This window comes from Hemiscyllium ocellatum, chromosome 47, assembly GCF_020745735.1.
Source record: "Hemiscyllium ocellatum isolate sHemOce1 chromosome 47, sHemOce1.pat.X.cur, whole genome shotgun sequence".
NCBI lineage: Eukaryota > Metazoa > Chordata > Chondrichthyes > Orectolobiformes > Hemiscylliidae > Hemiscyllium > Hemiscyllium ocellatum.
In genome coordinates this window covers 19,669,880-19,801,525 of record NC_083447.1, presented here as the reverse complement: position 1 = coordinate 19,801,525, position 131,646 = coordinate 19,669,880, and the positions used below count along the sequence as shown (strand labels likewise).

General features: G+C 41.4%; 1 protein-coding gene across 1 annotated transcript; it reads left to right on the top strand.

The window, feature by feature from the left end:
- The first annotated feature begins 36,477 nt into the window (after nt 1-36,477).
- Nucleotides 36,478-116,070, top strand: LOC132836644 (adenosine deaminase domain-containing protein 1-like). The gene is made up of 11 exons (XM_060856034.1): nt 36,478-36,757; nt 49,293-49,463; nt 51,233-51,352; nt 70,655-70,729; nt 85,843-85,968; nt 89,720-89,861; nt 92,480-92,647; nt 94,959-95,173; nt 95,744-95,978; nt 112,382-112,514; nt 115,960-116,070. Exons 1-11 carry the CDS (start codon nt 36,478-36,480, stop codon nt 116,068-116,070), a joined length of 1,776 nt encoding a protein of 591 aa, XP_060712017.1.
- Nucleotides 116,071-131,646: the final 15,576 nt, after the last annotated feature.

Below are 131,646 nucleotides of genomic sequence, written 5' to 3'. Positions count from 1 at the left end.
TTTTAGCATGGTCAATTACCTAACCTGCACATCTTTGGACTTTCATATCTTCCAAACAATAAACGTCCCTGGTGCCAGCACCTTCTGCCAAGTGCTGACAATCCAAACTTGCCCTGCTCTGTCAAGGACATTTTTGAACATATTAGAGAAGGGAAAGATGGCACCATGATTCTTCAACATCTCCAACTGGGACCCAGCTGTCCTCATTTAAGGGTGAATCAAATGAGGAGTACCCTTCTGGCAGGAAAGGCAGTGTCATTAGACCCTGGCAGCCTGGTCTGAGGGCACCACCCATGTCAATGCCATCTCAACAGTGTGAAGGAGTTACCAGTAATGTTGCAAGAACATCACTTTCCCTGCTCCACCAGGGTAAGTGCCTCACTCATTTCTCTTCTACTTCACTCACGCTATCTCTGCTATAGCACTCACCCTCCCCCACTTAGATTCATGCTCTGCCACTCTCATTATTATCAACAACTTTTTCCCTCACACACTTTCATTCCCTCCCAACTTCCCACACAACTGCATGGCCATTGCATAGCCTCTGCATTGCTGCTCATTCTCTCAAACACCTGTCCCTCTTGGCATATGTGGTGACCATGCCAAATTTGGTCATACACTTGAAGCCAGGGTACTCCTGACCATGGACAAACTCTCCCATCCATGCTTTACATATTACCTCTATAACAATAATGTTCACAACAGTCATCCTGACACCCCCCAGCTTACAGCTCACAATCCCAAAGAATAGAAATAGGTTCCCAAGTCTTCCTCTCGCTGTAGCAGCATCTGGTGATTTCTCCCAATGTTTCTCTCCATTTCTGTGGATGAACCAAATGGACTGATTGTGGCCTACTCTCTGAACTGAAGAGGCACAGACCCCCGATCAAGATCACCATGACCTGATGACCAACCATAGCCAATCCCCTGGACTGGTATGGAAGACTGCCTTTGCCCTAACTGTGCTGTGAACCCTTAATTGTTGGATATCTCTAAGGACTTCAGAAAGGACTGTTGCCCTAAAACTTTGATATACGGCTGCTTGCTTGCTGCACATGTGGCATGTTTGCCACATGAACTGCTGGCACTTGGTGCAGGTGTGAGATTGGCATAACGCACTACATACATGCCTGTCCCTTGACTGAAGCCTACTGACCAGCAGTGCAAGATGCCTGGTTCTGTGACTGGACAAGACAAGGTAAGACATGGGCACTGTGAACTTGCAGGTAGGCACTAAATGAATGAAGCTGCAAATGTGTTGCTGGTCAAAGCACAGCAGGCCAGGCAGCATCTCAGGAATAGAGAATTCGACATTTCGAGCATAAGCCCTTCATCAGGAATAAATGAATGAATGAATGAATGCTATGACAGCAAGCTCTAAACTGCATGTTTAGTCCACCGCATGGGTTGGGTACCAATGTCTGCATGCACAGTGCCCTTATTGTAACCTTACAATGCTAGTTGCTGGTGAGCCTTTCAATGCAAGTCTGAACATCCTGCAAGTGGATCAGAGGCCATGAGAGTTGCAAATGCTGAATGCCAACATCTATGGATCAGGGGTGTCTGTGGCTGGAGCCTTTGGATCGTGCCCTGAGACAAAGTTCGGTTTTGAGCAGCATGAGGCTCTTTGCAGCAGCAACCCGCTCTGATTTCCATGCCAAAATCTCCCAAAAATTAGTTTGTTTGGTACTTTTAGTAGGATCGAAAGCTGAATATTAATCAGATGAGTTGAACTATGAATAAGATTTTTAACAGGCAATATTCTCCCTAAACAGCAACTTGCCAATGTTTAGCAAGAAAGCACAAAAAGGGGAGTGAGCTGCTCTCAACATAGAGATGGCCGCACCAGATTTGTTGTCCAATTCTGCCACAAAACTTGCCATAGTCCACCATGCTCAGACCCCTAAAATATTCCTCCTTTTTTTAGTTTTTTCGAAGCGTCTTATTTGTCATTTGACTGTGTCATCGACAAATAAACTTGTGACAAGACAAGTATTTCTCAACTTGTTGACAGAAAGTGTGATGTAATTTCAGAGAATTTAATGAGATTTTTCCTCCTGCAAAAGTTCCTTTGCACTTCTTTTATCATTCTTGAATCCTTCTGAAACAGAGTAAACAACTTTGCAGTTTTTTTCTGCCCTGTCAGCACCCTGTAGCATTGACATAATCTCAGTTATTTATGTGGACTATGTTTTTTTCTCTAAACCACGCTGAATGATGGGATGATTAAAACACTATATTGGGATTTGATTTTGAATCAGTTATCTAGATTAATAAATTTAAAATTGAGATATAAACATATACAAATGACAACATCTTGATCTTTTCAAACTGCAATCTACTTCTGTCACAGTTTAAGCAATTTGTTCACATTGTTGTAAAGAATATTAAGAATGTGTTCCTTCTCCTTATCTACTTCCCCATTCACATTTTCTTCAGTTGTAAGGGGAATCAAAAGCAAGTATTTTCAAAGAACTAGCACTGGTAAATCATGGAGAGGAGGGCTTAAATACACTGTGGTGGTCCTTTACATATTAATATTTGCAGAGTTCAAAACCAGATAATTAGCAATGGCTGGAGACATCTAAAGAATGAAATATCTCTGTCAATCTATTGTAATAGCATTAGATTTCCTGTTTATCCCTTCCTAAATACCTCACCTTCTCCTTGTGCTCTAATGTTACCCAAATCAGGATGATATAGAATTGTTCAGCTTAATACCATCCAAGTGAGGTGTAAATAAATGCCATTCTTTAATCAAACATCTGAGAAATACACAAAACAGGTATTTTGGAGACTTTTCAATGATATTTTCCATCCTCTCACAAAAAATAGTAATAGACCCAACAATAACACATGCTACAATAAAGAGGAACCTTCATTGAGAATATTAATGCCTAGGACATTATAAATTTTTCATGAATAGAAGCATAAAATGGAAAAGAAGCTCTACTGGACTGTAAAACAGATTGCCTTTCATCGTTACATGTTTTGCATTACCATCCAGGAAAGATTTATACTCTGGGATTCAAACTCAGGACTCCAAGCTTTCAGTTCAGTACATAGTCTTGCAGCTACTATGCTGTTTGGCATGCATGCTGCCTCAACCTTAAAGATCACTGAAAGGTCAAACTGTCACCTTCCTCAGGCAGGGTGATATATTTGGGCACTGCAATTTTCTGGTATGGTAAAGCTCATTGTAATTTTATTTTGCTTGCCTCGCTACAGAAAAAGCTAGGGATTTCAAATAATAAATTGCTAAGACACAAATTCATCAGACCATAGGTACACGCTTCTAACACTGATCATACATTCTTTGCAAACATGAAATTGACCAAGATGAAATGTTTCTGTGCCTGAATGCCACTTTAAATCTCAAATGTTGATCAGTGCTGAGCTATAACAATGAAGGGTATGCATGGGTCAAGCCCTTTGGCCCACCGTGTCTTTGCTGACCAACAAATACCAGATTAGATTAGATTCCCTACAGAATGGAAACAGGCCCTTCGGCACAACAAGTCCACACTGATCCTCCGAAGAGTTACCCATCCAAACCCCTTTTCCCTCTGACTAATGCACCTAACACTATGGGCAATTTAGCCTGGCCAATTCACCTGACCTGCACATCTTTGGACTGTGGGAGGAAACTGGGCACCCGGAGGAAACCCATGTAGACTTGGGAGAATGTGCAAACTCCATACAGTCACCCGAGGTTGGAAATGAACCTGGGACCCTGGTGCTAACACTAATTACATTTACCTACATGTGGTCCACAGCCTACTATACCCTGATACGTTAACTGCTTGCCCAGATGCTTCTTAATGTTGCAAAAGTACATGTCTCCACCACTCTATCTGAAAGTACATTCTATATTTCTACCAGCCTCTGGGTGAAAATAATGTTTCCTCAGATCTGCTTTAAATCACTTACTCCTCACCTTAAACCTATGCCCTCTGGTCTTAGACACATCTGCCATGGGGGACAAGATTTTCATGATCTACCCTTTCTATGCCTCTCATCATTTTGTACACCTCAATCAGATTCCCCCCTCAGTATCCTCTACTCCAGGCAAAACAAATCCATGCTATTCATCCTGTCCTCATAACTGAGACTTTCCATCTCAGGCAACATTCTGGTAAATCTCCTCTGCATACTCTCCAGTACAATGAGGTCCTTCCGATAATTTGGTGACCAGAACTGCACACAGTAGGCCTAACCAATGTTTTATAAATTTGAATAAGCAAATCCAGAGATAACGAAGGAATGGATGACATTTTCAGCAGCAGACGAGATAAAAAACAGATGTTGTCAGGTAATAGAGAGGTAGAAATAGGCAATCTTACAGATAGAATGGATTTGTACAGCTTACAAGTAACACATGCAGCCTGTCAAAATGAAAGCACAAGAGTGCAGTCTGAATAACCCAAACATTTATTTTATTTTAAAGAAAACTGGACTATGCTAAACATGCTGCATGTTTGTGTGGTTCGGTTGATATTATATTTCCTCTGAAATGTTGCTTAAGGTCCCACTTCAGGAGTTGAACCGTTGTCTGTGTGGAGTTTGCACGATGTCCCCATGTCTGTGTGGGTTTCCGCTGGGTGCTCTGGTCTCCTCCCACAGTCCAAAATATGTGCTAGTTAGGTGGGTTGGCCATGCTAAATTACTCATAGTGTTCAGGGATGTGTAGGTTAGGTACATTAGCCATGGGAAATACAGGCTAGGGTAGGAGAAAGAAATGGGTCTGGGTAGGATGCTCTTTGGAGGGTTGGTGTGGACTCGTTGGCCCGACTGCCTGTTTCACACTGTAGGAATTCTAAGGATTATAAGTAAAACATCAAGGCTGAGGTTCCAGTGCAGTAGTTAAGGAGCACAGCAGGATCAGGGGTTTCATTTTTTGAATGAGATATTAAACCAAAATCTTGGTCTGCCTGTTCAGGTGAACGTAAAACATCCCAGAGCACTATTTTGAATAAGGGTTGAGGAGTTCTCAATGATGTCCTGGCAAAAATGTATCCCTCAATTAAAATTATAAAAGCATTATCTGGTCAATATCACATAGTTGTTTGTGGATGTTTGCTGCGCACTTACAAAGATAGTTACTCATCAAAAACGTACTTAATTAACTGTGAAGCCCTTTGAAACATATGGTTGTAAAAAAAATGTTTTACCAGTTTTATTTTTCCAGCATTTTATTTTATTATTTCAGAATTCCAGCAGTTTTTGTTTCATTATGTTAGGGAGGTAACATAGTCAGATACTCTTGAAAGATTGTAAATGATCGTAATTAGTGAAGGAAATATCCTGACAAAATACTTTTTAAATGGTAGAGCAACTGTTTAGTGACTTTTTTTTCCCCAGATAAAAGATTGCCACACAGAAAACTCCTGACTCAGCCATACCTTTGTACAAAGTGCACAATGAAGACTAGATGCTTTCCCAGGTGGGAAGAAGTAGAATATTAATTAGATCAGAGAAAGAATCATCTCAGGTGATGCATTTTGTGAGGTCTAATAAGGGAAGGATGTACACAGAGAATAGTGAGCCCTTAGGGAGTCTTGATGAAGAAGAAGACCTTGGTGTACAAATACACAGATCCCTGAGGGTGTCAGCACAGATATACAGGGTGCAGAAGAAGGCATATGGGAATGTTTACCTTCATTAGCCAGACATAGAACATAGGAGCAAATCCACTGTAAAGGACCACTACAGTGTATTTAAGCCTTCCTCTCCATGATTTGGAGTTCTAGTTCTTTGAAAATACTTATAAAACATTGGTTAGGCCTACTATGTACAGTTCTGGTCACCAAATCATCAGAAGGACCTCATTGTACTGGAGAGGATGCAGAGGAGATTCACCAGAATGTTGCCTGAGATGAAAAGTCTCAGTTATGAGGACCGGAAGAATAGAGTGGATTTGTTTTCCCTGGAGTAGAGGATACTGAGGTGTACAAAATGATGAGAGGCATAGAAAGGGTAGATCGTGAAAATCTTGTCCCCCATGGCAGATGTGTCTAAGACCAGAGGGCATAAGTTTAAGGTGAGGAGTAAGCGGTTTAAAGCGGATTTCATTACTCCAATGCTGGCTTCCAACTTTCGATCTTTCCTAAGTCTGAGATTACCCAAAACGTTCATATTTACTGGTCCACAATACTTAATTTAAAAACGCATCCTTTTTTGCAGATCTCTCCATGGCCTCACCCATCCCTATCACTGTAATGTCTTCCAGGTCCCATAACCTTCCAAGGTATCTGTGCCCTTCAGCATCTCTGATTTTAATCATTCCATTATTGCCGGCCATGCCTTCAGATGCCAGTGTTTCAACTCTAGAATTCCCTTAAAGTCTGAATTTTCATCCTCAAGGTAGGCAGTGAATCATAGAATCCCTAGTGTGGAAACAGGCCATTTGGCCCAACAAATCCACACCGATCCTCTGAAGAGTATCCCACTCAGGCCCATTCACCTACATTTCTCCCTGACTAACAAACCTAACCTACACATCCATGAACACTATGGGCAATTTTGCATGGCCAATTCACCCTGCACATCTTTGGACTGTGGGAGGAAGCTGGAGCACCCAGAAGAAACCCACACAGACACAGGGAGAATGTGCAAACTCCACACAGACAGTCACCTGAGACTGGAATCGAATTCAGGTTCCTGGCACTGTGAGGCAGCAGTGCTAACCACTGAGCCACCGTGCCTCCATAAAGTGGGAGGAAAATACCTGACTTGGCCCAGCCGCGTCAGAAGTAATTACACAGGGGTGGGATTTTCACTATTAGAGAGCGAGTGTGGATCAGCCTACCAAGGAAGGACCAGGTGGAGAAATGGACTGTTCAGAAGGCTTGCATGAATGTTGTGGAACTTTGTTCAAAACCAGGAAGGTGACATAGTGCAACTCAAGGTTGTTTTGTTTGCAGTGAACTGGGACTATTTAATAATTTCGCCAACTCCACAATAATGGATAGGAATAGTCACACCTGTCCCTGCAATGGAGCTGGCCAAATTGGGAGCTCCAGGTGCACACTCACTACCTAAATCAGCCTGTACCAAAGATTAGAAAACCTTGTGAGTGGGGTCAGGAATCCCAGAATTGGGACACAACTACCAATTTTAAAAGGATCACGAGTTATCCTCTTTCTTTACTCTCTTTAAACACTTCAAAAAGCCTATCTCTGAAAGAAAGTTTTGGCTATTGGCTCTAATATCTTCAATGCTGGCTCAATGTCAAATTTTGTTTTACAATTTAGCACTGAAGTGCTTTGATATTTTACTACATCAACTGTTATGTCGAAATGAAAAGATTATATTTGCAACAATTCACCAATACAACTATTTCCTCTAATAATATTTCTTTCCTTTGTTCATTCAGAAACGGCAGGTTCTTGTGCAAATCAAAATTCTCTTCAGCAAGGACCTCTCTATTGGCTGCAAAACATTCGAGGAAAATTTTATTCAATCTTATTATAAACCGTGTACAAAAACGTCTGAAATATATTTGTATCCTTTCACAGACCATCCATACAATCCTTGTTCCTGAAGGAGTGGTTTTCTATTCCCAACCTTCCAATGTAGTAAGAATTAGTTTGCTATTGAGGGAATTGTATGAGGCTCTAATTTCACTTCTCCATTTGCGACCAAACCACAAGCTAAGATTCCTTCTCTTCCAAAGGCAAATGCTGCAGCATCATATTCCAGCATCATTCTTTTGTCAGAAAATTGTATGTAGCCATTTTGAAGTCATTAGTTTTTCTTTCTTCAGTGTGTTTCAACATTAAGCAACTGGTTACTGTATTTTTGATCTAACTGCATTGAATATCAATTATGAAGATATATGTTAAGCATGAGTTTACATTCTTTTGTGAAATTTTGTTTTTGTACAACACAATATATATTAATGATTTGACATGGGGACCAAATGTATTATTTCCAAATTTGATACAAAATTTGGAAACAAAGCAAAATTTAAAGAGGAATGTGTCTTGACAGGAAGGTGTAAAATGTTTTCAGAAGGCTTAGTAATTGGGCAAGAACATGCATATGGAATGTATATTTAGAAAAAATGTGAGGTTATCCATTTTAGTAGGAAGAACAGAATTGCATAGTAATTCTTAAATGGTGAGAAATTGGAAAGTGTAAATGTGCAAAAGTCTTTGGATGTTGTTGTCAATGTGTCACTGAAGGCAAACATGCAAGTGTAGCAAGCTATTAAGAAGGCTAATGAAATCTTGGCCTTAATCACAACACAATTTGAGCATAGTAATGTAAGAGCCTAATTACACCACACTGCTGCATTCAGTCATGGTCTCTTTATCTCAGAAAAGATATTTTGCCATGTAGGGCATGCAATGAAGGTTCATCAAATTTAGTCTCAGGGAGGCTGAACTATCCTATGAAGAGAGATCAAACAAATTGGGCCTCCATTCTCTGGACTTTCAAAGTGTGAGAGGTGGTCTCATTGAAGCCTATAAAAATTCTTAAAGGGTCAAACATGATAGATGCAAGTAAGATTGTTTTCCCTCGTTGTTGAGTCTGAAATAGGGGGCACAATTTAAAAATAAGAGCGATACCACTTAGGACAAAGATGAGGAGGATGCTTTTACTGAGGGTGGTGAATTTTTGGAATTCTGTGGAAACTCACTCTTTGGGTATAATTAATGCACAGATCGATAAACTTCTGAATGTCATTTGGGTAAAGGGTTAAGAGGTTAGTATGTGTAAAAGGCACTGAAGTATTCAATCAGCCAATATCTTATTAACTTGCAAAGCAGGCACATTGGACTGAACAGCATACTCCTGTTCCTACATTCCCATGATCCATAAGTTGGGAGATTAGGCAAAAACTGAACAATCTGGCTCCAACTTCTGCTCCCAAAGTGAGTGTGCACTCAGAAAATTTTGAATTCACCCACCTGCCTTTGTTGCCCACAGCAGCAGCCATAGGGGCTGTCAAATGCCAAGGTGCAGTGGGCTTTGTCTCAGTTATAAAGCCTTTTAGCCTTCACACCCTCACCCACTCCCAATGTCCCATTAATGCCAGTTCACACTCCTAACCATGCTCTAGTATCCTTCATATGTTCAGGACTGACTTGGTTCCTCTACCCACCTTATGGCCTCTATGGCTTCTATGTCAAAGAAAGAGCAAAGAATAAAGTAAATTTACAGCACAGAAACAGGCCCTTAAGCCCTTCAAGCCTGAGCTGATCCAAATTTACTGTCTAAACTTGTTGCCCAATTCCTAAACATCTGTATCCCTCTGCTCCCCACCTACTCATGCATCTGTCCAGTTGCATCTTAAATGAATCTACCATGCCTGCCTCTACTACCTCTGCTGGCAACGTGTTCCAGGCACCTACCACCCTCTGTGTAAAGTACTTGCCGTGTGTATCCCCCTTAAACTTTTCACCTCTCACCTCGAAAGCGTGACCTCTCGTTACTGAATCCTTCACTCTGGGAAAAAGCTTATCTCTATCCACCCTTGTATACCCTTCATGATTTTGTAGACCTCAATCAAGTCCTCCCTCAACCTCCTTTTTTCTAATGAAAACAACCCAACCTACTCAACCTTCCATACCAGGCAACATCCTCGTAAACCTTCTCTGCACCCACTCCAAAATATCCACATCCTTTTGGTAATGGGGCAACCAGAACTGTACACAGTATTCTAAATGCAGCTGAACCAATGTCTTATACAATTTTAACATGACCTCTCAGCTCTTATACTGAATACCCCGTTTGATGATGGCAAGCATACTATATACCTTCTTGACCACTATATCCACCTGTGCAGCAAACTTCAGGGTACAATGGACCTGAACTCCCAGATCTCTCTGCTCATCAACTTTTCCCAAGACTCTTCCGTTTACTGTATAATTCGCTCTTGAATTAGGCTTCCCAAAATGCATCACCTCACATTTGCCTGGATTGAACTCCACCGGCCACTTCTCCACCCAACTCTCCAGTCTATCAATATTCTCCTGTATTTTTTGATGGTCCCCTATGCTTTCTGCTACTCCAACAATCTTCATGCCATCTGCAAACTTGCTGATCATACCAATTGTGCCCTCTTCCAGATAATTTATGTACATCACAAACAATAGTGGCCCCAGCACTGATCCCTGTGGAACACTACTGGTCACCTTTCTCCATTTCGAGAAACTTCCTTCAAGTACTACTCTCTGTCAACCAGTTTTTTATCCATCTAGCTAGAACACTCTGCACACCATGTGACTTCACTTTCTCTATTAGTTTACCCTCGCGAACCTTATCAAAGTCCATGTATATGACACCTACAGCCCTTCCTTCGTCTATCAACTTGGTCACTTCTTCAAAGAACTCTATTAAGTTGGTAAGGCATGATCTCCCCCACACAAAACCATGTTGCTTATCACTGATAAGCCCATTTGTTTCTAAATATAAATAGATTTAATCCTTCAGTACCTGTTCCAGCAACTTTCCCACCACTGGCGTCAGGCTCACTGGTCTGTAGTTACCTGAAATATCCCTACTACCCTTCTTGTACGGGTGGATAACATGAGCAACCCTCCAGTCCTCCGGCACCTCACCTGTGTTTAAGGATGCTACAAAGATATCTTTCCTTTCTCACCTCCCTCAGCAACTAGGGATAGATCTCATCCAGTCCTGGGGATTTGCCCACCTTAATGACTTCTAGCTTACCCAACACATCTTCCCTACTTATGTTAATATGATCCAGAGTTATCAAACTTCTAACTCTAATCTCAACATTCATCATGTCCCTCTCCTCAGTAAACACTGATACAAAGTAATCATTCAGAATCTCACCCATTCTTTCAGGTCTGACACACAGCCTTCCTTCCTATTCTTTAGTAGGCCAATCCTTTCTCTAGTTACCCGTTTGCTTCTAGAATAAAAGACTTTGGGATTCTCCTTAATTATGCTCGCTAAAGCTATTTCATGACCCCTTTTTGCCCGCTTGATTCCTCGCTTAAGACTGGTCCTACCCTCCCGATATTCCTCCATAGCCCCTTCTGTTTTTAGCTGTCTAGACCTTATGTACGCTTCCCTTTTCCTCTTGGCTAGTCGTATGATTTCTCCTGTCATCCATGGTTCATGAATTTTGCCTTTCCTATTCTTTGCTTTCAACGTGACATGCCTATCCTGCACTATCTTCAACCTATCTTTGAAAGCCTCCCACATATCAAAAGTGGGCTTCCCTTCAAATAGCTGTGTCCAATCCACGTTTCCCAGCTCCTGCCTAATTTTGATATCATTGGCCTTTGCCCAGTTTAGTACTCTTCTCCTAGGACCACTCTCATCTTTGTCTACAAGTATTCTAAAGTTTACAGAATTCTGGTCAATGTTCGCAAAGAAATCCACTACCGCAATTTCTACCACCTGTTCTGGCTCATTCCCCAATACCAGGTCCAATACGGCCCCTTCCCTCATCGGACTATTGACACTGCTCTAAAAAACTCTCCTGGATGCTTCTTACAAATTCTGCCCATCCAGACCCCCGACACTAAGTGTTTCCCAGTCAATGTTGGGAAAATTAAAATCTCCCATCACCACTACCCTGTTACCTCTACATCTTTCCATAATCTGTTTACCTATTTGTTCTTCTACCTCACGCTCACTGTTGGAAGGCCTGTAATGCAGCCCCAACAATGTAACTGCACCCTTCTTATTTCTCAGCTCCACCCATAATGCCTCACTACTCAAGCCCTCCATTGTGTCCTCCTTTAGCACAGCCATGATATCATCCTTGACCAGCAATGCAACTCCTCTCCCTGTCTTTTACTTCTCTCCCTGTCCTGTCTGAAGCGTTTATATCCTGGAACATTAGTTGCCAATCATGCTCTTCCTTCAACTAAGTCTCTGTGTCAACTCATGGCAGCATGTGACCCTGTCCCTCAAAGGCCCCATTCAAATATGGCAGCTCTTATCCACCAACTTTTGCCCTTACACTTTCCATGCTAACATGAGTATATCTCAAGAGCAATACTCAGATGAAATGAAATAAATTTTACAACAAAATTCATCATCAAAACACTCTAATTGATAAAAGTCCATTCAAAACATTTAAATCGTTTCAAGCACTTAATCTCTTATAAGAACCAACACCTATCAATATTTTCACATTAAAGGCAGCTAATCTGTCAATAAATTACCATTCTGGACCAATAATAAAATCCGTCTTGGACCATCCAGTCAATAAGGCACTGCAGTGCCTCTTCTTCAGGAGCCTAAAGAAATTCAGTGTGTCCATAAAGACCCTCACCACCTTTTACCAATGCACCATAGAAAGCATTCTATCTGGATGCATCGTGGTTTGGTACAGCAACTGCTCTGCCCAGGATTGTGAGAAACTACAGGAAGTTGTGAACACAGTCCAGACCATCATGCAAGTCAACCTTCCATCAACTGACTCTATCTACATTTCTTGTTGCCGTGCAAAGGCAGCCAACATCATCAGACTTCTCCCACCCAGTTATAATCCCTTCCAACCTCTTCCATAGGCAGAAGGTACAAAAGCTTAAACACACATTCCAATAGGTTCAAGAACAGCTTTTCCCCACTGTTATTAGACTTCTGAATGGAAGTCTAGTGTTGAACTTGCTTTTTGTACATCTTTTTTGCGGTCATAACTTTGTAATCCTCAATCTGTTCAATCACCCTCTGATTTTTGTGTCTTCATATGTTATGATGTGCTGTACTGCATGCAAAAGAAAAGTTTTCATGTGACAATACATGTGACAATAATAAATCAAATCAAACTACTAGAGCTGTCAATGACATTGTGAATATATTGCCTCCTGCGTACTCTCCCCTTCCCCCACCGCAGCTCCCAATAGGTATGGAAGCAGACATGCAATAATAATACCTTAATGAGAACCCTCAGGATTATGTCAACAAATAGCCTCTGAAATTGCAAGCACTTTTTTTTGTCTTCAACTCAAAGAAGCATTGTATAAATATTTTTCTGAATTTGAAAAGAAGAAACTGGAGAAGGAAATGGAGGCTTTACAACATAGCACAGATTTTCCTGTGACTTATGTAACAACCCTTTCACATACTCCCATTCCACCATTGAATATGACCCATAAAAAAAATCAACTCTTGATACACTCTTCTTAGAAACAAGTAGCAATTTTAAAAATATATAATTTTAAGCTGTTCATAAGTTCCCTAAAATATAATGGATAAGTTGATTTGCATGGAGTATAGGACCATTCAAAGTTAAAAATCACACAACACCAGGCTATAGTCCAACAGGTTTAATTGGAAGTACTAGCTTTCGGAGCGACGCTCCTTCTTCAGGTGATAGTGGAGGGCTTGATCGTAACACAGAATTTATAGCAAAAATTTACAGTGTAATGTAATTGAAATTATACATTGAAAAATTGATTGTCTGTTAAGCCTTTCATCTGTTAGAATACAGTGATAGTTTCACTTCTTTCCTGTGTAAATCACAAAACCTTTTTTTTCTCGGGTTAGCTGTTAACAATGTCACCATTGCTAATAGCAAACCCAAAAATGCAACTTTAAAAAAAAAAGATTTTGTGATTTACACATGAAAGAAGTGAAACCATCATTGTATTCTAACAGATGAAAGGCTTAACAATCAATTTTTCAATGTATAATTTCAGTTACATCACACTGTAAATTTTTGCTATAAATTCTGTGTTACGATCGAGCCCTCCACTATCACCTGATGAAGGAGCGTCACTCTGAAAGCTAGTGTACTTCCAATTAAACCTGTTGGACTATGACCTGGTGATGTGTGATTTTTAACTTTGTACACTCCAGTCCAACACCGGCATCTCCAAATCAGGACCATTCAAATCACTCTTAATTCTGCCAACGTTCATTTGATATATGTTGATATATGATTTTTCTCAGCTTCCCCCTTTTTGGGGCCAATCTGATTAACTACACTTCCTGTATCTCAACTGCTTCTGTTTTGTAGACAGTTTGTAATACATTTGCTGCCTGTCCCTGTCTCCACATATTCTGACCTTGGTCATGAATCTCCTGAATCACTCAAGCTCTTGCTTGGCCATGCTGTTGCTATATTATGAACAATATTTATGATATGGCTCAGTTATAATGTTCTCCACACCTTCCCGTGGATTGATACCTGGATTGCTACCTTGCTGCATGGAGAGGCTTGAATATTCCATTGATATTGGGAGCAATAACATCAGGACTTCTCAATTCTTCACAGCTCATGGCAGAAATGTCAGAGGGGAGGAACTAAAGTGCAATCTAAAACACGTTCTCAAAGGTGATTCAGAAGATTTTCATGTGATATCAAAGCCTGCAGCTAAGGATGAAGACTGCAGTAGTAGGAAAATCTCCAAAGTTGAGATTGTCCTGCCACTGGAATGGATCTGCGTTCATCAAGGACTGTGTATCTGCTGATATGCAACAGCTTTCCCACATTAAAAGATGTCCTGCACAAGGTTTCTAAGTAGAGGAATTCTACCTATCACAAACAAAACACAAGTCTTGCAGCAATCGACTGGGAGATCTGGAAGCCCCTAGCTTTGGCCTGGCACTTAGGTGGTGGATTTTGACTCAGTCATTTCACTCTTGGAACAAGAACAGGAAAATGTTTGGCTATGTTCATCATGACTGGGTAGTCCACTTTAGGATCCAATTAGCTCAGCTTGCACAGGGAAGGGACTGGAAAAGGTGTCCTAAAAATAGTCTGTTCTGTCACCAACCTGGCTAGAAAACTACATTCTGAATGCTCATCTATCTGAGGACTGAATACCAAAGTCAAGCTTGATCCCAGAACCAGGAATGTACAATTGTTCAATTGTGAGTAATGAGCAAAACAATCATCTGGAACTGCCCTTCTTGCCTATGAACCAATGTACTTTGATATTAACATTGCTGCCCTGCAGGAGATACCAACAGCAAACGATGGGCTGCTGAGGGAAGCAGGTGATAACTACACCTTCTTCTGCAGAGGAAAATCTTCGGATTAACACAGGATACATGGAATTGGATTCACTATCAAGAGTAAACTCATCAACAAGCTCTTGGAATTCATTACTGACATCAATGATCGACTCATGATCCTCCACCTATAACTTACCAAGAACGAGCAGTGAGTGCCTATGCTCCAACATTTAATGCCATAGATGAGATGAATGAAAGCTTGTTTTTTTTTAAAGAAGGCTTATATTCCACCTTGGACACCATACTTATTCTCATCCCTAAGGAAAACAAAATTATAGTCCTTGGCGACTTCAACACCAGGTTTGTAAAGGACTGCCAACTCTGGAAAGGAATATTGGAAAGGAAGCAGTTGGGACATGCAATACCAAAGGGATTCTCCTGCTCACCAAAAATGCAGAACACCAGCTAGTCATCACCAACACATTGTACTGCCACAAAGACAAGTTCAAGACTTTATTCGAGGTATCCACAATCAAAGCACTAGCGTCAGCATTCAACCCCAAGACCAAAAGAATGTTCTCAATTCCAAAGCAATGACCAGTGCAGATGACTACTGGACAGACCACCATCTCATCCACTCCTCTACATCCAGATACAGCTGAAGATGAAGTAACAGAATGGAAAAAAGCTCAATGTTGAGTTAATTCAAGAGCAAATCAGGCTAACAAACTTCCAACAATGTCTTCACTAATAAGCTCTAAATAGTTCATATTAATGGAGTGGAGGAAGTCTGGAAAGATCTGAAAACAGCCATCACCTCATGTTGTGAAGAAACAAGAGCTACAACACTATGAAACACCATTGACATGAAGAAGAAAGCTTTTCCTGCCTGCTAAAATGACATTACAAGTAAGTCAAAGAGAAGAACTCATCAAATAGGAAAAGTGGAGTTACAAAGAAAAACCATCAAAATCATAAACCAATGGTGGACTGAGAAAGCTAAGGAGCTGCAACTCTTTGCCAACAAGCATGACCTCAGGGCATCCTTAATGCCACCAAGGCAATATATGGACCCAACACTCTTGGCCTCAAACTGGTCTAGAGTAAGGAGGAAGTATTTTGCAACATAGAGAAAACATCAGTCTCTAATGGGCTCTGATGGGAGAATTTTCTAATGGGCTCTGATGGGAGAATACTTCAAAGAACTCATAAATCTATGATACAATAGTAGATGAGAACCCGTTGAGGAAATCCCCAACTCCATATCGAAGATGATCTTGGATTCCCATCTAATGTGGTATAAATCAAAGCTGCCATTTGACATGTGAAGAATGGAAAAGCTGCAAGAATGGACAGGTTTCCACTGTGAATTTCCAAACTTGAAGAGGCAGATCTTACTTGTTATCTCTATCAACTGTTCTTGAAAGTCTGGGACAAAGATGAATTCCTTGCCGATCTCAGAGTTGCTGCTGACACCACTATCCTCAAGAAAGGAGACAAAGTAGATGTTGGGAACTACCAAGGAGTCTTCCTACTCTCCATTACCAAAAAGATTATCACCCAAATCTACCAGTCTCTGAGGAATTCTGTCCCTAAAGCTAATGTGGCTTCTGAATAAACTGTGGAACTACGATCATGATTTTGACTGCTCAGCAACTGCGAGAAATTCCAGGATCAAAACCAACCACTGTATTTGGCCTTCATTGATCTGAACAATGCTTTTGACACAGTCAATAGGGAAGTGCTACAGAAAATCCGATCAAAGGCCGGCTGTCCAAAGAAATTCATTTGAGTCCTACGTCTCCTCTGCAATAAGATGGCAGCCTCAACTTCAGGAAGACTTAAATCCTTTAACCAACCCAGTCCCAGTCAAGTTCTGGTCCAACCCTCCATTAAGATCAACAGAAAAATTCTCCCAAATGTGAAACATTTCCCCTACCAGGGAAACTACCTGTCATAAAAGGTCGATATCGATGTGGACATTCAACACCACATTCGATCTGCAAGCGCAACCCACATATGCTTAAAGATGAGAGTCTTCGACGATCATAATATCCATGCTGATTCTAGATCTTGTGTATGAGGCAGTCAGCCTTCTGACTCTTCTATATGATTCTGAAAGCTGAATTACATCTGGGTGCCATCTCAAGGCCCTTGAGAAGCAACAATGTTTCAGAATGATTATCCACATTAGATAGCAGGATAGGTGTACTAATATCAGCATCAAGTATCTAAAAGGGAAGAGAGTATCTAAAGTAAATGCTGATCCCTAGAAACATAGTAAAGAGAAATGACTATGGGGAATGTGGAAGTGACAAGAGACATTTTATGTTTACCTTCACAGTAGAAGAAATAAGTTGCATATCAAAAGGGCAGATTGGGTACTAGAAAGTGCAGGGGAACCAATGAATTTAACTGAACGAGAGAAAAAAAACTGGAGAAATTTAAGGGACTGAATTCTACAAATTTCTAGGAACTAACACCCTACATTCTAGGGCTCGAAAACAGATTGCTGCAAATACTGGAGGCCATGATTATGTTATTATGATGAGGCCCAGGAAGAGAGGTATGAAAGGGGTAGGAAGATGAACGAATTATGGATAGCACGCCAGGGCAGAAGAGAAGCTGAATAAGTAATAATGAAAGTTAAGGGTAGTGGAGAATGGGTATTCTGTGCTGAAAGCATACCATGTAATGTGATGATAGGCCTGAGAGTAGGTGAAAATAATTTGCTTTGTTTAAAACAACCCTGTCACGTCAAGACTGGGTGTGGGTGCAGTAAAAAACATAGAAGAATGGAAGCAGGCTCTAAAACTATTAAACTGTATACTGAGTCCCAAAGGCTGCAGGATGTCCAAGCAGAAAATGAGATGCTGTTCTATGAGCTTTCACTGAGGCTTGCTGAAACATTACAGCAGGCTTGCGACAGAAATGGCACGGGAACATGGTGATGTGTTGAACTGGCAGGCCTTTTTTACCTCCTCATTATTTACCTATCCCCTTTCATACCTTTCTTTCTCTCTAGGTATCCACTCTCTTCTTCCATTGCCCAAACCCTTCACCCTCAACCTCATCTTCAGCATAAATAATGGTTTCTCCTACTGCTACCAGTTCTGATGAAAAGGTGAAACATTAACTCTGCTTTCTTCTCACAGATGCTGGCAGACTTGCTGAGTTTCCCTAGAAATTTCTGTTTTTGTTTCTATTCCCAACTAACCAAGATTATGTTAAAACACATGGCATCACAATCCAAAGAGATTCCATGAATTTACGGATCCACAGTGCTTTGTGCTCTGATTGCCATCACATCTGAGTAATGGATGTAGCCATGGAGGTCGTCAGATAGATTCAATTCATAAGGTTCCCATCGGCACAGGGCAACCATTCCTAGAATGCCAGAAAAGGTTGCAGAGAGGTTCATGTTGTGAGTTGGCAGATCTATCAAGCCAAGGTATAAAGTATACTTTTACATTTTGGGCTGTGAACTGCAAAATGGAAAACTACACTGCTTTAAATCTGGGGCCTGTGGAAGATTTTTTAAATCACTTGTGGGACGTGGGCATTGCTGGCTGGCCAGCATTTATTATTTGTCACTAGCTGCCCTTGAGCTGCCTTCTTTAACTACTGCATCCACATTATGCACGTTGATCGATAATACCCTTAAGGAGGAAAGTGCAAGATTTTGACCCAGTGACAGTGAAGGAGCAGCGATATATTTACAATGTCAGGATGGTGAGTGGCTTGGAGAACTTGCAGGTGGTAGTATTCCCATGCATCTGCTACCCTTGGCCTTCTCGAAGGAAATGCTCGTAGGTGGAGGATGCTGTCCAAGGATCTGTGGGGAATTTCTGTAGTGCATCATGTAAATTAGTACACACTGCTGCTACTGAGCATTGGTGGTAGAGGGAGTGGATGCTTAGTGCCAGTCATGCAGGCTGCTTTGTCCAGGTTGGTGTCAAGCTTCTTGAGTGTTGTAGGGAGCTCCACCTGTTCAGGCAAGTGCAAAGTATTCCATCATACACCTGACTTGTGCCTTGAGGATGGTGAACAGACTTTGGGAGTCTGAAAGTGTGTTATTTGCTGTAGTATTCCTAATCTCTAACTTGCTCTCTAACCACTTTGTTGCTGTGGCGAGTCCAGTTGAGTTTCTGGTCAATGGTGACCCCAAGGATGTTGCTAGTGGGGATTCACCATTGAATGTCAAAGGGCAACGAATAGGTTTCCTATTGGAGATGGTCATTGCCTGGCATTTGTGTGGCACAAATTTTACTTGCCACTTGTCAGCCCAAGCCTGGAAATTATCCAGATCTTGATACATTTGAACATGGGCTACTTCACTATTTGAGGAGTTGCAAATGGCGCCGAATATTGCGCAATCATCAGCGACACACCCACTTTTGACCTTATGATGAATGAAAGGTCATTGATGAAGCAGCTGAAGATGGATGGGCCAAGGACAATACTGAGGAGATCCTGCAGAGATGTCCTGGAACTGAGATGACTGACCTCCAACAAACATGACTGTCTTCCTGTGTGCTAGGCATTAGACCTAGAGAGTTTGCCACCTGATACCCATTGACTCCAGTTTTGCTAGGACTCCTTGATGGCAGACTCAGTTGAATATGGCCTAGTAGTCAAGGGCTGTCATGTTCACCCCACCATGATGTATTTTCCCCTCAGCCCCACTTGCCTTCCATTTATCTCTCAGCCCCCTTGGGCCACTCCCACATTCCTAATAAGGAGCTTATGCTCAAAATGTTGACTCTCCTGCTCGGATGCTGCCTGACCACCTGTACTTTTCCAGCACCACACTCTTTGACCATGAATTCTCTTACTCATTTTATGTCTAGTGGGTCGGCTTTGCTGTCTCAAGTCTGCATACCGCCAGCAATTACAATGGCTGCCACCTCAGACCTTGAAAAAAACATCAACCATTTGGCTTTGTTGGGGGTTTTGCTGTGGCTAACCTGGAATCCCTCTGCTCAGGATATGTCCTAAGTCAGGTATGCAATTATCTTCACTCAAGCTCAGTTGGACTAGCAAGGGTATTCACTTCCATCGGAATACCCTGTAACTCATATTCTCCACTTGCCGTGTTTTCAAATGATAAAGCCAGTTGTCGTGGCTGTTTAAAGTCCTGTTGGACTTCAGCTAGTAGGCATTTTTTCACGTTTACCTCATTAATCCCAAACGCCAAATAATCTCTCAGCGTTTTATTAAGGGTTAAACCAAAATCATGTGGCTTTGCCAGTCATTTTAACCTTGTCAAAATCCCAATTTGGATTCCCCGGGTTCTCAAATTGCTGAGTAAACCTGATAGTATCTCAGAATTAGAGGAGGCTTGGGATTGTAATGTTCCTTAACTAAATCTGTCAATTTTTGAAACGTTTGAGCATTTGGTGCCTTAAAGCATGTTAGGTTCCTAATAACCAAAAAAGCTACAGGCCCACAAGTAATTCAGGAGAATTCTTCATTGCTTTTCATTTGCCCCAACGTCATTTGCCCCGAAAAATAATGCATTATTTTCACATACAGGGCGTAGGCTTCGATGGCACAATCGAACAAATCAAACTTACCAAATAATGGCATGATGTTAGAAATGCTTACACCTAACTCAAAAAAGACTGTTGCAAGTGAATTTCTTCAGAACATGTTGTAACTACTGAAATAACTTGACAATGGCTGGTATAGAATCATACAATCCCTACAAAGTGAATGCAGGCTGTTCAACCTATGAAATTCACACCAACCCTCCGAACAGCATCACACCCAGACTCACTTCACCCCGCCTTTGGCCTATATCCCTGCATTTCCCATGGCTAATCCATCAACTCTGCACATCACTGGGCTGTGAGAGAAAACTGGAGCATCTGAAGGAAATCCACTCAGACATGATGAAAATGTACAAACTCCACACAGACAGTTGCCCAAGGCTGGATTCAAACCCAAGTCCTTGGCGCCGTGAGGCAGCGATGCTAACCATTGAGCCACCATATTGCATATTACCATGTTACCCTTTATTTACATGTGAACATTCCTTGATACTAATCCAGCTCTCTCAGAGGCAGCTGTCAGAATGATAGGATGTCCAACACTCCTGTTCTTTTTTTTCCCTGTCACCAAGTGACCTTTATTTACATGAGCATAGTCCTTGACACTGATCCAGTTAACACTCCTGTCTTTTTTTTTAACTCACACAGGACACACCTGTTCTGCTTTTTTCTTTTTTCTTTCAGCACCCATGGTGTGTGTGTGCAGGTGTGAGACACGGTGAGAGACGCAAACTGCACAAATCTTTATTTAATTTCCACCACCAGGAAAAATAGGAAAACACCCGAGTGGCCAGTGACAAGCAGTGCCCTTCACATCAAAGGGCAATGCTGTGTGATCAAACAGTGAAGGGGAGGGCAGGGACTAAATCAAAATAGAGTTGGAGGGGGAAATGATGCACTCCACTCCCTGTGGCACCCACCTCTCCCTGAACAACTCCAGGGTGTTGGTGGACACCGCGTGCTCCTTCTCCAAGGACACCCGGGCCTTAACGTAACCGCGGAAGAGGGGCAGACAGTCGGCCCTAACGACCCCCTCCAAGGCCTGCTGCCTGGACCTGTTTATGGCCAGTTTGGCCAGGCCCAGGAGCAGACCCACGAGGAGGTCTTCAGACCTGCCCTCCCTCCTCCGCACCGGGTGCCCGAAGATCAGGAGCGTGGGACTGAAGTGCAAGCAAAAACAGAGGAGAAGATTTTTGAGGAAATCAAAAAGGGAGTGCAAACGCCCACACCCAATATACACATGGTCCACGGACTCCACAGCACCACAGAACAAGCAGTTGGGCTGGGAGTCTGTAAACCACCGCAATCTGCGGTTGCAGGGGACTGCTGCGTGCAGCACCCTCCACCCCAGGTCCCCGAGAGAAAGGGGGAGGACTCCAGCGTAGAGGGCCCTCCACTGGGGATCCCCACCGCCCGGTGGCAAATGGGCACGCCAGGGCGTGTCCGGGCGGTGGATGAGGGAGAAGAGGTGGACGGTGTGCAGCAGCAGTCTGTACAGGGCACACCTTTTAACGTCCGTGAAGGGGACAAAATTAAAATTTCGGAGGCGGCTCAGGTTGTGGGGCACAGGCTCCCGCGGGAAGTACGCGACCTTGGGGCCAATGTGAACACACCTGTTCTTATCTGTCAGCCAGGGCTCCCTGACTGGTGTAGATTAACATCCCCAATTAGGGAAATCATATTCTATGAGGTCTATCTGGTTGACCTCATTACAATCACTATGGAAATAAACCACTTTGTGCCTAACTAGCCAAAATACTGATGACGACAATAAAATTGCTTGCTCAATTACGAATATGAATACATTAAATCATTAAGAAATGGGGAAATATGGTAGACTTGATTTTCCTGTGATTCCCAATACATACCCAACAAAATAGAATGTCCATAGTAAAAGCATTCAGCCTTCCCCATTCCCACTGCCCGGCAAAACCCAATCTATAGCCATCGCCTCGATCTTCACCTCCCAGGACTCTGAATCCACCCCAGACTCTGTTGTACTTTCTAGGCCCACAAAAGGCACCAGACCCCTGGAACAATTAATCGAGGACTCCTCTGAGGACTCTCAACGGTCCTCTGAAATTGCCCTAGCAAGCCATTCAGTTATTGTGTCATAGAGATGTACAGCATGGAAACAGACCCATCGTTCCAACCCATGCCGACCAGATATCCCAACCCAATCTAGTCCCACCTGCCAGCACCCGGCTCATATCCCTCCAACCACTTCCTATTCATACACCCATCCAAATGCCTCTTAAGTGTTGCAATTGTACCAGCCTCCACCACTTCCTCTGGCAGCTCATTTCATGCTCGTCCCACCTTGTGTGTGAAAATGTTGCCCCTTAGGTCTCTCTTATATCCTTCCCCTCTCACCCTAAACCTATGCCCTCTAGTTCTGGACTCCCTGACTCCAGGGAAAAGACTTTGCCTATTTACACTATTCATAATTTTGTAAACCTCTATAAGGTCATCCCTCAGCCTCCGACGCTCCAGGGAAAACAGCCCCAGCCTGTTCAGCCTCTCCCGATAGCTCAAATCCTCCAACCCTGGTAACATCCTTGTAAATCTTTTCTGAACCCTTTCAAATTTCACAACATCTTCCCAATAGGAAGGAGACCAGAATTGCACGCAATATTCCAAAAGTGGCCTAACCAATGTCCTGTACAGCCGCAACATGACTCCCTAACTCCTGTACTCAATACTCTGACCAATAAAGGAAAGCATACCTAACACCTTCTTCACTATCCTATATACCTGCAACTCCACTTTTAAGGAGCTATGAACCTGCACTCCAAGGTCTCTGTTCAGCAATACTCCCTAGGACCTTACCATTAAGTGTATAAGTCCTGCTAAGATTTGCTTTCCCAAATTACAGCACCTCGCATTTATCTGAATTAAACTCCATCTACCACTTCTCAGCCCATTGGCCCATCTGGTCCTGATTCTGTTGTACTCAGAGGTAACCCTCTTCGCTGTCCACTACACCTCCAATTTTGGTGTCATCTGCAAACTTACTAACTGTACCTCTTATGCTCGCATCCAAATCATTTATGTAAATGACAAAAAGTAGAGGACCCAGCACCGATCCTTGTGGCACTCAATTGGTCACAGGCCTCCAGTCTGAAAAACAACCCTCCACCACCACCCTCTGTCTTCTACCTTTGAGCCAGTTGTGTATCTAAATGGCTAGTTCTCCCTGTATTGCATGAGATCTAACCTTGCTAATCAGTCTCCCATGGGGAACCTTGTCGAACGCCTTACTGAAGTCCATATAGATCACATCTACTGCTCTGCCCTCGTCAATCCTCTTTGTTACTTCTTCAAAAAACTCAATCAAGTTTGTGAGACATGATTTCCCATGCACAAAGCCATGTTGACTATCCCTAATCAGTCCTTGCCTTTCCAAATACATGTACATCCTGTCCCTCAGGATTCCCTCCAACAACTTGCCCACCACCGAGTTCAGGCTCACCGCTCTATAGTTCCCTGGCTTGTCTTTATCACCCTTCTGAAACAGTGTCACCACGTTAGCCAACCTCCAATTTTCCGGCACCTCACCTTTGACTAACGATGATACAAATATCTCAGCAAGAGACCCAGCAATCACTTCTCTGACTTTCCACAGAGTTCTCAGTTATACCTGATCAGGTCCTGGGGATTTATCCACCTTTACCCGTTTCAAGATATCCAGCACTTCCTCCTTTGTAATCAGGACATTTTGCAAGATGTCACCAAGTATTTCCCGACAGTCTATAACTTCCATATCCTTTCCCACAGTAAATACTGATGCAAAATATTCATTTAGTATCTCCCCCATTTTCTGTGGCTCCACACAACGGCTTGCTGATCTTTGAGGGGCCCTAATTCTCTCCCTAGTTATCCTTTTGTCCTTAATATATTTGTAAAAACCCTTTGGATTCTCCTTAATTCTATTTGCCAAAGCTATCTCATGTCCCCCTTTTTGCCTCCTGATTTCCCTCTTAAGTAGACTCCTACTTCCTTTATGTTCTTCGAAGGATTCACTCGAGCTACCTGACATATGCTTCCTTCTTTTTCTTCACCAAATCCTCAATGTCTTTAGTAATCCAGCATTCCCTATACCTACTAGCCTTTCCTTTCACCCTGACAGGAATATATTTTCTCTGGATTCTTGTTATCTCATTTCTGAAGGCTTCCCATTTTCCAGCTGTCCCTTTACCTGTGAACATCTGCCTCCAATCAGCTTTTGAAAGTTTTTGCCTAATATTGTCAAAATTGGCCTTTCTCCAATTTAGAGCTGAAAATGTGTTGCTGGAAAAGCGCAGCAGGTCAGGCAGCATCCAAGGAACAGGAAATTCAACGTTTCGGGCATAAGCCCTTCATCAGGAATGAGGAAAGTGTGTCCTTCCTGACCTCTCCGCCCCCACCCCACTCTGGCCTATCACCCTCACCTTGACCTCCTTCCACCTATCACATCTCCATCACCCCTCCCCCAAGTCCCTCCTCCCTACCTTTTATCCTAGCCTGCTACTTCAGCCACTACTTTCTCCAATTTAGAAATTCAACTTTTAGATCTGGTTTATCCTTTTCCATCACTATTTTAAAACGAATAGAATTATGGTCGCTGGCCCCAAAGTGCTCCCCCACTGTCACCTCAGTCACCTGCCCTGCCTTATTTCCAAAGAGTAGGTCAAGTTTTGCACCTTCTCTAGTAGGTACATCCACATACTGAATCAGAAAATTGTCTTGTATGCAATTAAGAAATTCCTCTCCATCTAAACCTTTAACACTATGGCAGTCCCAGTCTATATTTGGAAAGTTAAAATCCTTACCATAACTACCCTATTATTCTTACAGGTAGCTGAGATCTCCTTACAAGTTTGTTTCTCAATTTCCCTCTGACTATTAGGGGGTCTATAATACAATCCCAAAATGGTGATCATCCCTTTCTTATTTCTCAGTTCCATCCAAATAACTTCCCTGGACGTATTTCAGGGAATATCCTCCCTCAGTACAGCTGTAATGCTGTCCCTTATCAAAAATGCCACTCTCCCTCCTCTCTTGCTTCCCTTTCTATCCTTCCTGCAGCATTTATATCCTGGAACATTGAGCAACCAGTCCTGCCCATACCTGAGCCATGTTTCCGTAATTGCTATGATATCCTAGTCCCATGTTCCTAACCATATCCTGAGTTCATCTGCCTTCCCTGTTCAGCCCCTTGCATTGAAATAAATGCAGTTTAATTTATTAGTCCTACCTTTTTCCTGACTGTTTGACTTGCTTCTGTTCTCAACTGTACCTGTCTCAGATTGATCTCTTTCCTCACTCTCTCCCTGGGTCACATTCCACCACCTTATTAGTTTAAATCCTCCTGAGCAGTTCTAGCAAATTTCTCTGCCAGTATATTAGTCTCCTTCCAATTTAGGTGCAATCCGCCCTTCTTTTACAGGTCACTTCTACCTCAAAAGATATTCCAATGATCCAAAAATGTGAATCCTTCTCCCATACACCAGCTCCTCAGCCATGCATTCATCTGCTCTATCCTCCTATTCCTGCCCTCACTAGCTTGTAGCACTGGGAGTAATCCAGATATTACTATCCTTGAGGATCTCCTTTTTAATTCCTGCCTAACTCTCTGTAATCTCCCTTCAGAATCTCAACCTTTTCCCTTCTTTGGTTCCAATGTGGACAATGACCTCTTGCTGGCCTTTCTCCCCCGTGAGAACATTCTGCACCCTGTCTGAGACATCCTTGATCCTGGCACCAGGGAAACAACACAGTTCATCAGGCAATTCAGAATGGCCAACAAATGCTGACACACACCAGCTACAAATCAAACACACTCTCTACAAAAGTTGACAAGTAATAGAAATAATATCATGTAGCAATGCTAAAACAAATAAAACTCTTTTATTTCAGTACCATGCCCAAACAAATCTCGTCCGAGTTAGCAAATAGAATGTACCTTTAAATCCGTTGGCTCAGGTAAATTGACAGCTGCAGGAAGCACGTGATGCACGTCAATCAGCAATCACGTGAATTACGTCACCCAGCCAGAGCACGTTGATTGGTTGATGTGGCTGGGGAGGCGGGATTAACCTTCTACTTCCGGTTGGCGCGCTTTTTCTCGGGATATTATCGCCCGTTGGTTACAGCGAAGAAGGAAGATTTATTCTTGATGTGGGCGGGGGTTAGGAAGACACAGAAAATTAGGTCTAATTCAACTGATTTTTTTTCCAAAGATAGAGGTACGGTTGACTTTAAAATATTTCTGTGACGCAATATCGTGTGAAGCTTGTCTTCTGTAACATAAGATAGTGAAGGAGTTGCCTCGTGTTTGGATCGGTCTGTATTTGGCTTGAGTTGGTTTTCCCGAGGGCCACCTGTTGCTAGGGCTGTGTTTGAAGAAAAGTGAGCTTCATGTGAATGCGTATCCACTCGCTTTCACGACTTTGAAGCTCCTCGTGCGCGCGCGATATATTATCGGATAATTGCCAAAAAAAGTACCTTTTTAAAGCATTTTAATTGGCAAACAAAAAGGCTGGTCTCACAGAAGTACAGTGTAGTGGTCCAAACACTGGAGATTAACACACAATGACAATCTAAGGGGAATGATGAATCTCCTCCTGGATCGATTCTGCTAGTTCTTATGAACCGCCTCGAAACGTTAACCATTTCCTTCTTCATGGATGCTGCCCTAGACTTGCTGAATTTCTCCAACATCCTCTTTGTTCCTGGTATTTTTGACCTATTAATTTCTAAGTTGGTGTGGTTCTGTTCGCTGAGCTGTGAATTTGTGTTGTAGACGTATCATCCCGTCTAGATGACATCCTCAGTGGTTGGGAGCCTCCTGTGATCTTTCCTCGGGCATTTATAGTGGTAGTTCAAACCACTACAAATGCCGGAGGGAAAATCACAGAAGTGCTTCACAGAATGCTCGCAAGCACTGAGGATGTCACCTAGACAGGGGACGAAACGTCTGCAACACAAATTCCCAGCTCGGTGAACAGAACCACAACAATGAGCACCCGAGCTACAAATCTTCACACAAACGTCTAAGTTGGTGCCCTTTTGAGAAGGACCTATGCGACTCATTGAATGGGAAACCATTTTCAATGCTGATGGACTTGAGCAATAATTTGCTAATTATGTAAGTTAGCTCGCTGTGCTGGAAGGTTTGTTTTCAGACATTTCATCACCATACTAGGTAACATCAATGAGAATCTCCAGTGAAGTGCTGGTGGTTTTTAGAGGCTTTGTTTTCTTAAGGTGCGTGTCGTTTTGTGTTTTTTTAAGGGAAGGTAGATGGAGTCTAAATCGATATGCTTATTGATGGAGTTTTGGTTAGAATTCCATGCCTCTAAGAATTATCCATGTGTCTTTGTTTCATCTGTCCCAGGATGTGTATGTTGTCCCAGTCAAATGGTCAGGCAGCATCCAAGGAACAGGAGGATCGAATTTCGAGCATAAGCCCTTCTTCAGGAGTGGATTCCTGAAGAAGGGCTTATGCCCGAAACGTCAATTCTCCTGTTCCTTGGATGCTGCCTGACCTGCTGCGCTGTTCCAGCAACACATTTTTAAGCTCTGATCTCCAGCATCTGCAGTCCTCACTTTCTCCCAGTCAAATGGTGTCCTTCTTCGTCTATATGTTTGGAAACTAGTGATAGTGGGTTGTGTCTTTTGGCAGCTAGTTAGTATTCATTTATCCTGATGGCAAGTTTCCTGCTTGTTTGTCCAATAAAGTGTTTTTTTACAGTTCTTCCATGGTACCTTATAAATGACATTAGTTTTACTGCAGTATCTAATGGATCCTTTTGGTTCATTAGTTGCTGTTTAGGTGTGTAGGTAGATTTGTGGTTACCTGATGCCAAGGGGTCTGAGTAGTCTGGAAATTATTTCTGATACACCTTTTGTAAGGTAATGTGGCAATAGTTTGGGTTTGTTTCTAAGGAATCAGTGGATTGTGTTTATTGGGTATCCGTTTTTCTTGAAAACATTTGTACAGATATTTTTCTTCTACTTTTTGTCGTTCGTGGGTGTTGTTGTGTGATGTAGCTAATTGAAATGATATCTTGATGCAGCTCTATGTGTGGGTGTTGGGACGATTGCTTCTGAAGCAAAGTATTTGGTCTGCGTTTGTTGACTTTTTTTCTCTCTGTAGATGCTAGTTTGAAGCTCTCCGTTAATTGTATGTTCAACTGTCACGTCTAGGAATGGGAGTTTGTTGTCGTTCTCCTCCCATTCTTAGACCTGACAGTTGAATGTACAGTTAACAGAAAGCTTCAAACAGGAGATGATCTGTTCTGCTTTTCTTTTTGTCCGTGTTTCAACTGGAGTGTTTAAATAATTTGTTTTGCTTAAAGCTAAGTGGTTTAACCAATTGCATCCTAGCTGGAACACCCATTTCACATCTGCCTTTAAAAGAAGAAACATTTTAGGCCTTAGGCTACCTTCTTAAAATATTTTGAGAAGGTCTGGTCTGGTCCATAAGTGTGGGTGCAGGCCATTCAGCCCATCAAGTCCACAGCAAACCTCTAGAAAGCATCCTTCACAGACCTGTCCTACTACCCAAATGCCTCTAATTCTGCATTTCCCAAGCTAATCCATCCAATTTTGCACATCCTTGGTCACTATGGGCAACTTACCATGGCCAATCCACCAAACTGAACATCGTTGGAGAGTGGGAGGAAACCAAAATACCCAGAGAACTCCCACACACACATGGGGAGAAAACGTGCCAACACCACACAGTTGCATGAGGCTGGAATCAAACCTGTGTCCTTGGCGTTGAACTAGCAGTCCTAACCGCTGAGCCACTGTGATATCCTGATTTCATCTGGAATGCAGTACCTTGTGTTTAACGTTTTAAAATAAGAAAAAGTTAGGGTCCAGGTTGCCACCTTAATATATTGAGGTTGATTTGGTCTGGCCTGTAACAAATTGGGGGCTCTTGTCTGGATCAAAATCTCTAATTCCAGGGTGAGTTTAGAATTATTGGACTCCAAGGCAGTGAGTGGTACATGTTAATGGTTTTTAACTTTTTTCAAGTATTGAAATCAGTTGATTGAAATTCAATTCAAAGTCAACTTAAAATCATGGCAGAAAATGAAAAGTAGGAGTTTTGTAGTGGAGAGCAATCCCATTGTAGCTGGAGGCCTGGTGGGGATCTGATTAAATATGTCCAAGCTTTACCTAGGCTCGATAAGAAGGATGCAGAAGCCTTTTTCGTTTCTTTTGAGAAAGTGGCTTAAACGAATGAGATGGCTGGTGACCATGTGAGTTGAAAAACAGCTGCTGACCCAGGACTGAATGTCTGTAGGCCACAGCTGGGAGCCAGCTCCCCATGCTAGTGGTTTGCCTCTGGTCGGTGTAGGGCTCATGCTGTTTGTTATCAATGATTTCAGTGAGCGTGTACGAGGTGTGATTAGTAAGTTTTGCAAGGCGAAAGTGAGTACTGCAGATGCTGGAGATTAGAATCCAGATTAGAGTGGTGCTGGAAAAGCACAGCAGGTTAGGTAGCTTCCAGGAGCAGGAAAATCGACGTTTCGGGCAAAAGCCTTGAACAGGAAATCCTAATGAAGGGCTTTTGCCTGAAACGTCGAATTTTTTTTTACATTTGTTTTCCTGCCCTTAGTAACTTTTGCAGCTGACATTAAAATTGGTGTTATCATGGACAGTAAGGAACATTATCAGAAATTGCAGCAGGATCTTAATCAACTGGGAAGTGGGCTGAGAAATGGTGAGTGGAGTTTAATTAAGTGTAAGGTCATGCATTTTGGAAAGACAAATCGAGATGGGAATTAAGGAGTGTAGTGGAACAGAGGGATATTGGAGTTCTAGTGCTCAGTTCTCTGAAAGTGGAGTCACAGGTAAACAGTTACAAATCAGACAATACCAGGTTATCGTCCAACAGGTTTATTTGGAAGCACTAAAATTACATTTGCAAAAGCATTCTATCATGTTTTAGGTTAAATTTTAAAGACGGTTTTTTTAATCATGTTAGGGGGTTTACTTGTACATGAGATATTATTTTCGAGGGAATGAATATTTATCCACAAAATAGATAAAATGGGAAATTTACCTTCCCAGCAGCTCTCTGGTCCCTAGATCTGGAACATTCTCTGGTAATATGTTCTGACCACGGTAAACAGTAGGCAACTGAAACCTGTCATACCATTACAGTAATCCTGAAAACCTGGAGCAGAGCATGACGACTGGCAGACTGGAAGACTCTGAATGGAGCAATTTGGCTGGTAGACTGCAAAGCCAGAGCGGAATGTGAAGGCCAGGCACACTCAAATGTTGATCTGTAGCTGTGAAGAACTAGGTTCGACTAATACATGTACTATGTGGAAAATACAAGATTTTTGGCTGAAAATAAAGGACTGACTTGTACATGAGATTGACCTAGATGCAAGTATATACAGTATTTTGTTCAAAAAATGCACAATCTGCAGGCAGTCTATACATATAATGTTTCGTAAATTCCATTTGGAAATAGAGCCAGTCTGATTTAAGATTGTAGTGGTTCTGTTCGCCGAGCTGGAAGTTTTTGTTGCAAACGTTTCATCCCCTGGCTAGGAGACATCATCAGTGCTCTGGAGCCTCCTGCGAAGCGCTTCTTTGATGTTTCTTCCGGCATTTATAGTGGTCTGTCCTTGCCGCTTCCGGGTGTCAGTTTCAGCTGTCCGCTGTAGTGGTTGGTATATTGGGTCCAGGTCGATGTGTTTGTTGATGGAGTTTGTGGATGAATGCCATGCCTCTAGGAATTCCCTGGCTGTTCTCTGTCTGGCTTGCCGTATGATAGTAGTGTTTTCCCAGTCGAATTCATGTTGCATGTTGTCTGAGTGTGTGGCTACTAGGGATAGCTGGTCGTGTCGTTTCGTGGCTAGTTGGTGTTCATGTATGCGGATTGTTAGCTATCTTCCTGTTTGTCCTATATAGTGTTTTGTGCAGTCCTTGCATGGTATTTTATAAACTACATTAGTTTTGCTCATGTTGGGTATTGGCTCCTTTGTTCTAGTAAGTTGTTGTCTGAGCGTGGCTGTTGGTTTGTGTGCCGTTATGAGTCCTAGGGGTCGCAGTAGTCTGGCTGTCAGTTCTGAAATGCTCCTGATGTATGGTAGTGTGGCTAGTCCTTTTGGTTGTGGCATGTCCTCGTTCCGTGGTCTATCTCTTAGGCATCTGTTGATAAAGTTGCGCGGGTATCCGTTTTTGGCGAATACCTTGTATAGGTGTTCCTCTTCCTCTTTTCGCAGTTCTGGTGTACTGCAGTGTGTTGTAGCTCTTTTGAATAGTGTCCTGATGCAGCTTCATTTGTGTGTGTTGGGGTGGTTACTTTCATAGTTTAGGACTTGGTCTGTGTGTGTTGTTTTCCTGTGTACCCTTGTGGTGAATTCTCCGTTCGGTGTTCTCTGTACTATCACGTCTAGGAATGGGAGTTGGCTATCCTTTTCTACTTCTCTCGTGAATCGGATTCCTGTGAGTGTGACGTTGATGATCCGGTGTGTTTTTTCTATTTCCGTGTTTTTGATGATTACGAAAGTGTCATCGACATATCTGACCCAGAGTTTGGGTTGAATTTGTGGTAGGGCTGTTTGTTCTAACCTTTGCATAACTGCCTCTGCTATGAGTCCCGAGATTGGTGATCCCATTGGTGTTCCGTTGATTTGTTCGTATATCTGATTATTGAATGTAAAGTGTGTAGTGAGGCACAAGTCCAGTAGTCTAGCCAGAGAAACAATAGCCAACCTACTGGACATACATAACAGAAAACAGGAGGCGGAACCTATCAACAAAGACGGCATATTTAAACTATTGGACTTGCACCTGAGCTACAAATCTTCGCACAAATTTTGATTTAAGATTGGGATTCAAACAGACTAACCTCACATCTTTAATGCATTGTCTGAGCTGAGAGGTCATCTTTATTTACAAAACCTTGTTATCTCGAAGGTGACTTAATATATAAATCCCAGAACTACTTTTAATGAACTGAAACCTGCAACCCATTCTAAAAGATGAAAGACTTAATTGAAATCCAGATTCATTCAATATATCATTTCAGTTGTATGACACTGTAATATTTTGCTTTGAATTCTGTGTCTTATGGTCTTATTCTCCACAACCACCTGATGAAGGAGCAGTGCTCCGAAAGCCAGTGCTTCTAAATAAACCTGTTGGACTATAACTTGGTGTGGTGTGATTTTTAACTTTGCCCACCCCAATCCAACATTGGCTGCTCCACATTACAGGTAGACAAGGTAGTGAAGAACGCTTTTGGCACACTGGCCTTCACCAGTCAGGGTACTGAGAATAGAACTTGGGAAGTTATGTTGTAGTTGTTCATTACGTTGGTGAGGCCGCACTTGGAGTATTGTATTCAATGTTGGTCACCTTGCTATAGGAAAGATGTTATTAACCTGGTAAGAGTGCAGAAGAAACTTACGAGGATGTTGCCAGGACTCAAAGAAATGAGTTACGGGGAGAGATTGGACAAGCTAGGACTTTTTCCTATAGAACATGGGAGACTTGGGGAGGGCTGGTGGTCAGGAGAGATTCTTTAGAAATCTGTAAGATCATGAGAGGCAATGAAAAATGCTATCTAAAGTGCATATGAGCTGGTACCAGAGTCCTACAGAATGTTTCAGGAATCTGAGGAGGGATCTTGGTGAAACATACAATGAGTTTGAAAGGATCACACAAAGTTAGTTTGATAGGTGGATAAGGACATTGAAAATAGATCAAATCTATGATACTTTTTTTTATTGAAAGATAATTATTTTGGAGTTCAGAAATAGTGAGAACTTGTGGAAAAGTAGAGTGTGAAAACTGCAGGAGAAGCAGATGAGGGATAGAAATTGGGGGAAGAGAAAGGTGGTAAGAGGGGAAAGCTCTCAGAAAACAGTTTTCCATGAAGGGAAAGGAGAAGTAAAAAAGCTTAGGTGTTTTCACTGCAATCAAGTAGGCCACATGAAGTAGCAATGTTGGTTGTTTAGAAAATGCAAGGGGAAAACAATATGGGAAAACAATAAAAGTCGCTGGCTTATCCTGAAGTGGTAAATGAAGGCATAGGCGAAGCTAAAAATCTGCACCAGAATGTACAACCTGGTCAGGGGTTGGTTGAAAAAAACTTGGTTGAGAAAAATGTGCCAGACCTCTTTACCTGCTCTCACAAGTAAATTCTTTAAAGAAATTAAAATTTTGAGATATGGGAGCAAGTCAGTCTTTGGTGAAAGATATGGGTAATTCCGAAGGACTATTACCAGAAAAGGCAGTAATATGTGGAACTCGTGGTAAGAAGAGCAGTGAGTTTGGAGAGTCTGATTGAAAAGTGGTGTTAGGAGTAATGGAGAAATTCTCTTCCAAGTATACAGTTTATTCTTGGTAATGATATAGCTGGATCACAGGTAGAAGTAACACCTACTATAATTGAAAGGCCTGTGGAAAACCATGCAACTGAGATATTACAGGAAGTATATCCTGGGTTTTTTTTTCTCCTTGACCCTGGTAACAAGGTCACAAAGCCACATTTGTTGAAGCAGGAGTAGAAATCAAAGAATAAAGATAAAGTTGAAGTAGCATTATCAGGGACCATTTTAATCTAATTGTTCAGAAAAAACAATAGGTGAAGGGCAAAGTGGGTATTTTTAGTTCTGAGAAATTAATGAATTAGAATAGATTTTTTTAAAATCTGAAGCAGCTGTATCAAAAAGCATACACCGAAGAAGAATCTGAGTATATCCCAGATTGTTGTTTCTGTTATGATGTCTTGTTGAAGAAATGGAGATCATCACACAATTCAGGTGGATGAGAAAAGGGCAGAAGTTCAAGTTTTACTGCCAGTTGGTTATAGAAAGGAGGTGTTGCAGGTAGCAAATGAATTACCTGTAGGAGATCATTTGGGAGTAAGGAAAACTCTAGCCAAAATATAAAAACATTTTTATTGCCCTTGACTGCATAAGGATGTGGTTGAATTTTCTTAGATATGTCAGGTAACCTAAGGCAGTAATTAAAACCAACAACATCAATACCCATTCCTGCATTTGCAGAACGTTTTTACAAGTGTTTTAACTGTTTTTAGTAAGGGTCCTGCGCTAAGTGGTCTTCAGTGTCTGCGGACCACAACGCATGAATCTACTAGAGTTCCAGAGGCCATTCCATTACACCGTATCGTGGCTAAATGGATTGTAAAAGGGTTAATCAAACTTTTACGAGATACAAACTACCCACAGAAATACAATCAGATTAAGGGTCAAGTTTTATATCAAAGTAATTCAAGGAAGTTATGGATATCTTGGGAATAAAACAATTCAAGTCCACTGTGTAGCATCCAGAATTGCAGGGAACATTAGAACAGTGGCATCAAATTTTAAAGACAATGTCGGAGGCTTGTAGTCAAGACTGTGCAGAGGGTTGGAATTAAGGAATTCCATTTGTACTTTTATCAGGGCTGTACCAAATGAATCTACCAAATTCAGTGCATTTGAATTAGTTTTGGGGCATGAGGTAAGAGGACCACTGAAACTAGTTAAGGAGAAATCGGTGAGTCAGAGTTTAGAGACCACATACTTGGCACTATCAGATTTTGGGGAAAGGTTAAATAGAGTGGCGAAGTTGGCTCGACTGCATTTAAAAGTAACACAGCATGTGATGAAACAGGAAGCAGGCAAGTATAGCAAAACTGTGAATTTTTGATATGGAGAAAAAATATTAGTGTTACTCCCAGTGATAGGGGAACGTTTTAAAGAAATGGTTTAGTGAGCCTTACCAAATCAAAAGGAAATAGTGAGGTGAGCTATTTAATACTGGTACCAGATAGAAGAAAATCAGTGTTATGTCAATCTGCTCAAATTGTATTTTAATAAGGAAGGAAAGCAAAAGGAGAACGTGTTACTAGTTACAACACAATGAAGAACCAAGTTCAGAGGATTCTGAATTGTCCAATTTAATTTGAAGAATATCCAATGAGGAAATTCTCAAATTTGGGATAAATTACTGAGTTACCTTCCAGAGAAGAAATGGAAATGACCTGAAAGAGTTATTATAGTTACATGAGGAGATATGTGGAAATATGCTGGGAAGTACTAATCTAATTACACATGACATACTGTTCTAATTAAGCAACATCCTTAGAACTAACCCTCTAAAGTTGGCACAAGTTAAAAAGGAGATTGAATGCATGTTTAAGGCCAGCGTAATGGAAGTATGTTGCAGTGAATGGACCTCATCCATAGTAATGGTACCAAAACTGGTACTTTCTTTTAGCTAATTATTTTTTCTATAACTCCTGTGTAAATCATATCCAGACAAGTAACATGACAGCTGACAGCTGAAGAGTTAGTTCTCTGAAAAGGGAAGATGACTTCCGGGTAATCCTATACCATTTACAGCTTCTGATTGAATTAAGCCAACTGAGATCAATCTAAATTAGATTGTGGTCAATTAACTATGGTTAGTCTTTGATCTGTACTTGCAATTTAATGACATTAACCAAGTTATTTGTTTGGGTAATATTTTGACTTTGCAGATGATTTGAGCTAGAAATAAATGGTCTTGCTGGGTTCCTTCTTTTCACTTGTGAAAGCTGACTTGAGAAACTATCTTGGAAGAAGCAATATGCATCCCCTTGTCTGTAGAGAAGGAAGGCTTCATTCGACGTTAATAGTATAGTACATCCCAGGCTAACAGAACTTGGCTGACTCTTCCAGTTGTTACTTTTGTGCTGCCTGTGCTAAAGGACCGACAATGCTTATCTTCCCACTATGTTGTGAATGAATTCACCCATATTAAATAACAGATAAAACTTTATGGATAGTGAGGGGTCTATTAGCTCAAAAGGTTGTATGTCTGTCTGATTTGCGTTAGAGTGCCAGCAGCATGAGTGAGTGCCCCCCACACCCTCCAACTTCAACACCACCCCCACACCCAATATTCTGCTCCTGCCTCTACCCCACCTTTTAATGCCTACCTGCTGAGTGGAAATTAATTGTGATATCAAGTTTTCAATTTTTGAAAAATGGGCATAAATAAGATCTTCTGAAATTTCAGAACAATGAATGTACGGGAGACCCCAAAGGAAGGAAGAAGAACCGTTAGAATAGCTGCATCACTTTCACGAAACATATCATGTTCCCCTTCGGTGCAAAAGGAAAACACAGTGGAAAATACACCGGTTGTTAATACTGATATAAAACCTGAAGATTCTACAGGTCAGAGTACTTCGAGAAGGAACCTGCCCTGCAATGCCACTACCTCCACCACCTTGCAGCTTCAAACTGAGAAATCTGAGAATGAACAGGATTTGAAGATTACCTTGGATACACTCCATCCAGGTACATTATCTGACCAGAGGACTACAGGTTTTAGTGATTTATTTATGTTTTTAGTACATTGAATTAATAACAATAGGTTATTCAACTCACAGTTCAGTGGTGTTTATGCCTTAGGAGCTTTATCCCAAATCAGATTCTTTTATTTTGTACTCTTTCTTCCCCTTGCCACACCCAAAAAGAATTACAAGAGTTGGCCTTCATAAAACTTGGACAGTAATCCCTTTTTTTTAAATTGAAAAAGATTTTTATTCTTTTATAAAACTATAAAGTTACAAAAGAGACTAACAATCTTATGGTACATCAATAATAACAATAAACAGGAGAAAGTGAGGACTGCAGATGCTGGAGATCAGGCCTGAAAATGTGTTGCTGGAAAAGTGCAGCAGGTCAGGCAGCATTCAAGGAGCCGGAGAATCGACGTTTCGGGCATGAGCCCTTCTTCAGGATTCCTGAAGAAGGGCTCGTGCCCAAAAAGTCGATTCTCTTGCTCCTTGGATGTTGCCTGACCTGCTGTGCTTTTCCAGCAACACATTTTCAGCAATAGCAATAAACAAACTGCTACTCTGCAAAACAAATCAGAAATAATAGAAAAGAAAAAAAACAATCTTCCCATACTTCAATTCAGTAAATAATTAAACCTAATTTAAATTTAATTTGGAGACGGTGAGGTATCTTAATTTTGCTATTCAGTTGACTGACCGTTGTCAGTGAAAGTATTTGGTGGCTGCAAGTTGGATTTTTCACAGCATGCTTTGCACTCACTAATTATGGAAGGAAAATATAGTGATATTGGAAAGAGTAAGGAGAGCTAGATAGAAAGCTAAGTGTAAAATAATAAATTCTTAGTAGAAGTGAAAAAGCAAAGGGCCAAATCTTCCCTTTTTTTGGTTAAGTGTTGATTTTGGTGATGTTCCTGAAAGGATTTCTTCTGAGATCTGGAGATTGGTTACCACTGTGGAATATTGCGTGCAGTTCTGGTCTCCTTCCTGTCGGAAAGATGTTGCAAAACTTGAAAGGGTTCAGAAGAGATGTAAAGGATGTTGCCAAGGTTGGAGGACCTGAGCTGTAGAGAGAGGCTGAACAGGCTGGGGCTGTTTTCCCTGGACCGTTGGAGGCTGATGGGTGACCCTATTGAGGTTTACAAAATTATGAGGGGCATGGATAGGGTAAATAAGCAAAGTCTTTTCCCTGGGGTCAGGAAATCCAGAACTAGAGTGCATAGAGTTGTAGAGATGTACAGCATGGAAACAGACCTTCGGTCCAACCCATCCATGCCGATCAGACATCCCAACCCAATCTAGTCCCACCTGCCAGTACCCAGCCCATATCCCTCCAAACCTTTCCTATTCGTATACCCATCCAAATACCACTTAAATGTTGCAATTGTACCAGCCTCCACCACATCCTCTGGCAGCTCATTCCATACATGTACAACCCTTTGCGTGAAAAAGTTGCCCCTTGGGTCTCTTTTATATCTTTCCCCTCTCACCCTAAACCTCTGTCGTCTAGTTCTGGACTCCCCGACCCCAGGGAAAAGACTTTGTCTATTTATCCTATCCATGCCCATCATAATTTTGTAAACCTACATAAGGTCACCCCTCAGCTTCCGACGCTCTAGGGAAAACAGTCCCAGCCTGTTCAGCCTCTCCCTGTAGCTCAGATCCTCCAACCCTGGCAACATCCTTTGTAAATCTTTTCTGAACCCTTTCAAGTTTCACAACATCTTTCTGATCGGAAGGAGACCAGAATTGCACGCAATATTCCAAAAGTGGCCTAACCAATGTCCTGCACAGCCACAACATCCTCCCAACTCCTGTACTCAAAACTTTGACCAATAAAGGAAAGCATACCAAATGCCTTCTTCACTATCCTACCTACCTGTGACTCCACTTTCAAGGAGCTATGAACCTGCACTCCAAAGTCTCTTTGTTCAGCAACACTTCCTAGGACCTTACCATTAAGTGTATAGGTCCTGCTAAGATTTGCTTTCCCAAAATGCAGCACCTCTCATTTATCTGAATTAAACTCCATCTGCCACTTCTCAGCCCATTGGCCAATCTGGTCAAGATCCTGTTGTAATCTGAGGTAACCCTCTTCGCTGTCCACTACACCTCCAATTTTGGTGTCATCTGCAAACTTACTAACTGTACCTATTATGCTAGCATCCAAATCATTTATATAAATGATAAAAAGTAGAGGACCCAGCACCAATCCTTGTGACACTCAACTGGTGACAGGCCTCCAGTCTGAAAAACAACCCTCCACCATGACCCTCTGTCTTGTACCTTTTGAGCCAGTTCTGTATCCAAATAGCTAGTTCTCCCTGTATTCCATGAGATCTAACCTTGCTAATCAGTCTCCCATGGGGAACCTTGTCGAATGCCTTACTGAAGTCCATATAGATCACATCTACTGCTCTGCCCTCATCAATCTTCTTTGTTACTTCAAAAAACCCAATCAAGTTTGTGAGACATAATTTCCCACGCACAAAGCCAGGTTGACTATCCCTAATCAGTCCTTGCCTTTCCAAATACATGTACATCCTGTCCCTCAGGATTCCCTCCAGCAACTTGCCCAACACAGAGTTCAGGCTCACTGGTCTATAGTTCCCTGGCTTGTCTTTACCACCCTTCTTAACAGTGGCACCACGTTTGCCGACCTCTAGTCTTCCGGCATCTCACCTGTGACTATCGATGATACAAATATCTCAGCAAGAGGCCCAGCAATCACTTCTCTGGCTTCCCACAGAGTTCTTGGGTACTCCTGATCAGGTCCTGAGGCTTTATCCACTTTTAAGCGTTTCAAGACATCCAGCACTTCCTAATCTGGACATTTTGCAAGATGTCACCATCTGTTCCCCTACAGTGTATATCTTCCGTATTCTTTTCCGCAGTAAATACTGATGCAAAATATTCATTTAGTATCTCCCCCACTTTCTGTGGCTCCACACAAAGGCTAATCTTTGAGGGGCCCTAATTCTCTCCCTAGTTACCCTTTTGTCCTCAATATATTTGTAAAAATCCTTTGGATTCTCCTTAATTCTATTTGCCAAAGCTATCTTATGTCCCCATTTTGCCCTCCTGATATCCCTCTTAAGTATACTCTTACTTTCGTTAAACTCTTCTAAGGATTCACTTGATCTATCCTGTCTATACCTGACATATGCTTCCTTCTTTTTCTTAACCATCTGCCTCCAATCAGCTTTAGAAAGTTCTTGCCTAATACCGTCAAAATTGGCCTTTCTCCAATTTAGAACTTCAACTTTTAGATCTGGTCTATCCTTTTCCATTTCTATTTTAAAACGAATAGAATTATGGTCGCTGGCCCCAAAGTGCTCCCCCACTGACACTTCAGTCACCTGCCCTGCCTTATTTCCCAAGAGTTGGTCAAGTTTTGCACTTTCTCTAGTAGGTACATCCACACTGAATCAGAAAATTGTCGCGTACACATTTATCAAATTCCTCTCCATCTAAACCCTGAACAGTATGGCAGTCCCAGTCGATGTTTAGAAAGTTAAAATCCCCTACCATACCGAAAAGAACAACTTCCCATTTTCCCATGTTATATTCATTTGCCATTTTTCTTTGCCTGCTTAACCTACCAATAACTCTCTGCAAACTGTTTGCAGCCTGCTGGCAACCTGACTTTCCATCTTTTGTCTCCTCTGCAAATTTGGCTACGGCACACTTTCTGCCTTCCACCAAGTCATTAAGATATTTTGAAGTATTTGGCATTTTGAATATCACAGTGGGAATTTGAGTAATGGCTGTTTCGAGGTGCACCAGTGTTAGCTGTAAACTGTGTGTTCTCGAATTCATAACCTTATCTCTTGAACTGGTGATTATTTAAATCTTTGTTACATGAAACCCACTGTTTTCTAGCTCATTTCAGTTTGAAATAAGTAATCTGACTCAACGTCCTCTCTTCACAGATGTTTGCTTGATCCCTGAGTTTCTCCAATATTTCCTGTTTTTACTTGGGATTTCCATTAATCAGGACTGCTAAATTTATTTATAACAAACATTAGTTTCGGATTGGCAGAGAATCTGGGGTTGTCATCTGATAAATAATTGGATTGTGGGTATTTAATTGAAATAAGTATTTTTTATAGGTCATTTTAAAAAGTATCTCTTTCCAGCTATATTAATTTTAGTTCCATAATGCTGGTGGAATCAAAATTGAATTAGAGTCATAGAGATCTACAGCATAGAAACAGACCCTTCAACCCCACTTGTCCGTGGTGACCAGACATCCTAAATAAATCTAGTCCCACTTTGCCAGCATTTGGCCCATGTCCCTCTCAACCCTTCCTATTCATAAACCCATCCAGATGCTTTTTAAGTGTTGTAATTGTACCAATCTTCACCTCTTCCTTTGGCAGCTCATTCCATACACCCTCTATGTGGAAAAAGTTGCCCCTTAGATCCCTTCAAAGGTCATCCCTCAGCCTCTGACACTGTAGAGAAAGCAGTCCTAGTTTATTCAGCGACTCCCTACAGCTCAAACCCTCCAACTCTGGCAATATCCTTGTAAATCTTTTTTGAGCCCTTTCAAGTTTCACAACATTCTTCCTGTAGGACGGAGACCAGAATTGCATGCAGTATTCCAAAAGTGGGGCCCCTTCCCAATATCCAGTACAGCTGCAACATGACCTCCCACTCCTATATGCAATGCACTGACCAATAAGGGCAAGCATACCAAATGCAGCCTTCACTATCCTATCTACCTGCAACTCCACTTTCAAGGCACTATGATCCTGCATACAAATGTCTCTTTGTTCAGCAATACTCCCCAGGACCTTACCATTAAGTGTATAAGTCCTGTCCTGATTTGCTGATGCAAAATTTAGCACCTCACATTTATCCAAATTAAACTCCATCTGCTCTTCCTCACCCCATCTGATCAAGATCTCATTGTACTCTGAGATGACCTTTTTCGCTATCCACTACACCGTCAATTTTCACGTCATTGGCAAACTTACTAAACATACCTCTAATGGTCGCATCCAAAATTATATAAATGACGAAAAGAAGTGGACCCAGCACCAATCACTGTCGCACCACTACTAGTCACAAGTCTCCAGTCTGAAAAGCAACCCTCCGCCACTACCCTCTGTCTTCTACCTTTGAGCCAATTCTGTATCCAAATTACTGGTTCTCCCTTTATTCCATGTAATCTAACCTTGCAAACCAGTGTACTATGAGGAACCTTGTTGAATGCCTTACTGAAGTTCATTCAGATCGCATCAACTACTCTGCACTCATCAATCCTCTTTGTTACTTCAAAAAACTCAATCAAGTTTGTGAGACATAGCTTCGTGCATGGGAAACTATGTTGACTATCCCTAATCAGTCTTTGCCTTTCCAAAATATGTACATCCTGTCCCTCAGGATTCCCTTCAACAACTTGCCCACCACTGATATCAGGCCTATCGGTCTAATGTTCTCTGGCTTTTCCTTACCACCTTTCTTAAATAGTTGCGCTATGTTAGCCAACTTCCAGTCTTCTGGCCTCATCTGTGGCCATCAATGATATGAATATGGCATATTAATATCTAATTAGAATACAGGTGAAACTATAATTTTCAGATCTGTCGCATATAGGATGACAGCTTACCTAGAAAGTGATTTACACACTGTTATGAAGTAGAAACTCCTTCAGAGATGATGTCATGTCAGTTCTTAGAGGTATCACTTTTTTCCCCTCTGTGCCTGCTCAGTTTCTGCCTCACCATTTTTGTTTGTTTATTACAAAGACGGCACCTGAGCAAATAGTTATATCTGAACTCCTGTGTTTGAATGTTATGTGCTATCCAATATCTATGCGCAATGTGCAGTGAAGATGTTCAACCCATCTAGAAATGTCCCCCTTAAGCATTGGTGATTCCAAGTGTCCCTGATTGTAGCAGCAACCTTAAATGACTTCCTTTTGTTTTCTATCACTGCCCTATGTGAAAAGCTGTTTCAAGTACCAATACTTGAATAATTGCTTTGAATAATTGCAATAAACATTAGGGTGTTTTGCATATAGTCCACCATTTTTTTAAAACTTAAAATTTCATGAACTTGTGCAGATGAGAAAAGTTATGTTTGCTGGAGGTCCTGTATGCTGTACAGATTAATTTGCCTAATTGTCACTTTAGTTGGCTCAAAGCTAGTACTGAGTCTTTTGAGTATTACTTAGTTAACGATTGAAGGATCAGAATTGAATCGTTGGATTATGCCATACTATATGACAATGTTTGACCTATTCAACCAGCTGTTCTGTTAGATGTACAGTGCTGCTTTTTCTCCATATGCCTGCAATTTTTGGGGGGAATTGGATAAATACTCTTTTGAAAGTTACCATCGAACCTGTTTCCATGATCCTTTTTCAGACCGCGAATTCCAGATTATCGCAATATGCATCAAACAACTTGCTTTAAATTACCTTAAAACTATGTCTTCTGTTTTTGGCATTCCTGGAAGGAAATAGATTTTTCTTAAGAGCACACTCAAAACCGCTTTCAAGTTTTATACTTCCCTGTACTTTCTGCTAATAAGTCTGTCATTAGCCCTATTCCAAATGGCAAATACAAGGTTGGACAATTTGTAAATTGGTTGGAAGACTTAGTTTTCAAATGAATTACAATTGTGTTAAAGAACGTAGAACATGACTGTGTAGGAACAGGCCATTCAGCCCACTGTATCTGTGCTGACAGTGATGCCATTCTAAACTATTCCATCTGCCTGTACATGGTCCATACCCCTCTATTCTTTGCCTCTTTGGCTGTCTGAATTCCTGAAACTTTGCTTAGATATCTGCTCCTATCACCTCTCCCGGCAGCACATTCCAAGCACCTACTGATCTCTGTTCTTTTTTTAAAAAAAACTTGTGCTTCAACTTAAATACTAACTGGCAATAGATTTGGCATTTTCAGCCCTGAAAAAGACACTGCCTATTCATGCCTCTCATTTGTATACCTCCTTTGCTTTTGCCAGAGCTTTAGAGGTTAAGGTTGTCCAACCTCTACTTACAGCTAATATGCTCCAATCTGGGCAACATCCTGGTTGTTACTGCAGAACTGCAGTTGCTGAAGGAACCCAACAGGTTTGGCAGGATCTGTGGAAAGGAAAAGTTTCTCTTGCAGTTGGATATCTTATTTAAGCTCTCTTCACCCTCTTAAGTCTTCACATGCTTTCTATAGTGTGATGACCAGAACTGCCAAATGTGGCCAAACTAAAGTCTTAAAACTGCAACTAGACTTTGGAAGTGAGGACTGCAAATGCTGGAGATCAGAATCAAAAAGTGTGGTGCTGGAAAAGTACAGCAGTCAGGCAGCATCCGGAAGAGCAGGAGAGTTGACGTTTCGAGCATAAGCTCTTTCTGAAACTTCCGGAAGCTCACTGAAGATATGGTGACAAAATATCTGAAAATGGACCTTCCAGTTCAGCAAGCAAGTGTACATCGAGTATCTCTAGTCTTTGAACTACTCTTGTAGCCACTGTTTATGTGGTGAATCCAGATGAGTATCTGGCCAATGGTAACCCTAAGGATGTTGACTGACAGTGGGGGATTCAATGATGGTAATACCATTGAATGTCAAGGGCTGGTGGTTACAGTGTCTCTTATTGGTGCTGATCATTGTCTGGCATTTGTGTAGCGCAAATGTTACTTGCCACTTGTCGGCCCAAGCCTGGATATTGTCCAGATCTTGTTGCAATTGAGCACAGACTGCTCCAGTATCTGAGGAGTCGCAAATAGTGCTGAACACTGCAATCATTGGCAAACCTCCCCACGTCTGACCTTATGACAGAGGGAAGGCCATTGACAAAGCATTTGAAGATGTTTGGCCCCAGGACACTACCCTGAGGATCTCCTGCAGAGATGTCCTGGAACTGAGATGACTGACTTTCCACAACCACAACCATCTTCCTTTGTTCTAGGTATGACTCTAACCAATGGAGTGTTTGCCTCCTGATGCCCATTGATTCCAGTTTTGCCAGGGCTCCATGATGCCATACTCAGTGAAGTGCGACCTTGATGTCAAGGGCTGTCACTCTCACCTCACCTCTGGAATTCAGCTCTTTTGTTCATGTTTGAACCAAGGCTGTAATGAGATCAGGAGCTGAATGACCCTGGCGAAGCTGTTATTGCTGAGCAGGTACTGCTTGATATCCCTGTTGCTGACTCCTTCCATCACTACTTATGATGGACAGTAGACTGATTGGGCGGTAATTGGCTGGGTTGGATTTGTTCTGCTATTTGCGTTCAGGACAGTTTTTTCCACACTGTCAGGTAGTTGCCAGTGTTGTAATTGTACTGGAAGAGCTTGGCTAGGGGACTGGCAAGTTCTGGAGCACACGTCTTCAGTACTATCGCTGGAATGTTATCAAGGCTCATTGCCTTTGCAGTATCCAGTGCCTCCAGCTGTTTCTTGATATCATATGGAGTGAATCAAATTGGCTGGAGACTGGTTATCTATGATGTCGGGGACTACTGGAGGAGCCTGAGATGGAACATCCGCTTGGCTGTTCTGACTGAAGATCTATGACTCTATTGTTACGATTGCATCAGCCTTACCTTTTGCTGGGCTCCTTCATCATTCAGAATGGGGATATTTGTGGAGCCTCCTCTTCCAGTGAGTTGTTTAATTGCCCACCACCATTCACGACAGGATGTGGAAGAACTGCAGAGTTTAGATCTGATCTGTTGATTGTGGGATCACTTAGTTCTGTCTGTCACTTGCTGTTTATGCTGTTTGTCACCAAGTAGCTCAATTTGGTAACTTCACCAAATTGCCTGATGTTGCTCCTGGCATGCCCCCTACACTAGGCAAAAGTTGCTACTGCAGATGCTGGAAATCAGTCTAGATTAGACTGGTGTTGGAAAAGCACAGCAGGTCAGGCAGCACCTGAGGAGCGGGAAAATCAACATTTCGGGCAAAAGCCCTCATGCCCCCCTACACTCTCCATTGAACCAGGGTTGATCCCCTTGCTTGATGGTAATGGTTGAGTGCCATCAGTGGGGGATATGCCATGCTATGAGTTTGCAGACTATGCTGGAGTACAGCTCTGCTGCTGTTGGTGGCCCACAGTGCCTCATGGAAGCCCAGTCTTGAGCTGCTAGATTGGTTCGAAGTCTGTTCTGTTTAGCAAAGTGATATTGCCACACAACACAATGGAGGTTATTCTCAGTGTGAAAGTGGGACTTCGTCTCCATAAGGACAGTGCAGTGGTCACTTTTACCTATGCTGTCGTGGACAGATGCTTCTGCAGCCGGCAGATTAGTAAGGATGAGGTCAAATATGTTTTTCCCTCTTGTTGGTTCCTTCACTACCTGCCGCAGACCCGGGCTAGCAGTTCTTTACTTTAGGACCCAACCGGCTCATGCTCCTGTTGAGCCTGTCTTGGTGGTGGATATTGAAATCCTCCATCCAGAGTACATTTTGCACCCTTGCAATCCATCATGCTTCCTCCAAGTGTTGTTCAGCATGGAGTACTGATTCATCAGCTGAAGGAGGACTGTATGTGGTAACCAGAAAGAAGTTTAACTTGCCCATGTTTAACCTGAAGCCATGTGACTTCATGCGTTCTGGAGTCAATGTCAAGGATTCCCAGAACAACTCCCTGCTGCCACTGTGCTGCCACCTCTGCTGGGTCTGTCCTGCCGTTGGGACAAGAGATATCCAGGGATGGTAATGGTAGTGTCTGGAGTGTTATCTGTAAAGTATGATTCTGTAAGAATGACTTTTGTTAGGCTATTTCTTGACTAGTGTGTGAGATAGCACTCCCAATTTTGGCATTAGCCCCCAGATGTTGGTAAGGAGGACTTTGCATAGTCTACAGTGCTGTTTGTGTTTTTGTCATTGTTTTTCCTGGTTCCAAGGCCAATGCCAGGTGGTCCATCCAGTTTCAATTTTTTGTGACTTTCTAGTGATTGATACAACTGAGTGGCTTGCAAGGCCATTTCAGAGGGCAGTTCAGAGTCAACCAGATTGCTGTGGCTGTGGAGTCACGTTGTAGGCCAGACCAGGTAAGGCTAACAGGTTTCCTTCCCTAAAGAGCATTCCGTGAACCAAGTGGGTTTTTCTGACAATTGATAACATTTCGTGGTCACCTGTTGACTCTTAATTCAGATTTTTTTAAAAAATTGAATTCAAATTCCAACCTTTGCCATAGCAGGATTCAAACCGAGCTTCTCAGAACGTTATTCTGGGTTTCTGGATTAATAGTCGAGTGATCTCCAAATCAACTTTGCAACTGATCTGCATCCAACTCTATCTTATGTTAACCTTTCTCACTCTCCACCACTCCTCCAATTTGTGTAATCTGTAAATTTACTAATCAGACCACCATTCTATATATTACAAGTGTACAATATTTAAAGGGTCCCAGCACTGAAATTTCAATCACCTGGCCAGGCTCATTCCCCAGTAGAAGTTTTAATATAGCCCCTTCCTTCGGACTATCTACATTACTGTTTGAAGAAATTCCCCTGAAAGCACCTAACAGATTCTGCCCCACCTAAGGCCCTGTCACTAAGGGAGTTATAGTCCATATTGGGGAGGTTAACATCACCCACTACAACACCCTTTTGTTTTTGCATAGAGTCAGAGTTGTATAGCACAGAAACACACCCTTGGGTCTAACTCGTCCATGCCGATCAGTTACCCTAAATTAATCTAGTCCCGATTAACAGCATTTGGCCCATATTCCTGTTAAACTCTTCCTATTAATGTACCCATTCACATGCCTTTTAAATGCTGTAATTGTGCCAACCTCTATCACTTCCTCTGGCAGCTTGTTCTATACACGCACTACCCTGTATGAAAATGTTACCCTTGGGTCGCTTTCAAAGCTTTCCCCTCTTACCTTAAATCTATGCCCTCTAGTTTTGGATTCCCCTACCTGGGGGAAAGACTTTAGCTATTCACCCTATCCATGCCCCTCATGATTTTATAAAGCTCCATAAGGTCACCTCTCAGCCTCTGACAGTCCAGAGACCAAACAACAGGCAATTAGCTGGGTAAAAACAATGACTGCAGATGCTAGAAACCAGATTCTGGATCAGTGGTGCTGGAAGAGCACAGCAGTTCAGGCAGCATCCAACGAGCAGCGAAATCAACGTTTCGGGCAAAAGCCCTTCATCAAGAATAAAGGCAGTGAGCTGGAAGCATGGAATTAGCTGTGCAGGTTACTGCTGGGTCAGACATCTGTGCTGTGTTTTAATTCACTTCCCATGTGGTCACTGCCTTTGCCTTTGTCTTGCTCACTTTTTAAAGTGCTGTTGTTTTGATTTCTTCTTCCCCCAGTTACAAAACAATGCAACAGCTTCTAAAACAGTAATAATTGCTTCTAGAATTCGAGGAAATCAGCTCCAATACTGAATATCTTTTTCAAAAATCAGCAGCTCTCATAGCCACAATTTTTTTCTGTCCACCATCTTGGATTACCCAAAATTCTCTTCCTTATCTAGCTTTCCATCATATGTCTGCATATCGTTATCTGTGTCTCTTGCAGACTTTTTGATGGGGTTGTACCGTAGGCCTCCATAGTATCTGCACCTTTCTTATTTCCGAATTCTACCCACATTGTAGATGAGCTCTCCAAGATGTATTCTCTTAATAACAAGATGTATTCTCTTAGCAATGACACTCTCGTACTTAATCAGGAATACAACTCCGCCACCCCTTGACAGTCTTCTCTATCATGTCTGAAATATCAACCCCTGGAATGTTAAGCAAGTCCTAACCTTCTGTCAGTCAAATTTTCTACAATGGATACAACTTTGTAGTTCCATGGAGTAGTCTAGGGTGTAAGCTTATCTGCCTTACCAGTTATATTCCTTGCATTAAATTAAGTACATTTCAGACTGCCAGTCCTGCTGTATTAATTAGCCTGGCCCTGCCTATTCCTATCTTGGCTTAACCTCTACCTTCTCAATAACTCTATGTGCTGACCAACTCTCTTTTCCACCACTCTGCCAGACTAGTTCAAGCCCTTCTCATTGGCACTAGCAAATCTCCTCGGCAAGGATATTGGTGCTCCTCCAGTTTAGGTGTAACCTGTCCCTTCTGCCCTAGAAGAGATCCCAGTGATCCATATTCCTGAAGCCTTCCCTCCGACACCAACTCTTCAGTCACATGTTCAACTAGATTAAAAGATTCTTTTGGTCCACTCCACTCATTGGAATAAAGGAAATACCTAATCTTGCCATACCTTTTAAAGCTGCTCTTCTTCCTCAGTGAAACTGAACACTCAAAACCCACATTTTGAATGCAACAGCAACACTTAGACCTCAAAGCCCCTCTTCAAGATGGCTGACTTCTCACAGAATCCTTCTCAGTCACTTCTAACTACTGCTATCTGGTACGTGCTCTTCCTCCAGTTGAGCACTGGTCCCTCTGCAATCCCGTCTCAAGCTTGTGATGACCAAGCCAACTTTTCCTAGAATCCTTCTCAGGCGCTTGTGGCTAGTGTCTTTCCTTATTTTGAAGATAGCAGCCTCACAGTTTTGAATTATGATTACTGAGACTTGGTACTTTTTTTTTAAGCTGACTCTGGTACAAGACTTTCTGCAATCACTAAACCTGTTGAAGATGCGAGTGGGCTGATTGCATTACTAAATGAGTTTGAGGAGATGAGCTTGAATCCTGTTTCTGCGCTCTATTCATTCTGTCAACGGAAAGGATGCAGTCTGCATTTCCAAGAGGTAGAAAACTCAGGTATGTTGTGAAGATATTAAAAGTTTTTGAGAAACTTATTTATTGGACCTCTTCCTATTTACTGAGCCCATCCATGGTCTTGCTAATAATACCCGTTGTCAACAATTGGCTGCCAAAGGCAACCCATGCTTAATCAAGAACTGAATGGAGGGAAGGGGGAATGTCTGAAAGCCATGTTCCTGCTTTGCTTCCAACTGACCATGTATATCACACACACAGACACACACACAGACACACACACACAGCCTTGCCTGGAATAGTTGGCTGATGAGCTTCCTGCTACATCAAAATTTTACCCTAACTTTTTTTTTCCTCTAGAAGTGTGTTTTAGGAATATAGGACTAAGACTGATGAATGAAGTTGACGTACAGATGATGAAATGGTAGAACAGGCCTGGGAATCCAGCCTTAGGAAAGGTGTGTAGACTTTCAAGAGCAGTTATAGCTCATCTGAATTAAATTGCGGTTTAAGAGGTTTAATTCACCATCCGTGAGTACCCATTCACAATTTCCTTTTATTCAAAGATGAGGAGTGATTGATTGATTGATTGTTTTCTGCTTATTCATGACATTTGGACAACAGGGGCACTGTTTGTTACTGATTCCTAATTTTTCACTTGAACTGTTGCAGACTGTGGTTTTGGCCCAGTCATAGTACTCTTAGGGTTGGAATTCCAGGACCAGAATCAGTGATCGTTTAAGACAGTGATATAGTTCCAAGGTTGGATGTTGTGAGACTCCGAGGGGAGCAGTTGGTGGTGCTCTCATGTACCCAGTGTCTGTGTCCTGTGAGGGATGAGTTTGGAAAAATCCTGTTGAGTTGTTACCGTGCATTATGTAGTGCACACTTCTCTGGTGGGAGAGGTAATCAGTTTTCTTAAGATAGTGTGAGTGTGTGTGTGTGTGTGTGTGTGTGTGTGTGTGTGTGTATATATACAGGATGTAGAACAGTTGAACTGCTTTATTTAGATAAATGTGCTCTAGCATTCAAGACAAGTAGAAAGCCTTCTAGATGATGCACTGGCTTTGGGAAGTCAGGAATTAGGAATTCTCAATGGCAGAATTCTCAGTTTCAGATCTGTTCTTTGTAACCACAGTATTTACATAGCTAATCAAATTAAATTTCTGTCTGTTTTTAGTCCAGGTATTTGGGTGGTTTGGTGATGCTAATGCTGTTGAACCTCCAAGGGTAGTTCTCTTGTTGGAAATGATCATTGATTAGCACTTGTACAGCATAAACAGTATGTACTATTCGTCTGCCCAAGCCCAGGCCTTGCTGCAAACCAGTATGGAACTTCAATATCTCTGGAATTGTAGCATTTAAAATGAATAGACTTACCACAGTCGTAGCACAGAAACCATTATTACTATAGTGAGGAAATTTAATAATGGAAGAAAATTGATTTAGGTAATTTTAAGAGAGAAGTTAGAAAATGCTTCAGAGGGTAACAGAAATCTGGAATACACTCTGCATTAAAAAGCAACGATGGCTTTCAAGTGACCAACACATATTTTAATTAGATAAGTGTTACTGGCAATGTGGGGGAAAGTGGTATTGAGGTACAGATCACCTGTGAGTCTAATTTGAATTGTTTGACATGGTCAGAGGGCTGAATGGCTTGCCTCTATCCAATGCTTTCTGATTTGACCATGTCAGGATGTGATTTTTGAAAATAGCTGCTTTCTACATTATATCATCATGGTGAAAATCAGACTTAATATTTTGATTGCCAGAGGCTGCTGCTGTTTCACGTTATTCTGTTTGTGCAGTCGTGGATGGGTTCAAGTTTCAAGAAGGTTCGGGTTTCAGCAAAAAAGAGGCCAAGTACTATTCTGCTAAAATTACATTGAAACAACTGCGACAACAGTTACAGCAAATTGCACCCAAGGGTAAGGAATCTACATGTTAGATTAACTCCGTATTGTTTGCAGTGTAAAATAGTGCACCACTATTCTTTGCGAATACTTCAATTGCACATGCTCTGAATAAGTACAATTTTTTTTAAAAGTTCACATGGGATGCAGACTTCTTGCAACAAACTTTGCTCTGTTCAATTCAGCATCTAATTAGAGATTGCTGCAGGCAGTATTTATGTAGAGCATTTCTAACAGTGCATGAGAGATATGATATTGAATATTGAAAATGGAAACATTGACCAGTGTCTTTATATAATTGTTGGATAATATTAACTTTGAAAGTTAAAACTTTCAGTGGCGGTGACAATTTCACTTTTGAATTTGCTTATTAAAACTGATTTCTCAAAACCTTATTGGAATAGTTCTAATGGATATCTCTCATTTGATTTGTAACTGGTGATGTCTTTTTATCCTTCCCACCCACCAAGAATCCAATTTTTACTATTCCTCCTTTTCATAACTACAAAATGATACTTTTTTTTTGTGTTTGGACATTTCTTTGCCATTGCCATTCATCATGAATCATTGTTTGTTTTTATTTGACAAACAGAGGATGTTGGAAGCACTCTGCAAGGTCAGGTAGCATCTTTTTAAATAAAAACACTTTTAATGTTTCAGATAGAAATTCTGTTGACAAATCATTCTCTATCATTCCTTCAGTGGAAACAGTTTCTCCCAATCTATTGAAATATACAGTATTCTTAGTGGGCTCAGTAGGATAGCTATGCAACGGTTGTTTCTCCTTTTGTGAAAGTCTATCAGAAAGCTTAATCTGTGTAAGGGGCCACCCACTTTGAGACTGACCATGAGGAGGAATTTCTCCTGAGCATAACCTGTGGAATTCTTTACCTCCTAGGACTGTAGAGTCTGGTGATTAAGTATATTGAAGACTGAGGCTCAAAGATAGTAAATTGAAATTTATTAGATCCCATTGCATGGCCAAATTTCTATCTAATTTCTACCAAGCGCCTTATGATCTTATCCTTTTAAAACTTGAAACGTGAGACTGAATTTTTGAGCAGATGGAGATGGTCGCTGGCTAAGCCAAAATGATGTCAGGTACATGAAGTTAAGTCCTGTCCTAAACCTATGCCCCATTTCTCAGAAGATGAAATGGGGGCAGAGTGCACTTAATGCTTGCTATTTTACTATGCCATAAGCCTGAAGGTTATTGTTGTAGAGTTAGAGCTACATGTCTGTCAGTTTATATTGCCAGCTATTGGAGTAATCAATCAATGTCTTTTGAAGTGGGATTGTAATTACAAGTGCTTGTTTTTAATAAGTGGTTATGCATTAGAGGCAATATAGTGAGTCATTATCTCTTTTAAATAGCCAACTCATCATAGATACCCAAGTTTTATTAACTTCAGCATAGGTCCCAAGATGGATACAGGAAGAGGTGTTAGGGCAGTGGATGAGGGACATAGGAAGGCACAAATTTGCACGAAATTATTGTTGGGCTATAAAAGGTTGTGGGATTGACTTAAAGAGAAATTGGGTGGCATAAATAGGGATGGTGAGGTTTGAAAAACTTGTTTTTTTTCATTTTCAGTGGCAACAAAGTGCCAGAGCACCAAGGTTGGCCTTTCCTACAGCCCACATCTACATCTGGAAGTGCCAGTAACTTTCAGATGTGATGGGCACAACTCCCATTGTTGTCTGTGTAAAACTGTTTGACCAACATACGAATCATCTAAGCAACCCTTGTGAACAGGAATCATTGAACTTGCTTTCCCAATTTCCCCATCATCATTAATCCATGCTCTTTTTTTTGTCTATGTGTTTGTATGGGGGCGTTTAAGTGTTAATTAGTAGTTTTGAGCTGACAACTCCTGACTACTTACTTGTAACCAGAGTCTAATTACTGTAATAAATAGTCATTCTTGCGGAGTACAGTCAGTTCTGATATAACTTGATAGTTCAGTTCTCATGCAATCTTGTGTTATAAGAAAGTCGTGCAATAACCATCCATTTAAATAATGGGACCAGAGTTGCTTTATAGCCAGTACAAGTAACAAAGTTCACATTCTACAAATAACGGTCTAAACTCTTCAATCGCGTTAAAGCCAATTGGCGTTTAAGAAACACACATTTTTTTGCAGAACCAACTGTACAGAAACATGGTCCATGCTTTCTGTCAACCTGAGTACAAAAGACAGGTAAATTGAGAAATCTTTGTGTACTTTTAAAATCTTTAATTTTTTTGACAACTCTGAGAATAGTGGGCATGATTTCTAACATGCTATCATGGTGAAAATGTAACATCTGCACTTCGAAATAAAAATCTGCCTATAACCTGGGGAAAGCATCCCAGATATTCAGTGATAATTCAGGTTTTAGGTTTGGGCAACTCTAATGTCTAATCAGTGACTTATAAAGGTTCAATTCAATGTGTAAGCCCTCAGGTAACTTAGAGTTTAATATGACATGCATTCTTAAATTGGCAAAGATCACCTTGTTCAACAGTCTGCAGGCAAAAAGAGAAGGAGCATACCTGAAGAAACCGTAATTTTAAAAGAAAAAAGCAAGGTTAAAGGTGGGTCATGGATCATGTGATCTTAACCTGATTATTCCTATCTGTTCCTAATGTCCGTGTCAGTTAATCTGGTACGACCAAACTAGGAATATAGTACTTTTCCATTCTAATAGTGTCAGGTCTTGGTCATTTGAAGGAGGAAAATTTCAGTTTGCACCCTGCCGAAACCTTCTCTAACCTGCACAAAGCTTAGAGTAATACTACAATGCCTCTGTTTTTTGCACAATTCAAATTCTTTCTCACTGATCAAGGAAACAGAAGTTTTGTTTGGGTGAGGGCAACCCTTGAGTCAAATCTTTACTACTGTCCAACAATATTCTTAAGCTTACTTTTAGAAGCTTTATCTCACTAGCCTTCCCTAACCTAACACAAACTCTGACTGCAATTTGTCAACAAACATCTTTCGCAGTGTAATTTGTGATAGTCACAAGTTTGAACATTATTCAACCAATGGTACTCTTCTAGAAGTAGTAAATTATAGTTATTTTACCATGGAACATTGTTTGCATATGCTGGATGCAAGATTTTTGTGTTCTAAATTGTTCAGTATTCTGATGGTAGAATTACTATTTCTTTATAAGGTTGTGAATTATGGATGATCACACAAAACAAATTTCCAACTTGCCTTTATTCCTTAATCTTTAGGGAGTCACTTCATTTGTTTCCTTTGCAGTATATATTGTACGTTCTGTTTATATTAGAGATAAAAACAGTGATTGACAAAGTGATTTCTGCACTTAACTTCAGATCTTTGGCAAAACAAAATGAAAGGAAGTGACTGCAAAATGGACTACAGTTCAATCATTAGCTTGCCTTTTCACTCTACAGTGTTTTGGGTGAATAATCAAAACAAACTGGGGATTAAACATTAAGAACTCTTTTATAATAAACTTGGAAAAAGGGTAAACGTTGGAGACCAGTGAGTCAACAAACATCACATTGTGTGCTAATAAGCTGGAAAGAGAGATTACCTTTCAGCTGAGATCATTATGGTATTCCCTCATTTTAGGGGCTACATAGTCTTCTGTTTGCCATTCAAGTTCTTGTACTATTGACCAAGAAATTTCCACCTGAGTAATTTTAAAGTATTCTGTGACAGTTCTTGGTCTTGATTAGTTTGCTAAAAGGAAGAACAAAATTGACTTGATTTGTGTTAAATCCCTTTAATGCATAAAAATAATGCCCTTGCAAATCTGAGAAGTTAGTTATGATAAGTTTTTAAGTAGGCGAGATCTAAACCCGAGGCCCTACACCAGAGGACCTCCCTTCCACCCACCTCCTCTGGCCTTACTAAGAGTCTGTAAACTCGGTAAGTTTTCAGGTTTTCTCTTTTTTTTGGTTTCCCTTTTCTTTTCTTCTTTGTTTAGTCCTATGTGCGCTTTCAGATTAGTGGGATATGGCTGTTAGGGCAGTTGCATGTTCCTCCAGCAGAATGTGGGAGGTGAGAGACACTACACATGTCTCTGCTGACCACATCTGCGGGAAGTGCACCCAACTCCAGCTCCTCAAAAACCAAGTTAGGAAGCTGGAGCTGGATGAACTACGGCTCATTCGGGAGGCTGAGGGAGAAATTGAGAGGATTTGGGAGAAAGGGAATCAGTAGATAGGGCAGGGATCCCCTGTGGCCATTCCCCTCAGCAATAAGTAACCCGTTTTGGATAATGCTGGTGGGGACGTCCAAGCTGGGGAAAGCCATAGTTATCAGGTCTCTGGCACTGAGCCTGGCACTGTGGCTCAGAAGGGAAGGGGGGAGAATAGAAAAGCACTAGTGGTAGGGGACTCAATAGTTAGATGGACTGACAGGAGATTTTGTGGTCAGGAACAGGACTCCCGGAAGGTATGTTGCCTCCCTGGTGCCAGGATCCAGAATGTTGCCGATCGGGTTTATAGGATTCTGAAGGGGGAGGGCGAGCAGCCAGAAATCGTGGTACATATTGGCACCAATGATATAGCCAGGAAAGGGATTGAGGATCTGAGGAGTGACTACAGAGAGCAGATTGGAAGGTGAAGAGCAGGACGAATAGAGTAGTTATGTCAGGTTTGCTACTGGTGCCACGAGATAGTGAGGTGAAGAACAGTCAGCGAATGCAGCTTATCACGTGGCTGCGAGGCTGGTGCAAGAGGGAGGACTTCAGATACCTAGACCACTGGGGTGCCTTCTGGTGAAGGTGAGACCTGTACATGAAGGACGTGTTGCACCTGAACTGTTGGGCACAAATGTCCTGGGTGGGAGATTTGCTTGTGTAGTTTGGGAGGGTTTAAACTAGTTTGGCAAGGGGGTGGGAACCAGAGCTACATATCTGAGAGGGGGATAGTGACAGGATGTAGTGAATCTATTGGGAAAGTTTCTCACGTGATGAAACAAAGGGATCGGTTAAAGTATGTTTGTTTTAACGCAAGGAGTTTCAGAAATAAGAGTGACGAGCTTAGAGCATGGATCAGTACTTGGGGCTATGATGTTGTAGCCATAACGGAGATGTGGGTTTCACAGGGACAGGAATGGTTGCTAGATGTTCCAGGGTTTAGAACTTTTTTTTGAAAAAAACCAGGGAGGGGGGAAAAAGAGGGGGTGTAGCATTGTTAATCAGAGAGTGCATCACAGCTACAAAAACGAAGGTTGTTGAGGAAGGTTTGCCTACTGAGTTAGTATGGGTGGAAGTTAGGAACAACAAGAGAGTAGCCACCTCATTCGGGGTTTTCTACAGACCCCCAAATAGCAATAGAGAGATTGAAGAACTGATAAGCTGGAAGAATTTGGAAAAATGCAGATGTAGGGGGTTGTTGTTATAGGTGACTTCAACTTTCCCAATATCGACTGGAACCTCCTTAGTGCAGATGGTTTGGATGGAGCCGTTTTTGTCATGTGTGTTCAGGATGGTTTCTTTACTCAGGACAGGTGTCAGATCTCGCGGTGGGAGAATACTTTGGTGACAGTGACCACAACTGCCTCACATTTACCATAGCTTGGAGAGGGAAAGGAGCAGTCACCAAGGGAAGATAATTAATTGGGAAAAAGGAAATTATGATGCTATCAGACAGGAGTTGGGAAGTACAAACTGGGAGCAATTGTTCCACAGAAAGGGCACAGTAGACATGTGAAGACTGTTTGTTTAAGGAGCAGTTGTTGCAAGTGATGCATGATTTTGCTCTTCTGAGACAAGTAAGAAAGGGTAAGATTAAGGAACCTTAGATGATTAGGTCAGAGGAGCTTCTTGTCAAAAGGAAGAAGGCAGCTTATGTAAGGTGAGGGAAGCAAGGATTTAACACAGCTTTAGAGGATTACAGACTTGCTGGAAAGGAGCTCAGAAATGGACTGAGGAGAGCCAGGAGGGGGCATGAAAAGCTTGGCAGGAAGGATTATGGAGAAGCCAAAGGTATTTTAGTCATACATGAAGAATAAGAGAATGATCAGGGAGAAGGTAGGGCCGGTCAGGGATAGCGTAGGGAACTTATGCGTGGAGTCTGAGCAGATAGGGGAAGCCCTAAATGAGTTTTTTTGCCTCTTTTCTCAATAAGGAAAGGGACCTTGTTTTGAATGAGAATTTGAGGAGCTGAGATACAGGCTTGAACAGATCAAGATTGATGATGTTGATGTGCTAGAGATTTTGGTAAATGTTAAGCTTGGTAAGTTCCCCAGGACCAGATCAGGTTTATCCTAGGTCGCTCCTGGAAGCAAAAAAGGTTGCTAAGCTCCTGGCGAAAATCTTTGCTTCCTCACTCTCCATGAGTGACTTGGATAAGGAGTGGGTTAGTACATTTGCAGACGACAGAAAGGCTGGAGTGCAGTCGATAGTATCGAGGGTTATTGAAAGCTGCAGTGCGACATAAACAAGATGCAGAGCTGGCCTGAGAAATGGCAGATGGAGTTCAACCTGGATTAATGCGAAGTGATGCATTTTGGAAGGTTGAACTTGAATGCTGAATATAGGATTAATGACAGGATTCTTGGCAGTGTGGAGGAACAGAGGGATCTTTGAGTACATAGATCCCTCAAAGTTGCCGCCCAACTGGATACGGTTGTTAAGAAACATATATGGTGTTTTGGCTTTCGTTAACGGGGGATTGAGTATAAGAGCTGCGAGGTTTTGCTACAGCTCTACAAGTCCCTGGTGAGACCATTCTTGGAATATTGTGTCCAGTTCTGGTCGCCCTACTATAGGAAAGATAGAGGCTTTGGAGAGGGTGCAAAGAAGGTTTACCAGGATGCTGCCTGGACTGGAAGGCTTGTCTTATGAAGAGAGGATGACTAAGCTTGGACTTTTCTCTCTGGAGAGAAGGAGGAAGAGAGGTGACCTGATCAAGGTATGGATAGAGTCAATAGCCAGAGACTTTTCCCCAGGGCAGGATTGACTGGCACAAGGGGTCGTGGTTTTAAGATATTAGGAGAAGGTATAGAGGAGATGTCAGAGGTAGGTTCTTTATGCAGAGAGTTGTGAATGCATGGAATGCTTTGCCAGCGGTGATGGTGGACGCAGAGTCACTAGAGACATTTAAGCGCCTGCTGGACATGCATGGAGACAGCAGTGAATTGAGGGGTTCATAGGTAAGGTTATTTTATTTCACATGAGGATTAATCCTCGGCACAACATTGTAGGTCGAAAGGCCTGTTCTGCGCTGTACTTTTCTATGTTCTATGTTCTATGAAATTTATGTGTAGTACCATAAATTTCACTTGAATAGAAAGTAATAGCTCAACAGTACAACCAACAGTTGCATAATGGTAATGTTGCTATTTCGACTGCCCTAACTTCAAAACATTTACTGTGGTAGTTTTTGATGGAAATATTTTTGTCCTAAAACAGGTCAAATAATTTTTTGATTTGCAGTGTTCATGCTAATATTTGCTTCTGTAAATAACAAGAGAAATTCCAAACATGTTGAGTATATCAGTGGTAAAAGAAGGGCCATTTAGGAACTATAGAGATTTGCACATAGAGGGGAATGGTATGACTGCAGTGTTAAATGAATACTTCATGTTGAGCAGATGTTGCCCAGGCCATCGTGACCAGAAAGAGACTCTGGTCACCAGAATGGCTTAAAAGCTTGAGGAAGTCGTATTGAATAAGCTATCAGTACTTAAAGTTGATAAGCCACTAAAACTGTGTGAGATATATTGGAAGGAGTAAGAGAGGAAATTACAGATGTGCTGGCAATTATCTTTCAGTGTTGCCTGGATTTGAGGATGATGTTGGACCGCTGGAGAATTGAAGACATTCTGGTCATGTTGGCAAAAGTTTGTCCCTGCAATTACAGACCAGTCAGTTCAGCTTCAGTGGTGGGGAAAAGTCTTAATTATTTCGAATAAAATTGATAGTCCCATTAAAAAAAAATGTCGACATGGATTTGTTAAAGGAAAATAACGTCTAACTTGCTGGAATTCTCTGAAGAGGTAACAGAGGGGTTGATGAAGGCAGGGTTCTATAGACTTCCAAAATACACTTAATAACTAATGAACTTGAAGTTGAAATTCATGGAATGAAAGGAAAAATAGCAATGTGGATACCAAATTGACTGAAGGATAAGAAACTGGCTGTAATTGCTTGATTACTTTTCAAGCTGGGATGTTTGTTGTGGTGTTCGACAGGGTCGATATTGAGGCCCTTCCTTTTCCTGAATTGTAAAAATAACATAATCTTGATGTGCAGTAAACAATTTCAAAGTTGTGAATGACAAAGTGTAAAGTTTCAAAAAGACATTGGGCTGATTCTTACCAGAAATCCACTAAGTGTTCATTTCGTTGAGTTTTATGGAGGATTTCTCTCCACGTGGCCTAGTGAATTTTTTGTATTATCATCCCAAGTCCACCTCCGTAACAATATGGCACCCAGCTTGCCTGATGTCAGCTTGATTCTCCGATTCACTGTAGGTAAAAAAAAAAGTTACCACTATAATGGCACCCCAGGATTCCTTGTCCAAGAGATTTATGTGCATCTGGTTAAGTGCTGGCAGTCCAAGGCTGCTCTGCACAATTTGCAATATTTGCTCTGGGCATGACAAATAAGGAAAACTTGGCACCCCCTTTTTCCAGACAGTTACTGGAGGCCCTGGTGGATAACAGCTGACCTCTTTGCCCAGGACTGGTGAAGGATGCCACGACACCAGGCCTTCCTAGCCTGTTCCAGGGTTTTCACTTGAGTTCAGTGTGGAGGACTGCCCAGCAGTGCCACAAGAAGATTACTGACTTCTTTGCTACAACTGGTAAGTGCTACCATTTCTTTATTACCTCACATTCACTTTGCTAATGCACCCACCTCCCCCCCAACTTTTCCTTTCATTCCATGAAGTACAACTTCAAGTTCATTGGTTATTGAGTGTCTTTTGGAATCCATGAACACACAGAACCCTGGCTTCAGCAACCCCTCTCTTGCTCTTCAGAAAATTCCAGCATCATTTTCCCTTAACAAATCCATGCCGACTGTTCTGAATCAACTGACATTTTTTAATGGGACTATTAATTTTATCCCAAATAATTAAGACTTTTCCTCACCACTACCACTCTAATTATTGCACACAATATGTTTCCCCCATGTAACCTCTGCACCACCAACTCCTCATTCACTTCCCTCTTTTTCTTTCCTCCCTGCACCAGTACAAAACTTGTGTCAGTTGCTTTCATCTCACTCAATCCGTCAGTTTGTGGACAGTTGGCTCCTGTCAACAGTGCAACCAACAGTTGCATAATGGTATTGCTGCTATTTGGACACCCCAAACTTCAAGACATTTACTATGGTAGTTTTTGATGGAAACATTTTTATCTTCAAAACAGGCCAAATAATTTTTTTGATTTGCAGTGTTCATGCTAATAATGAAAAAGCCAAGAATGCTGGCATTGTCCAACATTGGCTCCTCACACTGGATGATCCTGACGCTAACCACTTCAAGAGGCCAATTAACTATGCCATGGACTGATTATTGGATCTTTAACTACTGCTGGAGCTCCATTCCTGTAGGCTGTCTCTCTTTACTTAACTGGGGACTTCTCTTTAGACTTTGAGACAAGGCCATTTGGTTGAAGCACTTAGTGTGTTTGCCACATGATGTACATGTGAGTTTAATATAGCCGTACAACAACATGTCCTTAACTGATCACCGCTGACTAATGTGATGAGCTGCCTGGCTTTGTTTGCATTGAGAAGCAAGCTAAGATAGAAGTACTGTGAATCTAAGTGGGAAATGTGCAGAAAGGAAGGCAAAGTATGGCTGCTGTAAGCCACTAAATAGGCACAAAGGAGTGAACAAAGAAACCAAGGGCTCAGGGCCTTCTGCAGTTTCCAACCCCTTAAGGTACTTTGGCTAATGACCTTAGCAAATTTTTCCCATTGCGGCAGCTGTCCAAGTTTTCTTGCATTCGGCAGCACACAATGTTGAACCTAAGCGCTGCTTTTCATTAAAGTTGAGTAGAGGTACTACCTGGAATTTGGCTGTGTAAGCCTTTTTGTATAGTTTCCTTGCTCCTGTTCCCAGCTGTTCCTGATCCATTCTCCTTTTGACTAACTACCTCCATTCCTTCTGCCAAATGTCAGGCTCCATCAGAACACCCGTGACTACAGAGAATATTTGAAAGTCTTACAGCACCGTTCATGCAAGGAGCTCTTAAATATTTTTATTCAGGTCTTAATTACTTTTCAAATATGCACTGCAGTTATACAGGAGCCAATCCATGTTGCGAAGCAGAGCACTCTGGTGCAGTAAGGACAAATTGCCTACCCTTTTGGATGTTTTGGATAAATTAGGTGATGCCAAGAATTTCTAAGCCTATAAAAGTACTTTCTAGATAGGTGAATGATAATTCAAAAAAAAATTGTACCACTGCAAACAAGAATGTACCTATGTCACTATCTGGTTTGCCTCTTTGCTGTTCTGCAATTTATATTGTTCCTCAGCAGCAATAGCAAGAAAACACTGGCCTCTAAAATAAGCATTTTGTGATCCCAGGAGAACTGGCATCTGGACATCTTGATATAAGCTATTAGGATGTGTACTGTCATTTGTCGAAATTATCTTAATCTAAACTGAGAATCTGTTGTTGTAAATGTTTATTCGGTGAGCTTTTGTAATGCATTCTTTGCATATTATCACACTCATTTTAAGTGATGATCAAAAATTTTGTTATGGGGAAAACTCTACATTGTCCACAGGAATGATGCCAGAACACTGGGGGAAAGCAAATTGTGTCCCCTTGTTTAAGAAGGAGAGTAGAGACAACCCTGGAAATTATAGACCAGTGAGCCTTAGTTCAGTTGTGGGTAATCTGGAAAGGATTAGAAGAGAGAGGATTTATAATCATCTAGAAAGGAATAAGTTGATCACGGATTGCCAGCATGGTTTTGTGAAGGGAAGGTCGTGCCTCTCAAATCTTTTGAGTTGTTTGGGAAGATGACCAATCAGGCGGATGCAGGTTGATGTGGTTGATGTGGTGTATATGGTTTTCTGTAAAGCATTTGATGAGGTTTCCCACAGTAGGCTGTTGAACAAAATACGGAGCATGGGATTGTGATTTAGCAGTTTGGATCAGAGGATGGCTAGCTGAAAGGAGGTGGTTGATGGGAAGTGTTATCCTGGAGTTCAGTTAGTGGTGTACCACAAGAATCTGATTTTGGTCCACTGCTGTTTGTCATTTTTATAAATGACCTAATATGAGGGCGTGAAAGCTTGGTTAGTAAATTTGCTGATGACACTAAGGTTGATGGAGTTGTGGACAGTGTGGAAGGATGTTGCAGGTTACAGAGGGATGTAGAGGGACAAGCTGCAGAGCTGGGCTGAGAGGTGGCAAATGGAGTTTAATGTGGAAAAGTGTGTGGTGATTCACTTTGGAAGGAATGCAGAGTACTGGGCTAATGGTAAGATTCTTGGTAATGTGGATGAGCAGAGAGATCTTCGTGTTCATGCACATGATCCCTGAAAGTTCTCATCCAGGTTGACCGGGTTGTTAAAAAGGCATGCGGTGTGTTAGCTTTTATTGGTAGAGGGATTGGGTTTCAGAGCCATGAGGTCATGCTGCAGCTGTACAAAACTCTGGTGCAGCTGCACTTGGAGTATTCTGTATAGTTCTGGTCACCACATTATTGGAAAGATGTGGGCACTTCACAAAAGAGCTCAGAGGAGATTTACTAGGATGTTGCCTGCTATGGAGGGAACGCCTTAAGAGGAAAGGCTGAGGACTTGAGGGTGTTTTTGTTACCGAGAAGAAGGGGTGACTTAATTGAGACATACAAAATAATTAGAGGGTTAAATAGGGTGGACAGTGAGAGCCTTTTTCCTAGGATGGTGATGGCTAGCACGAGGGGGCATAGCTTTAAATTGTGGGGTGATAGATATAGGACCGCTGTCAGAGGTAGTTTTTTTACTCCGAATAGTAGGAGCATGGAATGCACTGTCTGCAACAGTAGTAAACTTGCCAACTTTAAGGGCATTTCAATGGTCATTGGATAAACATATGGAGGAAAATGGAATAGTGTACGATACATGGGCTTCAGATTGGTTGCACAGGTCGGCACAACATCGAGGGCCAAAGGGCCTGTACTGCATTGTCATGTTCTATTGTCAAAAATGTGGCAATTATACATTTCAGTCATCTCTAATAAAATTTACAAATTTTATTAATCTCAAATGTGGTAACGAGGCTGGAAAAAATATCTAATGGTTTGCTCTTGCCAATTTAATTTTTAATTTAAGGGTCAGGTGGTTCTGTCTGAATAAAGCCAGTCTCACCTTTTTAGTTAATCATGGAAACAGGCCCTTCAACCAGATTTAAGCACACTGCCCAGTTTCACAATTAAAGTAGTCCCATTTGCCTGTGTTTGGTCCATATCCCTCCATACCTATCTCATTCTGTTCAAACATTTCTTTATCAATAAAGAAACTCCTCCTCCACTACCTCTGGCAGCCCATTCCAGGCAATCACCACCACCTTCTGTGGAAAGAATTATCCCTCTGGACCCGTTTGTATTGCTCCCTTCTTTCATGTTAAACCTGTGCCCTCTAGTTTTAGACTCCACTCCAGTGAGGAAAAGCTGTTGGCTATCAACCTTATCTGTGCTTGTCATTATTTTATAGATCTCTAAGGTCACCCTTCAGCCTCCAAATCTCCAAGGGAAAAAGAACATCCCTGCCTATCTAATCTTTCCTTATAACTCAAACCTTCCAGTCCAGACAGTAGTATCTGAATAAATTATTTCTGCCCTGTTTCTAGTTTAATAATATGCTTTTATTCACAAGGACATCCAGAACTGCACATAGTACTCCAAATGTGGCCTTATCAACATCTTATACAGCTGCAACAAGACATCCCAGCTCTTATATTTCATGCTCTTACCAATGAAAGCAAGTAAGCCAAAAGCTGCCTTCACTTCTCTGTCCACCTGTGATTCCACTTTCAAGGAGCTAGGAACCTGTACCCCAGATGTATTTGTTTTCTAACACTCCTCAGGGCCCTACCATTTACTGTGTAATCCTGCCCTGGTTCGACCTACCAAAATGCCACACCTTGCATTTATCTAAAACTCCATCTGCCATTCCTCAGCCCACTGGCCCAGTTGATCAGATCTCGCTATATTCACACAACTCCCTCATTGTCCACTATTGTCACCACTCTTCTGCAAACTTACTAATCATGCATCCTAAATTCTCATCCAAATCATTTATATAAATTACAATTAACAGTGGACCCAGCACTGATCCCTATGGCACACTGCTGGTCACAGACCTCCAGTTTGAAAAGCAACCCTGTACCACCACCTTCTGTCTTCTACCTTCAAGCCAATTTTGTATCCATTTGGCTAGCTCTTCTGGTTCTGTGAGATTTAACGTTGTGCAACAATCCATCATGCAGTATATTATCAAAGGTAGTTGTACAGTATCTGCACACGTTAAATGAGATCTTAAACCCCACCTACAATAGAAATGGGTGTTCACATCCATTGTTTTTTAGACTTCAGAATCCATACAAATAAAAAGGCAGTTTGTTTTACTAACTTAATAATTTCAGCCCTAATCCATGACAGTTAATAGGGTCATCAGTATGACTATCCCACAGGTCATCTTGTTGCCTCTGGAACGCTGTTTTGAAACTCTGGAACACTTTTTAAAATTATTTTTCATTATCATGGATATTGGCAAAGGCTTTAGTGTCTGCTGCCTTTTGAAGCAAGTTACTGTGCCATAGATTTCGCTAATGCTATATGTGTATATAGTTAATTTCCTGTCAACAACGTTGTACCTGCTCCCTGTCAATGACTCAGATGCATGGCTCGTTGTTTCAGCTCAGCTAATCTTATTGAAATGAAAGCAATTCAAACCTTTACAAGTTTATAATGTCTTTTTGTAGTAATACAGCTTCTCTCTTAGATTTTTTTAGTTGAGTTCAGCACTTTCTTAGATAGCTAGAGATACTAGTTTGCAATTATTTTAAAATAATAATTACCATTGCATGGCTGCTCAGAACAATGCATAGTGCATACTGGATGACTAGCTGTAAAGGTGACATGAGTGGTCATGTGGAGTGGTGTGGATGGTATGGTGCACTGTGGGTGGCATGTGGGTGAGAGGTTTATGGAGACCTTAAAACAATGTTGGTATCTAGGCTGCTGTATTGGAAAACCAAGGCATGCCTTCTAACTGGCCAGCCTTGGCATTCGCTCCTTATGCACCCTCCTGGCTCTCAAAATTCACTAAAGCCCTTCCCCTATATGTAAAAATGAAAATTTCTCAAGTGACAGGTGGATCAGGTGTGCATTTTATAAGTCAAGGGAGTAGTCAGGTCAGGCTTTTACCAAATCCAGACAAATTTGGCCCACTTTTTGTTTTAGTTTTTGAAGCATTGTTTTATTCATGCTTCCGATAAATCAGAATCCATCAGTCAATCCCCAATTACTTTTGTTTCGTTTCCACAACTGCCATTTTTAAAAAGATTTTTTTTCCCTAATGTGCCACTCCCCTGTACCACTGAGGCTATTATCAGTGCTGTTCTAGGCTTTTCCTTGTTGTTCCTGTACTACAAATTAACTTTCCTAAAAGTTGTCTTCTCCCTACATTCTCTCTCTTTCTCTCTCTCATTTAAAATAAACACTTGGGTTCACTGCGTTTTAATGTCATTCCCCTTTTAGGTATCCTCTTTAATTTCTGCAATGGAAAAACTTTTGGAAATAATAAGGCAGGGGAAAATGAATATAACTTGGGCAAATGCAAGCTCATTTAAGGAAAAGCAGCATGAACTTGTTGAAGGAAAACCATGTTTAAAGAAATGTGGATGCTGGATGTCTGAAACAGTGTTGAAGAAATTTGGATCTTGTAGCACCTGTGGAGAGAAAACCTAGAGTTAATGTTTCGAATCCAGTTCACTCTTCTTTGTTAGTTCTATGAAAGATCCGTGGACTTAGAATGAAAAACAGTTATCATTTCACAAATGCTGCCAGACCTGAGTTTCTCCAGTGCTTTGTTTTTGTTTTTGTTTTAATTAACTTGCTTGAATTTTTGGTAAGGCAAAAGCGTACATATTGTTAATGTGGTGTACGTAAGCTTCCAAAATCTATTTTATTAGATGCTCCAGAATCAATTGAAAGATTTACAGTAAAGGAAATAGTAATAATGTTGACTTTAACTTTTCCCCATTATTTTATTTGAGTATTAGTTATAGTGAATTTAAATTCAGACTTTTATTGAAGTGTTAGAGATTACTGATTTCCAATAATTGCCTAAATGATCAGAAACAAAGTAATGGTGAATGGTTGTTTCAGTTTGGAGCATTGTTTAGTTGAATTCACCAGAGATGTAAGCCATGCTTTTTGATTATATATTGAAGACCGAGACTTTAATGCATAGGACACACCTTTTGAAAGTCGTGGATAGCCCAAAACTTGGATTTGAACAGTGAGGAGAGAAGTGTTAAATGTTAAGAGTGGAAAGGGTGGACAAGTCACATGTGAAATTTGATAGCAAAGCCTGGGAGGTACAATATAAAGTAAAGGGTGCAATTTTAAAAGGGGGTGCAGTTGCAGAGGGAACCTCAGGGTATCTGAACATGAAATTCTGAGGAACAGGATTAATCAACACTTGAAAATGCAGGAAGTGATCCAAGATAGTCTACACTGAATTGTAGGATGAAGATCCTGAAAATGTACCTAAATATATTGAGTGGTGAAGTTGACGTAGTTTGCATGGACTTTAGTAAAGCCTATGACAAGGTCCCACATGGAAGGCTAGTCCAAAAGATAATAGTCCATGGGATCCATGGCAAATTGGATTTAAAATTGGCTTGCAAATAGGCAAAGGGTGATTAGTAGAATGTTTGCATGACTGAAAGCCAGTGGCTAGTAGTATACCACAGGGATCAGTGCTGGGACCTTTGCTATTTATATACATTAATGACTTGGATTGGATTGTACAAATTATAATTCGGAAGTTTAGAGATGACAAGAAAATAGGTGTTGATAATAAGGAGTATGGTCTCATGCTCCAGACTGATGTTGATCCGATGGTAAATTGGGCAGCCAAGTGGGTAGATGGAAATTCAATTTTGATAAATGTGAGGTGATGCATTTTAGGAAATTTCATAAGGGAAGGATTTTCTACAATGGATGGGAGATCCCTAGGGAGTAGAGAAGAACAAAATGTCATAGAACCCTGAAGGCGTCCGCACAGGTAGACAATTTGGTGAAGAAGACATAAAGAATGGTTGCTTTCATTAGTTGGAGCATACAATATAGGAGTAGAGAAGTCTTGTTGCAACTTTATCAAGTATTGTTTGGGCCACAGATGGAGTACTGAATGCAGATTTGGTTGTCACACGATTGGAATGACATGATTACACTGGAGAGGTTGCACAGGAGATTCATTAGGATGTTGCCTGGAATGGAGAGATTGGATATGTTCCACTGGAGTAGAGGAGGCTGAAGGGGAATGTTTGGTTGAAGTATGCAAAATGAAGAGGCATAGATGGGGGTTGATTGTGAGAATCTTTTCCCCATGGTAGATACCCCTAAAACTAGATGGTATAAGTTTAAAGTGAGGAGTAAGTGGTTTAGAGGGGATCGGCGTAAACTTTTTTTCCCAGCCAGAGGATGGTAGAAACATAAAGTATACTGCCTGAGGAGATAGGTATTGTTACAATGTTAAAGAAGCACTTAAAATGCCAGGGCAAATTAGGTTATGGATGGAAAGTAGGTAAATGGGGTTAGTATTATTTGGTGGTCTGGTCGGCCAAAAGGTCTTTTTATATGCTGTATGAATCTGGATAACTTATAAATAGAGGAGCAAAGCAAGGAGGTTATGATAAATCTTTAAAACGCAGGTTGGTCCTCGACTGAAGTATTGTGTCCAGTTCTGGTCACCAGACTTTGAAGTAATGTGGGAGGCATTATATATGGTGCAGAAAAAAAATTAATGTGTGGCTCCAGGGTTAAGGAGTTTGAGTTCCACTGATAGTTTGGAAAATCTGGAGTTGTTCTGTTTAGCAGTGTTCAGAATCATGAGAGGATTGAACAGTAGAGTGGAATAAACTTTTCCCACTAGTGAAAGGGTTTTCATGAGGTTGCTGATTTAAGTCACTGGTCATTAGGTCGTTTATCAGCTGCATATGAGAAAGAACACTTTGCAATGAATGATTAGAATTTGGAGTACACTAGTTGAGATTGTGATAGAGGAAGGTTCAATTGTGGCTTTCCGAAGAGAACTGCAACCTTTATTTCTGAAAAGGAGAATTTACAGATTGAACGGTAAAAGGTAGGGAAGTGATAACTGACCTGGCACAGACACAACTGACCAAATAGCCCCTGTGCTATAGTAATCCAGTGGTTCAAAGCCCCATTTTTTCGAAATGCTGTAATCATACTCGTAAATTTGTTTCATCAATTTTTTAAAAAAAATTGAATTCCATTGATCCCTGTCTATGCCCTAAATGTATATATTCCCAAATCCTGGGAATTCTCCATTGCATTTATTGGGACTCCGGTATGGCAGGGATTTTTAAGGAGTCACAGACCTCCCCTCAAACCAATCATGTTGCAGTGGTTAAGAGATGTTTCTAGTTCTCTACTGTAAGAGATTCACTGGGGAATTCCAATCTCCAGAGGTCGGCACGGTGGCCCAGTGGTTAGCACTGCTGCCTCACAGCGCCAGGGACCCGGGTTCGATTCCAGCCTCTGACGACTGTCTGCATGGAACTTGTACATTCTCCCCGTATCTGCTTGGGTTTCCTCCAGGTGCTCTGGTTTCCTCCCACAGTCCAAAGATGTGCAGGTCAGGTGAATTGGCCATGCTAAATTGCCCATAGAGATAGATGTATGAGTAAGGGAATTGATCTGGGTGGGTTATTCTTTGGAGGGTCGGTGTGGACTTGTTGGGCCAAAGGGCCTGTTTCCGCACGATAGGGACTAAATTGCGAGACTTCAAAAAAACCTGGGCTGCCTGGTGTATTGTTTGAAGTTTGGAAGGCATACAGGTATGCAACAGTTGTGTTCCAGTGAAACTTTGCTTAATAGAAATAATGGGGCCTGTAGGAAAAGTGGGGTTGGGGCAGATCGCAAAACAAATCACTCTTGATTGCTCAAAAATCACCCAAAAGTCTAATGCAAAGTATAGCACAGCCTGAATGAAGGTTGAAATCATATTTATTAATGAAACAAAAGTAAATTTAACTTGGTACATTTAAAACATTTAAGAAAGCTGCTCTGTCAGCAGCTGACAGCAGCGCATGCATGGAATGGCATGAAGACTGACGCTGACATCATGCATGTGCAGAACAGCATGGAGACTTTGGCGTGGATGCCAGTGCAAGTGCGGAATGGCACAAAGACTGGCATCAACATCATGTATCCGCAGAACAGCACAGACATCAGCACATGCGCGGAGATTTCAGCGCATGCGTAGAACGATGCACACAAACTGATCCCTGCTGAAATTGCACTATTGCAAACCAAGGTATGGTTCTCAAATACCGTTCCCTAATCCTTCTGTGATGTTATAGCCAAATCATGCAGCTGAAACTCACGTAATCACAGAGTTGCCTGTGTTAGGCTGTATCTGTGACCTCTTACTTTAATCCTGCCACTAGAGAAACTTGTTGAGTTGCTACTACTTGAAAGAAAAAGACAAAGATCCCATTGCTTGTTTTTGAGATCTTGGTATATACAATTTAATTGCAGTGTTTCACTAAATTGGTCCAGTTTGTTGCTTTTCTTCCCTCACTTTGTTCCCTTTGGGGAATAGTGAGAAAGGGCTAGAAGGATTAGCAGGTTGATAATCAATGATTAAACAGTGCTATGAACTCTCCTTTGTGATCAACAAATCCTAGAGTAGGACTTCATCCTGGAGCTTTGAAGTAAGGGCACTAGTTATTAAGGCACCAAATTCCTGTAAAAAGTGATTATGTAAATGCAAGTTATTTTTGTTGATGGTATCTGAGCACAAAAGAAATGAGGAAGGATGTTTATCTTTGTCCTCCGTTTGCACTCCTTTTAGCTTTTAATGACCCACGTATGGTCCATGATCCTTCATCTTTCACCTTTTTATTTTTTTGTTTGAATGCTGATCTCTATTACATGTTGATAATTCTAAAAGTTTTGTCGAGTGTTACATGGTGGTTTAAAAAAACTAATGCTATTAATAGTCATCTTTGAATAAAGAGCATTTCTGCAATTGTGCAGTGGAGCAATGGCAAGTCCCTCTTGATCACTGTAAAATGCAACACAACTCTTCCCCCAATTCCCAAAATAACAGATTTGTTTGTCCTTTCCTAAATCCAGCAGCTCCTGTGCCAGATGATACAAAGCTGACTGCAGGTGCCAGATTAATTGGGAGAAAACCATACGGTCTGAGTGGTAAGAACACCTACAAACTTTGTTTTGCGAAGGTGCTGGAGAAGGTACTGAGGGATAAAATCTATTTATATTTGGAAATGAATGGGCTTATCAGTGATAGGCAGCATGGTTTTGTGCGGGAGAGATTGTGCCTTATCAACTTAATAGATTTCTTGGCAGAAGTGACCATGTTTGTAGATGAAGGAAGGGCTGTAGATGTCATATACATGGACTTTAATAAGGCATTTGATAAGGTTCCCTATGGTAAATTAATGGAGAAAGTGAAGTCACATGGTATGCAGGGTGTTCTAGCTAGGTGGATAAAGAACTGGTTGAGCAACAGAAGAGAGTAGCAGTTGAAGGGAGTTTCTCGAAATGGAGAAAGGTAACCAGTGGGGTTCCATAGGGATCAGTGCTGGGGCCACTATTGTTTGTGATATACATAAACGATCTGGAAGATCAGCAAGTTTGCAGATGACATGAAGAGTGGTGGAGTAGCAGAAAGCATAGGGGACTGTCAAAGAATACAGGACAATATAGATAGACTGGATAGTTGAGCAGAGAAATGGCAGATGGAGTTCAATCCAGGCAAATGTGAGGTAATGCATTTTGGGATATCAAATTCTAGATCGAATTATACAGTAAACAGAAGAACCTTGGGAAATGTTGATGAGCAGAGAGATCTGGGATTTCAGGTCCATTATACCCTGAAGGTTGCTGCACAGGTGGATAAGAGTGGTCAAGAAGGCATATGGACAGGGTATTGAGTATAAGAGCTGGCAGGTAATGTTAAATTGTACAAGACATTGGTTTGGCTGCATTTAGAAGACTATGTACACTTCTGGTCGCCACATTACCAAAAGGAGAGGGTGCGGAGAATGTTTACGAGGATGTTGCTTGGTATGGAAGGTGTTAGCTATGAAGAGAGGTTGAGTAGGTTAGGGTTGTTTTCATTAGAAAAAAGGAGATTGAGGGGGGACCTGATTGAGGTCTACAAAAGTAATGAAGGGCATAGACAGGGTATGTAGAGACAAGCTTTTTTTCCCAGAATGAAAGATTCAATAATGAGAGGTCACACTTTCAAGATGAAAAGTGAAACATTTAAGGGGGATACACGCAGCAAGTAATTTACACAGAGAATGGTAGGTTCCTGGAACATGTTGCCAGCAGAGGTAGTAGAGGCAGGCACAGTAAATTCCTGTAAGATGCATCTAGACCGATGCATGAGTAGGTGGGGAGCAGAGAGATACAGATGCGTAGGAATTGGGCAACAGATTTAGACAGTGAATTTGGATTGGCTCAGGCTTGGAGGGCCGAAGGGCCTGTTCCTGGGCTGTAAACTTTCTTTGTTTTTTGTTCTTTCTCCTTCTAGGTGATACAGGTCATGTGTTTGGAAAGTAGTGTTGAAGCAACCTTAGTACATCTTATGGATGCTACACACTGCTACTGCTGTGCCTCAGAGGTGGAGGGAGTGAATGTTGAAAGTGGTAGATGGTGTGCTAGTCAATCGGGCTACCTTGTTCTGGATGGTCTTGAGCTTTGTGTTATAGGAACTGTGCTCATCCAAGCAAGTGGTGCTAAATGTTGTGCAATTATCTGTGGACATTCCCACATTAATATGCCAGATACTGGACCAAAGTCAATTGGATAGGCAATTAGGCAGGTTAGAAATGGTATTGCTAGTGTTTGCCTCTTAGGTCCCTTCTAAATCTTTCTCCCTTCACCTTTGAAACTATGAATTCCCTTGCCCTAGGGAAGAGACCTTGGCTATTCATCTCATGATTTTATAAACCTCCATAATGTGACCCCCTCAAACTCCTACACCAGGGAAAAAAGTCCCAGCCAATTTATATAACCCTAACGCTGTAGTCCCAGTAACACCCTTCTAAATCTTTTCTGCACACTTTCCAATGTATTAATATCCATCCTATATTAGGGTGACCAGGACTGTGTGCTATACTTCAAAAGTGACCTCAACAATGTCCTACACGGCTGCAACGTGATGTCCCAACTTCTATATTCAGTGCTCTAACCAGTGAAGGCAAGCATGCCAAACACCTTCACCACCCTGTCTACCTGTGATGCTGCTTTCAAGGAACTATGTAACTGAACCCCTAAGTTTTTGTTTCACAGCATATCCCAGGGCCCTACTATTAACTGTGTAAGTCCTGCCCTGATTTGTCTTACCAAAATGCAATACCTCTCCCTTCTCTAAATTAAACTCCATCTGCCACTTCTCGGCCTATTAGCCCAGTTGATCAAGATTCCGTTATAATCTTTGATAACCTTCATTGTCCACTATATTGTCTGAAAAATGACTAACCATGCTTCATATCTTTTCATCCAAATCATTTATATGAATGACAAACAGCAGTTGACCCTGCCCCAATCCCTGTGGGAACACCACTGATTACAGGGTTCAGTCCAAAAAACACCCTCAATCACTGATCTCAGTATCACTGTCAAGACAATTTTGTAGCCAGTTGGCTCTCATGTGATCTAACTTTACCAACCAGATTATCATGCAGAACCTAGTTCAAGACCTTGCTAGTGTTTGTGTAGACAACATCTACTGCTCTGCCCTCACTATCTTTTTGGTCATGTCCTCAAAAAGCTCAATCAGGTTTGTGAGGCATGATTTCCCACTGTCAAAACTATGTTGACTATCCGTATAAGTCCTTACCTTCCTGAGTGCATGTATATCCTGACTCTCCGAATCCCCTCCACCTTGCCCACCACTGACATCAGACTCACTAGTCTTTGGTACCTAGGCTTTTCCTTGCAGACTTTCTTAAATAAACATAACATTAGCTACCTTCCAGTCTTCTTGCACCTTACTCATGGCTGTAGATGATACAAATATCTCTGCTAGTGGCCCTGCAATTTCTTTCTTAGTTACCCACATTGTCCTGGGATACATTTGATCAGGTCCTGGGGATTTGCCTAACTTTTTGTTTTTATTAAGATTTCTGGCACCTCCTGTTTAGTATGGACTGTTTTCAAGACATTACAATTTATTTCCTCAGTTCTTCAACTTCCATGCCTTTCTCCACATCAAAACCAATGCAAAACTAGTTTAGTATCTTGTCTATCTCCAGTCGTTTGACACAGTCATTAAGGGGCCCTATTCTCTCCCTGGTTGGTTGTTCTTTTGTCCTTAATGCACTTGTAAAATCTCTTTGGATTCTCCTTTAATTGTATCTGCCAAAGCTATTTTATAATTCCCTTTTAGCCCTCCTGATTTCCCTCCTAAATATTCCCCTACTTCCACTAAAATCTTCAAGGAATTCACTTGACACCGGCTGTCTACTTGATATTTGCCTCTTTTTTCTTGACCAGGGCATCAATATCTGTAGTCAGCCAGTGTTCCCTCCTCCTATCAGCTTTGACCTTAAATCTAACATGTTGTCTCTGAACTCTCGTTATCTCAGTTTTGAAAGCTTCCCAATTAACATTCGTCGCAAACAGCCTAAGCCAATCAACTGAGTAATGCCATCAAAATGGTCTTGTTCCAATTTAGAACTTTAACTGTTATACAAGACCTATCCTTTTCCATAAGTTTTAAATTAATAGCATTGATTACTGGTCCCAAAGTGCTCCTGACTAAGACGCCAGTCACTGCCAAAGGAGGGTTAATTTTGCTCCTTCTCTAGGAGCAAACATCAACATATTGATCAAAGAAAATTTCTCCTCATCCAAGCCCTTAAACACTAAGACAGTCCCAGTCTGTTTGGAAAGTTAAAATTCCCTTCTATTATAACCCTATTACTCTTCCATTTTTGTTTAGATTACTTTGTGTGGAAACAGGCCCTTCGGCCCAACAAGTCCACACCGACCCTCCAAAGAGCAACCCACCCAGACCCATTCCCCTACATTTACCCCTTCACCTAACACTACGGGGAATTTAGCATGGCCAACTCACCTAACCTGCACATCTTTGTGACTGTGGGAGGAAACTGGAGCACCCGGAGGAAACCCATACAGTCACTGGGAGAATGTGCAAACTCTACACAGACAGTTGCCCAAGGCGGGAATTGAACCCAGGTCTCTGGCACTGTGAGGTAGCAGTGCTAACCACTGTGCCGCACCGTATCTGACAGCTTCACACATACTTGCTCACCAATTTCCCACTGTAGTGCAATCCCACCAAGATGATCATCCTTTTTCTTATTTCTCAGTTCCATCCATATAGCTTCATTGGATAGTCCGCCATGAATATCCTCTTTAAGTATAGCAGTGTGTTCCCTAATCAAAAACAACATTCTTCTTTCCCTTTTGCCTCCCTTTCTATTCATCCTATCACATCTATACCTGGATCATTGAGCTGCCAGTCCTCCCCTAACCTGAGCCATGTTTCTGTGATAGCTATACTATCCCAGTCCCATGTTGCCTTCCATGCCTTAGTTCATCCGCCTTACCTGTTGGGCCTCTTGGATTGAAATAAATGCAGTTTAATTCTTCAATTGTATGTTGTTCTCTAGTGCTCTTGTCTGCTTTAACTATTTAACTTGCTTCCCTTTTACTTCTGAAGCATCCTCAAGCTTCTCTCTTTCCTCATCACTGCTTAAGATCTCCCCCACCACCCTGTTCAACCTGTCTTTCCAGTACAGGCCACTTCTGCCCAGAAGAGATCCCAATAATCCAAAAATCTGACTCGATGCCTCTATCCCATCTCCTTAGCCACTTGTTAATCTGCCCAATCCTCCTTCCTACTCGCCCTATCACATTTCCCCAGAAGTAATCCAGAAATTACTACTGTTGAGGTCCTGCTTTTTAACTCGCCTAGCTTCTTAAATTCACTCTGCTGAACCTTATCCCTTTACTTATGTCATAGAGATGTGCAACAAGGAAACAGACCCTTCAGTGCAGCTCATCCATGCTGACCAGATATGCCAACATTTGATCTATATTCCTCCAAACCCTTCCTATTCGTATCCAAACCCATCCAAATGCCTTTTAAATGTTGTAATTGTAACAGCCTCCACCATCTCCTCTGGCAACTTATTCCATACATGCATCAGCCTCTGCATGAAAAAGTTGCCCCTTCGATCCCTTTTTAAATCTTCCTCTTCTCACTTTAAACCTCTTAACGTTTGGATTCCCTCACACTGGCTATTCACCCTATCAATGCCCCTCATGATTTTATAAATCTCTGTAAGGTCAGCACTTAGTTTCTGACACTCCAGGGAAAATAGCCCTCGCCTCTTCGACCTCTCCCTATAGCTCAAATGTTCCAACCCTGGCAACATCCTTATAAATTTTTTCTGAACTCTTTCAAGTTTCACAACAGCTTTCCGGAGAAGGGAGATTAGAATTGCATGCAGTATTTCAAAGGTGCCCTGTACAGCCACAACATGATCTCACAATTCCTATACTCAATGCACTGACCAATAAAGACAAACAAACTAACACCATCTTTGCTATAATGTCTACTTGTGACTCCACTTTCAAGGAATTATGAACTTGCACCCCAAGGGCTCTTAGTTAGCAATACTCCCCAGGACCTTATCATGAAATGTATAAGTCTCTCCCTGATTTGCCTTACCAAGATGCAACACCTCACATTCATTTAAACTCCTCTGCCCATTTGCCCATCTGATTAAGATTCCATTGGTACCAATGTGTATAACGACATCCATCTGCTCCTGCTCCCCTTTTAGAGAGATTGTAGCGAATTCTCAGACATCCCTGACCCTGGCACCAGGGAGGCAACATCATCCTGAAGTCTTGCTCACAAGTGCAGAATCGTCTCTCTATGCCCCTGACTGGAGAGTCCCCTACATCAGTTGCTCATTTGAACTTTAAACAGGGTTTGTCAACAGAAGATCCAGGCATGGTGTCCAAGACCTGGCTGCCATTACTATTTTCTGTAAGAGGCTATCCCTCCTAACCTATATCCAAAATGTATATTTGTTTGAGATGGATAGCCAAAGGAGACTCCTGCCCTGCCTTCCTCTCCTGACAGTCACCCATCTAAATGGGGAGAAAATTCAGAAATTTGAAGTGCAAAGGGACTTGGGAGTCCTAGTCCAGGTTCCCCTTACATTCTCTGACTTACCTCTTGGATCAGCGGCCTCCATGTTTGCAATGGGAGTGGTGAGAGCGAGAACCACTGGGCTGTCAGGAAGATAAATCTTATAAAAAGCTTACCTCGTGGGTCAGTGGAGCGCATGCTGAGCTGGAGCAGACATTGAACAACTGAGTAAGTGACGTTACATATTCTTGCAGATAATTTCAGAGAACATCTCTGGGATACCTGCACCCATCAATGCCACCACTCCATAGCTGAACACGTTAGCTCCCCCTCCCACTCTGTCAAGAACATACAGGTCCTGGGCTGCCTCCACCACCAAATCATTGCCACCTGACGCCTGGAGGAGGAACACCTTGTATTCTGCCTTGGGACCCTGCAATCACGTGGGATAAATGTGGATTTCAACAGCTTCCTCATTTCCCCTCCCCCACATTACCCCAGTCCTAAGCCTCCAACTCAGCACCGCCCTCCGGACCTGTCCATCATTCACCTTCTCCCTCGCCTTCATCCACCTATTGCTTCTCCCACTCTTCCCCACCCCATTTATCTCTCAGCCCCGACCCACAAGCCTCATTCCTGATGAAGGGCTTATGCCCGAAATGTCGATTCTCATGCTTCTCGGATGCTGCCTGACTTGCTGTGCTTTTCCAGCACTCCACTCTTGACATGTATATTTGGGCAGTTACTTTACCTGAGGTAGTGTCTCCCACCCATCCTCTTCCTCTAATCAAAAACAAGTTCTATGCGCCAACCTGGTAAGGTTACTAGTTTTTTCTTCAATAGTCACTTTGGAAATTCAGAACAATGGGAATGGATGTTAGAGCAGATGAATGCTCCTTCTGTTGAATGTGGGAGGCAGTGGTCACCACTGGTGTCCCGCTGACTTCATCTGCGGAAAGTGCACCCAACTCCAACTCCTCGGAAACTGTTAGGGAGCTGGAGCTGGATGAACTTTCGGTCATTCCGGAGGCTGTGAGGATAATTGAGAGGAGTTGCAGGGAGGTAGCCACACCTCAGGTACAGGACAAAGGTTACAGTCAGGGTACAGAATGGTAACAAGCAGACAGTGCAGGGATCTCCTTGGGCCGTTCCCCTCAATAACAAGTAGACTGTTTTGGATACGGCTGGGGGGAGCGACTTACCAGGGGTAAGCCATGGGGTACAGGTCACTGGTACAGTATTGGTCCCTATTGCTCTGAAGGGAAGGGGAGAGGAGTGGACCATTAGTCATTGGGTACTCCATAGTTAGGGGGACAAATAGGAGATTCTATGGGAACGAGAGGCTTGTGCTTGGTGTGAGATACTTGGATAATTGGGGCTTCTTCTGGGGTAGGTTGGACCTCTATAAATGGGATGGTCCACACCTGAACCTGAGGGCTACAGTATCCTAGGGGAGGGGGGGATGTTTGCTAATGCTCTTTGGGAGGATTTAAATTAATTCTGCAGGGGAATGGGGGAAGCAGAATTGTAGCTCCAGTGTATAGGAGGTTGAACATTGTGAAGTCGTAAGGTTTCGAGTTTGCAAGAGTATACAGGTAGGCAGGAAGGTAGTTTGAAGTGTGTCTACTTCAATGCCAGGGGGATCCAGAATAAGGTGGGTGAACTTGCAGCATGCGTTCATACCTGGGGACTTCGATGTTTTGGCCATTTCAGAGAGAGAGACACAGCAGGGACAGGAATGGTTGTTGCAAGTTCCAGGGTTTAGATTTTTCAGTAAAAACAGGGAAGGTGGTAAAAGAGGGGGAGGTGTGGCTTTGTTATTCAAAGATAGTATTATGGTGGCAGAAAGGACATTTGATGAGGACTCGTCTACTGAGGTAGTACAGGCTGAGGTCAGCAATAAGAAAGGTGAGGTCACCCTGTTGGGAGTTTTCTATAGGTCTCCAAAAATTTCCAGAGATGTAGAGGATAGGGTGGCAAAGATGATTTTGGATAGGAGTGAAAGTAACAGGGTAGTTGTTGTGGGGATTTTTAACTTTCCTAATAATGACTGGAAACGCTATAGTTCGAGTACTTTAGGTGGGTCAGGTTTTGTCCAATGTGAGCAGGAGGTTTTCCTGACGCAGTATGTAGATAGGCCAACGAGGCCCCATTGGATTTGGTACTGGGTAGTGAACTGAGCCAAGAGTTAGATTTGGAAGTAGATGAGCACTTTGGTGATAATGACCACAATTCAGTTATGTCTATTGTAGTGATGGAAAAGAACAGGTATATATCGCAGGGTACGAGTTATAGATGAGGGAAAGACAATTATGATGCAGTTAAGCAAGATTTAGGATGCATAGGATGGGAAAGGAAACTGCATGGATTAGGCACAATTGAAATGTGGAGCTTGTTCAAAGACAGGGGTGGCACGGTGGCTTAGTGGTTAGCACTGCTGCCTCACAGCGCCATGGACCCAGGTTTGATTCCAGCCTCTGGCTGGAATCTGGAGTCTGTGTGGAATCTGCACATTCTCTCTGTCTGTGTGGGTTTCTTCCGGGTTCTCCGGTTTCCTCCCAAAATCTAAAGAATTGCAGCTTAGGATGGATTGATCATGCTAAATTGCCCATAGTGTTCAGGGCTGTGTAGATTAGGCACACTAGTCAGGGGTAAATGTAGAGAATTGGGAAATGGATTTGGGTGGGATATTGTTTGGAGGGTCGGTATGGACTTGTTGGGCCAAAGAGATTCTAAATCTAAAAGCCATAGGGATTCTAAATCTAAAAACAGCTACTGCATATTCTTGATAAGTGTGTACCGTGGCAGGTAGGATCAAGGAAAACCCTAAAGCTTTCTATAGCTATGTCAGAAATAAAAGAATGACTAGAGTAAGATTAAGGCCTATCAAGGTCAGTAGTGGGAAGTTGTGCGTGGAGTCTGAAGAGATAGGAGAGGAGCTAAATAAATATTTTTCATCAGTATTCACACAGGAAAAAGACAATGTTGTCGAGGAGAATACTGATATACAGGCTGTTAGACTAGATGGGATTGAGGTTCATAAGGGGGAAATGTTAGCAGTTCTGGAAAGTGTGAAAATAGATAAGTCCCCTGGGCTGGATGGGATTTCTCCTAGAATTCACTCGGAAGCTAGGGAGGAGATTGCAGAGCCTTTGGCTTTGATCTTTGTTGTCATTGTCTATAGGAACAATGCCAAAAGCCAGGAGGATAGCAAATGTTGTCCCTTGTTCAAGAAGGGGAGTACAGACAACCCTGGTAATTCTAGACCAGTCAGCCTTACTTTGGTTGCGGATAAAGTGTTGGAAAGGATTCAAGAGGGAGGATTTATAATCATCTAGAAAGGAATAATTTGATTAGGGATAGTCACCACAGTTTTGTGAAGAGTAGATTATGCCTTACAAACTTTATTGAGTTCTTTTGAGAAGGTGACCAAACAGATGGATGAGGTAAAGCAGTTGATGTGATGGAAATGAATTTCAGCAAAGTGTTTGAGAAGATTCCCCATGGTAGGCTATTGTAGAAAATACAGAGACGTCAGATTGAGCGTGATTTAGCGCTTGGATCAGAAATTGGCTAGCTGAAAGAAGATAGGGGGTGGTGGTTGATGGGAAATGTTAATCCTGGAGTTCAGTTACTAGTGATGTACTAGGGATCTGTTTTGGGGCCACTGCTGTCTGTAATTTTTATAAATGATCTGGATAAGGGTGGAGAAGGATGACACTAAGGTTGGTGGAGTTGTGGACAGTGTGGAAGGATGTTGCAGGTTATAGAGAAGCATAGATAAGCTGCAGAGCTGGACTGAAAAGTGGCATTTGCAGTTTAATGCAGAAAAGTGTGAGGTGATTAACTTTGGAAGGAGTAACAAGAATACAGAATACTGGGCGAATGGTAAGATTCTTGGTAGTGTAGATGAGCAGAGAATCTGTGTCCATGTGCATAGACCCTTGAAAGTTGGCACCCAGTTGATAGGGTTGTTGAAAAGGCATCCTGGATGATAGCTTTTATTGACAGAAGGATTAAGTTTCGGAGTCATGAGGTCATGTAACAGCTGTACAAAACTCTGGTGCGGCTGCATATTGCATACCATGCTGGTCAACGCATTATAGGAAGGATGTGGAAGCGTTGAAAAGGGTGCAGAGGAAATTTAGTAGGATGTTGCCTGGTATGGGGGAGGGGGAAAGGCTGAGGGGCTTGAGGCTGTTTTTGTGAGAAAGGAAGGTTGAGTGGTGACTAAATAGTGACATATAAAAATGATCAGAAGGTGAGATAAGGTGGACAGTGAGAGCCTTTTTCCTTGTCTGGTGATAGCTAGTATGAGGGGACATCATTTTAAACTGTGGGGAGATATATATAGGACACAGAGGTAGATTCTTTACTCAGAGTAGTAAGGGTGTGGAAGGTCAACTTTAAAGGCATTTAAATGATTGTTGGATAAATATATGGATGATGATGGAATAGTGTGGATTAGATGGGCTTCAGATTGGTTTCACAGATTGGTATGTCATCGAGGGCCGAAGAGCCTGTACTGCACTGTATTGTTCTATGCAAGGTTAACTTACAGGTTGAGTTGGTAGTTAGGAAGACAATGCAATGTTGGCATTTATTTTGAGAGGGCTAGAATGTAAAAACAAATGTACTTCTGAGGCTTTATTAAGGCTCCGGTCAGACCACATTTAGAATATTATGAGCAATTTTGGGCCCCATTGCTGAGGAAGAGTATCCTGGCCCTGGAGCAGGTCCGGAGAATGTTCATGAAAATGAATCCAGGGATGGAAAGTTTAATGTATGAGGCACATTTGAGGATTCCGGGTCTATACTTGATGGAGTTTAGAAGGATGAGGGGAATCTAATTGAAAGTTACAGAAAACTGAATGGCCTGAACACATTTCTATTAGCAGGAGAAGCTAGGACGTTGGGGCACTTCCCTATAGTAAAGTGAGGATCGTTCAAAATAGAGATGAGATGAAACTTCTTCAGCCAGAGAGTGGTGAATTAATGGAACTCATTGCCACAGAAAAGTGTGGAGGCCAGGTCATTGAGTATACTTAAGACTGAGTTAGGCTCTTGATTTATGACAGGGATCCAAGGTTATTGGGAGAAAGTGGAAGAATGAGGTTGAGAAACTTATCAGCCATAATTGAATGGCAGAACACACTCGATGTGCCAAATGGCCTAATTTCTGCTCCTATGTCTCATGGTCTTATGATCTATTTGACTGTAACAGTGGTGAAGCCACCTTTCTAAAGCTACTATGATTCTCATTCTGTGCCCTCTGTGTGCTCCTGAGTGACTCCAAATGCCTTTCCAGCCAATCCAAATTGTGCATTATGAGCCGCATCCAAACACATTTCCTGCAGATGAGGTCTTGAGGGACAGTTGAATGTTCCCTGATCACCACATCTGATAGGAGAAGCATACTATTACACTAATTGCAATCTTTGCCCTTTAAACAATTAGCAAATGTAGATTTGCCTAAACACACTTAGCTCAAATCCCAGTATTTGCACACTCTTTCTACTCGCACTCCATGCTGGGAGAACCTAATACCTATCTTTTTATGTTGTGAGGCTGGTAAAAAGCTGCTCAAAGTACAACCATTGCATTCCAAAAAAAAAAGTACCCTTCCCTTACCCATTGTTATAGAGTCCTAGAGATATACAGCATGGAAACAGACCCTTTGGTCCAACCCATCCACGCCGACCAGATATCCCAACCCAAACTCGTCCCACCTGCCAGCACCTGGCCCATATCCCTTCAAACCCTTCCTATTATACCCATCCAGATGCCTTTTCAATGTTGCAATTGTACCAGCCTCCACCACTTCCTCTGACAGCTGTTCCATACATGCACCATCCTCTCCATGAAAAAGTTGCCCCTTGGTTCTCTTTTATCTTTCCCTTCTCACCCTAAACCTATGCCCTCTAGTTCTGGACTCCCCCACCCTAGGGAAAAGACTTTGTCTATTTATCCTATCAATGCTCCTCATGGTTTTATAAACCACTATAAGGTCCCCTCAGCTTCTGATGCTCCAGGGAAAGCAGCCCCAGCCTATTCAACCTCTCCCTATAGCTCAAATCCTCCAACACTGGCAACATCCTTGTAAATCTTTTCTGAACCTTTTCAAGTTACACAACATCCTTCCGATAGGAAGGAGACCAGAATTGCATGCAATATTCCAACAGTGGCCTAACCAAAGTCCTATACAGCCGTAACATGACCTCCCAATTCCTGTACACAATACTCTAAGCAATAAAGGAAAGCACACCAAATGCTGCCTTCACCATCCTATCCATCTGCAGCACCACTTTCAAGGAGCTATGAACCTGCACTGCAAGGTCTCTTTGTTCAGAACACTCCCTAGGACCTTACCATTAAGTGTATAAGTCCTTCTCTGATTTGCTTTCCCAAAATGCAGCATCTCTCCTTTATCTAAATTAAACTCCATCTACCACTTCTCAGCCCATTGGCCCATCTGATCAAGACCCTGTTGTAATCTGAGGTAACCTTCTTCACTGTCCACTACACCTCCAATTTTAGTGTCATCTGCAAACTTAATAACTCTACCTCTTATGGTCACATCCAAATCATTTATATAAATGGTGAAAAATAGTTCACCCAGCAACAATCTTTTTGGCACTCCACTGGTCACAGGCCTCCAGTCTAAAAAATATCCCTCTACCACCACCCTCTGCCTTCTACCTTTGAGCCAGTTCTGTATCCAGATGGTTAGTTCTCCCTGTATTCTGTGAGATCTAACCTTGCTAATCAGTCTCCCATGAGGAACCTTGTCGAATGCCTTACTGAAGTCTGTATAGATCACACCTACTGCTCCGCACTCATCAATCCTCTTTGTTACTTTTACAAAGAACTCAATCAAGTTTGTGAGACATGATTTCCCACGCACAGTCATGTTGACTGTCCCTAATCAGTCCTTGCCTTTCCAAATACACACAAATCCTGTCCCTCAGGATTCCCTCCAACAACTTGTCCATCGTTGACATCAGGCTCACTGGTCTGTAGTTCCCTAGCTTGTCCTTGCCACCTTTCTTAAACAGTGGCACCACGTTAGCCAACTTCCAGTCTTCCGGCACCTCACCTATGACTATCAATGACACAAATATCTCAGCAAGGGTCCAAGCAATCACTTCCCTAGCTTCCCACAGAGTTCTAGGGTACACCTGATCAGGTCCTGAGGATTTATCCACTTTTATGTGTTTCAAGATGTCCAGCATTTCCTCTTCTGTAATATGGACATTTTTCAAGATATCACCTACATTCTATATCTTTCGTGATCTTTTCCACAGTAAATACTGTTGCAGAATACTCGTTTAGTATCTTCCCCATCTCCTGTTGCTCCACACAAAGGCTGCTTTGCTGATCTTTGAGGGACCCTATTCTCTCATTAGTTACCCTTTTGTTCTTGATATATTTGTAAAAACCCTTTGGATTCTCCTTAATTCTATTTGCCAAAGCTATCTCTTGTCCTCTTTTTGCCCTCCTGATTTCCCTCTTAAGTACACTCCTACTGCCTCTATACTCTTCTAAGGATTCACTCAATCTATCCTATCTACAGCTGACATATGCTTCCTTCTTTTTCTTAACCCAACTCTCAATTTCTTTAGTCATCCAGTATTTTCTATACCTACCAGCCTTTCCATTCACTCTAACAGGAATATACTGTCTCTGGACTCTCTATCTCATTTATGAAGGCTTCCCATTTTCCAGCTGCCCCTTTACCTGTGAACATCTGCTCCCAATCAGCTTTTGAAGGTTCTTGCCTAACACCATAAAAATTGGTCTTTCTCCAAATTAGAATTTCAGCTTTTTGAAATCTGATCTATCCTTTTCTATCACTATTTTAAAACTAATAGAACTATGGTCACTGGCCCCAAATTGCTCCCCCACTAACACTTCAGTCACCTGTCTTCCCTTATTTCCCAAGAGTAGGTCCGGTTTTGCACCCTCTAGTAGGTATATCCACATAATTTTTTTTTTTTAGATTAGATTAGACTTACAGTGTGGAAACAGGCCCTTCGGCCCAACAAGTCCACACCGACCCGCCGAAGCGAAACCCACCCATACCCCTACATTACCCCTTACCTAACACTACGGGCAATTTAGCGTGGCCAATTCACCTGACCCGCACATCTTTGGACTGTGGGAGGAAACCGGAGCACCCGGAGGAAACCCACGCAGACACGGGGAGAACGTGCAAACTCCACACAGTCAGTCGCCTGAGTCGGGAATTGAACCCGGGTCTTCAGGCGCTGTGAGGCAGCAGTGCTAACCACTGTGCCACCGTGCCGCCCACAATCAGAATCAGAAAATTTTCTTGTACTCACTTAACAAGAAAGAACCCATTCTACTCACTGTAAGGCCACACTTAAAATATTCACTTATCTATTTCTGTGCTATGACCGCTCCCAAACAGGTTCCCCAAGATTAGTTGTGAATTTCAATGTTTTTTAATGTTCCTAGATGCACTCCGATGTGCAGCAATATATGAATTCAAAATCTCCCTCTCCCTGTCCACTCACTCACTCTCTTCCCCCCCCCCCCCCCGCCCACAAACGCACTGACCTCTCCCTTTTAAATGTGTTATTGTTTTGCCTTTTTCTTTTCTCCAAAGTTCCAAAACAATGTAACAGCACATAAAACAGTAATTGCTGCTCCTGGAATTCGAGGAAATCACCTCCAACACTTAAAATACCTCAAAAATGAGTAACCTGCTACAGCCAGAAATTTTTCCCATCTTCCGTCTTGGATTACGCAGAATCCTCTATTTGACATAAAATGTTTCCAACAGTCTTATAGCAAGTGTCAACTTAGATTATGTATTCAGGCCTCTGGAATAGGTTTGAATCAGCAGACCTCTGACTCGGGGGCAAGTGTAGCACTCACATTATACTGAATGTAGTGCAAATGTAAATTCAAAGCACTTTTGGTTTGCTATTGATTAGGCTACTTACTATGTGTATATGTCCTGTTAGATGGACCTGGAAATCTGTCCACTTTCTGAACTAGTAGCAAGGAGTAGAAGTGCAGGAAATAAAGAACGGGTTATTTCACAGAGTTAATGAAGTAAAATATGACTAGTTTCTATTTCTTAATTAAATTTAGAAAATAAGTGGTTTGAGAGCTCCCTTATGATTTATTTCAGAAAATCTAATCATTCACCCGGTACGTTGTGCAGCAGTTGGCAATTGCATATTGAATATGCTGTTGGAATCTCTTCCCAAGTACAAAAGCTGCAGAGGGAACCTTGCTGCTTTCATCATGGAGAAAGGTAAATTAACTGTCCTTTGTTTGACTCTTAATTCTGGTGTAAATGAATAAAACTTGTTTCTTTTTCCCTCCTTCCCCTTCCCCTTTTCCTTAGAGAAGTAATATTATCATTAATGTCTAATATGGAGAGTAAAAACCTGACAAAAGAGAAATGTTCCAGCTTACGCTAAGCAAAGGAATCAGTCTCTGATGTGACGTGGAAGAATTCAGTTGTTCCCCACCATACACAGCAAATCATTTTGCATTGGTAACCAATGATCATAGATATTGTGGTCTTACAGTGATTTCAAATTATATCTGACTTAACCAAGCATAAAACACAATGTGCAGAACATGAACAGGCCTTTCATTCAATTGGTCCGTTTGCCATAAGTCTTCTCTAATATACTATTTCTAGCCCTATCACCATAATCTTCTGTTCCTTTCTCTCTCCTGCTCACCTAGCTTCTCTATAAGCAGTTGGCAGTGATAATGGTAATGTCCTGTAATTGAACTTCCTGCGTACATTCAGGAGAATATTCAGGACATAAATGCCAAAGCCTCTTAAGTCATGTCAGTCTGTACTGGAAGATTTAAAAACAAATCTGATATTTATTCCACTTATGCAGTATTACTTTAGCGCAATAAAGTAATGTAAAGGCTGTTCTCATCCACAATAGAATCTTTTTAAATGGGTTCACAGACTGATGACAAGCACATTTTAAAAAAAAGAGTAATGCTAAAGAAACTGACCTGTGAAGACACCAGATTGAAGAATCACCTAAGCTGATTGCTGGGCTGTTTTCCTTTTTGGTCAGAACAATCTTCTGCCCTGATTTGAACTGTTATGTGCATTGAATATTCTCGAGTCCTCAGTTGCACTGTCAGGTTAGGGTGTTGTATTATGCTGCTGCATTAGTGAATTTTATGCTTCTAATTTAGATTTGATGGAAATTAGACTGGTAGGAAATGCTCTTACTTTAGTTTCATGTAAGTAATGGACGGCTAATCTAGAAACACAAGAACTTTCTAGGGACCCAGGTTCAAATCCCGCCATGGCAGTTGAATGAATTTGAATTCCATTTAAAGGTCATCTGGAATTTACACTCTAATGATGATCTGAAAAACCCATTTGATTCACTAATGTCCTTCAGGGAAGGAAACTCCCATCCTTACCTGATCTGGCAGATCTATGACTTCAGACTCTCAGCAATTAGATTAGACTTTAGATTAGACTTACAGTGTGGAAACAGGCCCTTCGGCCCAACAAGTCCACACCGACCCGCCGAAGCGCAACCCACCCATACCCCTACATTTACCCCTTACCTAAGACTACGGGCAATTTAGCTTGGCCAATTCACCTGACCCGCACATCTTTGGACTGTGGGAGGAAACCGGAGCACCCGGAGGAAACCCACGCAGACACGGGGAGAACGTGCAAACTCCACACAGTCAGTCGCCTGAGTCGGGAATTGAACCCGGGTCTACAGGCGCTGTGAGGCAGCAGTGCTAACCACTGTGCCACCGTGCCGCCCACAATGTGGTTGACTCTCAACTACCCTCTGGACAAATGGGGATGGGCAATGAATGCTGGACTAATCAGTGATGTCTCAATCCAATCAATGAATTTTTAAACATTCTTACAGTACAGAATTAAAATAGTCACTGGATAATTGGGTTTTGCTGTAAAAAGAATCTGTCTATATTTTTTCCTCTGCACTCATCAGGACAAAATTGTAAGTATGTCAAGTTTTCAAGTTTTTTTTAAATAGCATGAGAAGTGTGCTGATCGGTTGACATGAGGTCTGTGGTCATGATTATACCATTGGGAACGTTCTAGGGAAGTATTCCTCAGCCCCACACCTAAACATCAGTTGCAAAAGACCCAATACCGAGACATTCCTGATCAGAGTTGACTAATCTGGTTTGAACTTAAAAAAAAAACCGTTGTTGCATCTCTATGGTAACATTTCCACTAGTTGAAGACTACCTGCAAACCAAAATGCACCCTTCTCATCCAGTCTCAATTGTTGTTTCCTTTGAAATTTAGCATTCTTATGATTCTGCCCTGATGAGTGCTAAATGAAAGGCTTGAACAATATAACTTTTTAATGTTCATAATTAAATTCCAAGTCCAAGACTTGGTTGCAGTTGTATAGTGTTTCAGTACCAGCTGGCATTCTACATATTGTGTCCTTTTGTTGAATATGTACGAGAAGCAGCAGCTAAAATCTTATCACCCTGAATTGTTGGTGTAGAACTGGTGAAGTGGTTGTATAGAAGATTATCTTTCTAGAATGTTAATTTTATGGTATAAATATTGGCTGTTAGAAGGCAACAGTTTGCTTTCAACCTCTTCCTTGTTGCTCAATGTCTTGTATTTGTGAATGGACTTTGGCTTCCAAAATGCTTTAAATTAGTTTTTTTTTCGGCAGTTTCATGAATAAATATCTATTAAACTGTTTAGTAACATTTGGTTTTTGAATGTTGTATTCTGATTACTGTATTATGTAACCAGTTTTGATTTTAAGCTGTAATTGTTAGTAATGCTCCTTAGCTCGTTTCCTAATCTGGATGTAAAACATTTCTGAAATTCTTCCACTAATTCAGGAGGAAATGTTTACTTTTAGTAATTCTCCATTTGCAACTAGAGATTTCATTTGTTTTTAATTTGTTTGAACTGATTTTTATCTCCCAAGAAAGAAGGGGAGAAGTAGGTAGAATCAGACAAATATCTATATCTTGGAAAATAAAGCCATTGTTTTTACTGTATTAAATTTAATAAGGTTCAGGAAAAATTCATAAATTCTGTTTGGTTCTAAATTGCTCTTTGTGATTTTTCTTTCCTCCTCTGAATTCTGCTGTCATAGTCACGCAGCATGGAAATGGACCCTTCGGTCCAGCCAGTTCAGGCTGAACGTAATCCCAAACTAAACTAGTCCCACCTACCTGCTCCTGGCCCATATCCCTCCAAATCTTTACTATTCGTGTACTTACCCAAATGTCTTTTAAACATTGTAATTGTATCCACATCACTACTTCCTCAGGAAGTTCAACCCACACATGTGAACCACCCTCTGTCTTTTTAAAAATGAATTGCCCCTCATGTCTATTTTAATCTTTCTTCTCTCACTGTAATGTGCCCCCTAGTCTTGAAATACCCCGTCTTAGAGTTAATGGTAGCTGCCTTTTCCCTATCTATACACCTCATTATTTTATAAACTTCTATTAGTTTGCCCCTTGACCTCCAGTAGTGCAGTGAAAAATGTCTCAGCCTATCCAGTCTTTCTTTATTCTCAAACCTTCCGTACACTGAAACATCCTGGTAATTCTCTTCTGAACTCTCTCAAGCTTAATAATATCCTTCCTATAATTGGGCAACCAGGACTAGACATCATATTCCAGAAGAGGCCTAACCAATGTCCTGTACAACCTCAACTTGACTTCCTAATTCCTATACTCAAAGGCACAATGCCTTTTTAATCACCTGTCTATCTGTCTTACCTGTATTCATTATTTTTAAAATGTATTCATTATTATAGTTTTACTTTTATAATGCATTTTATCACATTAACCAAAGCAAGATGATGTGTTGGATAGATACCCTTTTGAGTAGAATCATTGTCATATTACTCTGTTCTGAAGTATGAACCTATAAGCTAATAAGTTTTTATTAAGATTTCTCAAACTAATTAATTCTATATCCTCATGTTTTAGTAGCATTTCCATATTGCTCCTGCAAAAATGTACTATTTTCACTTATGATTTTGCAGTGACTGAAGATGGCAACAGTGAGCAATATGAAGTGGTTGCTTTAGGAACAGGCGATACTTGTTACAGCAGTTGGATCCGTTTTGATGGTCGTTTACTTCATGACTGCCATGCTGCAGTAATTGTAAAACGGGCATTGCAAAGGTATTAGCTCAAGTAAAGTTTGCCATGTATAAAAAGATTTCTGTATCTTCAAAGACATTGTAAGACATCTATATCGAATCCATGGTACACTCATTGCTCCAGTATCTTGAGCAGTTCTTCATAAATAATTCACCTAATACAGAAATAAAGCAAATGTTAACTTCCTAGGAGTATTGCAAAGAAGAATTGAGACAAATCTTTTAGCTAACGAATGGAATCATGAGGGAATGCCTCAGAATCTTAGACTTCATATTTTACAATTGTTCTTGGTTGCCTGAAATGACTGAAAATGGACTTTGGCATGAAGAGAAAATGCACAAAAGACTTAATCCGCATGTTACTTAAAATTAAAGTTCAATAGCACAAGAGTAACTTAAATAGTAGTGGAAGACTATTTGAGCATGACAAGCCATACATGGCTTTATTGTCCTCTGTGGCGTCTCAAGACTGAGGATTCCAGAATGATATTGGTGTAGATGTTTGAAGAACTGACAGTTATATTGCTGATTCTTGAAGCTTCTGCATCAGTGCCACTTCAAGCATTGGATATTGTATGTTTGACATAAATGATTTTTGAAACATGCTGAACCAAATTCTAATGCTTGTTGGTGGACTGTTATTTTCCAAAGATATGTTTAACACTACACAAGATTGTAGAACCCTTTTTATTGTGCCCTTCTATCATTTGTATGTTGGAATCTGCAGTCAGTGGAAATTGCATTGTATTTTAATTAATCTATGGAGTGTTCTCATTAGCCTCTACCATGAAACAGCTTGTATTTTTCATTTAAACAAAAACAAAATACTACTGGAACCAGAACATGCTTTAGAAACTGAGCAGGTTTGAATTCATCTGTGGAGAAGAACAGTTAATTAAGTCCAAAATTATCCTTTCAGAATTTTAAAAAATTTTCTTAAGATTAGCAGTTCATTTTTTTTATAACTAGTTCTGGGTTGCATGTTTATGATTTTATATGGCACTTAACACACACCCTTTTTTTTCACTCAAAATTAACAGTTCAAACAGAATCAATGCAATTTGGCTTGTCAGCTATATGTTGTGCAGTTTCAGATAGAATTGCTGATCATATTTCTTATAATCTTTAATATTCTGTGCAAGTAACTTTACAACCATCCCAAAGGTCCACTGTGCAGGCAACAAATTGTCTCCCCAGTGTATCACCAATCCACGTTTGTTGTGTCACTCCAAGGGAATTATTGCATCAAAATCAATCTTTTTTTTCTTGATATCTATCTTGAGAAAGCCTGTTTTTATTGAGATTTAACTTTTTGCAAAAAAGTAAAACTTCAAAAGTCCAATTCAGTGCTTTCTTGCACAGTGTTATACAAGTTCATTTTTTTTAAAGAAAGTCTAATTGCAGCTTTGTTCAGGGAAGTATTCCAAGCAACAGTGCTCACTTTCTCCTAGATGTACTTGTAAAACATGTATTTTGGGCTGAGGGAGTATGCATATTGTCCCAGAAATTACACTCTGCACAATGTAATGTAGGTTAAAAACAATGACTGCAGATGCTGGAAACCAGATTCTGGATTAGTGGTGCTGGAAGAGCACAGCAGTTCAGGAGGGAGCAGTAAAATTGACGTTTCGGGCAAAATCCCTTCATCAGGAAGTTCAGTACATAACGTGGTGAGCAGTTTGGATTGTCGGACAATGTCTGAGAAGACTGATGCCTTGCAATTTTGAATGAAATAGCACAATGGCACCCTCTAAAGGATGTCACAGCTATTGCCTGGCAACATCCAATGTCTTGACTTAAGGATTTTGTCATGTTTAATGTTGAAGAAAATTGACCACTTTGTGTGAACCATCTAATACCTGTAAACCGATGTCAATGAATACTGTACACTCATTGTGGTGAAGAAGTTCTTGCACTTATTCTCATATGTTCTGACCCTAAATATATCATTGCTGTCCCCTATTGTACCTAGCCCTGTTGTAGAAATTGATGATATTCACTGTTTTGTTTTCTCTCTTTCTTTTTCTCTCTCTCTTCTTCTCTCTCTCTTCTTCTCTCTCTCTCTCTCTCTCTCTCTCTCTCTCTCTCTCTCTCTCTCTCTCTCTCTCTCTCTCTGTGTCTGTGTCTCTGTCTCTCTCTCGCCCGCTCTCTCTCTCTCAAATGAGAACAAGTAAGAAACTTGTTTTGGGGAGATAGATCACTTTTCCTTTGATCCTAGATCCTTTGTTAGGTCCCCAACTTCAGAGCATAAGAACTAATTTTTTAAAGATTTTCTACCACTGCCTGGAAACTTCTAATTAACTGAGTGCGCAACCTCCAAAATACCTGTCATGGTTTCCAATATACTGTGATAATAAATTGTTTCAACTTCAAACAGTCCCAGTTAAACATGGCTTTTAGTAATTATGCACATAGAGAAAGGGAAAAAATATGGCAAAAGCCTTTGTCTGTTGTAACACCAGTGTATGATGTGGAGGTACTGGTGTTGGAATGGGGTGGACAAAGTCAAACGTCAAATGACACCAGATTATATTCCAACAGATTTATTTGAAATCACAAGCTTTCAAAGTGCTGCTCCCCCATCAGGTACATTGTTGTGATATTCTCCTTTTACCAGTAACATTTCTCTTAATTTTGCAGATATTTGTTTAAGCAGCTCCTTCTATTCTGTAGTAATGATCCTGTGGGTTTAGAAAAATGCATCTTCTACAAGTCTTCAGGAAGTGATTTGCTATCCCTCAAGAAAAATATTTTTTTCCATCTCTACCTTAGCAAAGTTCCAAAGGGGGCTGCTCAGAGCATTCTCATGTAAGTGTATTTAGTTGTGGCCCAGTCAATATTGAATAATGGAGGAGAATTTTATGATTAGAATTAGAAGTATTTGTCAATTAACTTATAATTTTCCAAAAAAAATTAATTCCACAAAGTAATGAAAACATAATTAATAAATTGGATCTAAGTATTAAAGTCTACTTGCAGTGGTGTGCTAGTGATAGGATTCAATCCTTTGCATCCTATTTGGTTATGGAACACTAAAGTTAATTTAAATAGCAACAACTACTTTTTAATGTGGTACAGAGCATCTGGAGTGTAACAGAACCAATTTAATAATGTACCCCACAGGCTCTTCCCAGAAGAGTTTGAAATGTGTGTTCTCAAAAATTTAGTGTTGATTTAACCAGTCAAAATCAAGATAAAGAGAAACTTCGAATATCTGGCATCCGATTATCCAAACAAGATCGCAAGGTCCTGATGCTTGGCTAAACTGTGTTATCCGACATTTGATTATCCGAACAAAGTACTCCCATCCGTGTCGCTCAGATAATCGAGGTTCCTCTCTACCGCTACCTATTATTTACAGAATCCCTACTGTAAATAAGCATGTCCAGTAGATGTTTGACCCATATGAGAACAATATACTATAAAGACTGAAAATCTGAAATAAAAGCAAAATATTTGTGATAGTCAGATGTTCTGGCAGTGTTTCTGAATTGAGAGCAAAGTAAACATTTCAGATCTCCAAAGCATTGTAAAGTGCAAAGTCAAAAGATAAGATGCTATTCTTCAACATTGAGTCTCTTTGGAGCAATACAAAAGGCCAGGACAAAGATTCAGTGATAATAAGGTGGCAGATTAAAATCAATCACTGGAAACTCTGGGCCACACTTCTGAGCTGAACAGAATTGCTCTGCAATGCAATTACTACTTTTTGCTTTGTCTCCATTGTAGAGCAGTTTGCGCTGTGAGCAGTGATTTAAGGTATACTAACTTGAAAGGGTACAAGTAAACTGCTGTTTCACCTAGGTGGGAGTCTTAGATGGTTAGAAATGAGGTGCAAAAGGACAGGTGTTGCAGATCCTGCACTTGCATGGAAAAATGCTGTGGAAAGGAGAAGTGGTGTTAGGGATGACTGAAGTGGGGCACCAGGAAATCATGAATGGAATAATCTATTTTTGGAATGCTGCAAGGGAGGACTGGATGGTGATGGCATCAAACTAGAAATAGCTGAAACGGTGGAGGATGATCCATTGAAAGTTGGACACTGTTGGAATGGAAGGTAGAAAAGAAACCCACTCATGCTTCTGGAAAGTGAGGGAAAAGGTGAGAACAGAAGTGTATGCCAAAGAATGAACATTGAGGAGACCCTAGATGGTGCTCAGTTTAGGATAAGAAAATTTATTAGAATTGGTCTTGTCCAAGTTTAAAATAGAAAAACTGAAAGAAAGAAATAGCGTTCTCACAGGGAAGCAGGATATGAACTGTAATCAAAAGTAGATGTAGGAGTCAGTGGACTTGTGTGGAATATTGGTTCATTATCTCCATTTCTGGCAATGGACAAGGAAGGTAAAACTCCAGGAAAAGTCATGCAAAGGTAAGTGTGGAAATTAGAAATAGCATTGAAATTTTCCGTTTCAGGGCTTGGTTCAAGAATTGAGAAATATCACCAGTGCATTCCCAGTGCAGTTGCCAACCTGGCAAATGACCCTGGGTAAAAAGGTAAGGGAGTAGAACTGGAGCTAAGATGTATATTTCTTGCATCCACAAATGGGTAAGATCCATGCAGAAACCCATTGCAACATCTTTCAGAAACTGAGGTACAGTTGAAGGAAAATTCATTCAAAGTGAGAACAAGGTTGAGGTAGGTGAGGAGGATGATGGTAGAAAGGTCCTCGAGAGGAAGAAACAGAAAGACCGTACACTCAGATGCAACTGGAGATGTCAGTAGCTTGGATGTTAATGGTTTTCAAAATAAGATTTGCTTACGGCAAGGAAACTGGAAGCTATTAGTCGTGTCGAATATTCAGTTTCTTCTAAAAGTGAGAAAAATAGTTAGGATGTGAAGGAAATAGTTTGGAGCAATTGTTGCCCCTTTATTCTGGCAATGAACAATTCTCCATTTTTTAACTAGTTACAGGTTGCACTTTTACAACACATTTGCAGTTTAATACTAACCCTCTAGTCTATTTTTGTTTGGGGGTGTTCACATGGAATGAAATGAATAGTGCAGACAGGGTATTTGCATTTTACCTTGTCATATATATGCTATGTAGTTTCAGATGCAATTACTGTTCCTGTATCATCTAATTAATATTCTTAACTGTATAATTGTCTTCTCCAGGGACCCTGTGCCATATCGAAACCCTGAAATGAGACTTCACATTCATTCCAAAGGTTCCATTATGCCAGCAGCAAGCTGTCGCCCTAGTGTGACAGCAACTCACGTTTGCTGTATGACAGCAAGTGATAAACTAAGCCGATGGATGGTGCTGGGAGTCCAGGGAGCTCTGCTCAGCCACTTTATCAAACCACTATACATCACCAGTATTGTCCTTCGTAAGTGCAATAGATTTCACTTCAAGAAATAACTTGAAAATGTTGTTTCTCAGTGTGGATTTTGAACTGTACAGGAACTAACTTTGCATTATCCACTCTGCTGGAATTATAAACCATATACCTCTTCATTGTCTGTAACTCCTAGCAGTCTGACTACTTCTGTATATGTATTCATGGGCACACTGCATTGGGATAGGTTATCTTTGTATCCACAGAGCAAGTGGAACACCTGCACTAAAGCTGTAAAGGATATAATTATTGTGAATATGACTTTTCAAATCCATCCTTACTGCTCACCCATGATGCTTACTCTGAATTTATTCTGGATGTTTTGGTCTAATATTTGGTCACTGATTGAGTTCCCTCATTGTGTGAATCATTATGAGAAAGATGCTACATGAGATTGTGCCTTTGTAACATTACATTCAGAGTCACATTCTTAATTTTAAAAAAAATATTGAATAATAAATAATATAACTTCAAATCCAAATTTATCAGCTTGATAGTGAATGTTAAATTAGGGAAAAATAACTCTTCTCAAAGTGCATTCTTTTTATATTTTAAAATCAGCTGGCCCGTTTCATCCGATGCAGATTGTCATAAAAGCAATCAATCAACGTGTGGATGAGAGTTTGAATGAGAAACTTCCTGACCTGTACACTGCTGTGAAAGCACACTTCTCCCATTGTGGTGAGGGGGAACCTAAGGAGGCGGATCCACTTTACGGAAAGCTGAGCATAAACTGGTGTCGGGGAGATAACACCGTGGAAATTGTGGATGGGGTGACAGGAGAGATTACAGAAGAGTAAGTCTGTTTAACCCTTGCTACTAAAGCATGATCATACAGTTCCTGAAATACAAATGTTTAAAACTGATGTGTACAATCATGGAATAAAATTGTCAGTAGCAACATGGATATAAAATTAGCGAAGTTATAGGAAATGGAGAGTAATGAATGGCCATTGTATATGTTTTTTCGGTTGAAAGCATTTTAGTGGACTTTCCCAGAGGTTGATATTGAGACTTTTGCTTTTCTTGATTTTATATTGATCTAGACCTTGCTGTGCATGGGTCAATTTCAAAGTTTGTAGATGACACAAACTTAGTTGTCTTTGAGGGGTGTAAATTGGAAATAAGATGATGATCACCTTTATGGGATTGTACTATATGCCATCCAATAGTCAATGGGAAACAGAGGAGCAAGTATGTAGCGACCTCAAAAATACATATGTGTGTAATAGGGGATTTTAACTTTCTGAACATAACCTGGAACTGCAATAGTGTTAAGCCCTTGGATGGTGAGGAACTTGTTAAATAGGCTCAAGAAAATTTTCTTCTTCAATATGTAGATATACCGTCTAGAGAAGGATCAAAACCTGACCTTGGGAAATAAGGCAATGCAGTGACTCCGTTATTACTGGGGGAGCACTTGGGACTAGTGATCATAATTCTATTGGTTTTAAAATAGTTATGAAAAAGGATAGACCTCGCATAAAAATTAATTGGACTAAGCCAAATTTTGATGGTACAAGGCAAGAATTTTAAAAAGTTGATTGAGATCTCTTTGCAGGTAAAAGGATGACTGGCAAGTGAGAAGCTTTCAGTGAGATAACAAAAATTCAGAGGCATTATGTTCCTTTTGGAGTGAAGGGTAAGACTGGTAAGGGTAGGGAACAATGGATGAATAAAGATGTTGAGGCTCTGGTCAACAATAAGAAGGAGGCATATCATATGTTGGATACAGTCAACTGGGATCAAGTGAATCTCCTGAAGACTAAGGGGTATAGATGCATCCTTAAGAGCGAAATCAGAAAGGCAAAGAGGGGATATTAGAGAGCCTTGGCATATGATAAGTTCATAGATATACAGTCAGAATCAGGCCATTTGGCCTATCAGGTCTATTCCCCCATTCGACATAGCTGGTATGCTCCTGATCCCCATTTTCCTGCCTTCTCCCCATAACCCTTCAACCCATTGTCAATTAAAAATCTGCCTAACTCCTCCTTAAATTTACTTACTGTCCCAGCATCCACCGCACTTCGGTGTAGCAAATTCTACAGATTCACAACCCTTTTGGGAGTAGTTCCTTCTCAACTGTTTTAAATTTACTGCCCGTTATACTAAGACTATGATCTCTTGTCTGAGAATGCCCCATAAGAGGAAGAATCTGCCCCACATCTATTTTATCCATACCTTTTATCATCTTGAATACCTCAATTTGATCTCTGCTCATTCTTCTAAATTGCATGATTATAGGGCTAAACTATTCATTCTGTCTTTATACGACAAACCTCTCCTCTCTGGGATCAATCTAATGAATGTCCTCTGAATTGCTTCCAATGCCACTGCATCTTTCCTCAAATAAGGGGACCAAAACTGCGCACAATACTCCGTGTGGTCTCACCAATACTTTGTATAGTTGCAACAATATTCCCATACCTTTTATATTCTATTACTTTATTATAAAAGCTAATATTCTATTCTCTTTCTTTGTTATCAGCTGCACCTGCATGCTAGTTTTCTGTGGCTTGTGAACAAGGACGCCAAGATCCGTCTGCACTGGAGCACACTGAAGTCTCTCCCCATTTAGTTAATAAGTCACCTTCCCATTTTACCAACCGAGATGCATGACTTCACTTACACATGTTAAACACAATCTGCCATGTTTTGGCCAACTCTCCTAAACTATCTATAATCTATTTGCGATTTATTGTCCGCCTATTTTTATGTCAACACACAAATTTGGCTAGAGAGTCTTCAATCCCCGTATCCAAGTCATTCGTGTAGATTGTAAATAGCTGAGGTCAAAGGTCCGAACCCAGTGGCTGCCCATTAGTTACTTTTTGCCATCTAGAAAACAAATTATCCCAACTCTCTCTTCTGTTCATCAGCCAGTCACCTATTCAAGCTAATAAATTACTCCTAATCCCATATGATCCAACCTTGTGAATTAACCTTCTATGCGGCACCTTATCAAATGCCTTCCGCAAGTCCTGATAAATTACATCTACAGGATCCTCATTATCCAGTTTGCTAGTTACATCTTCGAAGAGCTCTAGCAAATTAGGCAAACATGAGTTGCCCTTCATAAAACTATGCTGACTCTGGGAGATAGTGTTTTGACTTTCCAAATGTTCTAATATTGCTTCCTTTAATTGATTCTGACACTTTCCCAACAACAGATGTTAAACTAACTGCTCTGTACTTTCCCTTTTTCAATAGGGTGTCACATTAGCATTTTTCTAAAATCCACTGGAACCTTTCCTGTGTCCGGCAATATCTGGAATATTGTAACTAATGGATCCACTATCTTAGTTGCTGCTTCCTTTTAAAACCCTGGGGTGTAGGCCATCAGGCCCAGAGGCCTTGTCTCCCCACAATCCTAATAGTTAATTGAGTACCTCTTCCTATTGATGTTGATTGTTCTAAGTTCTATCCTTTCTATTGACTCTCTAATGCCTGTTCCAATAGAGTCATAGAGACGTACAGCATGGAAACAGACCCTTCAGTCCAACCTGTCCATGCCGACCAGATATCCCAACCCAATCTTGTCCCACCTGCCAGCACCCGGCCCATATCCCTCCAAACCCTCCCTATTCATATACCCATCCAAATGCTTCTTTACATGTTGCAATTGTACCAGCCTCTACGACTTCCTCTGGCAGCTCATTCCATACACGTACCGCCCTCTGTGTGAAAAAGTTGTCCCATAGGTCTCTTTTATATCTTTCCCCTCTTGCCTTAAACCTATGTCCTTTAGTTCTGGACTCCCCGACCCCAGGAAAAAGACTTTGCCTATTTCTATCCATGCCCCTCATAATTTTGTAAAGCTCTACAAGGTCACCCCTCAGCCTCCGACACTCCAACGAAAACAGGCCCAGCCTGTTCAGCCTCTTCCCTACAGTTCAAATCCTCCAACCCTGGCAACATCCTTGTAAATCTTTTTTGAACCCTTTCAAGTTTCACAACATCTTTCCAATAGGAAGGAGACCAGAATTGCACGCAATATTCCAACAGTGGCCTAACCAATGTCCTGCACAGCCACAACATGACCTCCCAACTCCTGTACTCTGAACAATATAGGAAAGCATACAAAACGCTGCCTTCACCTATCCTATCTACCTGTGACTCCACCTTCAAGGAGCTATGAACCTGCACTCCAAGGTCTCTTTGTTCAGCAACACTCCCTCAGACCTTACCATTAAGTGTATAAATCCTGCTAAGATTTGCTTTCCCAAAATGCAGCACCTCGCATTTATCTGAATTAAACTTCATCTGCCACCTCTCAGCCCATTTGCCCATCTGGTCAAGATCCTGTTGTAATCTGAGGTAACTCTCTTAGCTGTCCACTACACCTCCAATTTTGGTGTTATCTGCAAACTTACTAACTGTGCCTCTTATGCTCACATCCAAGTCATTTATGTAAATGACAAAAAGTAGAGGACCCAGCACCAGTCCTTGTGGCACTCCACTGGTCACAGGTCTTCAGTCTGAAAAACAACCCTCCATCATCACCCTCTGTCATCTACCTTTGAGCCATTCTGTATCCATATTGCTAGTTCTCCCTGTATTCTGGGAGATCTAACCTTGCTAACCAGTCTCCCATGGGGAACCTTCAGCCTTACTGAAGTTCATATAGATCACATCTACCGTTCTGCCCTCATCAATCGTCTTTCATACTTCTTCAAAAAATTGAATCAAGTTTGTGAGACATGATTTCCTACACACAAAGCCATGTTGACTATCCCTAATCAGTCCTTGTCTTCCCAAATACATGTACATCCTGTACCTCAGGATTCCCTCCAACAACTTGCCCACCACCGAGGTCAGGCTCACTGGTCTCTAGTTCCCTGGCTTGTCCTTACCACTTTTCTTAAACAATGGCAGCACATTATTCAACTTCCAGTCTTCCGGCAGCTCACCTGTGACTATCGATGATACAAATATCTCCGCAAGAGGCCCAATAATCACTTCTCTTGCTTCCTACGGAGTTCTAGGGTACACCTGATCAGGTCCTGGGAATTTATCCACCTTTTACCCATTTCAAGACATTCGCACTTCCTCCTTTTTAATAGGGCATTTGCAAGATGTCACCATCTATTTCCTTACAATCTATATCTTCCATATTCTTTTCTACAGTAAATACTGATGCAAAATACTCATTTAGGATCTCCCCCATTTTCTGCAGCTTCACACAAAGGCCGCCTTGCTGATCTTTGAGGGGCCCTATTCTCATTTGTTTTTATCTAGTTGATTTTGGGCCCTATTCTCTCCCTAGTTACCCTTTGTCCTTAATGAATTTGTAAAAACCCTTTGGATTCTCCTTAATTCCGTTTATCAAAGCTATTTCATGTCCCCTCTTTGTCCTCCTGATTTCCCTCTTAAGTATTCTCCTACTGCCTTTATACTCTAAGGATTCACTCGATCTATCCTGTCTATGCCTTACATATGCTTCCTTCTTTTTCTTAACCAAACCCTCAATTTCTTTAGTCATCCAGCATTCCCTATACCTACCAGCCTTTCCTTTTGAATTGGTACTTCAGAACTATGTTCACTGGGGAAGATGAATTGGTACTTCAGATGTGTGTTCACTGGGAAAGACACAAGCAATCTCCTTGAGGTAATAGTGGCTGAAGGACCTGAACTTAAGCGAATTTATATTTGCCAGGAATTGGTGTTGGAGAGACTGTTAGGTCTGAAGGTTGATAAGTCCCCGGGGCCTGATGGTCTACATTACTGAAGGAGGTGGCTCGAGAAATTGTGGATGCTCTGTGATTATTTTCCAGAGTTCGATAGATTTGGGATCAGTTCCTGCGGATTGGAGGGAGGCTAATATTGCACCACCTTTTAAGAAAGGTGGGAGAGAGAAAGCAGGAAATTATAGACCAGTTAGTCTGACCTCAGTGGTAGGAAAGATGCTGGAGTCTATTATAAAGGATGAAATTACGACACATCTGGATAGTAGTAACAGGATAGGTCAGAGTCAGTATAGATTTATGAAGGGGAAATCATGATTGACTAATCTTCTGGAATTTTTTGAGGATGTAACTCTGAAGATAGACGAGGGACATCCAGTAGATGTAGTGTACCTGGACTTTCAGAAAGCTTTTGATAAAGTCCCACATTGGAGGTTAGTGAGCAAAATTAGGGCGCATGGTATTGGGGGCAAAATACTAACTTGGATTGAAAGTTGGTTGGCGGACAGGAAACAGTAGTGATAAACGGCTCCATTTCAGAATGGCAGGCAGTGACCAGTGGGGTACCGCAGGGATCAATGCTGGAACCACAGCTTTTTACAATATATGTTAATGATATAGAAGATGGTATTAGTAATAACTTTAGCAAATTTGCTGATGATACTAAGCTGGATGGCAGGGTGAAATGTAAGGAGGATGTTAGGAGATTACAGGGTGACCTGGACAGGTTAGGTGAGTTGTCAGATGCTTGGCAGATGCAGATTAATGTGGATAAATGTATGGTTATCCACTTTGGTGGCAAGGACAGGAAGGCAAATTACTACCTAAATGGAATCAATTTAGGTAAAGGGGCAGTACAAAGAGATCTGCATGTTCTTCTACACCAGTGAATGAAGGTAAGCATGCAGGTACAGCAGGTAGTGAAGAAGGCTAATAGCATGCTGGCCTTCATAACAAGAGGGATTGAGTATAGAAGCAAAGAGGTTCTTCTGCAGCTGTACAGGGCCTCGTGAGACCACACCTGGAGTACTGTATGCAGTTCTGGTCTTCAAATTTGAGGAAAGACATTCTGGCTATTGAGAGAGTGCAGCGTAGGTTCACGAGGTCAATTCCTGGAATGGTGGGACTACCTTACGCTGAAAGACTGGAACGACTATGCTTGTATACCCTTGTTTAGAAGACTGAGAGGGGAACTGATTGAGACGTATAAGATTATTAAAGCATTGGACACTCTGGAGGCAGGAAACATGTTTCCGCTGATGGGTGAGTGCCAAACCAGCTTAAAAATACGAGGTAGCCCATTTAGGACAGAGATGAGGAGAAACTTCTTCACCCAGAGAGTGGTGGCTGTGTGGAATGCTCTGCCCCAGAGGGCACTGGAGGCCCAATCTCTGGATTAATTTAAGGAAGAGTTGGATAGAGCTCTCAAGGATAGTGGAATCAAGGGTTATGGAGATAAGGCAGGAACAGGATACTAATTTGAGGATGATCAGCCATGATCATATTGAATGGTGGTGCAGGCTCGAAGGGTAGATTGGCCTACTCCTGCACAGATTGTCTATTGTCCTTTCACCCTAACAGGAAGATACTTTCCCTGGATTCTCATTATCTCATTTCTGAAGGCTTCCCATTTTCCAGCCGTCCCTTTACCTGCAAACATCTGCCACCAGTCAGCTTTCGAAAGTTCTTGCCTAATACTATCAAAATTGACCTTACTCCAATTTACAACTTCAACTTTTAGATCCAGTCTTTCCTTTTCCATCGCTATTCTAAATCTAATAGAATTATGGTTGCTGGCCCCAAAGTGCTCCCCCACTGACACCTCAGTCACCTGCCCTGCCTTATTTCGCAAGAGTAGATCAAGTTTTGCACTTTCTCTAATAGGTACATCCACATACTGAATCAGAAAATTGTCTAGTACACATTTATCAAATTCCTCTCCATCTAAACCCTGAACAGTATGGCAGTCCCAGTCTATGGTTGGAAAGTTAAAATCCCCTTCCGTAACCACCCTATTATCTCATTACAAGTTTGTTTCTCAATTTCCCTCTTACTATTAGGGGGTGTACAATACAATCCCAATAAGGTGATCATCCATTTCTTATTTCTCAGTTCCACCCAAGTAACTTCCCTGGATGTATTTCCAGGAATATCCTCCCTCAGCACAGCTGTAATGCTATCCCTTATCAAGAAACACACAGACAGACACAGACATACACACGCACACCATTAAGCTGCCAGTCCTACCCAACTCTGAGCCATGTTTCTGTAATTCCTATGATATCCCAGTCCCTTGTCCCTAACCATGCCCTGAGTTCATCTGCCTTCCCTGTTAGGCCCTTTGCATTGAAATAAATGCACTTTAAATTTCTGCCTAGCCCTCTGTAATCTCCCTTCAGAATCTCAACTTTTTCCCTTCCCTTCGTTGGTTCCATTGTGGACAATGACCTCTTGGTGGCCCCTCTTCCCCCGTGAAAACATTCTGCACCGTCTCTGAGACATCCTTGATCCTGGCACCAGGGAAGCAATACACCATTCTTCTTTTTCTCTGTTGGCCACAGAAATGTCTGTCTGTACCTCTGACTCGAGAGTTCCCTAACACAATTGATCTCTTGGTACCCCTCATTGCATTAGAGCCAGTCTCAGTACCAGAAACTTGGCTGTTCGTGCTACGTTCCCCTGAGAATCTATCACCCCCTACATTTTCCAAAACAGCATACCTGTACTATGGTTCTCCGCTGTGAAAACTGAGGAAAAGTATTGATTTAGTGTCTCTCTCATTTCAGTGTTGCTCACTACTAACTCTTCAGTTTCATCTTCCAAGGGACCAACGTTTGCCACTTTTATAATGCTCTTCCCTTTTATATAACTATTGAAGCTTTTGCTATGCTTTTTGAATTTAAGGATAATCCACAGATTCTACAAGCATATTAAGAGCAATTAGGGAGAAGATAGGGCCTCTTAAATATCAAGGAGGTCATCTATGTGTGGAACCACAGGAGGTAGGGGCGGTCATTAGGTAAACATGTGGATCATAATAGTGTAGGTTAGATGGGCTTCAGATTAGTTTCACAGGTCGGCACAACTTCAAGGGCCGAAAGGCCTGTACTGCACTGTAACGTTCTATACTTATCTCACATTTCACGTCAGTCTTTACTGTGGAAAAAGACTGAGGCTAGGGAAATCGTAAATAAACATTGATATATTGAATAAATGTCTGTGTAATAGAAGAGGAGGTGCTAGAGGTCTTTGAAAAAAAAAGTGGATAAATCTTGGGGACCTGATCAGTTGTATCCCAGAACGTTGTGGTAAGTTGAGGAAAAGAAATCACTGGCCCCCTAGCGGATATTTACTTAATCTATAGCCGCAGGTCAGGTGCCAGAGGACTGAAGGATGGCTAATGTTGTGCCTTTATTTAGGAATGGCTGTAAGGAGAAGCCTGGGAACTATAGAATCTAACATTAGTGGGTATGTTGGTTGGAGGGGGTTCTGAAAGAAAGAATTTACATGCATTTGGGGAGTCAGGGACTGTTTTGGGATAGTCAGCATGGCTTTGTGTGTGAGAAGTGGTGTGTCATTAATTTGATTGAGTTTTTTGAGGATGTAACTGAAAAGATTGAGGTCAAAGTGGTGATATCGTCTACATGGACTTTAGTAAAGCCTTTGACAAATTTCCACTTTGTAGACTGATTACTAAAGTTAGATCTCCTGGGATTCGGGGAGAGCTTGCCAATTGGATACAGAACTGGCTTGATGTTTTTCAGACTAGATGCCTGTGACCAACCGTGTTCCTCAAGGATCACTGTTGGGTTCACTGTTGTTTGTTATTTTGGACAAGAATTTAAAAGGCATGCTTTTTACATTTACAGATGACACCAAATCTGATGATTATAGTCGACAGTGAAGAAGGTTATCCAAGATTACAAAGGAATGTTGATCAGCTGGGTCAGTGGGCTGAGGAGTGGCAGATGGAGTTTAATTTGAATAAATACAGGATGTTGCATTTTGGTCCAGCAAACAAGACGAGGACTTAGGCAGATAATGGTAGGCATATGTAGTGTTGTCGAACAGAGAGACTTGGAGGTTCAGGTACATAGTTCTTTGGAAATTGCTAGAGGGGGTGGTTAAGAAGGTGTTCAGCAGGCTTGCCTTCATTGCTCAGGCCACTGAGTATAGGAGTGGGATCTTATGTTGAGGTTTTATGGAATGTTGGTGATTCCACATTTGGAGTTCTGCTCGACCTGCTATAGGAATAATATTAAATTGGACAGGGTTCAGAAAAGATTTACCAGGATATTCCCAGGACTGGAGAGTTTGAGTTACAAGGAAAAGCTAAATGGGCTGGGACTTGCTTCACTGGAGCACAGGAGGTTGTGAGGTGACCTTTTATAGAAGCTTATAAAATCATGAAGGACATAAATAAGGTGAATAGAAAGGTCTTTTTCCTAGGGTGGAAGAGTTCAAAACTGGGGGATATATTTTTTAAGGTGAGAGGAGAGAGATTTAAAAGGGATATGAGGGGCAACTTCATCACAGAGGGTGATTTGAATGTGGAATGAAATGTGAGAGGAACTAGCAAATACAGGTACAGTTGCAACATTTAAAAGATATTTAGACAGGTGCATGAATATGAAAGGTTTACAAAACCTAACACAGGCAAGTGGGAGAAGTCTAGTTTGGGAACCTTGGTCAACATGGATAGTTGGACCATAAGATCTGTTTACGCGCTGTATGAATCTGACTCTCTGACAGCGTAGGACAGAAGGGCATAGATGGATCCAAAGGTGGCAAATGAGTTTCAATTTCGAGAAAGGTGAGGCAATCTACTTTGGTAGGAAGAACTTTGAAAGCCAATGGTGATACAGTTCTAAGAGGGGTGCAGGAAAGGAGGGATCTGGATGTAAATGTGCTCAGATTGTCAAAACTGGCAGGGCAGAGAGAGAGAAATGGATAAAGCATACAGTATCCTCAGTTTTATTAATACAGATATAGAATACAAGTGCAAGGAATTAATGCTGAACCTATGTAAAACACTGGTTTGACCTCATTTGAGAGCGTGTACACAAACCTGGGTGCACAATTTAAGAATATGAATGCATTGGACTGCATAGAGCTGCTTAGAAGAATAATTCCAAGGGTGAAGAACTCCAGTGATGAAGATAGGTTGAAGAAGTTGGGACTGCTCTCCTTAGAGAGAAGAAGCAAAGAGGAGTTATGATAAAGATTTTCAGAATCATGAACTGGCTGATTGGGTAATTTATTTAGATGAAAATAATGTGCAAGGGTTTGGGGAGAAAGCAGGAGATTTATGATTCTGAATCCCTTTTAACTGATCAAAGGATCTTTTTAGCAGAACTGCTAATGATATGGCTGTGAAAGTTTTGAACATCAGTTAGAAAACAGAAGCAAATACATCGTGGCTCCCAGCACTTAAAACTACCGATAGGGTCTTCCTACTTGCTGACTCTCCAGAAACTGACATCACATCTCGATCCAAGATCAGTCCTCAGTGTATAAAAATAAAGCCTCCTCTCTATCACTGTTAATCCAGGCTAACACCTATATTAAAATCGCTATCTGCCAATTCTTCTAATATAGGTAATAATGAGTTGACGGAACAGTGTACCAAGTGGTAAATTCAAAAAATTCTGACTTAAAGCCGATTTCACTCTCACAACTTTGCCCTAATAAGACCCCAAGAAAATTTTGTACGCATTGAATATTGCTTCCCTGAGGATTGCAGACCATTTTTAAAAACCTTTGTAAAGTTGAGCAATTAAACTGACTCTGTATTAAGTGACCATCTTAAAAACTGAAAAAACCATGGATGCTGTAAATGTGAAGCAAAAATGGAAATTGGTGGAAAAGTTCAGTGGGTCTGGCAGCATCTGTGGAGAGAGATCAAAGTTAACATTTCAGGTCAAGTGACCCTCCCTCAGGCCAGCTAAGCCAGCATTATTCTGGATTAGTGATGCTGGAAGAGCACAGCAGTTCAGGCAGCATCCGAGGAGCAGCGAAATCGGCGTTTCGGGCAAAAGCCCTTCATCCTTTATTCCTGATGAAGAGCTTTTGCCTAAACGTCGATTTCGCTGCTCCTCGGATGCTGCCTGAAATGCTGTGCTCTTCTAGCACCACTAATCTAGAATCTGGTTTCCAGCATCTGCAGTCATTGTTTTTACCTCGTTGATTTTAAGCCAGCATTATTGCTGCCCAGAGAGGCAGTGCCCAGTGGGGACCCAGAGAGGAGCTGAGTGTCAACCACATTGCTATGGTTCTGGAGTCACGTGTAAGCCAGACCAGGTAAGGACATTCGTGAACCGGGGGCGGGGAAGAATGTGGTTTCTGACAATCAACAACAATTTCATGATCATCATTTGACTAATTCAATAAATGTCTGGAAGTAGAAGTTCCACCATCTGCCATAGTGGGATTTGAACCCAGGTCCCCAGAACATTACCTGGGTCTCTGAATTAATAATCTAGCAATAATACCACTAGGCCATTGCCTCCCCTTTTTAAAATGTCCCATTTTCCCCTTTAAAGTTTCAATGATTACATGAACATCTTACTAAGTTGTGAAGACCTTATTTCCATGGATTAATATTTCATTATAAGCTGATCTTGCCTTATTTCAATGCATTTTTATGATTTTTCCAGGTACTGGTGAAAAACTAGACACTGAAGTCCTGGAGCTATACAGTAGTCAAAAACAACCACCTAGTTATTCTATTCCAATTTTCCAGCTCATAGCCTTGTATGACTTGGCATCACAGGTGACATCTAAATACTACTTCAGTGTTATGAGGGTTTTATACGCAATGAGTTCAAGATTCCCACCACCCTCTGGGTGGGAAAAGCTTTCCTCTCAATTTCTGTTACCTTCGGCCTCTTAATTTTAAAATCTGTGCCCCTGGTTATTGATCTCTCCATCAAGGGAAAGATCACTTCCTGTCTGCCGTATCTATCTCCATAATTTTATACATCTCGGTCATGGTCCCCTCTTAATCATATCTGCTGTAAAGAAAACAGCCTCAGTTTGTCCAATCTCTCTCCATACTGAAATGCTCCAGCCCAGGTAACATCCTGGTAAATCATCTGCACATCCTCTCCAATGCTATCACATCGCTTCTATAATGTCGATTCCAGAACTGCACATAATACTCTAGCTGTGGCCTGAGCAACAGCCTGAATATTGTTGATTGATTGCTTCTCACCTTTGTTCTCCAGCACCTTGTAATACACTCAGTGGATAATGACTGCCTCCACTCTTCGTCCACAGAAGTCTCTATCAGTGAAATGTCAGTGTTGCCACATCATTATCACCAGAGTCTATCGAACTCACAAGACACTTAAGCGCTTCAATATTGCAATAGTTTTTATTTATTCATTCGTGGGATGTGGGTGTTGTTGGCTGACCTTCATTTATTGCCCATCCTAGTTGCCCTTGAGAGGGTGGTGGTGAGCTGCCTTCTTGAATTGTTGCAGTCCACCTGCTGTGAATTGACCCACAATACCATGAGAGAGGGAATTCCAGGATTTTGATCCAGCGACCGTGAAGTAACAGCGATATGATTCCAAGTTAGGATGTTGAGTTGGAGGGGAACTTGCTGATGGTGATGTTCCCATGTGTCAGCTGCCCTTGTTCTTCGGGGTAGAAGTGGGTGTAGGTTCAGAAGATGCTGCCTAAGAATTTTTGAATTTCTACAGTGCATCTTGTAGATGGTCCACATTGCTGCTCCTGAGCATCGGTGATGGAGGGAGAGGATACTTGTGGATGCTGTGCCAACGAAGTGGCTTACTTTGTCCTGAATGATGTCAAGCTCCTTGAGTATTGTTGGCACTGCACTCATCCAGGTAAGTGGGGAGTATTCCATCACACTACGGACTTCTGCCTTGTAGATAGTGAACAGGCTTTGGGGTTTCAGGATGTGAGTTACTCACGACAGTATTCCTAGCCTCTGACTTGTTTTTGTAACCACTGTGTTTATGTGGGGAGGTCCAGATTATGCCAGATTACTGTGCTTGGATGAACACTGCCATCTTCTGCATCTTGGGGTTGTCAGCTTGCTTTCCTAGTGCTGACGCACTTTCACTTGCATGAATGCTCATAATATCTGTGCCTTGCTTTTGCTGCTTAGTGCAGACAGAAAGCCAGGTAGCACATCATGGCTTAAGATATTTCAATCTGATAAGGACAGCGCAGGAGCACCACCACCTGCAAGTTCATCTGTAAGCCATTTCCCCCTTCTGACTTAGAAATATATCGTCATTCCTTCAGTTTCGCTCTCCCTAACAGCATTGTGGGTTTACCTACTGCACATGGACTGCAGTGGTTCAAGGGGGCGGTTTACCACCACTTTCTTGAGGGCAACTAGATGGCCCAGCCAATGATGCCGTTCACCCATGAATGGTTTCTTTTTAATTATTGACACAGGAGATAATGACTGAAGAGCGCAACTCTAAAACGAAGCATGGAATCTACAGGAAGTGGGTTTTCTTGAGTCACTACCGCCCTGGTGAAAGGGATGAATTGAGTGAGATGGAAGTGGCTGAGAGCTATTAATGGTGGTGCTGGAGCAAAAAAGATAGTGAGGCATGCCCAGTGAGTACATAAAAATGCAGAGGGCAGAAAGACTTAATCGTTTGGGAGTATGAGGTGAGATTCATTGAGCAAAGATGATGCATTCCACAGAGAGTGGTAGACCAGTTGCCTTAGTGTGTGGTGTGCACAGTGGCAGAGTGAGTATGAGATGGAGCTTATCAATGCAGAGCACGGAACGCCATTGAATTTCTTTCTACATTGCTAAGTGGGGTGTTTTTTCATTGTACTATCCCAGGTGGCTATCTCTGTCACTCTGGCAGCATCTGATGCCATTGCCTCTTTTGGAAATCATTGGTAAAGAACACATTCCTCTATCCACTTACCCATCCAACAGGAACCGTCAGGTCCTAGACTGTGAACTGGGGCTCCAATTTCTATTTCTAACTCATCCTCCATAATGACAGTCAAGTTGCAAGTTCCTGACTTAAGCATTTGATCTAATGTGCAGCTGGGCTTTAAAACTTTACATCTTTTGATGTTAAAACCGGAAAGCCCTGCCAGCAGGGACCACTTCCACCTCTGCAACTGCCCAATCCAACAAGAAGTGTACTGTGGGTCCTGTATGCATGTTGATGAGGTGAAGAGCAGTAGATTGTGAGAGAAGAGTCTCCATAGCCCACTGAGGGAAGCACTCAATGAAACTGTCCATAAATGACACTTCAGCAAAATATGGGAGGGTGCACCCCATGATTTTGTATCTAAAATCTACTTTAGTGTGCATTTTGGAGGGGGGGGGGGGGGGGGAGGAAGGTGGAATCAGACAATGCCCTTAAGGAATATAAAGGTAGCAACTAAGAACTTAAGTAAGGAATTAGGTGGGCTAAGACAGGCAATGAAATGTTCTTGGCAGGTAGGATTGAAGAGAATCCCAAGACATTTTATTTATTTGTATGTTAGGAGCATCTGTTTGTAGGTAAGTCCATTCGAGAACAATGCATGGAGCCAGAGGAAGTAGGTACTCCTTTAATCAGTACTGTGCATTGGAATTCATCAAGAAAAAGGCTATGGATGATAAGATGAGGGAAGGTATGCTAATATTCTAGGGCATGTTGATATTGAGTTGGGGTTGGGTATCTTGAAAAATATTAAGGTCCCCAGGTCTCTACTGAGGGAGTCAAGGGAGGAGATTGCTGGGACCTTGACAGATCTTTGTCATAGGTGAGGTCCTAGAAGACTGGAGAATAACAGATATTGTTCCTTTATTTCAGAAGGGCAGTGGGATAAAGCCATGAAGTTATAAACCAGTGAGCCTTTCGTCAGTGGTAGGGAAATTATTGGAGAAAATGCTTAAGGTCAGAATTTACTTGTATTTGGAAAATAATGGATTTGTTAGGAATAGTCAGCATAGCTTAGTGCTGGGGAGGTTTTGTCTCAAACTTGAGCTTTTGAGGAAACGAGAGTGAATGCTGTCTACATGAACTTGGTTAAAGTATGTGTAAAGGTCCCATATAGGCTGATCCAGAAGATTAAGTCACTTGTGATTCATGTGAGTTGGTAAGTTGGCTACAAAACTGGCTTGGCACAGAAGACAGAGAGTAATTGTGGAGGGGTATTTTTCTGACTGGAGGTCTGCAACCAGTGGTGTTCCACAAGGATCAGTGCTGGAGCCTCTGTCTGTTCTACATATAAATGATTTGGATGAAAACATAGGTGGTCTGATTAGTAAGTTTTCAGATGGCATGAAAATAGGTGGAGTTGTGGGTAGTGAGGAAGGTTATCAAAGGATATAGATTAGTTGGAAAGTTGGTCAGACAAATGGCAGAAGTAATCTGACAAATGTAAGGTGAGGCATTTTGGGAGGTTGAATTTAATAGAATAGTTTGCAGTAAATGGCAGGACTTTTTAGGAGCAGAGGGCTCTTTAGGTGTGAGTCTGTAACTCCCCGAAATTGGAAAGGCAAGTGGGGGAATAGGGTAGAAATAAAGGCATATATGGCATGCTTGCCTTCATTTGAGGCTTTGAGTATAAAAGTTAGGAAGTCATGCTGCAGCTGTATAAAAGTTTTTAGTTGAGCCACATTGAGTATTATGTGCAGTTTTGGTTGCTGTACTAAAAGAAGGATTTAGAGGCTTGGGAGAGGGCACAAAATAAATTTACCAGGATGTTGCCTGGATTGGATTGGTGTATATTAGCTATAAGGGCAGGTTGGAAAAACTTGGATTGTTTTCACCACAGCGTCAGAGATTGAGGGTCATCTGATGGAAGTACATAAAATTGAGGCATAGATGTGTTAAGTGCTAGGGAGCATAACTTTAAGGTGAACAGCGAAAAGTTTACAGGAGATGTGTGAGGCAAGTCGGTTTTTTTTTCCACAGTGGATGTTTGGGGGCCTGGACAGTTGCCAGGGTAGAATTGATAGAAGCAGAAATGATAACAAAATTTAAGAGGCACTTAGACAGGTCAGGCAGCATCCAAGGAGCAGGAGAGTCGACATTTCGGGCATGAGCCCTTCTTCAGGAATCCTGCTTCTTGGATGCTGCCTGACCTGCTGCACTTTTCCATCAAAACGTTTTCAGCTCTGATCTCCAGCATCTGCAGTCCTCACTTTCTCCTAGAGGCACTTAGACACACATGTATCAACAGAGGGATGCAGACCATCTGAGGGTAGACAAGATTATGGTTAGTATAGTCATGATGGGCCTGTTTCAATGCTGAACTATTAAATGTTGAACACCTTACTAGTGCTAAATGAGGCAAACCCTTGACAAGTGACTTGTGTTTGAAATATGCTCTCTGCAGAATGAGGAAATTGCCAAAAATTTCAACATTTTGTGTAAAAGTTGCAAAAAAGTCTACACTTAAAACTAAAGTGTCTTGTATGCTGCAATACCAAGATTAATGATTGTTTTGTACTACTTGGTTAAGTTTGCTTTTTAAACAGTATATCTATCACTTTTTATTATCGTTCTAGCTCCCCTTTTAAAAATGGAGTCAATACAGCCAGCCGTTTATGCAAGGCTGCTAAGCTGTATTCCTTTCGATGTGTTGCAAAGGAAATGAACAGACAGGATTTGCTGGACCTGTCAACATGTCATGAAGCCAAGGTAAATAAAAGTTTCCACGTACAGAAGGAAATGTTCAAGTTTGAGGTGTTTATGTTTAAACAATGGGCAAGTTAGATAATTTAGTGACTTTCCCATTGTTTAAATATAAAAAAGGTACATATCAGTTGCTATGAGAGGTTCCCCAATTTATTCTAGTTCCAGATGGGATTTCATAAATTGTCATGTTCCTGGGGAGGAGAGATGAACTGGCACCCTCCTTTACTCTGGTCCCAACAAGATTTCTTTCTCCCAGGCCAAATAAATATTGTGTTTTAAAAGGAACCAATTTAACCAGGTTTTCTTGAATAAATGGAAGAGTAAATTTATTAGTCACTAAACACAAGAAGGCTTTATAAAGTAGCACACATGTATGCCGATGAGAGGTGAATCCAAAAAAGATAAAAGGTTAAACAATATTTGAATCAGACTTTAGTTCCATGAAGCATAGGACATTGCAACAATTTTGGGTGACACCAGTACCACCGGTGTTGGTATGCAAGTAATTTATTTCAATATAAAAATAAACCGAGTTAGAGAAACACAATAAGTGTGGCAGCATCTGTAAAGAGAAAACTGTTAACATTTCAAGTAGAGAGTCGAAGCTGCAGTTGAAACGTTTAATTCAGTTTGCTCTGTATGGATGCTGCCAGACTTGCTGTTGCTCCAGTACTTTTTTATTTGATTGCCTGCATCCACAGTTCTTTTGTTTTATTGATTTCAATAGGGTTGGTTCTGCAGGTTGATTGGGTGACCTTTATCTTTCAATTGAGATTTCACTTGCTTTCTGACTTCCACCAAAGAGATGAGGGCGGCACGGTGGCACAGTGGTTAGCACTGCTGCCTCACAGCACCAGAGACCTGGGTTCAATTCCCGACTCAGGCGACTGACTGTGTGGAGTTTGCACGTTCTCCCCGTGTCTGCGTGGGTTTCCTCCGGGTGCTCCGGTTTCCTCCCACAGTCACAAAGATGTGCGGGTCAGGTGAATTGGCCATGCTAAATTGCCCGTAGTGTTAGGTAAGGGGTAAATGTAAGGGTATGGGTGGGTTGCGCTTCGGCGGGTCGGTGTGGACTTGTTGGGCCGAAGGGCCTGTTTCCACACTGTAAGTCTAAGTCTAAGATGGAGACTTGCAGCTGCAGCACGGAAGATTTGGGATTTTTTGACGCTCAAAGCATGCGCCATTGCCAACTGTCCTTTAATCCTTTGGTCTTTTGTATTCTTGAAAGGGGAAAACAAAAGTCTGCTGTCCAGACTGCTCTTGTTTTCCCATCATGCCCATGTCTGACCTGTCCAGGAGATTGCACTGCAAACTGGCATTTCTCCCTCTGAAATCCTGTTGAAACTCCCTTTACAGCCATCGGGTGTGCATTCCATGACCTCCCTCAAGGCTGATGACGACCCACACAGGCCTTCCAGGCAGTCACTGAATTACATTGCTCAGAATTTACATTCTCAATCATTTCTTTGGCTGCACATCCTCTGTGTTTTAAAATAAAAGAAAGCACATAATTAAAAGTTCAGTTTATCCTTGGATGATCTGTGGTTATGATCTTTTGTTATGACCCTACAATAGAGTCAAAGAACTTCATTGATCCCACTTTCAAAGTAGAATTGACTGAAGTTGTTTTCTGTTATGGAGCCCACAAGTCCTGTTTCGGTCTGATTAAATATCTGTGCACATTTTTAGTGTTAATTCTCTAACAGTTTATAATTGATCCTATAATAAAAGTACTTTTTTAAAGTCAGTAGGCTCCCAAAAAAGACAAAAGTGAAAAAGATATTCAAAATGATCAACATGCCAGATCTCTTTAATCACCAGTAATTGATTTGTCCATTTCATCTTTCCCAAATACATCAAAGCTGGGAGTAATTGTCGTAACTATCAGTGTAATACTTAATCCAACAGTAAAAGGGAACTCTCAAGTGACCTTTGGTGAATTTTCCAATTGTTTCCCAAGTCTTACGCCTGAGATGAAGAGGATCCTCGCACTTTGTATGTCATTTGAAATCCTGAATCGCAATCAGCACTCTCCCTGGTTTAACTTGTATCATTTCCAATATTAAAGTTAGTGTTCTGAATTGAGTCCTTCCCCTTCGGCTAGATTTCTCAATTAGGTATGTTAAGTGATGAAAGTGTTTTGCGACCATTTTGAGCTCTTCCTATGCAATATGCCAAAAAAACTGAAGTTTAGCAAAAGAGACAAGTATCTATTATGTTTGAAGACTGAAAAACTCTTTCAATTACATTTTGTGTGCTTTGTTATTTTAATGTGGTTACAATTTTTTTTAAAATCCTATTCACCAATTTCATTACTACAATGACCTCAAGACCCTACACTATAATACTCATATATTCCAACAACAGTTGAGTGAAACTGAATGCTCCAAGTTGTAACTGGTCTAATGCTTGTTAATGTATTTTATTTCTGCCTCTCCAAACCAAACCTTTACTTTTATCTGAGTAAATTTGGTGTCATCCCAGGCTGGAGCCAATATTCTATTTGAGATCATGTTCCAGAGTGTGATTTTTGAGAACTTGACATTAAGACGTTTTAATTATCTACTACTTAACTTGTTTTGCTTGAAAAGTGATAAAATTCAGTTTGTACTGATCATTATTTGAATTTCCAATGCCTTTACTGTCTATCAACCCTTTGTGGTAACAACTTCAAGGCTATTGGATTTAGGGCAATCTAACATGGTTGGCATGGATTAGTTGGACTGAAGGGTCTGTTTCTATACTGTATAACTCGAGCAACGAAACAGTTTTCTATTTAATCAATAGAATTATTCCATTTTACCCTAACAAAACAAATCCAACTGAAACTGGAAGCTCATATCGAACACATTGCTCTTCCATTTTTTTTTAATTCTTAATTTTATTAAATTTTTATACCAGTCTCTCTTAATGCTAAATTCTGTTATAATGTACTTATGATGTTATAAGTACTGCAAGAACTTCTTCTTCAGGATAATTTTAACCAGAGACAGCAGTATTCAAACTGGTAAATGTGAATCGGTAGTGTGATTGTTTGTAGTTGTTTGCAATTATTTGTAGTTCTAGAGGAACTGGATGCTTTGGCAACTGTAAATGCTGCTTGCATGCCCGGCCTATATAACCATCAAGGCAGATTTGCAGTCAGAAAGCAATTAAGTAAATTTGAACAACTACATGTGCATTTTTATGTCACTGCTGAAAAAACTCAGGCATACAAAATATAGAAAGGGTTACCAGTACCAAGTGGGCCTTTTAGGGGGTGGGGGGGAGAGGTTTAACATCTCAAAAACCTTGTAAATCTGTTCTGTTAGCTGTAGCAATCTTATTTAAGCAAACGTAAAGAAGAATCTTTTATTGGTGATATTAGTATTGCTTTCCTGACACATATATGTTAGTGCACTCCTGTATTATAGAATTGACCTCTAATGATTGCACATACCTATTCTAGATGAATGCCAAAACCTACCAAGAAGCTAAGAGTATTCTAAATTATCATTTCATATCCACTGGAGCAGGGCCATGGCCACAGAAGCAACTTGTTGACAACTTCAGCAAATAAATCTCATTCGACTGAAAAAAATTATGGATTTTTTTTACTATTGCTATAAAATAGATCATTTTTCCCTTTTGTTTAACATGTTTAAGATTATTGTGAATTTTTTTTTCTCTAAAGGGCATCCAGATTAATGGGTGCTTTCTGGTCTAACGTTGAAATTGTTTCAGACTAGAGATGGAATTAATAAAATCTTTGGTGTGCCTCATTCAAATAAAGATGTTACAATGTTCTGACCATATTGTGCAGGCTAGAATGTGGTTATAATGAAAGTAAATGCTATTTTTCCAACCTTCCTTCAATAGATTAGTTTAAGTTGTCATAAAAACATTAGTTACTGTCCAATTTGGGAAATCAGATCAAACTGTTAAAGTGAAGTCTGTCCTTGCATTTTTCCTGTTCCAAAAACATCAACTCTTGACCATTGAATAATTGATCTGAGACTTAACTCTATATGCTCAGGTTTGTCCCATCTCTCTCATAACAATTGATTAAATGTACTTCAAATGTGATTGGGTCTTCATCAAACACCTTTAAAACTTGCTCCCACTCCCACTGACACACAGTGGCGGCAATAGTACATGCCATCTACATTGTGCTCTCAAAAACTCACCCAGGCTGCACCTTTCAAACCCACAACATCTAACACTGAGGAAAACGAGAGCAGCAAATATGAGCCACCATCAACCAGTTCCCCTGCATAGTTTCTTCAGCATCACTGGGACTAAATCCTGGAACTCTTTTTTTTTCCCAACAGCATTGACATAGACAAATTCTAATAGCGGAAGAAACCGGTACAATTTAAAGACATACAGTTTTGGGGGAAAAGGCAGGAAAGTTGTGCTGAGGATTATCAGATCAGCCATGATTCCATTGAATGGTGAAGCAGACTTGATGGGCTGAATGGCCTATGTCTGCTCCATCTTATGGATTTATAGCACTGTGGCCTTAGCTGCACAATATGAACTCCAACAATTAGTTGGCTCACCACCAACTTCTCTAGAGCAACTAGGGATGGGCAGTAAACATGCACATCCTGGGACAGAACAAATAAAAGTAAAATGAGTTTGCTTCATTTTATAATTTGTCATTAAATGGTGCAACAGTTGGAGATAGTTATATCAGTGTTCAGTCAGCTGACTTATGACAGCACAGTGATTGCTTAAGGGGTGGTAATATCTTTCAATACGTTTAACAAATTATTAGTTTTGGAAAGCTTTCAAATAAGGGATAAACCATTGAAATTGGCAGTTATCTTCTGATAGTTTAATAAGATTCGTCTGAAATGGATCCTACAGTTTTACTATCATTAAAGTTGAAAGCATGATAAAGTGATTCTTCAGAAGTTCTCTGACTGAAAAGAGGTTGGATGCACAGTGATTTCCATCATGGATAGGGCAAGGAGGCATGTCTAGAATTAATCCCAGCTGGTTTACAGGTCAAGGTCCATGTCGGCCATCTAGTCAATCAGTCATCCCAAGAAGTCTGTAGCAACATCTTTTTCTATGCATGTTGTAGTCCAGAGCTATGAATAGTGATGATAGGTTTAGGGTTAGCTAATTAACATGACTGGTCGCAAAACAGCCCAGCTCTGAAATGGCTGAGTTGCTGCAGAGATGAATAGTTCATTGGGACCCTTTTGTTTAACCTTAAACAGATGATACCTCGGGCCAAAGGCTTTTACGCTTTAGAAATAACTTGTATGGGGGGATCCAAGATGGCGGCGACCCAGCAAGTCTGAATCTACAGTGCTCCTCCCAAGACTTGGGCAAAGTGGGTCACCCACCCCCATCACACTCACCAAATCATTTAAAATAGTTTTTACTTAATGTAATTAGTTGCTTAGTATTGAATTTAAACAATTTAATCTTCAGTAAAAATGACTAAAGGGAAGGGAGCCTGCAGCTCTCAGCAAGCAGGGACCCCTCCCCCACCCTCTCCAGCTGCAGCAGAGGTGTCCGCAGCCGCCCCGGGGGACCTACCTATGGTGGCGAGCCTTGTGGAAATAATCTCCAAACTCGATGCGAAGATCGAAGCTTTCATTGAAGAGTTCTGAAGCCAATGGGACTCGCTCTCAGCCGTGCTGCAAAAGCACGACCGAGACATCAAGGAAGTTGAGTGCCGAGTCGGAGGGGCGAAGCTAAAGGCCATGACCTCCGCAACTACAGCAGAATAAGCCGTGGAATGGGTCCATACTCTCAAACAGCGAGTCCGGACCTTAGAGAATCACATTGACGACCTCGAAAATCGAGGTTGTTGAAAAAATATTCGTTTGCTGGGCCTTCCCGAATGGGATGAGGAAGGCCAGCTTACAGTATTCCTTGAACAGTGGCTTCCACAGCTGTTAAATCTGGAGGCTGGATCAGGCCAGGTAAGGGTAGAATGGGCCTACCGGGTTGCAATACGAGGGCCCAGCTCGAACCAGCGCCCCCGCCCAGTCCTGTTCCGGCTGCAGAGCTACAAGAAGAGGCAGATACTCTTAGAAGCCTCCAGAAATCTTGGGAAAGATCCCCAACTCATGATTTATAAAGGATCCAAGATCATTTTATTCCAGGACTTTTCCCCAGCTCTGGTCCGAAAGAGAAAGGCGTTTGATGAAGCGAAGAAGTGTTTAAGGGACTTAAATATTCAGTACTCCTTACGCTACCCAGCGACGCTACACTTTAACCATGAAGGGTCTGTGTATAACTTTGGATCGCCGGAACAGGCCAAGGAACTTTTGGACTCTTAGATAAATTGTAAGAGTTAATTGATGTTGTTTTGCTTTCCCCCCACTCTGGTTTACATCCTTTTTTTTATATATTAATCCCTTTTTTTTAAACCTTACTGTTTAATATTATCTTGGGGGGGTGGAGAGAGGGATTTATTTATTTGTTCTCTACTTAACGATTTTCTCTCCTTTTTTTTATATAGGCCGGGGGGGTCTAGTTAATGTTGGTGGGGGGAGGTGGTTACCTTATCCTATTTTATCTCTGTCTTTAGGAACAGGGTTGTTTTCCCCTCTTATTTTGTATTATTATATTTAATTATTACTTGTTGAGGCTGTAATTTTATAGTTATATATGTTTATACATGGTATTAATATTACTAAATATATCCAGGTGTTGGTGTGGGGGGGTGTAGGGTGCTCACTGTTACCTCTAGCTCTGTAGTATATTTGAAATTTCTTCATCCTATTGAGGAGCGCCTGGGTTAAGGGTGGGACACTGTTGGGAGAGGATACGATGGACCTTTGGAAAGGAAGTGATACCCCCTGGGAACAAGGGGAAAAATCTCGATTTAAATACGTTTTATATTTTTCTTTATTTAGAAATAGTTTTTTGATTATACTGATGTGAGTGTATTAGAGAGCCTTTATTTTTGTGAATTTTATATGCTCGGGATGTTCTGGATAGGGTTTCCCCTCCCGAGGGGTCTCGGATTTGCCCAGATGATTATGGATGATCAGTTGGTTAAGTGATGCACCTGGAATGTCAAGGGGAGTAATTCACCAGTCAAAAGGAAGAAAATATTATCAAACCTCAAGAAAGAAAGGGTTGATATAGCTCTCTTGCAGGAGACACACGTATTGGATAAAGAACACTTGAAATTACGACAGGGTGGATTTGATCAGGCCTTTTTTTCTTCTTTTAGCTCAAAAAGCAGGGGAGTTGTTATTCTTATTCGGAAGAATTTCACTTTCAAAACCCTAAGTCAGATAAAAGACGAATCTGGAGAGGAATATGGGATTTTAAATTTGTATTGCCCTCCGGTACATCCTTTTAAATTTATGACGGAAGCCTTCTCAAAATTGATGTCTCTCAGTGCCCATCATACAATTATAGGGGGAGACTTTAATTGTATTATAGATCCAGAAATAGATAGGATTCCCAAGAGTATTGCAAGAGTATCTCAGATCTAGACAATTGGTGGGTTTGAACAAAATTAGGACTAGTAGATGTATGGAGATGCCTTCGTCCACAGGGCAGAGATTTTTCTTTTTACTCCAATCCACATAAATATTATACCAGAATCGATATGTTTTTTGCCCCCTTGATTTTTTTAAAATTCCATATCATCCTGTAAAATAGGCAGTATAACAATTTCCGATCACGCTGCTGTATGCATGGAAATCAAGGCGAGGAACAATGAGATATCTTCTCTCCCCCCCCCCCCCCCCCCCCCCACCACCACCATTGGCGTATGGACCCCTTCCTGATGAAAAATAGTAAATTTGTAAAGTACTTCTCTCAAGAATTTAAAACTTTTTTAGAAATTAATTCAGGCACGGCTAGCAACCCATCAATGATGTGGGAGACCATCAAAGTTTACGCGTGTGGTTTGATCATCTCATACTCAGCGACCCAGAAAAATTAAAGGGAGAACAACAGCATCTGCTCGAAGCTCGCTTAAAAGCAGCTGAAACAGTATATGCTGACAGACCTTCTCTTATCAAATTGCAAAGGATTACGGCCTTTAGGACAGCTCTAAACACCATGCTTACCCAAACGGCTAAGAGGGAACTATTATTTGTAAAACAAAGGTTATATGAATTTGGCGATAAACCTGGTAGATACTTTGCAAGAAATGCTAAGAAAAAGAAGGCCCCTCAAACTATCACATCTATCAAGGAAAGATGGACATGTATAACTATTCATACAGTCAGGGCTTTCTCCTGCCTTCATTGAAAGAGACAAATATCTCTCATCCTCAAAAAAGGAAAGGACCCAGAAGATTGCGAGTCATACAGACCAATATCCTTGCTAAATGTAGATTTTAAAATCCTCTCAAAACGTTAGCATTGAGGCTAGAAAGAGTATTGCCACATATCATAAAGGAGGATCAAATGGGGTTTATTAAGGGCCGTAGATCATCCAATAATGTTAGAAGGGTTTTGAATGTGATTCAAGCCCGCCATCAGGGAAAGATACCAGGAGTAGTAGTCTCATTTGATGCGGAAAAGGCATTCGACAGGGTTGAATGGTAATATTTGTTTTACACATTGAAAAGGTTTGGCATTGGAAGGGTGTTTACCAAATGGATCTCAACATTATATAGTAATCCCAAGGCAGTCGTGATTACCAATGGATTAGGCTCGGATAGCTTCAGTGTGGATAGGGGTTGCCATCAGGGATGTCCTCTCCCACCATTGCTATTTACGCTACTAATTGAGCCATTAGCAGAAGCTAAATGAGCTGACCCTAATATAACGGCCCCGAGGATTGGTACAGGTAAACATAAAATTATCCTTTATGCAGATGATGTTCTTCTATTTCTCAGTAATCACCTGAGGTCCGTGCCTCGCTTAATCCAAGTTATTAATACATTTAGTACATTTTCAGGCTATAAAATTAATTTCTCAAATTCGGAGGCTATGCCAATGGGTGGCCTTGCTAGTATATCCCACTTATTAGACGGATCCCACTTTCCCTTTCGGTGGTCCCTGGAGGGTTTCTTACATTTAGGCATTTTTATTACCCCAGTATTTGGTCAGTTATACAAGGCTAACTTTATGCATTTACTGGAAAGGATCAGGCAGGAACTCCAGCGATGGGGAGACCTTCCAATTTTCTGGCTAGGTAGAATAGCACTAATTAAAATGAATGTCCTGCCCCGTCTCCTATATCATATGAGGAAGCTTCCGGTGATGCTGCCGAGGCTGGCACTACGTAAATTATATGGCTGGTTGGGTTCCTTTATCTGGAATCATTTGTGGCCCCTCATTAAGCTGAAGAAGCTACAGCTTCCACAGGCAAGAGGAGGATTGGATTTCCCAGATTTTAGGAAATATCAGTTAAGTTCCCTATTAAGTTACATAGTTGATTAGGTCTTGTCTGATCCGCAATAAATCTGGCTGAACATCGAGGCTTCTCAAGTAAAATGCCCACTTAATAACCTTTTATTTTCAGACAAGAGGAACATCATTATGGACCACTGTAAAAACCCTATAATACTAAACACAATTAAAGCTTGGAATATAATGCAGCAAAATGAGGGCAACTCACATAAAACATCCCCCTATGCTCCGATAGTGGGAGCATGGGGATTTCAGCCAGGGCTTACAGATGCCACTTTCAAACTCTGGAGATCCAGGGGTATCTCATATTTAGGGGATCTGTTTAAAGAAAGGGTCCTGATGTCTTTTGAACAGTTGCGTCAGAAATTTGGATTACCTAATGGAGACCTCTTTCGATACTTCCAAATTCGAGGTTACATACAGAAAAAGACAACATTATTAGATAGTCTTTATAAATCAGATAGAGAACGTAGAGTGCTATGGCCAATGGGGGTATCTTCCGTCAGAACTATTTATCATTTATTACATGATGAAGTATCAGGAGATATGGACAATCTGCTTAAAACATGGGATCAGGATTTGGGACTAGAAATCTCTATAAAAACGTGGAATGACATTTGGGAAAACGCCAGAAGAATCACCATCTGCAACAGAACTCAGGCCAGTCAGCTGACGATACTTCATAGGGCCCATACAGCACTGGACCGATTGGCAAAATTTAAGGCAGGTGCATCTCCAATGTGTCCCAAATGTAAAATAGAGGTGGGCTCTCTTGTACATTGCTTGTGGACCTGTCATAAGATCCGTAGATATTGGATTGAAGTAGCAAGTGCTCTGACAGAAATCTTAGGAACGGAAATTAGAGTGGATCCTGTATGTCTCCTTTTGGGCTTTTCGAACTTACCCTCCCTGGATATGCACAGGAAGAGATTATTTTCTATTCTCTCTTTCTGTGCAAGGAAAACATTTTGGTAAACTGGGTGGCTGAGGGCCCCCCTGGACTTTCAAATTGGCACAGATTAATTATGGAATGTATTCCCCTTGACTTCCTTACATATATGGTGCACCAAAAGACCGCATTATTCCATAAAATATGGCAGCCCTTCTTGAATTATATAAATACAGATATTTTGGCCATCCTAACAAGGGCTCTTATTGAGATGGCGAGCCTGGCTGGTCCAGAGCCCCTTGGGAGAGGAATCCCACACGAATACGGGTTTTGTTACATTTGATGTTAATACATTCCGAGCAAGTATCTCACTACCCAATTTATGTATTATCCATCATTTTTTTTTCTCTACTTTGAATCATGTAAGAGACTTAATTATACACTCTGGTTAGTTGTAGGTTAGATTAATAGTTGAGTTTTGTTTTTCTCTCGGTATTTTTCTTTTGTTAAATAAATAATAACCAAAATTTAAGATTTAATTGTATATCCATGTTTATACTTAGGTTTTTTAAATTGTAAACTTGTAAAAATAAGTTAAATTTTCAATAAAAATATCTATTTAAAAAAAATTTTAAAAAAGAAATAACTTGTATAATGAGAGTGGCCAGTCTTGGCAGCTGAGGTGTTTTGATTCAGTTGCAGCAGAGTATGTGTAAAACAGGCTTCTGACTTCTCTCTCTCCTTGCAAACTGTAGGTTGCCTGTGCCATGTATTACTGTTTATGCTAAGGAATGTGTGTTTTCCGAACAGCAGGTTTTTTTATAGAATATGTTATTGGGTATTCTATTTTCTGTTCTTTGTGTTTCATTCCGTAATTTTGTAAATAACTTTTTTTGTTTAAAACTTGGCAATCGACCCAACTAATTTACACCGGGAATATCCACTATACACCTGGCTAAACTAATAGTAAAGTTATGGTCTGGGCTACCTGCTTTAAAAATGTTTTAAGGCGTCTTGACTAGTCCATAACACCTCTCACATTAAAATCTGACTTGTAATTTCCTGGGAACAGATACTTAGTGTATCATCTCTTCTTTTCTTGTTTCTCCACCCACCTTTCTTAATGGCAGTGACCTGTGCAACTGTCCACAGTAAAGGATTAGTTTTTAAACTGAGAGAATTTTAAAATCATAGACCACGTCTAAAGTTTTCACTTAGTTTGAAACCCAATAAAAATCCAGTTCTGGTATTAGCTGCACATTGATGCCATTCTGTTTATTACTTTTAATTAACTTTCATCTGTTATGGTGAGTTTCCATCCATGATACAATATTGTTTGATTGCCCAAAAAAACCTATTCTCCATATCTCTGCTTTTATTTTATTTATGATTTTTCTTTTATGGAAAGCAAAACAAACTTCCTACAAACAAAAGAAAGTGCATGATACAGAACCAAACGCAGGAATATGTGAAACTAAAACAAAGTACTGCAAAAGCTGGAAATCTGAAATAAACTGAAAGTGCTGGAGAAACTCAGCAGGTCTGGCAGCATCTGTGGAGAGAGAAACGGAGTTAACATTTTGAGTGCAGTGAACTTCTGGATGATCCAGCATGTTCTGTTTTTGTTTCAGTCGAATAATGTTGGTTCTGTTGTGTTATTAGCACAGGCTTATACTTTACACCTACAGGTGAGATAACAACAAGGATCAGGGCTACAGATCCAAGAAGACTTTTTCTGTGCTCTGACCCTCTACAAAGCCCTGAAGTAGTCATTTTAACTCTAAATTTTGTCAACATTTTCTCCTTCCTTGCTCTAAATTCTGTCTCGATGAAATTTTTGGGATACACCCTAAGTATAAAGGCTAACCAGAATTACTAACTATGAAGAGATGAAGGGGCTAGGTATTATAAGTGAGATATGGAATGCAATAGTGATGCAAAGCTGTGTATCTACCAATGTAAGTAAAGGCTAGGTATTTGTACAGTATGGTTCTTGTCTCCTGATTCCCCAGAGTTTCTCCATTGGCTACAAGGTACAAATTAGGAGAGAATTCTGTCCCCAGTGTCTGGATGAATGCAGCTGTAACACTGCTCAACACGATGAGGACAAAGCAATGATTTTCCTGCTCCTCGGATGCTGCCTGAACTGCTATGCTTTTCCAGTACCACTCTAATCCATATCTGGTTTCCAGCATCTGCAGTCATTGTTTTTACCTCAGGACTATGAATAAAAGCCCTGTCACCACTTCAGACATTTACTGAACCACCACTGGCTACAAGATGTAGTACAACAACTCTCCTGGGTTTGAGCAGCACCTCTTAAACATAGTTCTTAAACACCTTCTACCATAGTTGCTTCCTCCTAGCCACACACCACTCTGAGACACGTATTTGCATCATCACTGGGTCAAGATTCTGGCATTCCCATCCACTTTAAAGAGAACACTTTAACCATGCCAACTGCAGCAGTTGAGAAAGGATAACCACCACCTTCTCAAAGGAATAAGGGATAGGTATTAAATGTTGACTTCAACAGTCTTTCGAAGAATGAAGTTTGAAAACAGCTGAGTGATGCCCAAGCCATTGTTGTTAGGGTTAAAGACATTAAACAGCAAAAGTCCATTTACCACGCCTTTACAGTTACAATGATTTAGCTGCAATCTTCCCTAATGTTCATGTTTTCTATTGATTGCACAAAGTGTTTTAATAATACAAAAAGGAACCTTACTTCTTGAAACCACTACAGTCAATTGGTTAAAAATTTTATCCTCACCCAGCACGTTCTTCCTGACTGCTGTATTTATAATGTAAGGATATGAAACCTCAGAGCCAACGGAACAATTCATTATTTATTTAGTAATTAATGATGAACTATCTATTATTCATTGGAAGGGGTGGAACAGATGCTGAGTGATGCTTATTCCAACTTCTGATATACAGCATAAGATTAGGTTGCTGATGTGGAACTCAGAAGGAAATTTATAAATAATATTCATCAGTGTGGTAAGTTGAATTTTTAGCTCCATCGATAAGTAAGTGCGTTATCCTACATACAATAAACAAGTAATAACTATTTTCATTCAGAAGGGATTCTACAAGGAAGTTCAAAGCACATGCGCATGGAATAGTAATCATTCAAGCAAAACTGCCAATTATATAAATCAAACAAAGAACTGGATGCTGGAAATCAGAAACGAAAACAAAAATAGTTGGGAAAACTGAGCAGGTCTGGCAGCATGAGTAGAATGAAAGTGGTTTACGTTTCAGGTCCAGTGGCCTACGTTCAGAAGTCTGCCACTTATTCCTTTCTCAGATCTTGCTGAACAAAGACATTGTGTTGAAGATCTTCATTTTGCACTCATCAGGACATTTAGCAATAATCAACATTGACACTGCATGGAAGTGGTGATTGGTTAGCAAGTGGATTCTGATTGTCAGAGGTGTTACCAATAGGGAATTAACGCTGATTGACAGTTAACAGCCAGACTTTGTTAAATGTTCAAGCACATAGTTGATTGATTGGTCAAGGCATTGCCTTGAGAAATGAACCAGCAGATAGCTGTCACCTATTTTGTCCATGTACTCATTCTCTGTCTTCAAAGAACAGGATCTTATGTATCAATGAATGAAGTTTATGGTACACGAGTACAGCACAACGCACAACCCAAATGAAAATCCGATGACAATCCAAAACACAGTCAAGATGGTGAGCAGAGGAGGACACTCCTGCCAGAGCTCCTCTGCTTCATCAGTCCCTTTTTCTTTTTCTCTGCTCTGCAGTTTTTCTTCCCCCCTCCCCAACCTTAACTTCTTAAACTTAACTGGAGGGCATGGAGAATGGAGATGGATCCAGCTGGGAGACAGGTCCTGGAGGTGAGTTGTGGTCTGGAATCCAGACTGGGAGGCGGTTAGAGCCTGGGCCGTCCTGGAGGTGAGTTCAGGCTGGAGGCCAGCCTGTGGAGATAGTGTGGTCCCATGTTCTGAAGCCTACTGGTTATGGGTTCAGTGAAATGGACTATAATTTGAGTACTTTCTTAAAGCTACTTTATTCTTAAGGGTGGCACAGTGGTTAGCAATGCTGCCTCACAGCACCAGAGACCCAGGTTCAATTCCTGCCCCAGGCAACTGTCTGTGTGGAGTTTGCACATTCTGCCCGTGTCTACATGGATTTCCTCCGGGTGCTCCGGTTTCCTCCCACAGTCCAAAAATGTGCAGGTTAGGTGAATTGGCCATGCTAAATTGCCCTTGTGTTAGGTGAAGGGGTAAATATAGGGGAATGGGTCTGGGTGGGTTGCTCTTCGGAGGCCTGGTGTGGACTTATTGGGCCGAAGGGCCTGTTGCCACGCTGTAAGTAATCTAATTTATTCTGGACTTGGAGTAAATCGAGTGCTTTTTAAAAATTTGCATTCCTATGCTAATTTTACTCTTTCAATTCTATAACAAACACTTAAAATAATCTGTACCTGGCTACCCAGTACCTAAGATGGCACCAAAGTGGCAACATTACCAACTTTTCACTGCAGTCATTCAAGTGCCTGTGACAATAAAGGCTGTTCTAATTTTTTGTGTCAGTGTAATTCTTCAGACATTCAGGATTCTGCAGCAAATGTTATCTAATTATAAAATCACATCGAATGTAGACTGTTGCAGACACAGGCTGCCTGGGTACATTCAGTTCCTTGTTTGCTGTGAACCGATTGAAGGGACAAGCTGTTTGATATGATCCACCAATTTTTGGGAACACACCTACTTTTACACTGAAACTCCTACCACTTTACTCAAACGCTCAAACATTTAAGATGCCTTGCTGTTCCAGCAAGCCATTCGGGTTAAAGGTTAATTCCAGATGAATAAAATAACAAATACCCACATTCCATGAAAGAATAAAAAAGGTTCTTCACATACATTCCACCTTCCTGTTGATACTGCTGGGTCCATGAGGAGGAATCCCTTCTTTCCAACATAACTTCTCTAGCTGTATTTGCTTCTTTACAAATTTTCACAGAACCCAGGAACCAATCCGGACTTTATTATCCTGTGGTACTGTTTTTCACTCTGGAGTCTAATTTGTTTTGTTTCAAATTTGTAAACTCACTTCATAAAACATTAACCTTTGAAGTAGGAAAATGCAAATATCTGAAGAACGATGATGATTGCAATATTGTGACTTTCTTTGCAAAATTCATCAGTTGCAGTTTCATCTACAGTTGGTACAGTATTTGTACTGTGAAAATCTCATTGTACATGGAAATAACCTGAAATCCGATATACTAAGACTGAACTGATCTCATTACACAAAGAGGATATGCTAATTGAGATGTTATACATTGAACGTATTATACCAACGCTTGCTACTGCGTGCAAAATCAAGACTGGCAAGTTGTCAGTTTAAAAAAAAACTCAGCTGATATGTACACAATTCTAGCCTTGTGTGATAAAATAACAAAGGTTGTAAGAATCAGGACTGTTATGGATTGTAATATTTCTAAACTACTAATTAAATCAAACACACTGTTCTTATACAATGTTTACTTGCTGTAAAACCCTGAAGGCACTCCTTGCTCATAATAGATGCATCCATCATTGGATTTAATCTCTTTTCTGCAAAGGGATTAGATTAGATTACTTACAGTGTGGAAACAGGCCTTTAAACCCAACAAGTCCACATCGAACCTCTGAAGAGCAACCCACTCAGACGCATTCCCCTACATTTACCCCTTCACCTAACACTACGGGCACCTAACCTGAACATTTTTTGGACTGTGGGAGGAAATCGGAGCAAACCCACGCAAACACGGGGAGAATGTGCAAACTCCACACAGACAGTTGCCTGAGGCAGGAATTGAACCAGGTCTCTGGCGCTGTGAGGCAACAGTGCTAACCATCATGCCACTAGTTGAATGCGTTTTAGAAAAGGAACCAAATATTTTTAATAATCCTGCCTTGACCTGAGAACTTTAGTCTGCATAGCTCTTCTGCAGTTATTTCAGATTTTCAGAATCTGTAGTATATTGCTTTAGTCTTTTAAGGATTTGAAGTGTAACTTGGTTGCCCTTATTGGAAAGGAAGAAACTTTTTTTGCATCTCTATTTATAACTGCCACTCCACCCCAACCACTGCAATAGAAGCACCACTTCCACACTGTCAAATAGCCTTTGCGTTCCTAGAAGCAATTGAATAAATCATTAGTTTCCCTTTGTTTAAGCGCATGAGTTATTGGTAGGGTATAAAATTGCGCAGAGACAACTAAGCAATGGCTGGTTCATGACTGAGCATTTCAAAGCAGCTTGCCAGTCACCTCCAACATTTGCAATTCACTGAAAGTGTGAGGAGAAACTTCTTTATGAAGAAAGTAGTAAGAATGTGAAGTTTGCTACCTTAAGGAGTGGCTGAAGGAATGATTGTTTATACATTTAAATAGGGATACTTGGTATACACAAGAAAGGGGGAGAGCGTTATATTGACAAAGTTAGATAACAAATAACAGTCTTAGAATGGAGCATAAACAAGAGCTTGGACTGGTACGAAAGGGCTTATACATCCAATTGCAGCCAGATGGGTCTATCCGCTCAAGGACAGACTTCCTGTTCGCGTCACGCAGATCCAATGACATCAAGCGTTTGTCTCAGACCGCTGCCTCCTGCTGGCCGATTGTCACCTACAGGCTAACCAGCAGGCCAGCAAGGGAATGTGGAAGCTGAAACATGAAATTGTTGACCCCAGAAAACATTGAAAAACTCAAAACAGATTGCGCATGTTGGAGAACCATGAAGCCCCACTTTGGGTCTCCATTGGACTGGTGGGGATCAATCAAGGGGAACATCAAGAGATTCTTCATCCTCCAAAGATGTTCAGAAGGTGGGAAAAATTGTCCAAACTCCAGAAAACCGTGCAGAGCCACCTACTGCTGCAGGCGATGGGGGTCAATGTCACAGAGGATCTCCAGGAGGTAAAGAGCCAGCAAACCTTTCTCTTTGCCTCGGAGATTTCCAAGATAACCTTCCGGTCCAGAATCCGCACAGTAGGGCAGAATGAGATATGCTCATGTTTCTTTTTCCAGGGAGAGCTCTGTGCTCAGCAACCTGAAGGAAGATGACAGCTGACATCATGAGGATCAGCAAATCTTTTTATGTCAAACTGTCTGACACAAAGCCCACAGACAGAGCGGACTCCAGTCGTTCCTGTTCTCTAGCATGGAGCTCTTAGTCAACATTATGCAGGAGAGGCTGGACCAGCCACTATCTCTGGATGAGCTGACTGAAGCCCTCGAGCCCTTAGAAAAGAAAAAAAACCTCCCGGAAGTGATGGCCTACTGGCCTAGTTGTATTCCAGTCTGAGGGACTGGATTGGCCAGGACCTGTTGGAGCTGAATGGCAGGTACCATGTGTGAATCCATGAGGAAATGTATTGTCACCCTCATCTACACGCAGAAAGGGGAGAAGGAGCAAATTTGAAATTGGCAGCCAATATCATTGCTGAACGCAGATTACAAAATCCTGTCTGAGGTCACCGCAACCAGGTCAGGTCTGATCTGGGATTGGTGATAGCCCCTGACCAAACCAGGCAAGATAATCTCTGAGAGCCTCACCCTCCTCAGGGATGCAATCACCCAAGTACAGGACAGGGGAGTGGATGCTTGCCTCATCAGTCTGGACCAGGAGAAGCGAACACACATACACACACGCATGTGTTCTTCAAAACGGGCTTTGGGGAGGGAATCTGCAATTGGATCTGACTGCTCCATACCAACATCGTTAGCACAGTCTCAATCAATAGGTGAGAATCAGAAAGCTTCCCGATCAGATCTGGAGTCAGGCAGGGCTACCCACTCTCCCCTGCCTTGTGTGTGTGCTGTAAAGAGCCCTTTGCTAAATCCATCAGGAAGGAGGAGAGCCTGGGAAGGCTAACTATTCCAGGCAGCGGGGGCCTGCAAATCAAAACCTCCCCGTACATGGATGACATCACTGTTTTGTGCTCAGATTCACTGTCAGTGTGCAGACTCATGAGCATCTGTGACCAGTTCAAACTGGCCTCAGAAGCCAAGAGTGAGGCGATGTTCTTTTGGAACTGGGCAGACCGATCTTTCATTCACTTCACCATCAGGACAGATTACTGGAAGTTGCTGGGTTCGGAGCGACTGGGGAGTGCACAAAATCTTGGGAGGAGAGCATTGCCAAGGTGAGGCAGAAACTGGTCTTTTTGGAGCGCTGCTCCCTATCCTTTATGTGTAAAAACCTGGTCATTAGGTGTGAGATACTCTGATGTTGTATGTTGCACAGATCTGGCCCATTCCCCAAAACTGCACTGTTTCAGTCACCCAAGTCATCGTCCATTTCATCTGGAAGCCTAAGATAGACCAGGTCTTCAGGGACTCCATATACAAAACTCTGGATGAGGGAAGGGGAAGAATGTACCCAACGTTGCCATCAGCTGATGGCTATCTTTGTGTGTGGCTGCATCAAGCTGTGCATAGACCTTTGGTATGCAAACACCAAGTGTCACTGCATACTGAGGTTCTACCTGCCTCTGGTGCTGTGAAGGATGGAACTGGCCTCTTTGCTGCGAAATGCTCCAAATATTTGGACAGTTCCATAGCACCTGTCCTTCAAACAGAATTTTGCAAAGAAAAGCACCTTGGACCCCAAGACCATCAGAAAGCAGTCAGCATGTAGCATCTGAGACCCTGCAAGAAAAGGAGAGGCTGGAATGTATTGTGTGGTGCCCTGAACAGACTGTCAATCATTTGGCAGAATACCTTATCCCTAGAACTTACCAACAAGCAACAACACATTGCTTGATTAGTGGCAAGAAGGGCAGCACCAGTGAGAGCCTTTTATGTACCCCACTGCATGCTGCCTTTGAAGTGACTGTGTGTGGGAGATAGGGGAATAAGGAAAGTGATATTGAGACGGTCATA

Coding starts and splice junctions, on each gene's coding strand:
- LOC132836644 (XM_060856034.1), top strand. CDS start 36,478: ATGAATGTACGGGAGACCCCAAAGGAAGGAAGAAGAACCGTTAGAATA. Junction 51,353..70,654: donor ACAGCAAATTGCACCCAAGG/GTAAGGAATCTA, acceptor TCCTAAATCCAG/CAGCTCCTGTGCCAGATGAT. Junction 95,174..95,743: donor CATCACCAGTATTGTCCTTC/GTAAGTGCAATA, acceptor TTTTAAAATCAG/CTGGCCCGTTTCATCCGATG.